General features: G+C 36.6%; 1 protein-coding gene and 1 long non-coding RNA gene across 4 annotated transcripts; one reads left to right on the forward strand and one right to left on the reverse strand.

Moving 5' to 3' along the window:
* Positions 1-2316: 2316 nt before the first annotated feature.
* On the reverse strand, positions 2317-89010 carry SHOC1 (shortage in chiasmata 1). Of its 3 annotated transcripts, XM_077912899.1 has the most exons (28): positions 88411-89008; positions 84512-84592; positions 81882-82005; positions 76500-76587; positions 69631-69815; positions 62791-62953; positions 62456-62552; positions 60935-61082; positions 59851-59952; positions 57816-57924; positions 53567-53661; positions 52416-52658; positions 48120-48536; positions 45956-46084; positions 44820-44996; positions 41475-41579; positions 38426-38604; positions 37315-37387; positions 32443-32512; positions 30834-31012; positions 29239-29356; positions 28312-28423; positions 26649-26770; positions 22199-22292; positions 10749-10880; positions 9049-9198; positions 7384-8347; positions 2317-3158 (listed from the first exon to the last, which is right to left on the reverse strand). In XM_077912899.1, the coding sequence occupies exons 2-28, from the start codon at positions 84554-84556 to the stop codon at positions 3058-3060; spliced, it is 4521 nt and encodes a 1506-aa protein (XP_077769025.1). In that variant the 5' UTR covers positions 84557-84592; positions 88411-89008; the 3' UTR covers positions 2317-3057. The 3 variants fall into 3 exon arrangements, with proteins under 3 accessions (XP_077769025.1, XP_077769026.1, XP_077769027.1); XM_077912900.1 differs by lacking the exon at positions 52416-52658 and having other exon boundaries at positions 88411-89010; XM_077912901.1 differs by lacking the exons at positions 69631-69815; positions 81882-82005; positions 84512-84592; positions 88411-89008.
* Positions 9276-32792, forward strand: LOC144322661 (uncharacterized). The gene is made up of 4 exons (XR_013388314.1): positions 9276-9593; positions 23527-23695; positions 29250-29349; positions 30765-32792. It is a non-coding gene; the product is annotated as an uncharacterized LOC144322661 (long non-coding RNA).
* Positions 89011-142968: the final 53958 nt, after the last annotated feature.

Raw genomic sequence — 142968 nt, forward strand, 5'->3', positions numbered from 1 at the left:
TTTTTCAGTTCTCATTTTGGATTGCTCTTTGCATTCCCCACCTCCTCTAACCCAGGCTGCTCTATTTATTAAAATTATTGGATCTCTTGTTTCAGGGCAGGCTTATTATGTCGGGGAGCATAACCAAGCTATTAGTGTGGGAGGCAAGGAGTGGGACTCCTGGTGTTGATTCCCATTTGTGCCCTGAGTCTCAGTGGCAAGGGAAGGAGAATCTATGTCGATCCACAGTTGGAAGAGACTGCTGATGTTCTGGTGAGGCCTACAAACTTAGGGCTGGACCTAGAAACTTAGAGTAAGATCTCTAAAAAGGCCTCAAAAGTGAGCAGCACTATCACCAACAATGGATCTAAAGGCAAGTAACTCTTTTTTTGTTTGTTTGTTTTTGTTTAAGATTTCATTTATTTGAGGGCGATCCCTGGGTGTCTCAGCAGTTTAGCGCCTGCCTTCGGCCCAGGACATGATCCAGAAGTCCCGGGATCGAGTCCCACATCAGGCTCCCTGCATGGAGCCTGCTTCTCTCTCTGCCTCTGTCTCTCTCTCTGTCTCTCATGAATAAATAAATAAAATCTAAAAAAAAAACAAAAGATTTCATTTATTTGACAGAGGGCTAGCAAGAGCGCAAGCAGGTGGGAGGGGCAAAAGGAGAAGGAGAAGCAGACTCCCCACTGAGCAGGGTGCCCCATGCTGGACTCAATTCCAGGGCTCTGGGATCATGAGCTGAAGGAAGACACTAATCACCCAGGAGCCCCTACAAGTAACTCTTTGGAACATGAAAAACTTCACAGGGAAATGCTCTCGGGGGGGGGAAGGTTGCATTGCAAGAGGCAACCTGAGAAGTTGGGGCTGTTTCAAACAATTCCTTGTGATGGGGTGTTTGGGAGAGGATCTTGGAGGCTAGATCCACCCTTTTGGACCCCTTTAACAAGGGCCCAACTAGGCCTACCCTTCGGACTTCTATGGAACAACCAACCTCATGTGACAATGACTCCATGGGAGTGCTCTGCTAAAGCAGAACTCTTACTATAATCCACTGTTCCCAGACTCCTAACATAAGACTTGCTTCCCAATACCTCTGACAGAGACTGTTCCAGTTCCAGGCAGAATGTGTCCTTAAACAGCAGGTGCCATTGAGAGGACTCAGATACTTCTACTCCATTTGGTGAGGAAGCAGGGCCATGAGTGTTGATAGCCTAGCCTCAAGGCTTGCTGCAGTCTATGGTCTATGAAGAAACTCCTCTCCTCTGGAAGCTGATTAAAGGCAGGATAAAGGAGATCTGCAAGCTGAGAAGCCTTAGCCTTACCTTAGTTTAGAAGCAAGCCTGCCACAACTTTAAGAGACTAGAACAGAAATTGCAATTAGATTTCCAGAAATAGTTTCTCTTTAAAGTCTCCACCCCCGGGCAGCCCCGGTGGCGCAGCGGTTTAGCGCCGCCTGCAGCCCAGGGCATGATCCTGGAGTCGTGGGATCGAGTCCCACGTCAGGCTCTCTGCATGGAGCCTGCTTCTCCCTCTGTCTGTGCCTCTGCCTCTCTCTCTCTCTCTGCATCTCTATGAATAAATAAATAAAGTCTTAAAAAAATATATATATATAAAAATCTCCACCCCCTACATAATCAAGCAAAACCAAACATTCTATAAATAAAAGTATAATAGCAAGAAGACAGTAGGAGGAGGAAGGTAAGAGGTGGTGTTGAGCCCTTTTCAAAAAGGAGGACACGATTAACAGTATCAAACACCGAAGAGATGTCAATTAAGGTGATATCTGAGTGTCTCTTGGATCTAAGAAGGAAGAGGTCAATTTTGGTAGTAATAGGGTGATAATTTCAGAAGCCAGGAAAAAGAGTGTGCTTGTGATCTTTAAACATTTTTGGTGGTGTACCACCTATAATAATGTCAAAAACCCATTACCTACATTGTAGAGATGACATTATAAAAGTTTTGTTAATAACCAAATAGTTGCAAAGAATATAACTTTATTAAAAATTATGACATTTTAAAATAAAATTATTACATCTTTTTAAAAAATGTACTCAATGGAATATAAATACCATAGTAATAGAAACCTACAATCAGCCATTAAAAAATATACAAACTATCCTCTAAAAATGTTGTACCAAGAGTATAGGAAACTGTTCTTTCTCCAATATGCGGACATTAAATACAATTAATTTTTAAAAATTTTGCCCATCTGATAGGTGATTTGTTTTCCTTTGCATTTGTCTGATAAGTAATGAAGGTACAGATAAATGTTTATTGGCTATTTTTGTTTCTTCAGTGTAATATCTATTCATATATTTTGTTCATTCTTCTATTAAGTTATCTTTTTCCTATCAATTTGTAGGATTCTTTGTATATTTGGAATATAAATCTTTTTTTATTACATAGGTTGCAAATATTTTCTTAGTGACTTGTTTTAAATTTTTATTTAGGAAGGCAACACTTTATTTTTTTAAGCATTTATTTGTTTATTTATGTAAGTAGTCTGTACACCCAATGTGGGTCTCCAGCTAATAATGCTCCAAAGATCAAGAGTTGCACAGTCCTCTGACTGAGCCAGTCAGGTGCACCCCTGGAGGGAACACTTTAAATGGGAAGTTCTCCAACTTTGCCTAGATTTTAACTTTCTTAGTAATGGAGGGTTGACTCTGGTGATTTTCACTTCTTGACTTAAAGGGTCAGACTGAGATGGAGGCTCATTTCTAAAAAGGCTTGCTGGAGGGAAGGTGGGAAGCAGTGAGCTCTTCAGAAGACAACTAGACAATATATATTGCTATTGCTCTAAATGTATATATCATATCAACTGCTCTAAAAAAAGGTTTACAATGTTCAGGTGAATCTGGAAGATATTTGGATCTTATGACATTTATGCCAATTAGAATATTTTACTTACAAAGATGCAACCTATAGGACAGAATGTAGATTCTGAAAATTTAATATAAAAACACTGAGAACATCTAACAACTGCATTTTCTTTAATGAATGAGCAAATCTAAATCATTTTGTTACTAGATTTTCATCAAAAACAAAGAAATGTGGCACAGGACACTATCCTTTCTTTCAAAAAAACCTCAGACGAGTTTGTCCATCAGCTCTACCAGGGACTTTTTCATACACTAGCCGCCGTTTTTTGAATTGTGGTAGTTGTGAGCACATGAAATCTGTCAAAAGGAGAAAAAGGAAAACCATTTTATTCCTGATGATAAAAAAGTGTAGCTATTTTTTCCAGCTATTCTGGTGCATCCTATTTCTTCATCTATCTACAAAGCGTTAAAATTTCCAAACTGAGATGACTATAATAATTACATTTTTAGCATAAATGCACCTGTACCTAATGGCCCAATACTAATTAATGTCATCTACACATATTTGCATGCTCATGCTTTGCACAAATAATTAAATCTCCCTGAATTTAAGACTCTTTCATTTAAGTTTTCCCTCATTAAACCTGTTCCTTACCTCCTATCTGTAAAGTTGTGGAATTTATCCTGAGCTCTGATATTTGATAGGTGGTAATGGATGGACTCACTTTCTATGACTGTATTATCTATGACACATTAGCCTGAAATGTCCTAGATTTGAATTCTTTTAGAGGTTGGTTAATTAAATCAGTAAAAAAGGAGGATAAAATATTTTAAATTGTTTTAGTAATTATTCCTGGGAATATAATCTCATAATTATAAAAGCTGGATGCCATTATAAACAAATTTAAAAATCAGTATAGTAGGTAATTTCATCATAGAGATCACAAATACACATCTATAAGACAAATGGAAAATTATTTTGAGATTATGCCAATAATCCTTGGAATAAACTGTCTAGGGCTGCATTAATATGAATTTTAAAATTCTTGTATCTTAAGCAATGTATTTGAAGGTAATAAAGTGCTACAGGGAAACCACAGTAAAAAAGTAGAAAATTTCCATAGTGATAATGAATCTCTAGTATCAAAGATTCAAGTGAACTATTTGAATAAAATTATTTATTTATTTATTTATAAATATTTATTAATGAGAGGCACAGACTGAGACAGAGACGCAGAGACAGGTTTGGCACCTGCCTTTGCCCCAGGGCGTGATCCTGGAGTCCTGGGATTGAGTCCCACATTGAGCTCTCTGCATGGAGCTTCCTTCTCCCTCTGCCTGTGTCTCTGCCTCTGTCTCTCTTTCTCTGTGTCTCTCATAAATAAATACATTAATTAAATATTTAAAAAAAATTTATAACTAAGTTAATGATTAAATGTAAGTAGACATTTGAGTAATCCATCTATATCCCCAAAAGCTTAAATATTTAAATTTATTAGAAATAATTTCTGAGAACTTCTCATTGAGAAAATGGGAGGATTATTTTATATATTGGGATGTTCTGCTCAAGAACATATAGCAATTCATATGCTTGATTTGGTTCATGCTGGAGAAAAAAATGGAATTTTCATTCAGTTCATTTATGAAGCTGTGATAAACTTCATGACAAAATGTGACAAAGCACAAATAAAGGATACAATAGATTAATTGCATTATGAAAATAGATATCAAAATCATAAATAAATATTAGTTACCATATTCAACAGCATACTAAAAGAATCACTCTTCAAAAGCCAATTATTACAGAATGATAAGGATGATTTAAATATTAGTAAACCTGTTAATATAACCTTGACATTAATGAGTCAATGGAGAAAACATGTTTAATTTTCCCAACAGGTTCCAAAAAAAGTTTGGGTAAAATTCAGCATCTATTTTTTTTTAAAGATCTTATTTATTTATTCATGAGAGACACACAGAGAGAGGCAGAGACACAGGCAGAGGGAGAAGGAGGCTTCATTCAGGAAGCCCAATGTGAGACTCAATCCCAGAAGCCTGAGATCACACCCTGAACCAAAGGCAGATGCTCAGCTGAGCCACCCAGGCATCCCTTCAGTGTTTATTCCTCACAAAAGTTCCTACAAAACTAGGGATAGAATACTTCCCATTAAAATTATGAACAAAACAAATTGTGACTATTAAATTAAACAGGACCAAATCCAAGTTTTGTGAGTTCTGGGGGGTTTATACAGTTGATCCTTGAATAATGTGGGTGTTAGGAATGCTGACTCTCTATTCAAACATCTATGTATAACATACATACATACATACATATATATATATGTATGTGTGTGTGTGTGTGTATATATATATATATATATATATATATATATATATATAAAAATAATCTTTTTAAAAAATAATCTCTGTGCCCAACATGGGGCTTAAACTCCTGACCCTGAGATTAAGAGTCACATGCTCAGGCAGCCCCGGTGGCTCAGTGGTTTAGCACCACCTTTGGCCTAGGGCGGGATCCTGGAGTCTCAGAATCAAGTCCCATGTAGGGCTCCCTGCATGGAGCCTGCTTCTCCTTCTGCCTGTGTCTCTTCCTCTCTCTCTATGTCTTTTGTGAATAAATAAAATCTTAAAAAAAAAGTCACATGCTCTACTGACTGAGCTAGCCAGGCACCCCAAAAATCTATATATAACTTTTGATTTCTCCAAAACTTAACAACTAAGAGCTTACTATTGACTGGAAGCCTTACTGATAACGTAAATAGTCAGCTAACACGTATTTTGTATGTTATATGTGCTATATACTGTATTCTTACAAGGAAGTAAGCTAGAGGAAAGAAATGCTATTAAGAAATCATAAGGAAGAGAAAATAAATTTATAGTACAATATTGTATTTAGCAAAAAAAAGTCCATTTATAAGTGGACCCATGCAGTTCAAACCTCTGTTGTTCAAGGGTCAATTGTACAGGTTGGAGGCCGTATTTTATTATTTATTTTTATTATTATTTTTTAATCCCAGTATAGTTTACAGTGTTATATTAGTTTCAGGTGTACGATATAGTGATTCAACAAATCTATATATTACTTAGTGCTCATCACTACCAGTGAATTCTCTAATCCTTTTCCCTATTTCATCCATTCCTTGACCCATCATCCTTCTGTGATCATCAATTTGTTCTCTATAGTTGAGTCTGTTTTTTGGTTTGTCTCTTTTTTTCTTTGTTCATTTGTTTTGTTTCTTAAATTCCACTTATGGGTGAGATCATATGGTATTAGGGGAAGTCTTCTTTTAACAAAACAAAGAACACGAGATTTTCTGGGCCTCTCTCAATCCTCACAAAAGGGCCTATGCATAAAAGAAGCTTTGAAGCTTAAGCTTCTCTCTTTTTTATTTATTATTATTATTATTATTATTATTATTATTATTATTATTTTCCCTATCATGGTAAGGCCACATCTGTAGGGCCATTAGAACTTAATATTTTATTCTAGATGTTTAGGCCAATGTAATAAGAAATGATACAGAAAATAAAGGTTTAAGAGGTATATCATTACAAGAAAGGAGAAAATAAAATTGTCCTTTTAAAAATTGGTATGATTAAATGTTCAGAAACATCAATTGTAAAGAAGAGCTAACTAATAGTGATATCTACTTAGTAGGATTGTCAGAATTCAATAATCCACATAAAAGGGCTGGAAGGGCACCTGGCCCATCATAAGCTCTCAATAAATGTTAGCCTATTAAATATTCCTGCCTGATAAAGAAGCTAATTTTCTAATTCACTGACTTCTCTGTTTAGCCTTTGTTAATTTTAGTCTTCGGCTTTAGACTTGTTCTGATTTTTTTTTTAAAGATTTTATTTATTTATTCATGACAGAGAGAGAGAGAGGCAGAGACACAGGCAGAGGGAGAGGGAGAGAAGCAGGCTCCATGCAGGGTGCCCGATGTGGGACACGATCCCCGGTCTCCAGGATCACACCCCGGGGCTGAAGGCGGTGCCAAACCGCTGGGTCATCGGGCTGCCCTGTTCTGAGTTATTTTTAACTTAAGTTGAACACTTAGTTCATCTAAAGCTACAAGAATTTTTAAAAAAGATTTTATTTATTTATTCATGAGAGACACACAGAGAGAGGCAGAGACCTAGGCAGAGTGAGAAGCAGGCTTCCTGCAGGGAGCCCGATGTGGGACTTGATCCCAGAACCTTGGGATGACAACCTGATCTGAAGGCAGACGCTCAACCACTGAGCCACCCAGGTGCCCCCAAAGCTACAAGAATTTGACATATTTTGTTTGCATTTATTTTCTTAGATGTCTATAATTAGAATTTTGATTTTTTGACCCCACAGCTATTGAAAATTCTTTAAGTATAGTAATGAATGCAAACAATTTTTTAAAATTTAGAAATGGTTCTTTTAAAATTACATATCTGCAAGAGGTGGCTGGCTCATGTTGGAAGGGCATGTGACTTGATCTTGGGGTCGTGAGTCTGAGCCCCACACGAGATGTACAGACTACTAAAATAATAAAAAAAATTACATCTGTGAGTAGTTTTAATATAGTGTTACCTGGTAATGATTTCTTGTCTCCTGAGTTAGATGAGGATTCAGAGTGCCTTTTCTGTCCTAAACATTTTCCAGCTCCTTGGTGGAAATAAAGACTGCTGAATTCTTTTTGATTTACATTAGGATCAGCAGCACAAAAGAAATCCAAACTAGGGACAGATGGTAATTCTTTCCAGAAAGTCTTTTTAGTCTCATCATTTGAACTTTCATATATGAGGCCTTCTAACTCATCCGATGGATATTTTTGCTGATTAGTGAATAAATTATCTTTCTGAGAGAACCATTTGTCACATGTAGTCTGATCTGCACCATACTCTAAGTTGAATGAGTGATTCTGTTGTTTCCATACATTTTTCTTAAAGTTCCAGGGAAGAGGAGATTGAGCGCCTTCTAGAGAAAAGTTAGAGGCATATGCTCCTTTTTTTATAGGCCCTTTTGCATCATGTGTTCCCTTTTCCTGATAACTTATAAAATTAGGGGCAACTCTCTTCTGAGTGTCAATTGGTGATGTTATGTTTTCACAGCTCATTTGTGTTAGATCCAAATAAAAGACATCTGACTCTGAATCATTCTGGTTTTGAAAGGAGTTACCAGTCACAGTTCTTGATTCTGTATTAATCAGGAAAGGATTATGTACTATGTTAGCATTACAACTGGAATCTTTCCAGTAACTGGCTTGACTGTAAGAAGTCATAGGTGGTAAAACGCATGGCATTTCTCTTAGTTCCATAAGGGAAGACTTAGAGTTTGAAGTACTGTTTGTATCTTCGTACACTGTCTCTCCTATGTCTGAATAGTGGTAAAATTCATTATGTTCTTGAAAGACAGAGTTTGAAGAGCCAGAAGCTGAACTCTGGGAGGTAAAGGTATTAGTCTGATTCCCATTTTCCTGAGGTGATGGACTTTGAGGTGAGTTTGTTATGGATGAAGAACTAATCTTGAATAAGGAAGTGATGCTGCAAAAATGCTAAAAATTTTTAAAAGTTAATTAATATAATACACATATAATATAAACATCAGTCAAGTAATATAAACAGATACAATATAAACATCACTCAAGTAAATATAAATAACAATGCTTATCTATATGTAAAGAAAGCAAAATATAAATAAGTAGGGTATTATAGAGCTCCATGTCATAGGAACATAACATAATTGGCTCCATTACAAAAAAAAAACTTATTATAATTAGAAAATACATTTTCTAATCACTTGTAATAGAATTTTTAGTTGCAGGTTATACATGATTACCATCTGCTTGGTAAAAATTTAAAATTTTAACAGTAAGGCTAAAGTTCTCTTTACTACTATAATGAAGGGCTCCAGGATTGTAAGCACATATGTATAGTGTGTGTGATCACATACTTGTAGGTGTAATAACATTTCAAAATAATCTAAAGTGATAAACTGGCTGTACTGAATTATTTATATAAGATAGCTTTAAAATGTATAATGAGAATTCAATATGAATTCAATTGAATTCAATATGAAATTGAGCCAATGAGAATTCAATATGAAATTTAGTTCAAGTAAATTATTTCTTTGTTATGTGAAGTCCAAAACAATTAAACTTGGATACCTTCATTTTGAAAACTGTTATGGTAAAAATCAGTACCCAAATGGAAAGGAAACAAACTCATATAAGGCTATGGAATTCAAGTAACTAACCTTTAACACTTTTTCTGGAACTTCAGGTAAAAGCTCCTGAAGTTGACCCAGAGTTGCTAATAATATCCAGTGCAGTGAAGGTCCTTTATTTAACATGAGCTGAGCCACCAGTGGGTTAATAGATGGAAAATCAAGTAAATACATTTCCTCCTAGAAAAGAGTTTAAAGGAATAATCAGCCAATACTCGCTCAACCTAGCAGATTAAAATTGTTGTCATTGCACTTTGGCAGTTAAGATTCATATGCTCTCAGAATTGAGAAAAATCTTAAAAAATCTTAAAGTTCATTCATTTTAATCACTTATCCAAAAAAATTTGTTACAGTTCATCTCCTTCAAACAACAATTGTTTTACCTAATGGTAGATTCTCTAATGAGAAAATCTAGGGGACTTTTATACCTCAAGATTTCTTTAGCTCTCCCTTTGTAGGCCATGTACTACTATCATTGTTTAACATGAACCATGTTTGATACTTTCAGGAAAGCCTTGCTGTGAAGAGGAGAGGAGAACTTCTATCAACCAGAACTGACTTTGATGGTCTAAAATGTGTGTTTTCAGAGAGATCTCATAACAGTCTAGAAATACAGCAACCATGTTTTACTATTACCATATTCCCTTTTCTTTCTGGATTGTGCTGGTTTTTTGCACCCTCTTTGATTTATTAAATGACAGACATGTGAGTAGATTAGACATGCCTTGGTAAGAGGGAAACTGCACAGACATACATACATCCCATAATTAATTATCCCCATACTTGCCAATAGTACTATGTTCTGTTTAGGCACATATAAAATCTGTGATTAAATATATACAAATATATGAATGTTTGATCAATGTATATGAATACATTAATATTTTATTTATTTGTTGTATAATTTTATTTTTTGAATAGGTAAAATAGTCACATGGTTCAAAATTCAAAAAGGTACTAAAAGGTGTGCAGTAAAAACTCTTATCCTTACCCCATTATCCCAGTTCTCCCCTCTGCAGATAACTAATGTTATTATTTCTTGGTATCCTTCCAGAGATATTTTCTTCATTTACAAACACATATAAACATTAATTTCCCCTTGTTTTACACAAGTGGTAGTATACAATCTCTATACTGCAACTTCATTTTTCATGTAATATATCTTAAGTATCATTCCATGTTAGTATATAAAAAGCTTCATTATTCTTTTTTTATGGTTTCATGATTTGAATATATTAAAAAAATAAAGGTAACAGATACTAGGTTGGTATGAGAACTTGAAAATATGCTTAAACAAAAGAAATTTCTAAAATTTAACTACTCAAACTTATATTTTACAACTCTATTTCAGTCTTAATTATGTAACCGAATTACTGACAAATGGAATGCTAGAATTTTGCTATTCCTATACTTACTACTCTTAAATATTTAAATTTAGGAATTAGAAAAAATTACATTTTAAAAATATTAGGCATTGAAGTCATTAGATCACCCTATAATATGCTTGTTTTGGAAGTTTATTATAAAAGATCACATTAAAATACTTCTGTGAAGTTGAAAAATACCCATGATTCTGGAAAATTATCTAAGTAAATGCTGTATATTATGGTTACTGCTAAATATGCTCATGCAAACATTATAGGACAAAAATATGCTACCAAAAAGAGAATTCAAATACATGTATTTATATTTGCTTTGCAAATATCTAATTTACATATTGGGAGATGAACCTTTGATGGTGAGACTTCAACCCAGGATTTATCCAACCATTCTTGAGGATCTCTCTTCGAGGTCATTAAATTGTGATCAGCAATTTGTCGAATTATCAGTGCAGCCTCTTCCACTCCTGGGGCAATTATAAGCTAAAATATATTTTTTATATATTAGGTTATGGGAAACATTAAGGAAGCAAAATATATCATTCAAAAATTGTTTGTAATTAGAAGAAAAAAAGATATGATTATTTAGGGCAGTGTTCCCTAACCATATTAACCTGCTAACCCGGACTGGGTTACCTGGGTGGCACAGTTGGTTGAGCCACTGATTCTTGGTTTTGGCTCAGTCCTGATCTCAGGGAATTGAGACTGAGCCCCCTGTCGGGATCCTTACTTAGCACAGAGTCTGCTTAGGACTCTCTCTCCATCTCCCCTTTTCCTACCCCTTTCTCTCTCTAAAATAAATAAATAAGTAAATAAATAAATAAATAAATAAATCTTTAAAAAAACCACAACTCTGCTAACCCATGGACCATATTTCCTTCAAATGAATTTAAAAGATGAAGAAGATAAAAACAGAACTGAAAGCAGAAGAAAAAGCCTGGCATTTCAAAAGAGCCAGAAGAGCATGGAGGAAAACACAAGTGACAGGAAGTAAGAGATATTAAGAAACATTTTTTTTTTTTAAGAAACATTTTTTGGAGTTAAGTTTAATACATACACATACAGAGCTTAGCATCAAATAAGCCAGTATTGGATGAACAATTCCCAAAATACTCTAAATCAAAACTTTTCTTCTGGGCAGCCCGGGTGGCTCAGCGGTTCAGCGCCGCCTTCAGCCCAGGGTGTGATCCTGGAGACCCGGGATCAAGTACCACCTTGGGCTCCCTGCAGGGAGCCTGCTTCTCCCTCTGCCTATGTCTCTGCCTCTCTCTTTCTCTCTCTCTCTCTGTGTCTCTCATGAATAAATAAAATCTTAAAACAAAAAAACTTTTCTTCTTTTTGAATATAGCATCAAATTCATCTGTAAAAATTCTTTATCTTTTAATGTCATTTTGAAAAATCTTGCACTAAAAAAAAAAAAAAAAAAGAAAAATCTTGCACTATATTTTTAAAATTCTTATTTTTGAAAATTATTAGATTTAACTTGAAAAAGCAAAATATTAAATATTATTGACATCTAAATTGCAAATAAATTTATTAATAAATGCAGAATGGAAGTGAAGAAATTTAGTTCTAAAAATTGGAAAACTATGAGGATATCATATTATTTCTTTTAAAGATTTTATTTACTTATTCATGAGAGACATTGAGAGAGAGAGAGAGAGGCAGAGACACAGGCAGAGGGAGAAGCAGGCTCCATGCAGGGAGCCCGATGCGGGACTTGATCCCAGGACTCTAGGATCATGCCCTGAGCCGAAGGCAGGTGCTAAACCGCTAAGCTACCCAGGTATAAGGATATCTTATTAAAAGAAAGAAAGAAAATTGCTTATCCTTATAAAATAGCTAGATTTCACATAGACATTTTAATAAATTATATCTAAAATATATTTTATTTAATACTTATTTAATATTTTATTTAATATTAATATTAAGTTTAAAATATTTTAATATTTTATAAATATTAATATAATTTAATATAAATATTAAATATAAAATATTATATTTTATTTAAATTTAATAAAATTAAATTTGATTTTAATACAAATCAAATATTATACTCAAATATTAAAATCTGCCGCCCCAAGATCATGACTGGAGCCAAAACCAAGAGTCAGTGGTTCAACCCAGCTGTACACTCAGGCACCCCAGTCCATGGGTTAGCAGTTTAATATGTATAGGGAACACTGCCCGAAATAATCATATCTTAGAAATATAAATGTCCTGTCCTGTAGTGAAAATTCAGGAAACAAAGATTGTACAAACCTCATAAAATAAATATGGCAATTTTTTTCTTTCACAAGATAACAAATACAAAACTGTTAGCACATATCTGGGGAGTACATGTATCCTAAAGAAGGACTTTCTTTAAATTATATTAAATATGTATAGATATTTTTTTGAGAGAACAAGCATGTGAGCAGTGTGGGGAGCGGCAAAGTGAGAGGGAGAGAGAGAAAGAATCTTAAGCAGACTCCACCCCCAGTGGAGCGGAAAGCCTGGCTGGGGCTCAACTCAGGCTCAATCTCATGACCCTGAGATCATGATCTGAGCCAAAATCAAGAGTCGGTCACGTAACTGGCTGAGTCACCCAAGCACCCCAAATATGTATGGAGAGCACAGAAGTAACACTGATTCCTAATTAATTTTATTGCAGTTTTGGATGTTTTGAGAAAATTTGACACTTTTATTTAAATATAAAAAGGCACAATTTTATGGTGATGGTAATGAATATTACCTTAATTTATTAGGGCAATGATTCTGGAGCTCATGGCTAGACTTTGGGAGATTCAGGACCCCCCTAACATTGTTTTCAAAATTTTGCATATATGTTTATCTGAATTCTGCAAAAAGAGTTCATAACAATTTATAGAACTTTTTTTGACATTAGAATAAAATATAGCATAACACTACAAGCAGTATTTTCTTTTAGTTTAAGAAAATGTACTTAAGCTTCCTAATGCTTCCTTGATGACTAGACACTTCAGATGCCTGAAAAAAATTTTTTTACATCCATACTGATGTGCTCTAAAAGGCCAAAAGCCATATTACTAAATACAGTAAAGTAAAGCAACAATATACGCTAAAATAATGAGGGGCAGCCCCGGTGGCTCGGCAGTTTAGTGCCACCATCAGTCTAGGGCGTGATCCTGGAGACCCAGGATCGAGTCCCACGTCAGGCTCCCTGCATGGAGCCTGCTTCTCCCTCTGCCTCTGCCTCTGTCTCTGCCTCTCTCTCTCTCTCTCTCTCTCTCTCTCTCTCTCTGTGTCTCTCATGAATAATTAACTAAAATCTTTAAAAATAAAATAAAATAATGAGTCTAGGGAACTCCCTTTAATGTGGTAGTGTCATCAAGTCAGAAGAATAGGAGGCTTGAGTATTGGTATATTGATAATAGAGAAAGTTGATAGTTGTTTCTCAAATTCAATGAAAAACTGACCTCCTTTAAGATTATTATGTAAAACTTGAAAAGCTTTTGGAATAGTTTGATCGAGGTGGGAAGCCGACTTTTGTTTGGAATGAATTGTGCCTCGGCAGTACTTCCTGTTCCATCCCAGAATGCCTTCCTTGGAACATGTCCTCTATGGGCCATGTCACTGTACCTGAATATAGTATCACTCACTGTATCATATAAGCCAGGGATAGAGGAGTAAAATGATTCTCTGAAGTATATTTTGCATCAAACAGCTTACCATTAGCTGAAAAGAAGCTGTTTAAGAGGTGAAACCACACTTGAATGGATAAATGAGACAAACTTACATTTGTCATTCAGTGATAACTTTTCTAAGAATTTTCTTTCAATATTTAATATGTATCATATGATCAAAATGATTGGGATTCTATTTCAAATAAATCATTTGTTAATTTTCCTAACAGATTGTGCTCTGATTTAATTCTATTCAGTAGATATTTGTTGAACATTTTCATTGTGTACAAAGCACCATGTTGGATGCTATACATTTTACAAAAAAGGGTCTGGTTCTTACCCTCCGGGGTGGATGGTATAAGAGTGAATATCTCATGCTATAATAAAGGTATAAAGTGCTCTTGGGAGACTGGGAGGAGAGATTTATCCTGAGAGGATATACCTGGGGAACATTTCTTAGAGATAGTATTTGAGCTGGGCAACAAAAGACAACTCTGAAGGCTGGCAGTAAGGGGAAGTGGGAGACAGGCTGGGATGACATGTTTGTCCATTAGCTGTTTGGTGATAGTGTGGACATATTCAGGAAATGGTGAGTAGAATTATGCTAAAGGAAGGATAACTAGGGGCCAAATCATGAAGTGTGAATCCAGCTGAGTTTGATCTCTATTTTGAATGAAGTAGGAAGCTATGGAAGATCTTTTGAGCAAGAAAATTCAATTTAACAACATATTTATGAAGAGTCTACTACATATTAGACACTGTGCTGGGTGCGAGGGACCGGGAAAACAAATACACATTTTCCTTTCCTTTAGGAGCTTACAGTTGAGGAAGTGAAATGTTCGCAGCTGTATTTCAGAAATGTAATTGGTGTCAATCTATATGATGTACCAGAGGAGAAGAACTAGAAATAAAGAGATTAGTCAGGACAGGGGGGAGGAGCAAGATGGCGGAAGAGTAGGGTCTTCAAATCACCTGTCTCCACCAAACTACCTAGAAAACCTTCAAATTATCCTGAAAATCTATGAATTCGGCCTGAGATTTAAAGAGAGACCAGCTGGAATGCTACAGTGAGAAGAGTTCGCGCATCTATCAAGGTAGGAAGACGGGGAAAAAGAAATAAAGGAACAAAGGCCTCCAGGGGGAGGGGCCCCGCGAGGAGCCGGGCTGAGGCCGGGGCGAGTGTCCCCAGGACAGGAGAGCCCCGTCCCGGAGGAGCAGGAGCTGCACCCACCTTCCCGGGGGAAAGGGGCTCGCGGGGAGTTGGAGCAGGACCCAGGAGGGCGGGGATGCCCTCGGGCTCCCGGGGACAGTAACAGCAACTGCGCGCCCAGGAGAGTGCGCCGAGCTCCCTAAGGGCTGCAGCTCGCACGGCGGGACCCGGAGCAGCTCGGAGGGGCTTGGGCGGCTCCGCGGAGGGGGCTGCGGGGGGGGAGCGCGAATCCACCAGCGCAGGCTCCGGAGCACAGGGCGCCGGGACACAGCCCAGGATCCCGCCTCCCCCGGGACAGGCAGAGGCCGGGAGGGCCCAGGACAGCAAGGACGCTCCTGCCCCAGCTGAGCAGATCAGCGGCCCCGCCCGGAGCCTCCAGGCCCTGCAGACGGAGTTTCTGCCGGAGCTGACTCCAGGTTTCCAGAGCTGCCCCGCCACTGGGGCTGTTCCTCCTGCGGCCTCACGGGGTAAACACCCCCCACCGAGCCCTGCACCAGGCAGGGGCACAGCAGCTCCCCCAACTGCTAACACCTGAAAATCAGCACAACAGGCCCCTCCCCCAGAACACCAGCTAGACGGACAACTTCCAGGAGAAGCCAAGGGACTTAACACAGAATCAGAAGATACTCCCCGGTGGTTCTTTTTTTGTTTGTTTTTGTTTTGTTTTGCTTTTTGATTTGTTTTGCTTTTTGATTTGTTTCCTTCCCCCACCCCCTTTTTTTCTCCTTTTTCTTTCTCTTTTTCTTTTTTTTTTTTTTTCGTTTTTTTTTCTTTTTCTTCCCTTTTTTTTTCTCTTTCTCTTTTCTTTCCTTCTTTCTCTCCTCTCTTTTTCTCTTTTTCCCAATACAACTTGCTTTTGGCCACTCTGCACTGAGCAAAATGACTAGAAGGAAAACCTCACCTCAAAAGAAAGAATCAGAAACAGTCCTCTCTCCCACAGAGTTACAAAATCTGGATTACAATTCAATGTCAGAAAGCCAATTCAGAAGCACTATTATACAGCTACTGGTGGCTCTAGAAAAAAGTATAAAGGACTCAAGAGACTTCATGACTGCAGAATTTAGAGCTAATCAGGCAGAAATTAAAAATCAATTGAATGAGATGCAATCCAAACTAGAAGTCCTAACGACGAGGGTTAACGAGGTGGAAGAACGAGTGAGTGACCTAGAAGACAAGTTGATAGCAAAGAGGGAAACTGAGGAAAAAAGAGACAAACAATTAAAAGACCATGAAGATAGATTAAGGGAAATAAACGACAGCCTGAGGAAGAAAAACCTACGTTTAATTGGGGTTCCCGAGGGCGCCGAAAGGGACAGAGGGCCAGAATATGTATTTGAACAAATTCTAGCTGAAAACTTTCCTAATCTGGGAAGGGAAACAGGCATTCAGATCCAGGAAATAGAGAGATCCCCCCCTAAAATCAATAAAAACCGTTCAACACCTCGACATTTAATTGTGAAGCTTGCAAATTCCAAAGATAAAGAGAAGATCCTTAAAGCAGCAAGAGACAAGAAATCCCTGACTTTTATGGGGAGGAGTATTAGGGTAACAGCAGACCTCTCCACAGAGACCTGGCAGGCCAGAAAGGGCTGGCAGGATATATTCAGGGTCCTAAATGAGAAGAACATGCAACCAAGAATACTTTATCCAGCAAGGCTCTCATTCAAAATGGAAGGAGAGATAAAGAGCTTCCAAGACAGGCAGCAACTGAAAGAATATGTGACCTCCAAACCAGCTCTGCAAGAAATTTTAAGGGGGCCTCTTAAAATTCCCCTTTAAGAAGAAGTTCAGTGGAACAGTCCACAAAAACAAAGACTGAATAGATATCATGATGACACTAAACTCATATCTCTCAATAGTAACTCTGAATGTGAACGGGCTTAATGACCCCATCAAAAGGCGCAGGGTTTCAGACTGGATAAAAAAGCAGGACCCGTCTATTTGCTGTCTACAAGAGACTCATTTTAGACAGAAGGACACCTACAGCCTGAAAATAAAAGGTTGGAGAACCATTTACCATTCGAATGGTCCTCAAAAGAAAGCAGGGGTAGCCATCCTTATATCAGATAAACTAAAATTTACCCCAAAGACTGTAGTGAGAGATGAAGAGGGACACTATATCATACTTAAAGGATCTATTCAACAAGAGGACTTAACAATCCTCAATATATATGCTCCGAATGTGGGAGCTGCCAAATATATAAATCAATTATTAACCAAAGTGAAGAAATACTTAGATAATAATACACTTATACTTGGTGACTTCAATCTAGCTCTTTCTATACTCGATAGGTCTTCTAAGCAAAACATCTCCAAAGAAACGAGAGCTTTAAATGATACACTGGACCAGATGGATTTCACAGATATCTACAGAACTTTACATCCAAACTCAACTGAATACACATTCTTCTCAAGCGCACATGGAACTTTCTCCAGAATAGACCACATATTGGGTCACAAATCGGGTCTGAACCGATACCAAAAGATTGGGATTGTCCCCTGCATATTCTCGGACCATAATGCCTTGAAATTAGAACTAAATCACAACAAGAAGTTTGGAAGGACCTCAAACACGTGGAGGTTAAGGACCATCCTGCTAAAAGATAAAAGGGTCAACCAGGAAATTAAGGAAGAATTAAAAAGATTCATGGAAACTAATGAGAATGAAGATACAACCGTTCAAAATCTTTGGGATGCAGCAAAAGCAGTCCTAAGGGGGAAATACATCGCAATACAAGCATCCATTCAAAAACTGGAAAGAACTCAAATACAAAAGCTAACCTTACACATAAAGGAGCTAGAGAAAAAACAGCAAATAGATCCTACACCCAAGAGAAGAAGGGAGCTAATAAAGATTCGAGCAGAACTCAACGAAATCGAGACCAGAAGAACTGTGGAACAGATCAACAGAACCAGGAGTTGGTTCTTTGAAAGAATTAATAAGATAGATAAACCATTAGCCAGCCTTATTAAAAAGAAGAGAGAGAAGACTCAAATTAATAAAATCATGAATGAGAAAGGAGAGATCACTACCAACACCAAGGAAATACAAACGATTTTAAAAACATATTATGAACAGCTATACGCCAATAAATTAGGCAATCTAGAAGAAATGGACGCATTCCTGGAAAGCCACAAACTACCAAAACTGGAACAGGAAGAAATAGAAAACCTGAACAGGCCAATAACCAGGGAGGAAATTGAAGCAGTCATCAAAAACCTCCCAAGACACAAGAGTCCAGGGCCAGATGGCTTCCCAGGAGAATTTTATCAAACGTTTAAAGAAGAAATCATACCTATTCTCCTAAAGCTGTTTGGAAAGATAGAAAGAGATGGAGTACTTCCAAATTCGTTCTATGAAGCGAGCATCACCTTAATTCCAAAGCCAGACAAAGACCCCGCCAAAAAGGAGAATTACAGACCAATATCCCTGATGAACATGGATGCAAAAATTCTCAACAAGATACTGGCCAATAGGATCCAACAGTACATTAAGAAAATTATTCACCATGACCAAGTAGGATTTATCCCTGGGACACAAGGCTGGTTCAACACCCGTAAAACAATCAATGTGATTCATCATATCAGCAAGAGAAAAACCAAGAACCATATGATCCTCTCATTGGATGCAGAGAAAGCATTTGACAAAATACAGCATCCATTCCTGATCGAAACTCTTCAGAGTGTAGGGATAGAGGGAACATTCCTCGACATCTTAAAAGCCATCTATGAAAAGCCCATAGCAAATATCATTCTCAATGGGGAAGCACTGGGAGCCTTTCCCCTAAGATCAGGAACAAGACAGGGATGTCCACTCTCACCACTGCTATTCAACATAGTACTGGAAGTCCTAGCCTCAGCAATCAGACAACAAAAAGACATTAAAGGCATTCAAATTGGCAAAGAAGAAGTCAAACTCTCCCTCTTCGCCGATGACATGATACTCTACATAGAAAACCCAAAAGTCTCCACCCCAAGATTGCTAGAACTCATACAGCAATTCGGTAGCGTGGCAGGATACAAAATCAATGCCCAGAAATCAGTGGCATTTCTATACACTAACAATGAGACTGAAGAAAGAGAAATTAAGGAGTCAATCCCATTTACAATTGCACCCAAAAGCATAAGATACCTAGGAATAAACCTCACCAAAGATGTAAAGGATCTATACCCTCAAAACTATAGAACACTTCTGAAAGAAATTGAGGAAGACACAAAGAGATGGAAAAATATTCCATGCTCATGGATTGGCAGAATTAATATTGTGAAAATGTCAATGTTACCCAGGGCAATATACACGTTTAATGCAATCCCTATCAAAATACCATGGACTTTCTTCAGAGAGTTAGAACAAATTAAGATTTGTGTGGAATCAGAAAAGACCCCGAATAGCCAGGGGAATTTTAAAAAAGAAAACCATATCTGGGGGCATCACAATGCCAGATTTCAGGTTGTACTACAAAGCTGTGGTCATCAAGACAGTGTGGTACTGGCACAAAAACAGACACATAGATCAGTGGAACAGAATAGAGAATCCAGAAGTGGACCCTGAACTTTATGGGCAACTAATATTCGATAAAGGAGGAAAGACTATCCATTGGAAGAAAGACAGTCTCTTCAATAAATGGTGCTGGGAAAATTGGACATCCACATGCAGAAGAATGAAACTAGATCACTCTCTTTCACCATACACAAAGATAAACTCAAAATGGATGAAAGATCTAAATGTGAGACAAGATTCCATCAAAATCCTAGAGAAGAACACAGGCAACACCCTTTTTGAACTCGGCCATAGTAACTTCTTGCAAGATACATCCACGAAGGCAAAAGAAACAAAAGCAAAAATGAACTATTGGGACTTCATCAAGATAAGAAGCTTTTGCACAGCAAAGGATACAGTCAACAAAACTCAAAGACAACCTACAGAATGGGAGAAGATATTTGCAAATGACATATCAGATAAAGGGCTAGTTTCCAAGATCTATAAAGAACTTATTAAACTCAACACCAAAGAAACAAACAATCCAATCATGAAATGGGCAAAAGACATGAACAGAAATCTCACAGAGGAAGACATAGACATGGCCAACATGCATATGAGAAAATGCTCTGCATCACTTGCCATCAGGGAAATACAAATCAAAACTACAATGAGATACCACCTCACACCAGTGAGAATGGGGAAAATTAACAAGGCAGGAAACAACAAATGTTGGAGAGGATGCGGAGAAAAGGGAACCCTCTTACACTGTTGGTGGGAATGTGAACTGGTGCAGCCACTCTGGAAAACTGTGTGGAGGTTCCTCAAACAGTTAAAAATAGACCTGCCCTACGACCCAGCAATTGCACTGTTGGGGATTTACCCCAAAGATACAAATGCAATGAAACGCCGGGACACCTGCACCCCGATGTTTCTAGCAGCAATGGCCACGATAGCCAAACTGTGGAAGGAGCCTCGGTGTCCAACGAAAGATGAATGGATAAAGAAGATGTGGTTTATGTATACAATGGAATATTACTCAGCTATTAGAAATGACAAATACCCACCATTTGCTTCAACGTGGATGGAACTGGAGGGTATTATGCTGAGTGAAGTAAGTCAGTCGGAGAAGGACAAACATTATATGTTCTCATTCATTTGGGGAATATAAATAATAGTGAAAGGGAAGATAAGGGAAGGGAGAAGAAATGTGTGGGAAATATCAGAAAGGGAGACAGAATGTAAAGACTGCTAACTCTGGGAAACGAACTAGGGGCGGTGGAGGGGGAGGAGGGCGGGGGGTGGGAGTGAATGGGTGACGGGCACTGGGTGTTATTCTGTATGTTAGTAAATTGAACACCAATAAAAAAAAATGAAAGTAAAAAAAAATGAATATAGGAAACATGAATAAAATGATAAAGATAAATTTTAATATAATTTCAAAAAAAAAAAAAAAGAGATTAGTCAGGAAGTTACTTTGAAACTCCAAGTGAGAGGTGAAGGTCTGAATTTGAGAAAAAGCAGGGAGAGTAGGATGAAGAGACATACTCTAGACACACTGCAGCTACTGATTAGATTACAGTAGTAATGTCATTAATTAAGTTTGAGAAGGATGAGAAGTTGTGTTTTGCACAAGTAGGGTTTGCGGCACCTGTGGGATAATCATGTGGAGACTTCCAGTAGAATGCTAGAATATAGGTGTAGATCTTAAGAAAAGTCAAGAAAATTTTAAGGATTATACTCAGAAATGAAAGCTAAGTTTGTGGGAATGTCTGAATTTATTAAGGAAAGGGTATAAGGTGATAACAGAAGAGGACTGAGCCTTGCATTTGGGGGAGTGTCTAAATTTCAGTGGGACATTGAAAAAAGAACCAAGAAAGGATACTGGTTAGAGATTACTACAGCAGATACAAAGAGTATGTTTCACAAGTCAACATTTTTAATCAATGCATATTTATTTATTCATATCCTGCCAAGTAATAATTAAGAGATAAAATATGACTTTAAATTCATTAAAGGCTTTTAATTTTTCTTAAATTTTATTTATTTTTGAAAGAGCACAAGCAGGGGGAGCAGCAAAGGGAGAGTGAGAAGCAGTCTCCCTACTGAGCAGCAAGCCCGACATGGGGCTCAGTCCCAGGACTCTGGGATCTTTTTTTTTTTTGAAAATGCATAATCTTTTAATTTTTTTGAAGGTTCTGCTCTGGAAAAAAGGACTCTGGGATCTTAACCTGAACCAAAGGCAGATGCTTAACTGACTGAGCCACCCAACCCCCTCATTAAAAGCTTTTAGACCAGAAGTTTAAGTGGAAAGAATATTTATTAACTTGAAAACTATTCTTTAAAGAGCTTTAAGGCATTTTTTTTAGTTTACTAATTTAATGTTTCTTTGCACTGGGCACTTGAGTTTGAGTATAGTTTTAGTTTATGAAAAATACTTATAAACAAACATTTAAGAAAAGAATACCTTTACATCCAGTTCTTCTGATTTTAGCCCATATGATACCAAAGCTGCATAAATCAGTGCTAGATGATGAAGTGTTTTTTCTGTTAGATGGTACCTAAAAAAAAATTTAATACTACACTTATACTCATTCGATGTGTGATTGTACCTATTAGTTCATTTAATTTTCACATTTCAGGTTATGAGAATAATCTGGCTAAGATAATGCTGTGTGGCAGATTCAGCACTCTGTTGAGAAGATGGTTCCACCTCCATTCTTTAAGAATCCAGTTAAGGGGATCCCTGGGTGGCGCAGCGGTTTGGCGCCTGCCTTTGGCCCAGGGCGTGATCCTGGAGACCCGGGATCGAATCCCACATCAGGCTCCCGGTACATGGAGCCTGCTTCTCCCTCTGCCTGTGTCTCTGCCTCTCTCTCTCTCATTCTGTGACTATCATAAATAAATAAAAAAAAAATTAAAAAAAAAAGAATCCAGTTAAATCTAGGGGATACTGAGAATATATATTTGAGGGGAGAAGTTTAACTCATACCTTTAGTGGCTCCAGGGATGGCTATCTGACTGGTGCCAACTAAAATACTCTATCCCCCTGGCCAAAGTAACAGGTTCAGATATGAACAAACACATGACCAAAGTCAGGATAACTAGAATCCTCCCTGGGTCTTTTTCTTGAGCTGTTAGAAAAAACACTTTTAAAAATAATCGTTACGTAATGTGATGGAGGTGTTAGCTAACCCTACAGTGGTAATCATATTGCGATATACAAACAATCAGCATGTTGTAGACCTTAAACATACACTATCTGGTATGCCAATTATATTTCAATTAAAAGAACATTCTTTTTTCTTCTATGGTTATTAAGCAGTTCAGATGTGAGTCTTGAGCTATCACCAGATATTTCTATTATCTTTATCCACTTTAAGCACCAAAAAGGAAATTTATTGCTTTATATTACTAAGAAGTCCAGGATAAGGCATCATTGGGTTCAGGTACTGAAGCCATTTCATTGAGACAAGGGCTCTCTCAATTTCTTGGTTTTTCTTTCTTGGCCTTGCTAGTTTTTTTCTCAGGCAAACTCTTTCCATAAAAGTGGCTGAAAAGAGTGGCTTGCTGTGCCTAAATTGTACAAACAAGGTGGTTTCTGCTGAACCCTGCTTTTCTTCTTGAGAGTGTAGAATTTTGATATGTGCTAGGTAGAGGGGCCTACCCGACCAATCTTTAGTGAGAGCCTTGGGCACTGAGTCTCTAGTGAGTTTTCCTGGTACACAACATTTTACAAGTGTTGTCACAACTCTTTCCTGTGGAAATTAAACACATTCTGTGTGATTCTATTAGGAGAAGACTCCTGCCATCGAAAGATGAATGGATAAAGCCATCGAAAGAAGAATGGATAAAGAAGATGTGGTTTATGTATACAATGGAATATTACTCAGCCATTAGAAACGACAAATACCCACCATTTGCTACAACGTGGATGGAACTGGAAGGTATTATGCTGAGTGAAGTAAGTCAATCGGAGAAGGACAGTGTATGTTCTCATTCATTTGGGGAATATAAATAATAGTGAAAGGGAATAAAGGGGAAAGGGAGAGACAATGAGTGGGAAATATCAGAGAGGGAGACAGAACATGAGAGACTCTTAACTCTGGGAAATGAACAAGGGGTGGTGGAAAGGGAGGTAGGCGGGGGGATAGTTTTTCTTTTCATGAAAATCTGGGTGATAAATGTGAGTCTCCTCTTTTTTTTTGCTGTACATCGATTACACCTCTGAAACATAGGCGAATAGCAATCTAAAAAACAACTTAAATTTTTTTCCAAAACAGTTTTATCTATAGGATACTTCCAAGATCTTAAAGCTTAAATGCTTTACAAGCAAGTTCCAAGCTTAAAATGCTGTACAGCCTTTACTAATACTCAAAATGAAGATTTTAGACCTAAATTATGATTTTTATTTCTCAATTTTGGAAGAAAGGAAAAACAAGGTTAAATGACTTGCTGGAGTTTAATGGAAAAAGAAACAAGAGCCCAGGTGTTTGGACTCTTACATTTTAACTTATACTTATCCTCACATAATAACAATTGTATACAAAGAACTTAGTATAGTACATAAACAAAAATGGAATCAAACAGGGAAGTCAGTAAAGAAAAAAAATCACATATGCAATGTCAAGTATGGAAAGACCTCTATACCTTCTCTAATAACTAACTAAATAATATATTTCTAAGGTTTTTATTTGTTTATTTGAGAGAGAGAGACAGCCCATGAGTGGGAGGAGGGGCAGAGGGAGAGGGACAAGGAGACTCCGAGCTGAGCAGGGAGCCTGACACAGTTCAAAGGATGGAGAGGTCACAATTAACTATATGTGTGCATGAGTTAAAGGATATTAAGGAAAGATTGAAAAGAAAAAGTGATATTTGGGGATAGGATTTGAAAAATGGGCACAATTTCACCAGATCAAATAGTTGGAGGAAGTAGGGAATATTGTAGGAAGAGAGAAATGTATCAGCAAAAGTAGTAATGGGAAAGTAAGGACCATGTTTGCCAACCAATAAGCAATCCTTCTGGCTAAAATGGAAGGCAGTGAAAATTAAGCCTGAAAATATAGGTTGGGATTATATCCTGAAGACTTTAAGTATTAGGGTGAATAGTATGAATGTATTCAGTAGATAATGGGGAAGTCAGTGAAGGCTTTTTATCAGAGAGAAACAGTAAGAGACTGGTTTTTGGTTTATTAATTGAATGTATGACAGATGATAGAAAGTACCATGGAGACCATCTGGAGGTGGGAAAACAGTTGGTAGTCTATTTTAGCAGTCCACATAAAATAGTAAGATCTGAACTAAAATGCTGGTAATATAAATGGAGACAGGCGATAGATAAAAAAGAGACTAGTGGTTAAATCCATAAGATTTGTTTTCTAATTTCAGTGACTAAAAGAAAGGCAGTGGTCATAAATAGCTAAATGGCAGAAGAGAGGAGATACTTTTGGAGGGGATAGAGAATATAGTGAATTCACCCTGGAACATGTTAAATTTGAGACACTATAAAATATCAGGGTGGAAAAATTTAACACAACATTAGAGATGCATGTCAGGAATTTCAAAGTGACTGCACCTGTGGATATAAATAAAATAATTATATACCAGAAAGATGATGATTGATGCTATGGCAGGGGGTAAGGTTTCTAATGGATCCAACAGAAGAAAGTAGAGAATTCAGATGTATCTGGAGACTGGGACAAGACAGAAGAAGAGGTAAAGACAGAGAAAGAGCAGTTAGAGAGACAGAAGATCAGAACTATGAAGTGTCACGGGACTGAAGAGCTTCCAGTAAGGAAGCACTGGCAACGGTTTCAAAACTTTAGAGCAATCGGAGAAGGACAAACATTATATGTTCTCATTCATTTGGGGAATATAAATAATAGTGAAAGGGAATAGAAGGGAAGGGAGAAGAAATGGGTAGGAAATATCAGAGAGGGAGACAGAACATAAAGACTCCTAACTCTGGGAAATGAACTAGGGGTGGTGGAAGGGGAGGAGGGGGGTTGGGGGGGACTGGGTGTGGGGCACTTGACGGGATAAGCACTGGGTGTTATTCTGTATGTTGGCAAACTGAACACCAATAAAAAATAAATTTATTATTAAAAAAAAAACTTTAGAGCAGTGGGGATCCTTGGGTGGCTCAGCGGTTTAGCGCCTGCCTTTGGCCCAGGGCGCGATCCTGGAGTCCCGGGATCAAGTCCCGCGTCAGGCTACCGGCATGGAGCCTGCTTCTCCCTCCTCCTGTGTCTCTGCCTCTCTCTCTCTCTATGTCTATCATAAATAAATCTTTAAAAATAAATTAATTAATTAAAAAAAAACTTTAGAGCAGTGAAAGATAAAAATACTTTTGGAGGTTGGAAGTGATTCTGAGAGACAGGGATCAGTACAGATGTAGGAAGAGAAGCCAGACTGCAGAGAATAAAAAAAGGAAGTGGCAGCTTCCTTTTATGTGGGTTCATAAAATTTTGAGATGAAGGAAAGGAAGGACATATAATGATACCTTGAGCTGTGGCATGGATTTTTTATAATTTTTAAGTTAACCATATCAGTGGAACAAAGTAGAACAAGATGCTATTTAGTTGGTAAATTTAATAAGCTTTTAGAGAGAAGTGATTGAAAGATGGCATCTTTTAACAGACAAGTCCAGAAACTAAAAAGTAGTAAAAGTGAAGCATTTGAAGCAGCATTTCTTAGTGAAGTAGAGGATGATTTGCATAGAATATCCAGTGGAAATATAGCATCTCTCAAATTCAGACTTGTTTTCTTATGGGCATGCCTCCCCCTTGAGGATCCGTGGGCTCAAAGCAAACTAGATGAGCAAATGGAAAATTTGCATAGCTACTTTTACTCAAAGAAGAGGACCAAATAACTTAATAAATATAAACGTGACTTTGGATGAAGAAATGCTTACTTACTCTGAGTTTAATGTTTTTTTGGTATATAAGATTATCCAACAATAGCTGTACTGGAATGATAATGCCAACAGTCTCATAATGATATTGTCTGATGCCTTCTCACAATTCAATTCTTCTAGGTCCTACCAGAAAATAGATAAAATAAAATAAAAAGATTTACTAGGTTGAACAGTTGTTATGAAATTATTGTTATCATATGTCAAGAATCTATGACATATATAAATTATAATGTGAGAAGAGGCATAGGTATGGGCTTCCATTTTGTGGAAAATTTAAAATCTCACTGGAAGTAGTTGGGGAAAAACTATAGATGTCAACCAGCGAATGATAGCTTCAGCAAGGAGGGCTCATGAATCTCTTCAACTGTAGATATAAAGAAAGCAGCCTACAGTGTGCCCCTATTTGGGCAAAATCCTTTATCGATAGGGATCTGGCTCTCCTAAGGGCAATACAAAATATGTTCAAAAACCTATGGGATAATCTGCACTGAATGCTGATTTAAGGAAGATGACATAGAAGCCATCAATGGCTTTCCAGGAATCGCTCTCAAATGGTCTAGAATTATATTTTTCCTCTAATGCAATTAATTTCTGATAGAGTGAATGATTCAGGAAGTGTTTCACTCTAAGTTATATAACTATGAATTAAGATTAAAACAGTTCCCTAAATGGTATTTCCCCCTAAAAAATGTTTTTAAACTTTAAATATGTAAGACATAGTAGCTCTTAAGAACCCCTCTAACAGAGCTTTGTGTTTTCATCACATAATTCTTACACTGCTAATATTTGCTCATCAGATTAGATTTCTACTTTACCATAATATCTGCCATTAATTTATACTACATATCATCAAACCTGGTTTCCCCTTCTTATTTCCACTCTACCGAATTATTTTCTTTGTAATTTGTACTTCAATCAAGCAGACATATCAGGGAAATTCAGTCAAGAATTTGTACATCTTAAATTCCAAACTATAGGGATTTTTTTTAAAGAGAAATTTTCTTTTTTTTAATATCGGCTTACTTACAGGCAGTCCCCACTTACCTTAGAGGAAATCCATGTTACTAACCATGGATTAATATACTACCCCCCCCTTTTTTTTTTTTTTTTAAGATTTTACCTATTTACCAGAGAGAGAGAGAGAGAGAGAGAGAGAGAGAAAGCACAAACAGCGGGGAGGAGGCAGAAAGAAAGGCAGACTCCCCCTGAGCAGGGAACCCCATGCAGGGCTTGATTCCAGGACCCCAAAATCACAACCTGAGCAGAAGGCAGATGCTTAAGCAACTGAGCCACCCATGCACCCCTAATATACTACCACCTTTCGAGAAACATGGTGGCTACTATTTTATTTTTAAGGTTTTCAACAAAGTAATTATTCTGTAAATATATTTTGAAATAGGTCAATATATAACATTAGAGATTCCATATATGCTTTGTCTTCTTAAAGTATGTTAAAAGTTAGAAGGCGTTGAAGAAGCTTGGTAATAGTCATTTTCCATAGTGGTAATTTTGATACTTATTGTCCATTTGCAAAGTTTCGGAAGATATCACTAACGGATTATAGTTAAGCTCTCTGAGGTAAAGCTAATAATAAATTACATGGTTATACATATATTTTAATATATTTGATTTATATGATTTATATTTTTACTATACAGTTTTACCTGCAACATTACGGCAGTGTGTTCATCAATTGTCACCACCACATAACACTCTGTACCTCCAAAGAGTTTCAATGACTCACTGCAGCATCTTTCCACTAGTGTGATATTATATCTGTAAAATATCATATTTTGGGGTGATGAAATGGCCAAGAAAAAAATTTTAAGAAAAGCTGTATTGTTCTCCTGCATATGAAATTATTTGAACTACCATGCTTTTTCTTTCATACATCAATTTATTTTACTTTATAAATTTGAGGAATGAAATTATGATTTATTCAGTATATATGACTAATTAGTTGAGATGTGCATTGCCTTAGGTATTTCTTTTTTTAAAAAAGATTTATTTATTTATTCACGAGAGACCCAGAGAGTCAGAGACATAAGCAGAGGGAGAAGCAGGCTCCCTGCAGAAATCCTGATGGCAAGACTTGATCTGGGAATCCCTGAGCTGAAGGCAGAGGCTCAACCACTGAGCCACCCAGATGTCTCATTTAGAACTTAGGTATTTCATTTAGAACTTCACAGTCCTGTTTTCCATGCTGTATTTAAAGCCCTCTAAGAACACTCATTCTCAATATTATCAATGACCCAAAGATATGACCATAAAATTCACAGTAAAAAAGATACATAAAGTGCTCATATTTCCAGATAACAAAAGAAATGAAAGTAAAATATAAATATAAACAATAATAAAATATGTTTTCTCCATAAGACTGATATGTCTTACCAAAAAATATAGTATTCAGTAATTATTATGGTGTACTACAGGGAGAGACGTGTAACTTGACATAAACTCTCTGGAAAACTATTCCTATGTGATATAATTGCATGCTTGAATCAGAGAGAAATAGTGCCACATATATAGCATAATGTTTAGCCATTTAGGATATATATACCTCTGCTAAAGTTATGAAATCAATAACTTACTTGGATTCTAGCAACTGAAGTATTTCTGGAGTATTAAGAAGTCCTTCAGATGCAAAAAACACATATGGAACCTGAATTTCCAGAAGAAAACCACCAAAACTATCCAGCAAGGTACTTCCTAAATAAGAGAAAGTTTATAAATATTTCTCTTTTTTCTCATCCTTCAGTTCTTTCTCTTTTTTTTTTTACTAACTATGAGAATAGCAATTGTATGTTCAAAGAGTAGTATAAAAATAAAACATATCCATTATAAAAAATCAGAAGTCAGAAAAAGAAAGGTCTGAAGAATAAAATAAAAACTATGTTATCCTACTACCTAAAAATAAAACAGCATTAACAGAATTTACTAAAAGTACTATATGATACATTATTAGGAAAATAGTAAATACCTCAATAGATAAATGGACAAAGAACATTAATAGGCAATTTACGAAAGAATGGCTATACAAGATCAATTCACATCTGAAAAGATACATATAATCAAATATATTATCTGTAATTAATTAACTATAACTATAAAATATTTTCTGCCTGTAATTCTGCCAAATATTTAAGGGAATAATAACACCTACTACAGTAAAGATATTGGGGAAGGGATTCTCATACTTTCTGCACAAATATTGAGATAGCATTTCTGGAAGGATATTGGCAATATATAAATGTGTGTATACCTTTGACCCAGGAATTCATTTTAATTCTTAGAACAAGTATATAAAAATAAAAAAGATGCATAAGGTACTACAAATCTTATAGTACAATAGTGTAAAATTGAAGCATTGTATATGCTCCAAATAAGGAATTGGCTCAGTCAATTAAGTTCATCTTCAAAAGAATGGAAGAAGACTCTACATATCAACTAGGATGCTTATCTTTTATGTTTTTTTGGGGGGGGGGCCCATGTTTCAATTATTTAATCAATTTAACATTTAATTCTCTATATCAAAGATTCCAGAGTAATAGTTATGGTGACTGTATTTTTTAGAATTGAATTGGAATGTCTCAGAATTCAAACTTCCCACTCAGATTAGAGGTGGACAGTAAGTAACTTATAGCAAGTATTGAAAGGGATGCACTGGGACTAGAAATGTATGGGCTTTTTAATTTAATGGATGTGAGAATTCACAACTTGAGTCACATGCAGTGTTGCTGAGAAATACAAAGAAACCAAAATGATACACAAAGTGGTTTTATTAGACTCTTTCGGAAGGGTTTGTGTGTATTTTTTTGTTGCACATTAAGTTTTCTGAATCAGTCAATATACTACAATAGAATTTTCCCCTAAAATTCAATAAAAAATACTATTGCTGAAGTATCCGGTGAAGATTAGATATAATTATAATAAATTGTCCTATTATAAGTAAAAATTAGAAGGTAAAGGGATAAAGACAAATATAGCCAGTAAAGCTTACTTTACAAATGAGGAATATGAGACAAGGGATAAAGAACCTGCCCAAGGTCACCCAGAGCACTGAGGTTCAAGCTTGAATGCAAGTCCTCTAATGCCATTGCTCATTCTCTTTCCACAGATCAGATGCAGAAAACAGACAATTTCCATTCTACCACAACCACAGAAGGATTTTAGTTTATATTCTTACTCTTTAAAACTGTGTCTGGAAGAATCACTTTGAAGGCCCTGTGAGGAATATTCAATTTCTTGCAGTGTTCGGTCCAACAGGAGTTCTCTACAAAATTGTATTCCACCACAAATGAGAAGTTAGTCCATGGGAAATCTGCTCCAATATGTTGATTATGTACAATTATGCAGGAACTTGTACTGAAGACAAAAGAAAACCAAGAAAATGGAATTATATTTGTGTCATTATTTACTTGGAAGGCCAAAGTAAATCATGACTGTTTTTGGCTATTTTATTCTTCTCTAGTTTGTGCCTGCTTATCTTGGAAACGCACTGTTGTATTTTCTGTTGACTTATTCTCCAATTGTGCTAATTCCTTTTTATCTTTCTTTTTGATGGTCATACATTTTTAAAAAATGTTTAAGATTTTTAAAAAAGATTTTATTTGAGAGAGAGCGAGCCAGCACAAGTGAGGGGAGGGGCAGAGGGAGAAGCAGGCTCCCCAGTGAGCATGGAGCCCAGTGAACACTTGGGGCTGGATCCCAGGATCATGACCTGAGCCAAAGGCAGACATTTAACCTACTGAGCCACCCAAGTGCCCCTTAAATTTTTAAGTAATCTCTACACTCAATGTGGGGTTCAAACTCACGACCCTGAGAAGAGTACTGTGTTCTTTTGACTGAGCCAGCCAGGTGAGCTGATGGTCATACATTTTTCTAAAAAACAAAATCTAAAAAACTGGACTACTTCACATCCTCAAATGCAAGGGATCCTAATTTTATTAACTGAGTCCTATCAATAACAGACAAGTCACCATGAGAATTCAATCTCATTTTCTTACACATGTGAGGTTTTCATCTTTGAGGATCTACACAACAGATTATCTGACAACTTTGAAATGATTTTTCTTTTTCTCAATGAACTTCATAGATGATTTAGCAACAATAAAAATCAGGGATACTTAAATATCATATATTTATCATTTCCATCTTCAAATTCCATATAATAGCACTTATTATACTGAAAATTCTCTACTGCTGCTTTCTCTCTAGAGCAATCTAGATAGATAATAGACATAAGTTAAATGCTTTGTGGGGTTCTATTTGATTTACAACTTTTTATTATTTGGATCTCAATATTAGAAATAAAAATTTCTACATAAAATAAGGCAAAATAAAAACATTTTTAGACAAGTCAACACCAATTTTATTATTAGCATGCTCTCATCAAAAGAATTTCTAAGGGATACTTCAGAAAGAATGAGAACTCAAAAGAAAGAAGATACAAGAAACAATAAAACCCCCAAAACTGGTATAAACAAGGATAAGTCTAAATGGGCACTTCCTCTGCTACAATAACAATGATCATGATAATTTGGGAATATTAAAAAGCAATATTGAATGAAAATTTTGGACAACAATTATATAGAATATATGACCTGAGTTAAGTATTCTTTTTTTTTTTGAGTTAAGTATTCTAATGTAAAACACTTTTCAGAAAGAGGAGAGTGACATTGATTCATCTCAGTATTTACTAAACCTTTTTTAAAAATCAAATTCCAGGAGAAATTATGCTTTTCCTGTGAAACTAGTAGCTTATTCCTCCCAGGTGAAGAAATACATATTTTTACCCATCTAAAACACCTTCAGATTCCAGAACATCTTTCCTTTTGTTTGAATGTATGACAGTCAATGTTAAACCTGTTGGGAAAAAAAGAATAATACAAAAAAATGTTTTCCAGTGTTTTCCTCATATATAATTTTTAGGTGTTCATATATTTCACTACCATAAAAATGAATTAAAGATCTGTGAACAAGGTAACTGTTTAAAATACAGTTTGCTGGATTATTTTTCTGTCTGTGGGTATCAGAAAGTTTGAAGCATGGGTAATATTTCTGGTGTGTGAGTATATATGTTTTGTATGTATAAGCATGGAAATTCTGAATTTATCTAAAATAATAAAATGGATCAAAATCTTAATTTTAAAAAAAGATTTTATTTATTTATTCATGAGGGATAGAGAGAGAGAGAGAGAGAAAGAGAGGCAGAGACACAGGAAGAGGGAGGGAGAAGCAGGCTCCATGCAGGGAGCCTGATGTGGGACTTGATCCCGGGACTCCAGGATCACGACCTGAGCCAAAGGCAGGCGCTAAACCGCTGAGCCACCCAGGGATCCCAAAATCTTAATTTGGAAGTAGCTAAATTAAACGCTCATCAATTCTGTGCATTTAGTTTTTTAAAAAAATATTTTTATTTATTTATTCATGAGAGACACAGAGAGAGAGGCAGAGACATAGGCAGAGGGAGAAGCAGGCTCCCTACGGGGAGCCCGATGTGGGACTCGATCCCAGGACCCCAGGATCATGACCTGAGCCAAAGGCAGACGCTCAACCACTGAGCCACTCAGGTGCCCCTGTGCATTTAATTTTGCTTTGCTAAAAATCATGGTTGATTTTACCTTTTTTCTTTAGTCAAAAACATAAGTACATAACTAAATAACTAGAGACTACATTTTGATGTCGTTTTTTCCTTTCTATTGACTGTATACGAAGTGGACCTATTGGGTGCCATCTACTTCTTAATTCACTTCTGCTTCCTAATCATAATTTAAGTTTCTTATGTTACTGATATTTTAACAAAATAAAATAAATTTCAAAAATTCTGTAGCCACACATAGTTTATTTTTGGTAGGCACTATTGGTTTAAGAATAGCTATTTCTAGTCAAAATAAATTTTACACTTTATTAGTGTACTTTTGTCAGTTGTTAAGTTCACAAAGGCATGATGTGATAATGAGTAATGCTTAATAATTCAATGTTTACTTGGCTTGATATGACAATAGTTTGGGTACCAATAAGAAGAGAATAAGCAGTATTTCTCTTCTTATATAAATTTATAAGGTCATATTATTATTTTAAAAAGTTTTATTTTGGGCACCTGGGTGGCTCAGTGGTTGAGCCTTTGGCTCAGGTTGTGATCTCAGGGTCCTGGGATTTAGTCCCGCATCAGGTTCCTGCAGGGAGCCTGCTTCTCCCTCTGCCTGTGTCTCTTCCTCTCTGTGTGTCTCACATGAATAAATAAATAAAATATTTTTTAAAAAGGTTTTATTTTGAAGTAATCTCTACACCAAAAGTGGGACTCAACTCACAATGCTGAGATCAAGAGTCACATGATCTACTGACTGAGCCCACCAGGCACCCCAGGGTCATACTATTTAAAACCTAATCTCTTTAGCTGTTCTGCCTTAACTGTGGTTTCAAAGCAGATTACTTGCTAAGTGCATTACGAGGATCTTGCAAGCCCAGAGATGATGAAATCACAATTCCTACTTTCTAATACTAGACAGGAAAAAAAAAAAAAAGAGACTTCACTCCTAGACACAGAGGAGAGCTGCTAGTTAGAGAGGAAAAACATTTTCTCAACTTAGAGAGTCAAATATTTTGTGTCAGTAGATCTTATTGAAATGAAATAGAGTAATGATGATATAATCCCCAAAACTAAAAGAAACAGAATGTTCAGCATGAAGCCTAGAAAACAAGTGATAAAAAAAAAAAGAAAACAAGTGATATATACAATAATAATTTGCCTGTGTATCTTAAGTACATCAAAGGAAAAGTTGCCCCATTAAGTGGGTTTAAGTATTCTTCTCTGTGGGGCAGAAATATTTCCTAAACCTCTTCATAAAAGTATTACACCAGTTACCCAAATCCTTTTGTTTCATAATATTACATTGCTCAGCACTTTCCTAATTTAAAAAAATGTTTTCAGTTACCCTAAATCCAGACAGATGTGGCAGTGGTTCAGGCTCACAATTGTTAACTACTGCTTTTACATTTTGGTACTAGTAATAGCTTGTGAATTTGGTGGATAAGACCTCATCTTCCCAAGACTGGAAAACTGGATGAAATAATAAGATCCAAGCTTGCAAATTTGGATTCTAAATACATGATAATGTCTAGAAATAGCACCTTATAAAGTTCTGCTTGAAAGAGTCTTCCATTCTCATATTACTATAATTTAATAGTTAATTTTGCTAACTGCACTGATACGCAGACATTTCCAATATTTGTACATAGTTCAATTTAATCTTTTTCACTAGTCTCAGTCCACTAGGTAAGTAGAGAGGCATCCACTAGTTCAGTTATTCAGTTCGTTTTTATTAAGTCCCTTCTATATTCCAGGCATTTTAGGGGGTGCTGGGAATACAAATTAGGGCATGGTCCTTACCCTCCAGAAGGTGATATGCTAGTGACGAAAACAAACAAGAGAATCAGTTGTTACAGCCTAAGATGGTAAGTACTGCCTTAGAAGTATGCGCATAATACACTGAGAGTACAAGCGAAAGCCTTTAAATCAAAGCTTCCTGAACAAACGTTTTAACTGATTTTTAAAGGATGTATAGAAGTTAGCTGCTAAAGAAGGGGAGAAGAGTACCATGATAGCAGGAACAGGAGGTGTAAGGGCATGGGGATAGGACACAGCATGATAAATAACTGGGTAGGGTTACAGCAAAGAAATATATTTGGAGGTGGCCAAAGATGCAATTTATGGAAGGAAGAGAAATAGTAAACAAAGGGTAACATAGGTTGAGGGTGGTATTTTATTTTTTAAGACTGAAAGACTTAAAGATTAAGGGAGAGTCATTAGAGAGGAAGGTTGGGTGAGGAGATAACTGATGGGAACACACTGATGTAGGAAGAGATGGGATCCAAAGCAGAAGTGAAAAGTTGGTTTTTGGAGGGAAGAGGTTCACCTCCTTTATAAAGAAAGGGTGAAAAGATAAAAGAATAGAAAAGTGAAGGTAAGTTTGCAGATGATAAGGTTGTAAGATGAAAGGTTGTGAAGAGGTATTAAGAGCCCATATAAGGTCAGAGAAGGTAAGTTTGTAGTGGTACCAAATATCTGATTTTCTTTAATAATGCTCAGGAGCTCAGGTAGAGGAACAGAGGGATTAAATGTCTTGATGGATTTAGAGCTGGGGTTTAAATGTAAGGTACAGCAGAAGGACAAGACTGATTTTTTTATATCTTTTTTTAAAGATTTTATTCATTTATGCACGAGAGAGAGAGAGAGAGAGAGGCAGAGAGACACAGGCAGAGGGAGAAGCAGGCTCCATGCAGGGGGTCTCCAGGATCATGCCCTGGGCTGAAGGCGACGCTAAACCGCTGAGCCACCGGGGCTGCCTGACAAGACTGTTTAAAGTCATGGGCACATCACCAACTCTGGAAAGAGAAAAATGTGAAACAAATAAGGAGTTGACTGATTACAGACCTCTAAGATGCTGAACATCATGGAGGAGGTCAGATGGCTGTGGACAGAGAACAATGTAATAGAATTTAAAGTTCATAAGGAGCACAGTTCTGCATTATTACAAGGTCAATGGCATATCCAAGAAGTGAATATCATTTCTGCTGTGGAAGCTAATGAGACTGTAGGATCCGGGTGTTGAATGAGTTGTTCACATTAATGACACCTAGGATAATTGCAGGACTAGGAGTGAAAAGAATACCATGAAGCAGGTGCACAAATATCCATGGATGATGGGGAATGCTTGGGGGGTTACTAAATGATGGCAATACAGAGTGGTAGAGAAGGGTGTGGCAATATGGCAAAGCCTCAGAGGATAGAGGAATAATGTTTTAGTAAGGATTATGGAAAGCAAGAAATGGCCCTTTCAACCCTATGAAATAAATATATCACATATATATATGAGAGAGAATTATCAGCTTCCCTATGAAAGGGATACAGGGGAGCTGTATCATCAGGGGAAAGCTGGGTTCACTTAACACCAGAAGATAAAAAAGGAGAAGAGTTTCCATATAAGCAACAGGTTCCATGGCACAAGGTGGAAAGGGTTGGCAGAGGGGGCAACAGTAGGTAGAAGAATTGAAGAATGACACTAGAACAAGACAGACCTTGGTTCAAATCCTGATTTCCTCATTTACTACCTGTGAGATGTGGCATGTTATACCCTTATGAACCCTAGTTTACTTATTTGTAAAACTGATTTATAGAGTTATTGTAAGTATACAGAATCATTTAGCAACTAGTAGACAATAAAAGGTGTCAACTTAATACACACAAAGGTACATATAATGTACACATAAGTACCTTATAATATTTATATTGCAGACTTAGTCAAGATTTATTTAAAAACTGGCTAGATCCTACTGAGTTATGTACTTTTATTTATTTATTTTTTTAAAGATTTTATTTATTTATTCATGAGAGACACAGAGAGAGAGGCAGAGACACAGGCAGAGAAAGAAGCAGGCTGTATGCAGGGAGCCCAATGTAGGACTCGATCCCCAGACTCCAGGACCACGCCCTGGGCTGAAGGCAGGCACTAAACCGCTGAGCCACCTGGGATCCCCAGTTATGTACTTTTAAAGAATGAATTTTATAATATGTTATTATATCTTAATTTAAAAACTTAGATCGCTACATTTTTATATGTTCCAAATATTTGCTACCAAAAGAAGTGTAATTTAAAACTCCCTACCTTCCATTTTGTTAAGAATTTTGATGAGTAAATGCTTTTCACCATCTGAGTCCATTCTTATTATAATCAGCACCTGATCAAAAATAAGAATTTCATAGATCTCTGAATAATTATTTTTTCATAGTTTTGCTACTGTGACAAAATAACAAGCTTAATTGGTTACATGAAACTATTGACAAATAAGAATACCAAGTAGATATTTGTGCTGTAAAAGATGTCAGTGCTTAAACACAAAGGAATAAATTCTGGTAAGATCAAACATCAATGAGGAAAATATTTTGGAGTAGAGCATTTTTAGCATCCATGTACTCTCATATAGGTAAGTGTATACATAAATTGCCTCTATCTGCACTGTTAGTGCTAAATTCAACCCAGATAAGTTTGAATTGGTTGGAGAAAACCAATATTTGTTGCTATATTTTCCTAGTTATTATTACAGCTTTTTCTTGTGATGGTGGGGGACAACAAATGAATTTCAATTTCTTACTGATTATTTTACTTTAATGACAAGTAAGTTATCTAAGTAACCAGAGTTGGAGATAGAGACAGGAGGGGCAAAGAAAAAAGAAGAAAAAGGCCACATTTGTATCCAGATTTAGCATAAAGCATTTGAAATGTTTTTCAGCTTGAAAACATTTAAGAAAGTATTTCCTCTTAAGTCTTTATCAATGCAACTTTCATATGCTTGAGGCAGGGGTGGGCAAAAATTTCCAATGTAATCCAATGTTAAATGCTTTTTTTTTTTTTTTATGGAATCATGTAAGATGAGATTCTGGCTCAAAATCTAAAAATAAATTATTCTGGTTCTGTTATTTGGTATATGTTCATGACCATAAAGTGCCAGACAATAATTCTGAGCTTTGGAAAGCCAATCCATAGAAAACTGTATATAATAAAAATTAAAGTTTTAAAAAAATTCAATATATATGAACAATGGCGCAACTCACCCTTTCTCTCAGTCTGATTCTTTTTAACTTACTCAAGAAGAAAACTATCAAGGAACCAAATAGTCTAGCCTATTTCAAAATTTCAGTGTTAAATGCAAAAATTGATCTTACATCCAATTCTTATTTAAGCTGATTACCGTGATCTGCTTTATTCCAGCACTTACCTTAATCTGTTGTTCACTTTGCATCCAATTTAGTATCTGACATTGTAGTTCTTGTATCTTGTAGTTGGTTTCAGGATTTTTTTCCCTAATAAACTGTATGATCTCCAATTGTCTCCAAATGTCATCCAAATAGGAGCCTAAAATGTTTCTGTAGATATCTTTTGCAGTTGACAAATATCCTGTTAAAAACAAAAGTGGAGGGGTGGGGGAGGCATGCCTTTTTGTTCTTTGAGAAATTCCATGGTAAAAACTTGAAAGAAAACAAGAGTCATAAATTTCCTTTAATCCTTTTCTGATTTTGATCAAAGATATTGACTAATGAAAACCTCAAAACTGAATGAAGCTGAAAAATATGTATCAAATGTCTCCTTTTTCAGGAACGCCTGGCTCAGTGGTTGAGCATCTGCCTTCCCCTCAGGTTGTGATCCCAGGGTCCTGGGATCGAGTCCCGCATTGGACTCCCCACAGGGAGCCGGCTTCTGCTTCTGCCTGTGTCTCTGCCTCTCTCTGTGTGTGTCTCTCATGAATAAATAAATAAATAAAAATCTTTTTTAAAAAATGTCTCCTTTTAAGTTACATAACAACATAGTCTATATATCCTCTGAATATATCCCATCGTTTCCTGCCTCCTGCCTTGGTCTACACTTATATGCAAGTCCTATGGAAATACCACTTCATTGGAATTTTCTTGGCTTTTATACTTGATTTCTTATTCATGTATATAACAATCTCATTAGTCTATAAGCTCTTGGTAAATAATCCATGATATTTATGCATAATTTATTTGTATAGCTGCTAAAACAGCAGAGCCTAAATTCAGACTCGCTAAAGCAGTTTCTAAACACAGAATCCTGAGACCCATCTTTGAAAGTTCATAGTAAATCCAGACTCTCCCAGGAATTTCTCTTAAAAGCTCTTCCTGATTCTCTAACCTTCTGAAAGAGAAGCCTAATCCAGTAGCATCCCTGTTTCAATGGGCTCCCTATCATCTACAGAAAAAGATCTGAACTCTTTTGTGCAGCTTAAAAGGCTATTCATGATTTGGTTGTTATGTCTTCAGGCTTAGTTCCTACTCCTTTCTACCTTATACTTCTTCAGTTTAGCTACATAGAACCATATGCAGCATACCCACTGGGTCATTCTTCTGGGCTCTTAATGCTGCCTATAATACCCTTTCATACTCTACTTACTTGGCAAGCTCCTACTTATTTTTAAACAAATGTTCAGCTTTAAGGGTAACAGTCTCCATCCTTTATGCCATTAGTACATATCACTGCCATAATACGCATTACACAATACTGAATTTATTTCTGGGTTAAAGCCCAGAAGTGAAACTCTATACTTTAATCTTGAAACTCATTAGCTTCCTAGCTTGGGAAAGGTAGCAAACTGGAAACTGGTAGAAAAATACAGAATTCTGGAAGGCACCAAAACAGACTGCCAGATCCCCATGGACCAAATTTCTTTCTCAGCCACTATGCAGAGAAAAAGAAAATTGAACAATCTAATTCACTCTTTGATTTTTAGAGGTTTAGAGGAGTGAGAGATCTCTCCACTAAAAATGTTGGTGGTTAAAAGCTTGGTACAGAGCTTAAGTTTGTTTTCCAATAAGTATTTTACTTTCATAGTATGCCTCAAGGTAACCAAATAGCAATGCCCAACTTTGATTTAGTAAAAGTATTTCTTCGAGGAGCAAAAATAATTCAGCCCAAGTATACAGTATATAGTTCTTCATGGTCACACTTAATCCTAGCGTAGATTTTAAGAGTACTTAAAGGTGAACATACCTCAAGCAATCCTCCATAAATATTTCTCTAAAACTATTAAGTATCGAGCAGCAGAGTCACAAGACTCTCTATAGCACTGGGGGCTCAGATATTCTAGATTCTGACATTCTGCCTTACGTTATGCTTTTGGTAGAACTGATGATCTTTTATGGAAAAAGCAAAGTATAATGAAGACAGATGACTAAATAGAAGAACATGTGATACTATATCCTTATACCAGTTTCAGGTACTGTAAACTAGGGCTAGAGCCCCCAGTCCATATTTGTTTGGGGATGGAAGGAAAACAACCCAATCCAGCATCAATACCCAAGTGGTTTAATTGGAGAGGAAAGGAAAAGGACCATGTTGGGCTTTCTAAATGTAGCTGTAACTTAGTTATAATACTTTGCCAGATAATACTAATATAGTACTTGGCAAATATTAACTCCCAGTGCTGTAGAGGGAGTATAGTTGTAATTCAATGCTGCTCAGTACTTATCAAACCTTGGATTAGAGAAATACTTGTCTGGGTCAGATAAAACAAAACCTTTGTTTGGGTCATAGAGCAGAGAAAAATTATTTTCATTTTATATTTTAAATGGGTTTCAGACATTCTAAATTATAAAACAATTCTATAAGCATACCATTACTAAACAAGTCTACATAACCTTGCAATAAGGAGCCTAGAACAGTAATGTATTGAGACAAATATTTTAATGAATTTGATAGTTTAGAAAAAATTTCTAAAATCTTTAAAATTTTCCAATGTATTCAAAATATCTTGATTTTTATTCCTCTAGTAATTCATACCCTAATTCACAGGAAAAACTAAAAAAGAAATTGTACAATATCCTACTACTATTAATTTGGTTATATTAATTATATATATTCAGCTAGCAAAGATTCAAAGCCACATTCAATGAAGACCTATAATGTACATGGCAAAATATCATCTTACATTAAAAAGTAGTGCATGACAATGATTATACAATCAAATCTGCCTAAGTCCATTATGACTCTGTAATTCAGGCCTAGATTAAAGAATCTTAAACCTAGTTTTCTAAGTGATGATATTTGTTACAAATGATTTCTTTTAAAGGATACAGGCAGATTAAAAATATATATTCTATTATAATTATGCCAAAATGTAGATATCATTTAATGTGGAAGTAAAAGAGGTTACATAATTTCTCATAAGATGCCTCTTTTTCAAAAAAGTAAGTTATTTCAGATAAAATATTTTAATAGGAACAAAAGGAGAAGTAAAAATTTCTCTCACTAACCCAATGCTGTGTCCAAGCCGCACGTTAAAAGGACATCTCTAATTGTTACCAGAAGATGTAAGAGAGCAGCATGTTTAAACGTCATTTCTTTTTCATGGTTTGTACCTAAGCAAGAAGAAACATATTTAAAAACATAAGATACACATAAGAATTTTGGAATATGTATCAGAATGCTTAACAACACTAGGTAACATTCATTATCAGGTGCTTACTATGTGCCAGGCTGTTTATAAGTTGGTTATTTCACTGAATCTATAATGATAACCCTGTCAGACAAGTTTATTATGATCCTCATTTTTTGGATGAGGAAACAGTCTGAATAAGGTTAAGTAACTGTCCAAGGTCAATTTGTGAATAAATGGTGGACCTGGCATTCAAACCCAGACAGCTATCCTTAGTGTTCCTACTCTTGAGTGATTCTCAGCTATAAAACAAGAAGAAAATTAAACTTATAGCTTGCCACCTGGTGAAGACAAAGATGAGTGATTATAAAATAAAGCAATACCTTGAAATGGAGGTAGAGACACCTGGGAATATTTGTCCAAAGATATGACTCAAACCAGAGATATATTTACAAGGACAGACCAACTGTCTACTTAATGTTTTCCATGTAGTTCCAGAGCTTTTTGAAGATGATAGATTGGATTTTTGCACTGTGTGCAAAAATGATATCAAGAAGATAGGAATCTAGGGCTGCTGCCCCAATTCAACCAGAAAAGCTCTAATTTTCTCCATTTTATATAATGGGAGCCCATGAAATATTTATTTGTACCAAAAGTTCTGCTAAAAACTTTGAAAACTGCTCATCAAATCAATCAATAAAGATCAAGGCAAATATGAAGTCGTCACTGGAAAACAAGAAGCAACAGGAGAATCATTTATGGGTAGTATATCCAGCCCCTATAAGGACTTGTGGAAACAAGTCAGTCATGGCCTGGAAGGGATGAGAACAGGGCAGAGAAACTAGATTTGGTACCATTTTTCTTCTTTCTTTAGAGGAACATCTCTTAAAGTGCAGGTCTGCAGCTGACAAATTCTTTCAGCTTTTGTATGTATGAAAATATCTTTATTTCACCTTTGCTCTCATAGTATACTTTTGCCTAGTATAGAAAACTAGGATTTTTTTCAGTATTTCATTTTATTTTTAAAATATTTATTTGGGAGAGAGGGAGAGGAAGGGGGTTAAAGGGAGGGGAGTTTATTCTCAAGTAGACTCCCAGCTCAATCCCAGGACCCTGAGATTATGACCTGAGCCCAAATCAAGAGTCAGTCGCTCAACCTACTGAGCCACCCAGGCACCCCTTCTTTCAGTATTTTATTTATTTTATTATTTTTTAAAGATTTTATTTATTCATAGACAGAGAGAGAGAGAGAGAGAGAGAGGCAGAGACACAGGCAGAGGGAGAAGCAGGCTCCATGCAGGGAGCCCGATGTGGGACTTGATCCAGGGTCTCCAGGATCACGCCCTGGGCTGCAGGCAGGGCCAAACTGCTGCGCCACCGGGGCTGCCCTTCTTTCAGTATTTTAAAGATTTTACTCCACTGTCTTTTTACTTGTACTACTTCTTTTTTTTTTTTTTTTTAATTTTATTTATTTATGATAGTCACAGAGAGAGACAGAGAGAGAGAGGCAGAGACACAGGCAGAGGGAGAAGCAGGCTCCATGCAGGGAGCCCGACATGGGACTCGATCCCGGGTCTCCAGGATCGCGCCCTGGGCCAAAGGCAGGCGCCAAACCGCTGCGCCACCCAGGGATCCCTACTTGTACTACTTCTGATAAGAAATTATGTCATCTTTATCTTTGCTTTCCTTATGCAACTTTTTTTTTTTTTAATTCTCTGGCTGCTCCTACAATTTTCTGTACTACTAGTTTTGAGCAATTTGATAATGATATGCCTTGATGTAGCTTCATTATGCTTCTTGTGCTTGGGGTTCACTGAGTTTCTTGGACCTCTGGGTTTGTAGTTCTTAACTAAGTTTGGAAAGCTTCCAGTCATTATCTCTTCAAATACTTTTTCTATTTACCCCCTTTGCCTCTCCTTTGAGGACTTCAGTTACTATTATGTCAGGCTATTTGAAATTATTTCACAGCACACTGATGCTCTTTTTTTTCTTTTTAAAGATTCTTTTATCTACCTGTGTTTTATTTTGTTAATAGTTTCCATTGCTATGTCTTCAAATTTACTAATCTTTTCTTCTGCAATATTTACCCTGCCATTAATCCAGTACATTTTTTCATTTCATACATTGTATTTTCATTTCTAGAAGCCTGATTTGTGTCCTTTTTACATCTCCAACTTATTAAACATATGGAACACAGTTATAAGAAGTTTCAGTGTCCTTCCCTAATAATGCTAACATCTTTGTCAGTTTTGAGCTTGCTTTGATGGATTATTCTCATTATGGATTGTGGTTTCCTATCTCTTGTTATGCCTGGTAATCTTTGATAGGATGCCAGACGTGAATTTTACCATGTTGGGTGCCCAACAAATTATGAGTTTTTCTCACCTAGCTGATGGGAGCAGGCATTACTCCCTGCCCTGCGTGAGTGCAGAGTACTACTTACTCTAATCCTTTCAGATGGTTTGTTTCCCCAAACTCAGGTGGTTTCCTCACATACACTCTTTGATCAGTATTCTGTTCAATCCTCTGTATGAAGCTCTCCACTCTCTCATATCCTATCTTCTGAACTCTAGCTGCCTTGGTCTCCCTGGACTCTCAGTTCTGTTTCCTCAACACGGATTCTCCACTGGGCTCTGCCTAGTATCTCTCCCTGTGGTGTGGCCTGGTGACTCTTTCAATGCAGTAAGCTAGGGCAATGATAGGGCTCACCTTACTTGTTTCTCATCTCTCGGGTATCACTGTGCTTCACTGCCTCATGTCTAGGGTCTTAAAAACTGGTTTCGTGTATTTTGTCTTTGTCTTTTCTTTTTCTTTTTTTCCTGAATGGAGGGTAAACTCATCCCTGTTACTCCATCTTGACCAGAAGAAAAGTCCCAGGATTGACTTTAATTAATCTATTTTTCAACCTCCCCCCATCTTGGGAGGCAATTAGGTGGTTCAGATGTTAACAATAATAGGGTTAACTTGATTTTTGCAATAGGAAGCAAGTAATATATGTCAATTAGGAGCATCACTGAGAAGCAATGCCAGATGATATTTGTTACCTTTTTCTCCTTACTTAGCTCACCCTCCAGTATTAGCTTATGGGTGTCATATTCTGAATTAAAGTTATGCCTTCATTCATGACTCATTTCTATACCTTCTATATTCAATTTTTACTCATTTGATACCATAATACATAAATTGTTATCCTTTTAAATAATTGACTTTTATTTGTCTTCACCTTGCTGAATAGCATCACTTATTACTTTTTCTTGCTCCTTTAAGAAGAACCTTGTTTGGTCAAAAATGACAGTGGCAAATGTCCAATCAGCAGCAGGGAGAGTACAGAGGCATTCAAGCTTTTTAAAGATAGGAGTAGCTGCTGCTTCTAGGAGACAGAATGCTTGGCACTGGCTATCTGTGAAAATAAAAGCATTAAAGATAGTGTTTTATAAGGATGGTATGCTCTTTTTGACAAACCAATTAAATATGTCACTTCACGGAAAACTGAACTACATCCAAATTCTTTTCTGAGTTAAAAATCATGAGTTAATGTAGAGGTTCATTTTAGGATATTTGTTCTAAGTAAACTAATTAACAATGAAACAAACAAACAAAGACCCCTCTATGGAATTAGTATAATTTTATGGTATTTATTCAGTAACTAATTTGGCATGACAAGTGTGAAGAGCCATATAAAGAGAATCACATAATTTTTTTCTTTTCCCTCCGCAATCAGCTTACAACCTTAAGCTGAACGAATTTACAACAATGACAAATTGTTTCTAGTTTTCACTTAGAGTATCAATACTTTAAGATGAGCGTTATCACCTTAAGGTCATAAATAATAACTGAACCAAAACAATGAAAAGATATTAAAAGCTAGTGTCATACTTCCTTATTGATTCTAATAATGAGCATGATGTTCTTAAGCAGGCTATTCTTTAGGAGTCAAACAGTATTCTTCATAGCAGAAGCAAAAATTTTAGTCAGTATTGGAAACAATAATAGCTTTTTAAAATATCACCCTGACAGTGGGTAAGAGAACACAGGGAATAAGCTTCAGATTTTTCATTTTTCCTGATTGGGCAGAAGAGCCTGAGCAGCTGCAGTGTGCTGTTGTCTAATGAATGTAGGGAAGCAGCTGTTTAAATGAAGGAAGACATAATACTGAGTGCCCTGGAGTAGAGCAATGGAACAGGGCAGAGGCAGTGAATAGGGTGTTCCAGGTGTGGGAATATCTTGAAAGTAGGAATGGGATGAAGAAACATCTGAAACAAGTGAAGAAAATTGCATGGAAAATCAGGTATGTCTTACTCAGGAAAGTACATTCAAATTTACTTAATTTGAATGTATTTTAAAAAGCATACATCATACCTGATGCTTGAATTTCAATGACATTATCTGCTCTCCTTTCCTGATTCATTTTCTCTAGAGCTTTATGAGTACAAACAATAGGACTTGCTTCCTGAAGAGTCAAAGAAGGTTCTTCTTTATCTTGAAATTCTAATAAAAAAATATTATTTTGCATTACTCAGGAAAACTTAATGCTGCTTTACTTAAAATGCTTTCATGTAATATGATCACAGTTGTTAAAGTTCTTCCTTGAAACATGTCAGTATTAAATTGAACAACTATTCAGGTTAATGGATGTGACACAGTGCTGAATTGCAGTAGCATAAAGAATCTTGGCATCAACAGATCACTGTTTTGATCTCAGTTCTGATCTAGGTTCAGTATCCTCATATATAAAATATAGATAAATATACCTATTTTGAATATTGTTATAAAGATTAAACATCAAATACAGTTCCTGACACCTAAAAGGCACATATAGCTCAACTGCATTTCTCTGTGGCTTTTCATATACTCTTCCTTCTGCTACTAATTCTCTCCTATGCCCCAAGTCCTCCCCATCTCCATCCTTTATGTCTTTATTTAAGATTTTATTTACTTATTCATGAGAGACACAGAGAGAGAGGCAGAGACATAGGCAGAGGGAGAAGCAGGCTCCTCACAGGGAGCTCAATGTGGGACTCGATCCCAGGACCCTGAAGGCAGACACTCAACTACTGAGCCACCCAGGCATCCCTCCATCCTTTCTTAATTAGGACAATTCTTACCATAACCCCCCTTCAGCTCTCAGGCATTTTCTTTTTCTTCTTCTTCTTTTTTTTTTTTTAATTTTCATGAGTTTTTTTTTTATATTTATTTATTTATTCATAGAGATGCAGAGGGAGAGAGAAAGAGGCAGAGACACAGGCAGAGGGAGAAGCAGGCTCCATGCAGAGAGCCCGACGTGGGACTCGATCCCGGGACTCCAGGATCACGTCTCAGGCATTTTCTATAAGCCTTACTCTACTATGTGGTAGCTTCTCAGGGTGAGCAATAATATCGTATTTATCTCCAACATGTAATTTAGTGCTGGCATTCAATGTTCAAAAATGTCAGTTTCCCTTCTTCTTTCCCAAGCATTGTAGAGGATTACAAATATACATATAACTAATTAACTTATTTATAGTTACTTATGTTAATTAGATAGCAATGTTATCTATTAATAATATGATTACAAGATAATTTTGGAAATGTAATACCATTTTAACAAATTAGCTTTAAATGCATGTGAAAAATCATGGAGTAAAATATCCTAAAATAGATTGTAAGTACACTTTTAATTAACTATAAATAATTGGAATAACTAGGATTAAATAATACCAATTACTAGAATTTTTGAGGGGGCCTAATAAGTTGTACCATTCTTTCTTGCTCTTGAATTAAACTATAAAATAAGGCAAGAAGTAAAATATACACCAAAATATTACCTCTGTTACTAATCAAGTCTAACTTGGAGAAAGGAGCTTAGTTTGAGAGTCAAATGGGCTTACTAACTAAACAGTGGAATTGTATGTTAATACGAGACTATAATACCTAAGTATACTGTAATTCTCACACAAAAATATTTTTGTACTTAATTCTTCTGGGTAATTTATGTCAAACATATTCTAGAATACCTATTGTTTCTTTACCAGAAGTGAAATGACATGACACACACTCCCTTTGATATAGTTATAAGCAGTGAATGCAAAACAGTTACAACTAACACAGAAACTCTTTAGCAAAGTTAAAAAGAGTAGAACAACCAAATGGGCAAAGTATTCTTAAGTATACATTAAAATATAAGTCATAATACTGAGGACTGTCAGCTAAAGGAGAAAAAAGAATGGTAGAATGATCAATACAAGTTAGAAATACTATGACCCTGTATAGCCAAGTTGCAGAAAGAAAGTTTTACAAATAGTGGCTTTTTACAAGTTGAAATGCACTTTTAAATTTTTTGGAAAATATGTATCTATATCTATATTTTAAATAGCCACATCTATCTCCATAGTCAGTATCATCATGAATGAATGCCATTTCCTTTGACTTTGAAAAAGAATATATTCTATTTGAAAGAGCTATATTTCCTTACTTTCTGTAATGAATTATACATTTAGCTCTTAAAGCTATCATATCTGTGCCAAAATATTACTAAATTACCCACCATCGTTTTCTTTATTGCCTGTGACTTCAGTCTTGGAGGTACAAGTCTTATATTTATTTCTCAGCATAATAAAGTCACTCAAAAGATCCAAATCATTCTCCCATTTTTTACCATGTTTAAAAGATGCTTTTTCAATTTTTGGAGAGGAAGATAATTCATCAGATGGTACTGCACAGTCAAGTTCCAAGTAATCTTCATTTTCTTTATTTTCGCTTATTCTATAAACTGGTTCTAGATCATTCTTTGGGTTTTCTTCTTTTGTTGGTTGCTTAACAGATAAATTATCATCAGAAAAACACAAGTCTGATACTTCTTTTGCTGGAGATGAAATATTTTGTGAAAGTAATAAATGATCATTTGTAGATTTCTCATCAATAAGTTCAATAGGTGAGGAACAACTTTTATGTTCTAGCGATGCTGAAAACAGAAAATAAAAATATCCAAATGACTTCCAAGCATAAATGAGTGTACTACTTGGGTATTAGGATAATTTTTGTAAGTTCTTATTACTATAATTTGATCCTAAGAAGTACTTTATTTACTACTTTGAAAATCAATTTTGGGGGCACCTGGGTGGCTCAGGGGTTGAGCGTTTGCCTTTGGCTCAGGTCGTGATCCTGGGGTCCTGGGATCAAGTTCCACATGAAACTCCCTGCAGGGAGCCTGATTCTCCCTCTGCCTATGTCTCTGCCTCTTTCTGTGTCTCTCATGATTAAATAAATAAATAAGTAAAATCAATTTTGGCCTGAATAAAATAAATTTCTAAAAAGGGCAATAATTCAGCACCTCTTTTTCTTATTTCTGGAGCTAGGTTACCAGGCAAAGAATTTCAGAAAAGTCCTATTGCCAATAGGCTTGCAATTAAGTCTGAAGGTCAAAACCTTAGGTATCAAGCAATCCACGGACCAGAATAATATATCTGCAATACATATACTTGAAAAAGGATAATATCCAAAATATACAAAGAACTCTTATAGCTTAATATTTAAAAAGAAAGCCAATTTATATTGGACAGGGTATTTGAACAATACTTCATATATGTATGCTACAGCAAGGATTAATTGTGAAAATACGCTAAATGAAAGAAGCCAATCACAAAAAAACACATATTGTATAATTCCATTTATATGAAACAACCAGGGTCAACAAATCTATACAGAGAATAAATTAGTAGTTCCACAGCTGGGAAAATGGGAAGTGACTGCTAAGGGGTATGAGATTTCTTTTAGGTGATGAGAAAAATGTTCTAGAATTACTGGCGATTACAACTCCATGGATATAGTAAAAACCACTGAATGGTTTTTATGCTTTAAATGGATGAGTTGCATGGTATGTGAATTATATTTCTTTTTTTAAAAGATTTTATTTATTTATTCATAAATGTGAGCCCAATGTGGGACTTGATGCGGGGACTCCAGGATCACACCCTGGGCCAAAGGTACTTAACCGCTGAGCCACCCATGCATACCAATGAATTATATTTCAATAAATCCATTATATATATATTTTTAAGGTTTATTTATTTATTTGAGAGAATACAAGTAGAGGGAGGGGGAGAGGGAGAGAATCTTCAGGCAGACTCCCCACTGAGCACGGAGCCTGCCCCAGGGCTCCATCTCATTACCAATGAGATCTTGACCTGAGCTAAACCAAGAGTCAGACACTTAAACAACTGAGCCACCCAGGCTCCCTTCTAATATATTTTTAAAGGAAGGTATACAAATGGCCAGTGACCATGTAAAGTGATGTTCATCATCATTAGTCATCAGGAAATACAAATTAAAACCACAGTGAGATACCACAACACACCCATAAGAATGGCTAAAATCAAAGACTGTCAATACTAATTGTTGACAAAGATATAGAGTAACTGGAACTCTCACACGTTGCTAGTATGAATACATAATGATACAATGACTTTGGTAAACAATTTAGTAGTTTCTTATGAAGTTAAATATATACCTACTGTAAGACTGAGTAATTATAGATATTCACTTAAATGATAACATATATTCACTTAAAAGAAATGATAACATATGTCCACAAAAAGACTTCTTTAATAACACTATAGAAGTTTTTTCCTAATAGTAAAAATCTGGCAATAAATCCAGGAGAGTTTCATATATCCATATGAAAAATTCCTCAGTAATAAGAAATGAACTAGTCATAACATCATAAATGAATCTCAAAAATGTTATGCTGAGTGGAAGAAGCCAGACACAAAAGAATTACTATATAATTCCATAAATGAAATTCTAGAAAAAGGGAAACTACTACCTAGTGGCAGAAAGTAGATCAGAGGTTACCTGGGGTCAGTAGTGAAGTTTGTAAGAAGAGAGGGATGGGAATGACTACAGAATGCAAAGGGGCTCAGGGAACTTTTCTAGTGATAGAAATATTCTATATCTTAGTTATGATGAGTAGTTTCATTGGTATGCACATTTGTCAAAATACATAAAACTGTACAGTTAGAATGGGTACATTATTATAAATTGTACCTTACAAAGTTTATTTGAGAAAAACTTAAATGTCTATAGGGCCAGATAAATAAGCTATGTAAATGAATGAAGTATATGGCCCGTGCTTAAATCATAATCTTTAGGAAGATAAATTTTGAGTTTTTTTCTTCCAAAAGTAGTCTATATTTTTTTGTTTTTGCTTTTATTAGAGATAATGGTATAAGAAACATTTTATTTTCCTCTTAACTACATTAAATGTAAGACAAAAGTGCAAGAGTAATGCTAAATGCCAACTAACACCTAGTCTCATTTATGAGTGCTGGGAACTGTGGGGAATTGGAGGTGGGTGAGCTATTACTGGCGTGTCTAAAGTGATGAGCTGCTAGTGGCTCCAACCAATTGTTGCTATATAAGAATATAGATCTGGTATTTGGAATTTTTAAGGACAAAATACAGATCATTTATCTGTAACTCTTGAAACTGTACATACTGGTAGTTAATTAAAACAATATGGGTCAATAATATGTGGGCTAAGACCAGAGTGTCACCAATTTGCAACTTCTGAGATATTTTCTAGAGATATCCTGGTATGTTTAGCAGGCAAATATGACCTGTCATTACTTCCTTCTCTGATTATTTTCTTCTACTTCTCTCTGTTTGATCACTGCTATCTTGACAACTTGACAATGCGCCAGCACTAATACAGTTATTGCTATTTATTTATTTTTATTACTTTTTCGGTTGTAGTTTTTTAAACTTTAGAATTAAACTATCATAATTCTGTTGATGTAAAGGTGAATTACATGTTTTATTTTAACCTCAAAATAGTTACATATACTAGTAAAGATTTTACATAGTCTTATAGATTTAATACATTATTTTGGATATTTGAAGACCCCATAAAATCTTCCTCTCTCTTTTCGTTGTCTGTCAATCGACTTAATCTCTTTTAAAATTCTTTTTCCACTCTGAGTAACCATCTAGGCCTTAGGATAGGTGTACATTTCCTTGACATAGTCTATTTTCCTTTTTACCAAAGCCCTCTGTCTTCTGTCTTTGAAACATCTCTTGCTGATACCCATTCTTGCCCTAGTTTCTATCTCCTTGAGCAGTCTCCAACATACACATAAAATTGTATTAAAAATATATAAATATTTATATAAATATAATAAACTAAAAGTGAACTTTCCCAATTTCTTAAGATTTGAAGTTTATTGCACAAACTAATTTAAAAACAATCCATATACTTCAAAAAGGTATAATTCAGGCAAAGCATGTTATATTTATAATAGTGGCATATATAACAAAATAACTCGAAAGATAGATACTCAAAAGACATTTTTGCTGCCTTAAATTGTATAAGTAAAGAATGTTAGTTAAGTGAGTAAATACTTTGGATACAAGGATAGATTATCTATTGTTAAAGAGAGGTTACTAGATATTATTATTGAACACCCAGAGTTCACCTGTCAGATTTAAAAATAACAGTGCTGGTTTGAGTCTAGTCTGATGTAAAATAAACACTAGACTAGCAATTAATCATTTATAAAAAGAAACAAAGTCACTTTAATTGAAAATGGCTAGAAATTTAAAAACAGACTATAGAATTTTAGGACAACAAAGGATTTTAGGAGGAGCTAGCCAAACTTCCTCATTTTTTTCAAGGAAGAAAATGGGGCTTAATGGAACTCAAAGTTATAAATTCTGGCAGAGCCAGAGGTAATACTGAATGCTGGAATTTAGTTTTATTTTCCCAATCACCTAGTGGAAAGCCAACATCTAACATTTTCTCATTCTGAAAAATTCACACAAGTAATATTTACTATTATGTACTCACATTCTAATTGAAGTAGTTTTGTTGGCAAAAATATCTCCATTATAGTATCACTAGAAGATAAATCATTACCAGACAAATACGTATTCAGAAGTTCCAAAGTTTCTGTTTCTATCAGATTTAGTCCTCCTTCTTTCCACCACTCTGTGCTTATAGGATTAACTACAAGGCTTTCTTCTTCAATAGAAAATATCTTTTTCAAATCTGTAACTGAACATTGGCTGCGGGGCTCTTCAGTTCTTGGCACTTAAAAAACAATAACAAACCAAAAACAAATAGAAACAGTTCACAGGGCAAAAGAGATGAAAAATACAATAAATAAAATTATACTGAACATTCCTTATGAAATAGCTTTTCACACATTGGGAAAAAAGTGAAATGTGAAGTTATATAACTAGCATCTTCAAGATGCTAATACTTATAAAAGTCCAGAGTATTATAGCAATAGAAGTCATTTAGGGATTTATTTCAATCTGTGGAAGTATCATGAAGTTAAAATTATTCTAGTATTTACTAGGAGATAGAACCATTATTTTGTTTGACCATTTTAGCAATTACTAAATTAATACATTTGATAGCATTTTGAAGAATTAAAGTAAGATTTACTAAATTTGAAATTCTATTTTATTGTAATGAACCTAAACTAGAAGATATATTTGATCAGATTTTATGATGACTATCATCTTACATATTGTGGCATAGTTTTCTACCTTATTACTTCTAACCTAAATAATGACAAATCACAATATAAGGAGGAACTGAAGCAGCACAACTACTTAAATCATTACATTATAAGCATCAACACAAAATTATGATGAAAAAATTTGAAATCCTAATTTTGGAACTGTGGTGTTTTTTTTTTTAAGATTTTATTTATTTATTCATGAGAGACACACACAGACACACACACAGAGGCAGAGACACAGGCTGAGGGAGAAGCAGGCTCCCAATGAGGGACTCGATCCCAGAACCCCAGGATCATGTCTTGAGCCAAAGGCTCAACCGCTGACCCACCCAGGTGTCCTTGGAACTGTGTTTTTTATAACGACAGTAACAGTAATAAAAAATAAGAAGAATACTGACAATACATTTCTACTAATTATACTTTTCACATTTACTTTTTGTTTAGCATTCAAAAATCAATTAATCTTTACCTGTAAACAAAAATGGGTTCAAAGAGCTTCTGCAGCTTTCTAACTGCCACATCATCCAGTACTTGTGAGCTGATTCTTCAGCAGAAAGCAAATTACTGAGAATGAAGAGTTAAAGCTTAATGTATTCATAATATTGAGCCTTTTTACATACTAAAATTTTAAGAAAATTATTGTTCTAAGTATTTTTTTTTTTTACATTCAAAAGCAAGTAAAAAATTTACTCTATAAATGTGTGGACTGAAGTAGCGTGTTCTATAGACCAAATTTCAAATACTTACTTTTCCTCCCCTTGGAAGGTTTGGGAATTTGTTAGCCTCTGAATTGCTCCTGTTTTGCCTATATCTCAACTCCTACCTCTACCTCCCTCAAGGGAACCTGGAGCCAGAGGAGGCTGACTTAGGAGGGTTTTAGCACTTCCTTCCATGAAGTGTGCTGGCACCAACCCTACAAGCCACGCAAAATAAAAATATAATTTATGTAAAATTACTGTGCTTTCTATATAAGACAATAGCTTTAATACAAATTTTTATGAAATTGCTGTCCCCAAGTCCGTTCTAAACAAATTCTGGAGCCACTCCTGGTTGAGGGTCATTGTGAAAAAGTTGTCCCCTCTAACTTCTTAGGAAGGTAAAAGTTTAGTGCTAAAGTTTATTTCAGGTTCTTCAATCTCAGTGGGTGTGTGAGTGATGTATGTCTGTTTGCATGTCTTGGGGTGCCAGGAAGAGAAAGGAAGAAAGACGCATGACAATTAGTGTAAATCACAGTTTATCAGTAGCTATGAAGTTATGGCGTTGGTAGGGAAAATAACACTAATCCATAAACCCTTTGATCTATGCCCCCAAACCTCTCACTCCAAGGCAAGAATTTTTAAAAAAGATTTTATTTATTTATTTGACAGAGAGAGAGAGTGAGCACAAGCAGGGGAAGCAGCAGAGGGAGAGGAAGAAGCAGGCTCCCCATGGGGCAGGGAGCCCAATGCAGAGCTCAATGTGGGGCTTGATCCCAGGACCCTGGGATCATGACCTGAGCCAAAGGTGGACACTTAACCCACTGAACCACCCAGGTGTCCCAACCCCCTGCAAAGAAAGAATTGATTGTATTCTGTTTCTTTGTTCATATGGGACATATATGGGCACGCTAATTATAAGTACTGCTAGTTAAGTTGACAGTCTCAGGTAGTAGAAAGCTAGCTAGGTTTTATGTCTAAGCTATCCAGTTTACCAACATAATCCAAAATCTATCATGAGGTGGCAAAATGTGAGATTCTAGATAATTCTTGAACCTTACACCAAGATCTCTTTGACAAGCAGACTCCTCAGATTATAGGTAATTACTTTAAAGCAAAAGGAAGGCAAGCCAAGGCCAACAGGAGACCATAAAATAAACAAATATTCTTACTTTTAATATAACTTTCTGAAGACATGTCTGAATTTGATATATTGTTTAGTCATACATAAAAATAAGTTCATAATTCAGTAATCAGCATGGAAATAAAGTCTGATGCTACACAGACTTTTCAGCTTCAGAAAGTCTAGCATAGAGTTTGACATGTGGTAAGCACTCAAAATATTTGTTAATTGGTTATATTTCCAGCAAAAATCTTGTGTAATGAAATAGAAGTAACTGGGGACATAAAATCAAGTTAAAGGTACAGTAACACTACATTTTATTTTTCCCTTCTTTTTTTTAAATTTTAACACTTTTTTCTTTGTTTTTAGGTACACAGTTGAGGTGAAAATCCATTTTTTAAACAGGAATTTTAAGGTTTTTATATTCATTAACCAAATTGAAGTGATTTACCTCTTGCTAATGAATGTAGCATGATGAGATGACCTCTTTAAGTTGTTTCCAATGGCCCTAGAACCTATGGCTAATTTTAAAAAGCCTTTTTTGTTCTAACTTATGCAAATAATAATACATAGAAAAGACTTAAGTTTTGTAAGTTCTAATTAGTTGAGTTATAAGAGTAAGTAGATATATAGCTTGTGTGATTAAAAGTTTATGATAATTAAGTAAATACTTTTAATATCCGATTGAAATTCAAGATTGTACTAATCTCTGCTAGTTTCTGTTTTTGATTATCAATCTGCCCTAATAAATGGATTCGGGTATGTGAAGTAAAAGAGCACTAAAAAAGGTAGTACATGCCCTGCAAATAAACATCTGCACCTTAGCCAAGGAACTAAAAGTATTTAAACAAATTATAAGTAGTTTCTGTACTTGTTCTGTGAGATTATTTTTAGAGTTAGAATCTGATAGGGGCAGTTCTGATTCATGGTAGATTCTATATATCATAGGTTTATTCCCCAAATGACACAATCCTTTGCCAGATGAAGGTAGTTGGGGCCCTCAATACCAGACTCCTTCATTGTGTGCTGTGACACCTTCCTGAGACCATTAAATAGAAACCTGAGCAGCTAGTGATAAGTTGCTCCAGTTGCTCCCAAAAATGCAACAGAATTCTCCTCTGACAGATTAGCCAATCAGAGCTAAGAACTCAAAACTCAATACTTAGCTCCCACAGCATCCATTCTGGGAATAATTCGTCAGACACTTGTAGACTTTCCTGTAATTTTCCAGAAAATGTATTATTTTAGGACTCATTAAGTTTCAAGGTTACAGTGGGGATAAAAGGGGATGGAATGGTTATGCTCCTAGTTTTGTAACGGGCATAAGAGAAAGGAAATGCAGAGACAATTCCGGATAGCAGACTGATCTAATTTAGAAAACATTAAGATACACGATGCCACATGGTAGAAGATAGCAACAAAAGCTATCTCAGACTCCACTGGAGGGCAAATTCATATATTGAAGCTCTAATTCTCAGTACCTCAGAATGTGACTGTATTTGGAGACAAGGCCTTTAAAGAGATAATTAAGTTAAAATGGGGTGGTTAAGATAGAAGCTAATCCAATATGAATAGGAATTTAGGACATAGACATGCATGGAGGAAAGATTGTAAGAAGAGAAAGCTAGACAGGGCACCTGGGTGGTTGAGTTGGTTAAGTGGCTGATTCAGCTCAGGATATGATCTTGGGATTCAGGGGCCCAGTGTCAGCCCTCACATGATGCTCCATGCTCAGCGGGGAGTCTGCTTCTCTCTCTCCCTGTGCCCCTTCCCCTGCTCATGCTTTCTCTCTCTCAAATAAATATATAAATAAAATTTTTTTTTTAAAAAAAGAAGATAGAAGACAGTTACCTAAGATGAAGCCAAGGAAAGACATCTCATAATGAATCCAGTCCTGCTTAATCTTAGACTTCTAGCCTCCAAACTAAATAAATTTAAATTAATTTAACATAGTCTGGGTGTTTAAGCCATTCATCTATTGTATTTGCTAAGGCAGCCTGAGCAAATAAATATACAACTACACTGTCTTTCATTGCAGTGAGTGCCAATAGTGGGAGCTCCATTGGCAGGTATCCAGTGGCAATATCCTAAGCAAATTGTTCTAGTGCCAGAATCTTTAAAATTTTTCAAGTTATTTATTTTATTTTATTTTATTTTATTTTATTTTTTTATTTTTTTTAAAATTTTTTATTTATTTATGATAGTCATACAGAGAGAGAGAGAGAGGCAGAGACAGAGGCAGAGGGAGAAGCAGGCTCCATGCACAGGGAGCCCGACGTGGGATTCGATCCCGGGTCTCCAGGATCGCGCCCTGGGCCAAAGGCAGGCGCCAAACCGCTGCGCCACCCAGGGATCCCAAGTTATTTATTTTAAATGGTAATATGTTCACATTCAAAATACTAAAAATATGAAAGAACCTGGCTCTATCACTTACTAGCTCCCATATTGCCAGGCTACCCAGTTCCCTCCCAGACATAACCAAAGTTACTTGATTCTTGCATCTTTTTAAAGATATTCTATACATATAAAAATAAGTATATACATATATATTTATATATTCTATTTGCTTACTATAAACACTGTTTTTGTTTACATTCTTTCACAGAGGTATCTTGGAAATTGCTTTTATATGGAGGGATTTAATTAAAGACTGGTTATTTTTTTCTAAAGATTTTATTTTATTTATCCATGACAGACAGAGAGAGATGCAGAGAGAGAGGCAGAGACACGAGCAGAGGGAGAAGCAGGTTCCATGCAGGGAGCCCAACGTGGGACCTGATCCTGGGTCTCCAGGATCACGCCCTGCGCTGAAGGTAGCACTAAACCGCTGAACCACCCAGGCTGCCCAAGACTGGTTATTTTGAATTGTAATTTGAGTTCTAGCTATAATCTTTACTTACATTTTACAAACAGGAGAAAATGGAAACGTCTGAAGTCTTGTACATAATGAAGTCACGGAAGAAGGTTGGTTTGTTAGATGTAGATGAGTTAATGGCATTTCTAACTCCACTAGAATACAAAAAGTTTAAAAAATAATTAATTACATAAACATTGAATAAAATTTAGTTTAGAACTCTTTGTAAGTGACTATTATATTGATCATTCTGCTACAACACAAAGTTTTATTTTACTTATTTTTTTAAAGATTTTTATTTATTTATTCATGAGAGACACAGAGAGAGAGGCAGAGACACAGGCACAGGGAGAAACAGGCCCCCTGCAGGGAGCCCGACGTGGGACTCGATCCCTGGACTCCAGGAACACACCCTGGACCAAACGCAGGTGCTTAACCGCTGAGCCACCCAGGCATCCCCAACACAAAGTTTTAATAAAAAGACATTTGGGCTACTTGAAATACAAAATAATAGTTTTAAATTTCCATCTATAAGAAATTACACGTATATCACATGCTGTCTCAACAGTGATAGTAGTGATTTAAAAAATACACTGACAACTAAACTTTATTGAGTTTACTGTATGAGAGAAATTCTAAGAGTCTTATGTATAATTATGCTTTCAATTCTGACAACTTAAGTTGTCAGTACTTAGCAGACAGTACTATTTTTGTCTTCATACTAAATATTGGTGATGTTAAGTAAATAGTATTAATGGAGACTAATTCTTTGCCTTAATAAGTCTGGAGTCTGGGTGGCCCAGCACAGAATTACATATTTATGGGGTGGGCTTCAGAAACTGAAACTCATTTTTTCATAAGCAGTCAGTGTGTTTCTAACACTTTCATAAATAAAGCAGTAAACTTCCAAATAGATGATTAATATGATTTAATTATAAATGTAACTACAGGAGCACCTGGGTGGCTCAGTCAGTTAAGTATCTGACTTGATTTTGGCTCACATCATGATCTCAGGGTTGTAATATTAGGCTCCACACTGGGCATAGAGCCTGTGTAAGATTCTCTCTCTTCCCCTACCTCTGCCTACCTCCCTCCACCCCCGCTAAAATAAATAAATAAATAAATAAATAAATAAATAAATAAATAAATAAATAAATAAATAAAATAAATGTAACTAAATAATAGTATCATCAAAATAGCTACTCAATTTTTAAAATATTTTATTTATTTATGAGAGAGAGAGAGAGAGAGAGAAAGAGAGTACATGAGCAGAGGGAAGGGCAGAGGGAGAGGGAGAAGCAGACCAGGGAGCCCGATGCAGGGCTTGAGCCCAGGCTCCTGGGATCATGACCTAAGCCAAAGGCAGATGCTTAATCAACTGAACCACCCAGGTGCCCCTCATCAACATAGTTAAGAAGCAACACAACTTGATATTACAGTGGAACAAAAGATGATTCAGAGTCCAAATCTGGTATGATAATAATAGTAACAATAATGATAGGATTGTTTTAAATTTTTTAAAGATTTTATTTATTTATTCATGAGACACACACACAGAGAGAGAGGCAGAGACACAGGCAGAGGGAGAAGCAGGCTCCATGCAGGGAGCCTGATGTGGGACTCAATCCTGGGTGCCCAGGATCAGGCCCTGGGCTGAAGGTGGCGCTAAACCACTGAGCCCCCCCCGGGCTGCCCAGGATTGTTTTAATTGATTAAAAAGTTAAATTTACAAAAGCACAAAGGTCAGCAAGATTACTAATAATGAGGTAAAATATAAAATTTTATTTAATGAACTATAATAAGATTTCTGATTTAAATATTAATGCTATTTCCTCTGTTCTTCTTCCTCAGTCTTTGTAACTCTGTATCTTATGCAGTTTTGATGTTAGAAGGATAATCGGTTAATGATAGTAACAAATGCAAATGGACAGATAAGAGAAAAAATGACAACTTGGATTGCAATAATAAAATTTTAAACATGAAAACTGTCTCATAGTAGACCTTACATGTGAGTGTATTATACTTTTATATCACATATAGCTAACCGCTGATAAACTCAATGATTCATCCAAAATTTCTACCTGGTTCACTATACTCTGGTTCACAATGGCTTTGAATGGCCAAAATTTCTGTGGAGCTGCATTTTATATCCTCAATGTCACTTCCATGCTTGGCAGTAAGATCTGAAAAGAAAAGTAAGAAAGACTACTATCAGCATAAGTACTACCACATCAGGTTTTTTTGTAATGTTGTTTGTTCCTCTGTGGCAATGACACCGTTTTACTTAGTATACTATCAGAACCAACTGAAGGCTGGGAGTGGAACCCAACAGTCAGTCAGTAAAGTCACTTGTCCTTTACGTTAGCACTCATGGATTTATGTCCTGCTAATAAGCCAATGGGCCACCCTGCAGTTTTAAGCCCTGCTAAATTTTCAAGTTCTGGTATGAATTTGATTAACTTACTCAGGTTGATTTTTCATTCCCTTGCTTTGATTTGTAGGCTGATACTTGATCTAGTCTTATCTGTAAGAATTCCTTCAAGTCTGTGGTCTAGTAATGGGAAGCATCCCTGTTCTCAATGGATATCATAAATCTCCCTTCACTCCTCCCTAATATTATATATCTTTAATGATTTCAATTGGAATTTATAAAAGAGTAGTTAAATATCTGGGCTTAAATTGTCATCAGAAAAATTCAACAATATTGACTAAGTCTAACTGGGATAAAAAAAATCTACATTTTAGGTTATGATTCTCCCAGTTACCTGATTCCATGAATCACGACCTTACTCTGAGCTTCTCCATATCTAACTAAAGTCAGCATAGAAGTTGTTAGTACTTTGTCATTGTTTATTAGAAAACAACTTTAAAAAATTAGTATAGTCATAGGTGATTTAGATTTACTTGTATAATTATATTGAAATGGTTAATTTGAGAGATGTTTTAAGTTTGCAAATGTATAAAGAGAAAGACAATGAGAAAAGAGTCTCACCAACAATAATTCTAAGATTTACCTGCAGAACACTTTTTAAAAATCTGGGAGTTCAAAATAAATAAATAAAAATCTGGAGGTTTTTTAAACAGAAAACAGTTTAGTCAAGTACTTTTATAACAAACAATATTAAATAGTTTTTACAAGTAATAGATTTTTAAATTTATTCTCACCTCTTTTGAAAAGTTCATTTTCATCTGCATAATTTATTATTTCTGGAACTAAGTTTAATGATTCCTTCAGTTCGGAGAGTGATGGAATATCAGCTTCTTGTTTGGAGCTTGTAGATATTAAGAATTCACACTCAGACAAAATTGATGGCTGAAATAGTATAAGTAAAACAAGCTTTTAGGGAGCTTTTCCAGGTAAGTATTTCTGGACTCACAAACAGATATAATTTGTTTAATTGGTGTATCAAATTTTAGACTAAATATTCAAAAATTTTAATGTTATTAAAACATTTTTTTAAAAAATAGAGGTATAGTAGCCAAAAATATACTACAAGCAATGTTCTGAGTAATGTCTTTTATGGCCACTGATTATACTAGTGATTTACAGTATTCTAGATGCAGAAATATCTTCTTTTGGCCTAATAACAAATTTCTAAACTTCTGAATTAAAAATAATCACTGTAGTAGATGAGAAATAGTGAATGGAGAGAAGTTAAAAGGGTAGATGAAATGGAATGGATCTTTGCTACATGTCATTAAATACACTTCTTTTTCATTCCTACAGAACGGGATTCTATGTGCACAATTCTCAGAGCTAATAGGTGAGGGATGGGGGGGACTAGAAAAGAAGCTAATAGGTAAATTAATATTTTCACCATGTATATTAACATTTTTAATTGTAAGGAAACCCTTTAAATGCCTTATGACATCTGTATCTGTATCTATATTTACATTTCTATCTATATTCTTTGAATGTCTTAAGAAAAGCCCCAAATATGAAACATTTTCAGTTGTTTCAAAAAAATGTTTAAAGTAATTTATAAATGCATTGAATTTTTATGGGCCTAGTTTTCCGAGTTTGTTAAATTGTAAAAAATTCTTTGCACTCTCAACTGCTAAAATTCTTTACATAATAATATCATAGTAACAATTTTGTGTCTATCGGAACTGTATGCTAAAAAAGAAGGGATGCCTTTGAGGAATTTGATCTTTAATATGTAATGATGCTATCTTCCTTATTAACCACAGGCAGCACCTAAAATGAAGTCTCAGACCATCTTTATTCTTACTACTTCAATGAGAAACTTCTCTGACATAGTGCTGTTTTGTGTGTAACTCACAAATCAAAAATCAACATTTCTAGCTCTGGTTTCCAATTTTTTAATTAGAATATGACCACTTAATGTTCTATACCAGGTAGATTTATTAAAATCACTAAGAAATATTTTTAAATTCACTATACCTCGGCTGCACAATATCAACCAAAATACATCTGAGTAGGACCCAGGCTCCAGGATTTTATTAAAACTCTCCAAGTAATTCCAATGTGCAACCACAGTTTAGAACCACTATCTTAAAGTAAATTTGACTCCGTTACTGGTATATTTAACCTATTACCAAGTCTTTTTTAACTTGACAATAGTAGATAGTCAATGCATATTACTGAAATTTATAAAAGTGTGCTTTACCAACTTTTATAAAAACATTACTGAAAGCAAGTATTACAGTTTCATTTAAACCTACTGTATCTTCTAGCTTTTCCTGACAAAAGTTCTCTTTATGCATGTAAAAATCTTCTTTCACAAGACTTTTCAAATCTCCTTGAAATGAGAAATGTTCCCTTAACAAAAAATAAAACATTAAATTAGTGTCTACTGAAAAAAAGCAAGGTACATACTAAATGTAGCCAACCAAATTAAATAATAATTTAACACAATGATTAAAACTGGAATTGAAAAAAAAAGAGAAAAACCTGGAATTGAGATAAATGATAAATATTATTATTGATAACATCTAGACTTGTGAGCATACAAAGATATTTTCTCCCTTAAAAATATTTGCATCAGACAATTAAGTACCTGAAGAAATTAGCTTCTGTGAAGATCTGTTCTTTGAAATCTAAAATGGGGTCCTTTATCAAAAATGGTTTTAGCCTACTCAACAGAGTATGCACAGTTGGTAGCTGACTTTTATATGTCATCAAGTTATTTACAAAAAGTATTTCTTCATCAATATATAAATCTGAAAAAAAAGAAATGTAAAGGAATAAGAAAAAATCTAAAAGTTACACAAAGGGATTTAGTTAGTTACTGCAATTAGCCATTTAAACATCCTTTAAATTCTTTAATTCTTTATTGTATTGTGCATATAAAGCATGCAGCATAGGTTTGGCATATAGGCAAAAGCTCAGTAAATTTTAGCATTACTTAGTACACTGACTAGTAACCAAACATCCTGAAAGAGTTGTAATGGCTTTTCTTTTCAACAAAGATTAATAATTGGTGGAAAATATCTTGCAGCCATATCCTCCAAAATAACCAGGGGTAGCCTAATCAGAGTTGTAAAGAAATAAAAGCATTTGACTTTTGTGGAACCTAGTCTTTTCTCTGCATCATTTTACCTCTTAAAGTCTTGAATTCATCCCTAGAGGTTCAGAGATGTAGGGAAAGGAGATGGTCTACAAAACCTACAAATGAGATCAATTCAGATTCTATCACTGTAATGATTTAAAAAATTGTTTCTGGTATAAAATAGAAATAAAATTTTCATTGGCAAGTTGATTATAATGAAAGTAATATGGCAAAGTACTTGACAAGTGTGATACATCATATATTAGGAAACACTAATGCTAACAGTTAATTACTGGAATAAATTTCTCCCGTCGATCTCCACCCTATTATGTTCAGGTTACTTTAGAATCTTAGCCAACTACGTCAGTGCTTTAACACTTTCTGAGCCAAAGGAAGGAATGTAAAACCTGTTCCCATTCTACTATAAGCTCCTGAGTGGAAGGAAGAAAGGGAAAATATAAGTTTAGATGAAGAGCTATTCAGAAAGCCAAACTCTCCAAAGCCAAAGCTACAAGGAAGCAGGAGCAACAATCTCTTGTTCTGGGTAGTAACCTTTCAGTTAAGTAAATTTAAAATGTCATGAGCAAGGAATAGCATGGAGTGATGACTCCCATGACCAACTACATCATTGGCATGCATGTGTCTAATAAATATGTGGTGTTAAGCAGGCAGCCAGGAAACATCCCTTTGCCTGGTGTTACCTTGAAGTGCCAAAAGAGAATTTGTTCCATAAACTAGCCTCTTAAGAGATTACTTATCTGAACCTGCCAAGTTTCTGATAATTTCATGCCCAAGAGCTTCCCATAACAAATTTGGCATAGTTCTTTTATATACCAAAGAGAGCTAGCCAATCAATTCCGTATCTAAACAGGGCGTATGTTTGACAATTAAACATAGTTCATTTGTATATCCATTCTGATTACTGAAGTCGTATTAGTAGTAAAAATCCAAACAGCATTTGTTTATATCTCCAACAGGTCCTCTAGCCATTTTCTCTTTCTAGATGAGTAGGCTCATCCTACTATTTCTGCAAGTCTATGGAAAGAAACATCTACCAGTTATGAGGTCTTATTTTCCAACCATCCATTTTTGATAGAGCCACTTGAGGGCAGCAACACACTACAACCAATGTTCTTTGTAACCACACAAAAGTTGTTTTACGAAGGGTGCTACTTCCGTATATTCTTAAGGTTATACAACACTTCCTGGAGTCCTTACTTTATTATAGCTCTTCTATACAGATATGAGGATACTGTTTTCCTCTATTGTAAAGAAGTGTTGAATTGTTACAAAGAAGCAAATATTTTGCTAGTTAACTATGAAAAGAAACAGTAGAGATCTACTTGACAGGACAGACAAGTTTATTCTTGCAGAAGATTCCTTTATCTACCTAGAAAACCCAAGATTACTAAATGAAAACAAATAAAGGAGTTCACTAGGTGCCTGTTTAAAAATAAATTAGAAAATCTCCGGTTTTCAAACGTATATAACCCTCCCCCCAATTAATGGAAAATTCATTGATAATGATGACAAGTATACAAACATCAAGAAATCAACATAACAAACATGTGCAGAAAGTATATGAAAGAAACTATAAAAGTTTAATGAGGACCATTTAAAAAATTGAATAAAAGGCAAGATAAATCATTTTCCTGGTTAGTAAGACTAATGGTAAAAAAAAAAAGTAAAAAATTTCAATGGCATTACAATTTCTCAAGAGATCTCTTTTGGAAATTAAAAAACTGATTTACTGAAAGTAAATCTAGAAGAATACATGAGAGTAGGAAAAAAATTTAATAACAAAAAATAAGATATTAATACATGTTATTATTATATATTAAATAGTTAAAACTGTATGGTACAATAATAGACAAATTAATAGAACATAATATCCAGAAACACTCTAATGTGGGCAAGGATTTAGCATATTTTGTAAGTGGCATATCTAATCAGTAAAGAAAGGAAAGACTATGCCATAAATGATACCAAAATCTTAAGGAAAATCTTAAAGAAAACATGAATACATATTTTTCTAATTTTAGGAAGAATTTTCTAAGTAAAAAAGCAATGAAAGAAACCTTAAAGGAAAACATTGATAGCCTGGTTAGTTTTAAATTAAATATACATTAAATATATCTTTGACATATACAGATAAAATGTAAGAAGAGAAAAATAGATAAGCAAATCATTTCACAAAATAAAAATATGCAAATGTCCAGTAAAATGAAAAATTTTTGTAGATTTTATTTATTTATTATTTAGAGAGAGAATGAGACAGTGAGTGTGTGGGTGCATATGAGCTCAAGTAGGGGGAGCGGCAGAGGGAGAGGAGTGGGAGAGAATCTTGCAGACTCCCTGTCTAGCATGGAGCCCCATGCGGGGCTTGGTCTCAGGACTCTGAGATCATGACCCTAGCGAAAATCAAGAATTGCGCTCTCAACCTACTGAGCCACCTAGGTACCCCAAACAAATAATTTTTTAAATCCAAGTAAAATATAATTCTGCCCATCACATTGATTAAAATGTATTAACACAATATCAGTAGTAAATATACCCAATGATGATAAGGCTAGTATGAATAGGATATTCTCATATCATGCTAGTGAATGTATAGTTTAAAAAATACTTATATTAAATAATTCCATTTCCATGAATTTACTCTACAGAAAGAATTGGAAATGGAAGCATACATTTATGTACATATTTGAAATTAAAAACAACATTAGTCTTCTCAAATTGGGGAATGTATGATACATAAGATTTAGAACTGCAGTCATTAAAAGAACAAAGAATGCTTTTGAAGACAAGTGCATTGTGAAATGTTCTCAAGATAATGTTAACAATTAAAAATAATATAATGCAGACACAATATGATCCCAATAGAAAAACGATTTATGTTTAGATTAAAGGTTTGGAAGTTTTTAATAAGGGACATTCTTCATATTTAGGATGTAGCTATCTTAACAGATGTAGGAAACATTAATAAAATTCAGTCCTCTTTCATGATCAAAAACTCTTAGCAAACTCAATACAGAAAGAGCTTCTTCAACCCAATAAAGTAAATTCTTCCAACATTTAACCATTGAAACTGACATAGGCATTGTAAATGATTCACCACTGAAATGATATTTACATCATTTTTAATGATGAAACTTTAAAGTATTTCCTTTACTGTCAAGAACGAGATGAGGATGGTAACATCACTGTTTCTATTAAACAATGTCCTGGAGGGCCTAGTCAGCACAATAAGACAAAAACAAAAAAAAAAAAAGATAAATGTTGTAAAGGAAGACACAGATGGGCAACAAAATCACTGTCTTAGAGGTATCTGTACTCCCACTGCAGCATTATTCCACAGCTAAGGTGTGGAAACCATATGAGTGTCTGTCCACAGATAAGTGGATAAAGAAAATGTGTTTTAAAGAAAACAACTGATAAAGAAAATATTGTTTTCTTTAAAATGTGTTTTATACACACAGATTTAAGAAAATACTGTTCAATCTTAAAAAAGAAGGAAATCCTGAAATTTGCATTATGGATGAACATGGAGGATATTTTGCTAAGTGGAATAAGCCAGGCAGAGAATAGCAAATACTGCATGATATCACTTGTATGTGGAATAAAAAAGAAAAGTAGAACTCATGAAAACAGAGTAGAATTGTGGTTGCCAAGGCCTGGGACTCGGCTGTGGGGAAATAGGAAAGGTTAGTAAAACAGTACAAACTTCTAGTTATAAGATGAATAAAGTGTGAGGATCTGATGTATAAAACAGTAACTATAGTTGATACTATGCAGTGTATAACTGAAATTTGCTAAGAAAATAGAACTTAAAAAAAAATTAAAAAACAAAACAAAACAAAAAAAATAAATAAAAAAAAAGAAAATAGAACTTAAGTGTTCTTACCAAAAAAAAAAAAAAAAAAAGAAAGTAAATATGTGAAGTGATGGATGTGTTAATTCAATGATGGGAATCTTTTATGATGTATATATATATATATATATTAAATTATCACATTCTACACTTTAATGACATTTTAAAAAAAGGAAAAAAACATGTGGGTAGTTGATGAAGTCAGAGGACTGCTGCTTTTTATTACAAATTTTGAGTAACTATTTGATTCTCTAAACTGTCTGCATGTACAATTTTTTTTAATCAAAAATAGAGATGCCTGGGTGGTGCAGTCAGTTAAGGATCTGATTCTTGGTTTCAGCTTAAGTTATGATCTCAGGGTGGTGGGATTGAGCCTTGCAACAGGCTCCACGCTAAACCCAGAATCTGCCTGATTCTCTCTGCCCCTCTCCTCTTTCTCTCTCAATCTCTCTGTTAAATAAATAAGGAAATCTTTAAAAAAATAATAAAAATAAAATTAAATTTAAAATAAAGCTACATTTGCATTTGCTTATATATTGCTAGGACATCTGAAATGATATTCATAAAATAATTACATTTATTAACAAATAATATGTGAGTGTTGTAGGAATATTAGTATATATCAACAAACCAATAAAAGAAAATTACCCACTGTTTTTGTCTTAAAGAAACGTTTTGACATTAACGTATAATTTGGTAATTAACTACATTTAAGACAAAATTTACAGTATCAGTTGAATTTCAAAACATAATGCATTCCTTTTGATTTAAACATTGAGACCAAAATATCTATAAATCTGGCAGCAATCAATATAGCTGCAAAGATAATAAACGAAATTGGCAAATCTAAATTTATAAAATGATGTCTAATGACACAGGACCCCTAAGGCAATATAGGATATGGATAATTTATATGTATTTGGAAACCCAAGCATATTTTCATTCACTGAATAGTAGTTTAGGAAGTTTCTGACTCTGGTTCATGACAGATATCATAAAGTTTACTAATAATGGTTTCTAGTTTTCCACATTAATAATAATAGCTATGTTTGATATCTGTCATGTTTTTTACAAACTATCTCATTACGTGTACAAATATACTAGTTGATCCCCACAAACATTTTTATAAGAAATTAGAATAAGTTAAAAGATATTATAGAAGAAATTTGAAAACCATACAATTTTTTTAAAGATTTTATTTATTCATGCGAGACACTGAGAGAGAGGTAGAGACACAGACAGAAGGAGAAGGAGGCTCACTGCAGGGAGCCCAATGTGGGACTCCATCCCACAATTCTGGGATCATGCCCTGAGCCGAAGGCAGACACTCAACTGCTGAGCCACCCAGGCGTCCCCAAAACCATAAAATTTTTAATAGCTGTCTTCAAATTACACCACTTTTAAAGTGGAGATTTAGACTATGATAAAATCTTTTGACTCCAAATTCAGATTATTCCTAAAATATCATGTTCTAAAGTTTAGTCTTTATTCTTTTTGAAAGATTTTGTTAATTTGGAGAGAGAGAGAGAGACTGTGTGCATGAATGAGTGGGAGGGAGCTGGGGGAGGAGGGGAGCAAGGGAAGAGGAAGAGGAAGAGGGAGAGAAGCAAACTCCCTGTTGAGCACAGAGCCAGACCTAGGGCTCCATCCCACAACCTCAAGATCAAGAGTTGGATGCTCAACCAACTGAGCTACCTGGGTGCCCCTCAAGTTTAGTCTTGAATGCAAATCTCTCACACTCTTTCATCTGTAACTAACAGGGATCTAACTAAATCATCACATACCTATTTGCCAACAGTAAAAATTTTATACACAACTTATGTATTTACAAAAAACAGCAGTAAAAGAACCGTTATTATATATATCATCTATTAATTTATTGTAGCTCACGCTATAGCATATCTTAAACTTTAAGTCTTAAAGGTAGTTCTCGCAAGTTTTACACTAGTGGAAGAATTTAGCACCCTCAAGGAAGATGAAAATTTGGAATATAGTTTGGATAAAATGTACTTTAATTATTAATTATGGTAAACTTGTGAAAACGAAGTAAATTTCCTGATCTAATACTGCAACTAATGCATCTCTACTTTGAATTATGGTTTCATATTAGATGAGACTGAAAATCTTGAGCATATTTTAGAAAATAAAATACAGCCATCATTTAATAATCTACTATTTTAATGTTATAACAGATTGCTGTCATCAGATCTGGTTATAATAATATGGTGTGAGCACAATATGATCAAATATCTGAGGCTATTTTGATGTCCAGGACACAGAAACTCCAAAAACAATCAAATTCACACACACAAAAATATTTTCCTAATGTGGCAAAGCTTAGAATTATAATTTTGCAGGTGGATACCCTTAAAAAATAGAAAAATTAAAAATCCAATAAAACAAAAACACTCATCAAAATGAAAATCTGTATGTTAGTAAGAAATGTTTTATAACAATAGAAATAACAAATGTCTCACCTTTGTTCTGTGTTTGAAGTGTTGAACATTTTTCTAAACCGCCAATAGGTGTAAAGACTTCATTATAGTCTGTATCAGTATATAAACTGGCTTCCTCTATTTCGATTGGAGAGTTTGGGTTTGAACTTGGAACAATTTCCTCAAACCCATAGTCAATCTCGGTCATCATTCCTGTAACTGTTTTTCTATGACATTATAAAATTACTGATTATATGATGTCCCATTTTAAAATATCTTTATTAACAAATAGTATATGTTCATTGTAGAAAAATTACAATATTCCAACAGATACAGAGAAAAGTTAGCCCCAACACTTGAGACAAATTAAAAAAATATGCACTTTCTCAATTAGTTTTGGATATTTTAAAAACAAAAATGGATTCATGTACATAGTATTATAAAACCTGCCATTTCTGGTAAACAATAAAACATGAGTACATTTATATGTTAATCAATGTACATTCACTTCATTTTTGATGGATGAACAAGATCCCACTGTATCGCTAAGCCATAATTCACTCAAACAGTTCCCTATTGTTGGCAATTTAAATTTGTTGTAATTGCTTGCCATTATACTGCAAGGGATATCTTTGTGCCTTTGCCTGTTTTCTCAAAATATGTTTCCTAAAAACAGAAATGAAGAGGTTAAAGGTATACAGATTTTTAGACTTTGCCATGCATTGTCAAGTTTTCCTTATGTTGGATTTTCAATGTTTGCTTTTCCACATCATTATCCAACCTTTTATATTCTGTTCTTCAACCTGGGAACGTCATCTTCATGCCTGAACTAAGCTCCCCTGCTCTCTGCTTCTGGTTGGGTTCAGCCAATAGGAAGCATTGGCAGGAGATCAAAGGTGGGAAGAGAGACAAGTTGGGATATTATTGTTCCCAAATCCTTTTCTCCTGGGCCACAATTTGGAAGTGGCTGCATTCTTGTACCAACAATTACATCTCATGTCAGATAGCCCCTTTCCTACAGCTAGCCACAGTTCTTACTGAATTGATTACTGCTCAGTCCCCTTGCTCCTTCAAGCTTAGTGTTAACAACATCCTGGTGTTGCTGATCATGGGCAATTTTTTGGCTCCCTTGACCTTGCCCATTCCTTGCCTGTTTCCTGATTCATCCAGGTATATCTGCACTTTTAAATGAATTTTCTAACAAATAAATATATTACTTGCAATTTAACTACACATTCTAGTATGCCTTTTTCCTCCTGATATCCTAGAATATTTTAGCCTCAATAATTCCCTACACAGACTGAAAGAACCAAAATCAATGCAATTCCCCAATGTAACTGGAGAAAAGTATGTTGTATCTTCAAATTACTGATAGAAAAAAATCTCTAAATTTCTCCTTTACTCTTTAACACAATATAAGGAACAAGCTCACCCAGGTCCATATTATTCATAAGACCATTGATTCCTGTGTGAATATTTATAGACTTTTAAATTGTAGCATTTAGATTGCAATTATCTTTTTTTTTGTTTTAAATGCTACTAATAGGATCAGTAATTTGTAATAATCATTGATACTACATTTTTAAGAAAATCCAGTCAGTTCTCTCCTCTTAGATATAAATGTTCTATAAAGAAAAGTTATTTCCTGGATTTCCTACCTCCATGTCCAATATCATCTGTTCTTTGTTCACTGACATCTCCTCCTCTGCCTACACTGTAGATACTGATATTTCACCAGCTTCTAATCTAAATGATGTTTGCTTTCTTTCCATATCATTCTATTTGGGTAAATTCATCCACTCCAATTCACTAATTCCTTAACTTAAAAGAAATATTAACTGAGTATCCACAGTGTGCTAATACCATTTTAGGCACTGAGAATGGAGTAGTAGAACTCCAAATAAAATTCTTACCCTCATGAAGCTAACCTGTTAATGGGATGAGAGACAAACAAACAAATAACATAATGTCAGGTGGTAAACACTGTTATGAATAAAATAAAATATTATGGCATCAAGTAAGAACCAGATTGTTGGTAAGAGGTCTATTAGAGGGTAGTTAGTGAATGGGCAGCTGAGGAGCTGATAATTCCACAGCTACCTGAATAATGGCAGGGAATGAGCTATACAAAGGCCTAAAGTGGAGTAATAAGGTTGGCATAGTATAAGAAAAGCAGAAAGGTCAGGGTGACTGAAACAGAGTAAATTTAGATAGGTAGGCAGGGACTACATCATGTTGGGCATTATAATACTGGTAAGAACTTTAGATTTTATTCAATGTGCAATGGGATACTTTCAGTAGGTTATAACAGAGACAGTTCATGATCTGTGTCTAAAAAAAAAAATTCCAGGTAAACTCTTAAAAGAAAATAGAGGAATAAATCCTCGTGACTTAGGCAAAGCCTCTTAGATATGATGCTAAAAGCTGAAGTGACAAAAGAAAAAACAGATAAATTGGAATTCACCAAAATTTTTTAAAAATTGTGCTTCAAAAAAAATTGTGCTTCAAAGGATACTAAGTGAAAAGACAATCCACAGAAGAAAATATTTGTAAATCATGTATCTAATAAGGGACTTGTATCTAGACTATATAATAAACTCTTAAAATTCAATTATAAAAGGACACATAAGCCAATTGGAAAATGGGCAAAGGATTTGAATAAACATTTTCTTGAAGAATATAAACTAAAAGTCAATAATTACATAAAAAGATGCTAAACATCATTAGCCAGGAGGGAAATGCAAATCAAAACTATAATGACATATAATGAGCCACCCATTAGGATGGCTATAATAAAAAAGACAGAAAATAACAAGTGTTGGCAAGGATGTAAATAAATTATAACCTTCATACACTGCCTGTGGAAATGCAAGATGGTACAGCTTCTTAGAAAATAATTTGGCAATTCCTCAAACAGTTAAATACTGAGTTACCAATATGATCTAGTAATTCTACTACTAGAGAAATGAAATCATATGTATGCACAAAAACTTACCCACAAATATTTATAGCAGCATTACTCATACTAGCCAAAAACTGAAAACAACCTAAATGTCCATCAACTAATGAATGGATAAATAAAATATGCTATGTCCACACAATGGAATATTATTTGGCCATTAAAAAAACCCAAAGTGGGGATCCCTGGGTGGCACAGCGGTTTAGTGCCTGCCTTTGGCCCAGGGCGCGATCCTGGAGACCCAGGATCGAATCCCACATCGGGCTCCCAGTGCATGGAGCCTGCTTCTCCCTCTGCCTGTGTCTCTGCCTCTCTCTCTCTCTCTCTGTGTGACTATCATAAATAAATAAAAATAAAAAAAAAAAACCCAAAGTGTTGATACATGCTATAACACAGTTGAACCTTGAAAACATTATGCTAAGTGAAAGAAACCAGTCAAAAGGATCTCACATTGTAAGCGTCATGTTGTGTTTTATAATAAGAAATATATATATGGTCTTCATCCCAATTTCTGGCAAGGAACTCCTAAAGCCCTTGGAATTTCCTAAAGGTGTATTTGGTTATGTTAATGAGGTGACTTTTGGAAAACCTCTCTGTTGCCCAGAGAACCAACCATGTGATCAGAGGGCTGGAATTTCAGCCCCATTCCTCTGACTTCCAGAGAGGAGAGAAAGGCTGGAGCCTGAATCAACTGTCAATGGCCTATGACTGAATCAATCATGTGCATGTAATGAAGCCTTCATTAGAACACAAAGGGATGGGGTTCAGAGAGCTTCTGGGTTGGTGAACATAGGGAAATGCTGAGAGAGTGGTGTGAAGACAAAGGGTATAGAAACTCCATGCCTCTTTCCCATACCTTGCCCTATGTATCTCTTCCATCTGGTTGTTCCTGAGTTATATACTTTTAAAATCATCTGGCAATTCAGTAAATAAAATATTTCTGTGAATTCTGTGAGTCTGTCTAGCAAATTGATCAAATCTAAGGAGTTATTACTGGAACCTCCAATCTATAGCAGGTGGGTCATAACCTGCTTGCAAGTGGATTCTAAAGTAGGGTGAAAGGGGAGGCAGTCTTCTAGGACTGAGACCTTAACAGATGGTATCTGATGGTATCTCTGGGTAGATAGTGTCAGAATTGGGTTAACTGTAGGATACCCAGTCGACGTCAGAGCATTGCTTGTTGTTTGGGGAAACTACACTCCCTCCCTATGCTAGAACTGGTGTATGATTTTAATTCAATTCCATTTATATGAAATGTCCAGAATAGGCAAATCTAGAGAAGCAGAAAGTAGACTGGTAGTTGCCTGTCTGGAGGAGAAAAAAATGGTGAGTGGATGTTAATAAGTATAAGATTTCTTTTTGTGTTGATGAAAATGCACTAAAATTGATTGTGGTGATAATTGCACAACTCTGTCAATAAACTAAAAACCACTGAATTGGACATTTTAAATGGGTGAATTATATGGTTACGAATCATATTTCAATAAATCTGAAACATAAACCAAACATAGAGTAAGTATAGGGTTTGAAGCCAGACAGACTAGGATTCGAGTATTTTTTTGGGGGGGGTTTGAGTTTTTAAAGAGCTCCAACTATTGATTGTGGGCAAGTTATTTAATGAGTCTCAGTTTCTCATATTTCTCATATTACTATTGGGATAGTAATATCCACCTCACATAATAGTTACAAGGTGTACAGAAAATAAATATATGTACAATTTTCTGCATTCAGTTGCATTCATCTGAATACAACAAGACAAGGAATAGGGAATATTGTTACACAGTTTTCCTCTTACTCTACTTGGCTATGTGCTCTCTCCTGGAAGCTAGGAAGTTTATTGCATGGTTCTCCCTGATGTTTTTGCATTTTGCCCTTGTCTCCATAGTTTGATAGCCTCAACCCCTTCTTTATCCTGTCCATCAAGCTAAAAAGAGTACTATATTTATTCTAATATGTATTTATTAGGAATTTAACATGTCTTTAAACTATGCTGGTGAAGGTTTTTTTTGTTTATTTTTCCTTTGCTGGTGCCTTTTAAAAAATAAGAATAGTTATTTTCATTGCCTTCTTGAGGACTTACTGCGTATTCTTGCTCTATGCCTTCAGACATGCTGTTTCCTATGCCTAAAATATTTTCTTTCAAGCTAGTTTCTCCTTCAATGTCCAATTTGATTGAAAAGTTCAATTTCTACCTTTTAAAAAAATATTTTATTTATTTTTTTTGAGAGAAAGAGAGGGAGAGAGAGATACAACACAACACAAATGCATAGAGAGAGAAACCAGAGGGAGGGGTAGAGGGAGAAGCAGACTCCTCACTGGGCAAGAAGCCCAGGCTCGGGGCTCAATCCCAGGACCCTGGAATCATGACCTGAGCCAAAGGCAGATGCTTAACCTTTTACTGAGCCACCCAGGGGCCCCTCAATTCCTACTTCTTGATAAAGCTGATCTTTCCTGCTTATAAATGCACAGTCCTACCAATCTAATTCATGGGGTAAAGAGATCTTAGAAATCATCTTTTTTCTTGTTTATTTAGGTAGGTTCCTGGGCCAGCAGTATCAGCACATCTAGGAGCACACAGCAAGAGCAGATTCTGGGGTGCCTGGTTGGCTTAGCCAGTTAAGCATCTAACTCTTGATCTCAGCTCAGGTTATGATCTCAAGCCCTGTGTTGGGTTCCATGCTGGTCACGAAGACTACTTAATTAAAAAAAAAAAAAAAGTACATAATCTCAGGCCCCAACACAGGCCAACTGAATCAGGATCTCCATTTTTAATATCATCAGGTGATTCATATGCCCATTAAAGTTTGAGGAACACTGATCCAGTATCATTATACTGATAGAGTGAAGTTAGAGAGAGAAAATTACTTGTCAAGTAGATACTACTTGATATTTCACATCAAGACCTGAAATCCACATTTTTTAATTAATGGAGCAGAACTCTTTTCAGTATGCCTTCCTGCTTCCTCATCGCTCAGTTTAGTTACGCAATAAATACTTTGTGTTGGCCTAATGCCTTGTGATTAGACTTTATTATAGTCATCTTATCATTTAATTCTTAAATGGTTAATTTTTTATGTCTATATATTATCTTCCTAACCTGACCTTTAAATTCCTAGGTGTTGGAAATGGTATATTAGGCTTCTTTGTATTTTGAATTGGGACACATTTAAATTGGTTATTTGTTTCTTTCCAGCACAACTAAGGACAGCTTAAATTACTAAAACCTGGAAATGTGAATAATACCTAAATCCTTCTTGGGTCTCATCGACACTCTTTATACAAAGTGAAGCAACAGAGTAAATTACCTTTGCACTGAAATCTCTAATTTATATCTATATTAACAATGTAGACTGGGTTAGATATTCTTCCTTATATTATGCTGTGTTCCTATCTCTGTCATTGTATTTTCTTGTAATTATTTATTTACAAATCTCTACTCCCTATTTTCTTCTGTTCTTTGAGAGTAGAGACTGTGTCTTATTTATTTGTGTATCCTGTATCCAGCATACAGGATTGTATATAATAAATATTTGGTGAATGACTGAACTAATAATAATCTTCTGACAAAGTATGTTAGCAAATAGCCTTGAAATTGCACTTATACTCAGGAAAAAAGACTGATTTTAGTATGAAGTATCCTATAGACACATTCTACAAGAAGTATAATAACATATTTGCTTTGTTTCTGTGTGTGTTTTATAACACAAATGCATAGAGAACAGTTAATATGTGATAAATGAGGGAAAAATAAAAAGGGTATAAATCACTTATATTAACCTGTTTTTTGTATTCAGATTAGGGCTTTTTCTTCAGCTGAAAGAATAAAATAAAAAAAATTAAAGAATAAAATCTGTGAGGATACAAAGGAAAGGATCTTCTCTCTTTAGATGTCTGGAGAACTTACTGTTTCCCTCCTAAATGTAAAGAGGAAATTGAGGTTAAGGACACATACTTCTCTAGAAACTCCTCCACAAAGAGACTTGCTTTCCATTGATCCAAGACTGAGGTATCTGTCATTCCCCACACTGAAACAGCTGAAACTAGAAAGAAGAATGGTAAACATTAGCTTCTAGAATTTTCTTTTGCACTTAATACCAGGAAGCCAAACATGAACCTTTTACATTATCTTTATTTGCTCACAAATGTAACTTTTCCCAAAATTATACCAGATTCCAAATATTTAAATAATCTCTCATTATCACAATTCACCCTTGTCAAAACTCCTTAACTATAGTCAGAACAATATTACCTGAACATATCATCCTCATTTTTACAGCCTCTCTTTTGCTTATACAGCACTACCATCTAGATAGTCCTGTTCAACAGCTCATATTATTCCTGATAAAGCTTTTATTATTAACCATTTCATCTTGTTCTGATATATTTTCCTTTAAGGGCCATAATTATCAGGAGCACTCACTCTGGTGCATAATCATACAAAGCACATTTTTAAATTTATCTATAGTTTCTCTCTCAAGTTAGACCTTTGGTTCCTTAAGAGAGAGAGATCATGTCATATATTAACATCAGAAGAAGCAACTGAGTGAAGCTAAGAGTCAAAGGATATGTATTCAACCACCGATGTTACTTCTTACTAGTTTTGTAATCTTGAACAAATCACTTAACATCTGAGTCTGTGTGTCATTGAAAAAAAATACATTAGTTTAATGGTTATTAGTACAGGTTCTGGAGTCACCCTGACTACATTTTAATACTTGTATTGCTACTTATTGTTTGATCTTGAGTAAACCTCTTACCCCCTTTGTACCTCAGTTTCCTTATCTACAAATTAGAAATAATACTAATGGCCTTTTTCTAGTATTGCAAAGATTAAATGTGATGAGACATATAAATTGCTTAGAACAGGGCCTTGTATATTAAAAATAAATTTTGGCTCTTAATACTATTATTGTTTTTAAAAAGAGAAAAAGAAATAGGACAAAATGATAAACTCATTTTTCTTTCTGTTTATTTATTTTTCCTTCTGTAGTTTAGCTAAGAGTTTGATGAAAGCTATTCTTTATCTTTTTTCCAACCTAATTAAGATTCATTCCATTTTTACAATATTCATTGTAAAATGAAGATATTCATCCCTCATGTCCATCCTTCCTTCCTTCCTCTCTCTCTCTTACAGTTTAGTTTCCATAGCCAGTCCCATAATCATGCCCTTACAAAGATACTTGATTCCCTTGCCTCTCTTTCCCTTGCACTAACTTAGGAAAACTCCGACTCTCTACTTGTGTACATACACTAGAACAGCTGAAAATTATGGGGAGAAAGATCATCCAGTCATGCTGAATGAACCAATTTCATATTATTATGACCATAAATTTCAAATGGGCACCAAACATTGATAGATGATAATAGTACACCTTCCCAACCAAACTGGCTTTCTCCTTTTTTTTTTTTCCCCAAAGATTTTATTTACTTACGTTGAGGAAGAGAAAAAGAGTACACAGGCAGGGGAAGGTGCAGAGGGAGAAGCAGACTCTGTGCTGAGTGTAGGGCTCCATCCCAGTACCCTGAAATCATGACCTGAGCTGAAATCAAGAGTCTGATGTTTGACTGAGCCACCCAGGTGCCCCCTGGCTTTCTCATTCTTTAAGACAATGATATAACACTTTCACCTCTCAAATTTTCAATACTCCTCCCCCTACCCATTCTCAGTCCAGGGCCTTGACTTCACATAGAAAATTGATACAGAGAGTTACCTCATCTTCTACCATCAATTTTACCATTTCACTGGCCTAATTACCTACAAACCCTGCCTTCCTATCTATTGTAATGGAAAAAATATTCTGGCTTTTATTTATACCAAGGCCTCCAGTTGTGCTCTTGATACTATCTCCTTTTACTGTTATCCTTTTTCTTTCCTACATCATCGTTTTCTCTCTTTATATCAAGATGATTTCCACTGGCAAACATTTTATACTCTCTTTCCTTATCACACATTTTTTTAAATCACACATCTGAAAAAAGAAAACTTTTATTGCATTTCTCTCTTCAGCTAGTACCTCATTTTCTATTTTCATAGCAAAATTTCTCAAAAGAGTTGTCTATATTCACCATCTCACACCTGACATCTCATTTTTTTTAGCTCAACAGATTCCAATTAGGCCTCCATACCAAATATTCCAGTGAAACGTCTCCTACCAAGGTCATTAATGGCCTACATTTAGTCAAGCTAATTAATGGTCAACTCACTATTCTCATCTTACATGATATTTTAACAGGGACTAATGCTTTTGACCATTTTTTCTTTGCAACACTTTTTTCTTTAGAATTCTACAATACTACACTCATCTGTTTTTTCTGTCTCACTTGTCTTCTTATCTGGAGTGTTCTAGGGCTCTGTCCTAGGCTCTCTGCCCTATACATACTCATGCTCTTAGTGACTTCATCCACTTCCATAAGTTTATGTGCAATCTATATATGATTACTCCAATTTGAAACTCCAGTTGTGCTCAAGATTTATATAGTAAATTGCCTCCTTGATGTCTTCATTCAGATGCCTAAATAAGCATTTTGACTTGGCCAAAGCAGAGCTATTGACTCTAGCCACAAATTGGCTTTCCATGAGTCTTTCCTTATCTTAGAAAATAGGACTGAGGGCAGCCCGGGTGGCTCAGTGGTTTAGCGCCACCTTGGGCCCAGGGTGTGATCCTGGAGACCTGGAATCAAGTCCCACGTGGGGCTCCCTGCATGGAGCCTGCTTCTCCCTCTACCTGTGTCTCTGCCCCTCTCTCTCTCCCTCTGTCTCTCATGAATAAATAAATAAAATCTTAAAAAAAAATAAATAAAGAAAATAGCACTGCCATCCACCCAGTTGCTCAGGTCCAAAACCTAGAAGAAATTCTTTATTGTTCTGTTTTTTAACTCTCTCACTGTTGGCTGGACCTCTAAAATAATCGCAATTCAACCACTCCTTACGCCTCCATTAATATAAACCTAATTCAAGCTACTATCATCTTTTATGCAAAGTGTAGATTCACTTAGCAATCTAGATTCTGAATCAATACATAGCTTTCTGATTGATTTTACCATCTCTACTCTTGTCTCCCAATCCCACCCCTTCTATACTCCCAGACAACCGGAATGATTTTTCCAAAGCATATATCAGGTTATGTCACTCCCCCTCTAAAAACTGTCCAATGATTTGTCACATTAGCTATAATATAGACAAACAAACTCCATATTATGGCATTCAGTACCTCATATCTTTCAGAAGCTGCCTACCTCTTAGATATCCTGTTTTCATTAATCTGTCTGATGGCCTAATTTTCTGGTCTTTACACTCATCAAGTTTATTCCTGAGTCAGAAACTTTGCATTTGCTTAAAAGGCTTTACCCCCATATTGTTTTATGGTTGTTGCCTTCTCCTCATTCAGATCTTAACTTAAATGTCCACCTCCTTCCCTAAGCATCTTAGGAATCAGTGCTCCTTACTAAATTTCGTATCACAACCCTACTGTCTTTTCTACACATTTATTAATACCAGACATTAGCTTCTATATTTAATGGTTTTATTGCTATATCCTTCTTTCAGTCTGAAAACCCACTGAGGGAAGGAACTACTTCTGTCTTTTTAGTAACTGTCCTTAGCACCTATAACATGCATGGTACATAATACGTGCTAAATAAATGTTGCTAACTAACTTGACTCCTCTACGGAAGCTACTTCTTTCTTAAATCCAGCATGATAAGAGCAAAACATATATTTTGTACATACGCATTTAAAAATAGTTTTATGTGCAGTGTATCATAACATTTTAAAGTAGCTCTCCTACAGTTGAGTAAGATCCTATAATACCATAAATGTTTACAATGCTAGAATATTTTAAGACTTCATCATCTACATATATTTTATTTGTTCTATTCATATCTAGTATAAAAGCTTCCCAATTCCCTACTTTGTCACCTACATTCTGTCATAAAAATATTAATTTGTAACCTTCTTAGAGTTCTGATATGAATAAACACAACACAATTTATTAAGAAAAAAATCACACTTTCTTAATAATTTATTGTGCTAAACTCTGACATCACTTTAAAAAATTTTTTTTAACTTATTCATAGAGACACACACAGAGAGAGAGAGAGAGAGAGAGAGGCAGGCAGAGACACAGGCAGAGGGAGAAGCAGGCTCCATGCAGGGAGCCTGACATGGGACTCGATCCCGGGTCTCCAGGATCACGCCCTGGACCGAAGGCAGCACTAAACCGCTGAGCCACCCAGGCTACTCTGACATCACTTTTAAAAAGCTTCTGCACAGCAAAAGAAACAGTCAACAAAACTAAAAGACAACCTACAGAATGGGAGAAGATATTTGCAAATGACATATCAGATAAAGGGCTAGTATCCAAGATCTATAAAGAACTTATTAAACTCAACAGCAAAGAAACAAACAATCCAATCATGAAATGGGCAAAAGACATGAACAGAAATTTCACCAAAGAAGACATAGACATGGCCAACAAGCACATGAGAAAATGCTCTGCGTCACTGGCCATCAGGGAAATACAAATCAAAACCACAATGAGAAGCCACCTCGCACCAGTGAGAATGGTGAAAATAAACAAGACAGGAAACAACAAATGTTGGAGAGGATGTGGAGAAAGGGGAACCCTCTTGCACTGTTGGTGGGAATGTAAACTGGTGCAGCCACTCTGGAAAACTGTGTGGAGGTTCCTCAAAGAGTTAAAAATAGAGCTACCCTATGACCCAGCAATTGCACTGCTGGGGATTTACCCCAAAGATACACATGCAGTGAAATGCCGGGACACCCCAATGTTTATAGCAGCAATGTCCACAATAGCCAAACTGTGGAAGGAGCCTCGGTGTCCATCGAAACATGGATGGATAAAGAAGATGTGGTCTATGTATACAATGGAGTATCACTCAGCCATTAGAGACGACAAATACCCACCATTTGCTTCAACGTGGATGGAACTGGAGGGTATTTTGCTGAGTGAAGTAAGTCAATCGGGGAAGGACAAACATTATATGGTCTCTCTCATATGGGGAATATAAAAAATAGTAAAAGAGATTAAAGGGGAAAGGAGAGAAAATGAGTGGGAAATATCAGAGAGGGGACAGAATATGAGAGACATCTAACTCTGGGAAACGAACAAGTGGTGGTGGAAGGGGTGATGGGTGGGGAGACAGGGTGACTGGGTGATGGGCACGGAGGGGGACGCTTGATGGGATGGGCACTGGGTGTTGTACTATATGTTGGCAAACTGAACTCCAATAAAAAAGTATACAAAAAAATAAAAATAAATATTTGAAAAATAAAATTAAATACATTTTTTGAGAAATAAAAAATAAAACTTACCTCTCATCCATGGCCTCCTAAACTTGTCATCAATAACTTCTCCATAATAATTTCCGTCTTGATATAAACATGAAGGGATTCGAAGCAGTAAGGCATCTCTGTGAAACTTCTTTCTAACTACAGTCTGTGTAAGAAAGTAAGATTATAAAGTCTTTTAATATATTCATCAGCTTTAACTATCAATATTCAGAATATTAAAATTCTGTTCTTTTAAATTTATATTATTTGTATCTGAAGGTAATACCTGCTTATTACAAAATATAAAATAACACAGAATATGTAACTGAGAAAGTCAAGGTCCCTAGTAATATCGGTAATAGTTTGGCATATTTTCCACCGGCTTTTTTTCTAGGCTAGGCTAAAGTGTGTGTGTGTGTGTGTGTGCGTTTGACGAAAGTGAGATCACACCATTTATATAGTATGCCATTTAGCAATATGCTTTTTTTCACTTAACAGTATAATACAGCTATCTTAATTTTGTTTTCTATGTCTTTGCATTATTAAACTTGTGACAACCAGCAAATAATTTTCTAACTTAACAAAAATCAACAAATAGAACTATTTCTTCAAGCTCATCATCTATGGTGTGCCTCTGAAAAATGCCCTGCTATTCTTCTCAGATTATCAAAACCTTATTTATCAAGAAAAAAAATCCTATTTAATCTTTCAAGGTCCATCTTAAGCAATATCTCCTCTATGAAGCTTTTCCTCAGTGACTCTCAACTTCCCATAAAATTCGTTATTCTATATATTTTGACAAATGATAGTTTCTTGGGAAGCTAGTTTATGTTTGCTGAAGGTGATATACATATTAAATAAGAGGTCTTAACTATCCAAGAATAAATTGTACAAATAAAGAAAAGTTAAAGTAATTTATATAAAATGAGGACCAAAGATTCATAGCAAAAAGAGAAAAAAAGTTTGATTAATACTTTATCTAGGGCAGCCCTGGTGGCGCAGCGGTTTGGCGCCGCCTGCAGCCCAGGGCATGATCCTGGAGACCAGGGATCGAGTCCCGCATCGGGCTCCCTGCGTGGTGCCTGCTTCTCCCTCTACCTGTGTCTCTGCCTCTCTCTCTCTAGCTGTGTCTCTATGAATAAATAAATAAAATCTTTTTTAAGAAAATACTTTATCTAAAAAAATGAAGTAGTTATAAGAATTAAGTTTTATATCTAACAAAATTTTGTTTATAATTGGCTTGTAACCATACTGTTTTTTTATACTGTTTTTTAATCAAAATTTTCCTACAAACTGTATTATATAATGATACGCATGATAAGAGTTATTACTTCACCTTTGATTATAAAGAAGATATTTTATTTTATTTCTTTTAATATTTTATTTATTTATTCATGAGAGACACACACAGAGAGAGAGGCAGAGACACAGGCAGAGGGAGAAGCAGGCTCCACGCAGGAAGCCCGATGTGGGACTTGATCCCGGGTCTCCAGGATCACGCCCTGAGCCAAAGGCAGATGCTCAACCACTGAGCCACCCAGGGAAGATATTTTAAAAATCTATTTAACCAAAATATTCCCAAGGCATTTATAACTCCTTTAATATTCAAACCATTCTCTTCCTCTTACCTGTAATTAATCTAATACTGCAAGGTCTTCATTTGACAATAGCTTTACCTGTTATTTGAGTGGTTCCTCAACATTGTTTTCATGAACCTTACAAAATTCTACAACTTTTACAAGATTTGCCATCAACTAGTATCACATTTGTACTATATCATGGGGTGTGATCTATGAACAAGAAACTAAGATACCATGGACAAGGATAAAAGTTTAAGGATGTTTGAATTTTGAAATGGCCAATATATTCATAAGTATATTTGTTTAACAATGACATCTGATTCCCTACCATGTATATGTTATAATAACACATTTACCTCCCACAGTTGGGAAGAAATAATAAAACCTGAAGATATATAAATGTCTTTCTTATTTTCTATAAAATGTAACAGAGTTTTAGTTACATTGGAGAAACTTTTCTTCCCAGTAATGAGGTCAAGATTATAAAGAAAATCAAAATTTAACCTGTCAATTAAGATCATAAGAACAATGAATTGTTGTATGACGATTACCCCAATTAGTTTCGTAACAATGTACTGGAGTCTCAGCTTTGTATAAGCTGTTTAAGTTCTCTAGACAGGAGTTTCCTAACCTGTAAAACTGTAAGACTTGTGTAACAACGGCATCTTACTCCTGCAGTAGTTATGATGATCAAGTGACACAATCCATCAAAAGAGTAATCAATGTATCTCACTCATAGTAAGTGGTCAATATATGCTGTTACTGTTATTTCCTCATGAAGATCCCTCCCTCCCCACACTTTTCAAGGAAGATCACTCAAGAATGTTCATAAAAGCAGCCCAAATATGCCAAGAATTTCCTTTTTTTCTGCTGACAACTTCAAATGCATGTTGCATTATCAATAATTTCCTTCTAAAAATGGCATTTTTAAGGTATAGTAGAAGTGGGAAGAAAGTTTAAATAAATGTCAAAGTAATTAATTAAACTAAGGATTAATCTAAGAACTACTGCAATTATCATAATCTTATAGTGAATGCAGATAATATTTTCATATCATAATTCTTAGTAGTTAGCGATCCAGTAACACTCTACCTCATATAAATAGTCTATTGCACAATATTTGAATGCTGAAAACATGTCTTCTTTCTTTGAAAGCGGTACAAATTTCAGTATCTGGAAATATAAAAAATAAAATTAAATGTTGGCAAAATAGCAAAGCAAGGAGTAGAAAACCATTCTTAATCACAAAACTTTGGTTCATTTATTTTTAAAAAGGCACTAAATGATAAAAAAGTTAACTTTAAAAAATAACATTAGTTACTATGATTTAAATCTAATATGAAAATAATGTATGTTTATATAAAACTGTTAATCTATTTTTGATATATGTTCATATATTGTTTAATCCATTTAACTTCTGGTTGGTGGATTGAAATATATACATACTGTGATCATTTTGTTGCAAAAGAGGCAGGAATTTGCAAGACTGATACAGTGGTTTTCTCAGGACAACCATATTTCTTAAGGGGTCTTTAAATAGCATGACCATAGATAAAACTGTGCTGAAGCAGGGGAGAAGAATTTGGGAAATTCTAGTCTTTTACTTAAAAAATAAAAAGCCCAGGGGATCCCTGGGTGGTGCAGCGGTTTGGTGCCTGCCTTTGGCCGAGGGCGCGATCCTGGAGCCCTGGGATCGAGTCCCACGTTGGGCTCCCGGTGCATGGAGCCTGCTTCTCCCTCTGCCTGTCTCTCTGCCTCTCTCTCTCTCTCTGTGTGACTATCAGAAATTTAAAAAAAAAAAAAAAAAAAAAAAGCCCAGGAGTGGCTAAGTAGGAAGAACATGTGATTCTTGATTTTGGGGTCATGAGTTCAAATGCCATGTTGGGAGTAGAGATTACTGAAAAATAAAATAATAAAAACTTTAAAAAAGTAATATTAAAAATAATTCAGTAATATTAAAAAAAGAAAAAAGGCTGAAGTTAGAATTCCCTAATACTTAGCTCAGAAAGCCACGACATATTATTCTTAGATAAATGGGTAACTATTGTAAATAAACAATTTTTTTAATTTAGCAATAAGTAAAATTTAAAATGCTGAAAGAGTCCAAGATGGTTCTCATTTATGTGAGAACTGGAGCAATTACAGCTTATAAGAGTCACTGTAGGACAGAGTCCAGTGTATCAGATAGTTCTTAGTATTCTGATCAGTTATTTAAAATGTTTTGGGGGATTCAGAAGTAAACCAGAAGTCTTCACATAGTAGTTTGTCAGTAAGTTCTTAGCGAGTGAAACAAACATTTTAATCCAAATGTTTTGCCTTAGTTCCATTATTATTTTATTATTTAAAAAAATTTTTTTTAAAGATTTTATTTATTTATTCATGAGAGACACAGAGAGAGGCAGAGACGCAAGCAGAGGGAGAAGCAGGCTTTTTGGAAGGAGCCTGATGTGGGACTCGATCCCAGGACCCGGGATCATGCCCTGAGCCAAAGGCAGATGCTCAATCGCTGAGCCACCCAGGGGTCCCTCTTGATTTTAAATTTGTTTGAAGTTTACTTGTTCCCTTGTCTATGGTGAAGGTACTGCACCAGAAGACCTTAAGAGCTCATCTACATTAATTAGCTATGAATCTATTCCTATTTTCAGTCATCATCGACTGAACATTCTTAACTACTCAACTACTGTCTTAAAATACTAAGAGCAAAATGGTTATGGAATACGATTACTTTATTTGATTAATGAATCAGAAGACATTTTGGATATTCCATAAGCTTTCCAATGAAAAACCCAATAAGCTATCTGAATTATTTTTAATATTACTAGGTTCTGTGGTATCAACAGATGTGGGGAATACACCAACATAATGTTGGTGACCTTGTTCAATCTTAATTAAAGATTAACATAGCATTTTCTTACTGGTGATTACTTCTCTGGAAATATTTTATTTTTTTACATCTTTTTTTTAAGATTGTATTTATTTATCCATGAGAGACACACAGATAGAGAGGCAGAGACAGAGGCAGAGGGAGAAGCAGGCTCCAGGCAGGGAGCCCAACGTGGGACTTGATCCCAAGACCCCGGGATCACGCCTTGGGCTGAAGGCAGATGTCCAACCGCTGAGCCACCCAGGGATCCCACTGGAAATATTTCCTAATCACTGTATCTCCATACCTTCTCCATACGGTGTATCAATAATCTTTGAGGTAAATATTAATTTAGAATTTCCATTTTGGGATCCCTGGGTGGCGCAGCGGTTTGGCGCCTGCCTTTGGCCCAGGGCGCGATCCTGGAGACCCGGGATCGAATCCCACGTCGGGCTCCCGGTGCATGGAGCCTGCTTCTCCCTCTGCCTGTGTGTGTCTCTGCCTCTCTCTCTCTCTCTCTCTCTCTGTGACTATCATAAATAAATAAAAATTAAAAAAAATAATAGATTTCCATTTTTTGATACTGTGCTTTCCTAAAACATCATCTGATTGTGCCTCATTTTAAAAGTCATTTCAAAAAGTTTAAAACAACTCTACTTAATCCATTCGGTTATTGTCAGCAGTGTTTATCTTAATTTTTCCTTTCTTGGGAAGCCTAATATTTCCATTCACTTCAGATTTGTCACTCTCATCAACTACCTTGAACAATAATTACTGTTGTGTTGAAGTTAATCATTTAAATTCATGCTGAACCTATAATAGTAAAATAAGATATTATACATCATATATATTCATAGAATTCCTTTCACCTATCAGGTTTACTTCATTGATTACAGGTATTTGAACCATCTTATAATAGTGGATGGACAGGAAGAGAGATAAGTCAGCCTTATTTCTAAAATCAAAGGGAGTGGACAAGCAAAATCATGGCTAAAGAGAAAAGTCTTTTAAAAATAATCAACTTTTGAATTGCAGCAATTCCTGAAATATTTTTCCTTATCTGTTTCTAGAGATTTTATTTCTCCTGTGCTACCTCCTGATCAGGGTCAAAATGGAAATGCATATAAATAATTAGGTTAGAGGGCAGCCCGGGTGGCTCAGTGGTTGAGCGTCTGCCTTTGGCCCAGGGTGTGACCCCGGGGTCCCGGGGTCGAGTCCCACGTCGGGCTCCCCTCAGGGAGCCTGCTTCTGCCTGTGTCTCTGTCCCTCGCTGTGTGTCTCTCATGAATGAATAAATAAAATCTTAACCGAAAAGAAAAGAAAAGAAAAGAAAAGAAAAGAAAAGAAAAGAAAAGAAAAGAAAAAAGAAAAGAAAAGAAAGGAAAAGAAACAAACTTGGGAGGTAACTTCTAGAAGAAACCACTAAAATAATTCAAAGTAGTTGCCCCTTGGGAGTAGCCCTTTTGAGTGAAGTAGGGGACTGCCTCTCTCTCTGTGTGTCTCTCATGAATAAATAAATAAAGTCTTTTAAAAATAAAATTTTTTTAAAAAAATAATTAGGTTAGGCCCTTATGCAGAAGGCCAAAGAAGTTAAGGTACAGATTTTTTTCCTCCCAGTTTTACTAACACATAATTGAGATAAAAACTTTTACATATTTAAAGTGTACGTATCTATAATGGAACATTATTTCCAAGATTATTTAAGACACATAGGAGTGAATGAATTTTGGGGGCTGGCTTCCCTAAGGAGATTTCTCCCCTTCCTCACTCCTTTGCCTAAAAACCACACTTGAGCCATGTAAACACCGCAGAGGAGGCAAGGCTCACACATTTCCTCACATCGTTTGGTCCATACAACTCGGTGTTAGTGGGTTGAGACCCCCGGGCCATTCTGCGCCCCGCACTCTCCCTATTCCCGCCTCATCAGGTTACGGGGACCCGGGCGCTGGGGTCTCAGCCCCACAGAGCCACATAAGCCGCCCTCACAAATCTGTTTTCCAGAAATTCTGTTGCTGCCATCCTCTACCCCAGCCTGAGCTCTTCTTCGCGTCTGCTCATAGAACACCCCCCCTCCCCTCAACCCCTCAGCCCCTCAGGGCGGCTCCCCGGGGATCAAATCACCACCTACCCTTCGGCGCCTGAGAAAATTTCCGCCTACTGCTCACGTGATCTCCGGCGCAGGGGGGGCGGGCTCAGCGCTCCCATTGGCCACGCAGGCCAGGCCCCGCCCCTCGAGCTCCCGGCATTCCCGCCTGCGGTGGCTCAGCGCCGGGGGTGTTCGGCGTCCTCGTGTGGCCGACGCGCGAAGCCTCGGTGGCCCCGAGGGGACAGTGACAGTGGGGACGGTGGCGGGAAGCCAGAAGGAAACGGTATGAAAGGCTGGGCCGGCGGGGCAAGGGGGCCTGGGCTTCTAATGTTGGTTATTAGCTTAATCCTGGCCGAACCGGACGGGGCCAGCGGGGAAGCAGGGGCGGAAGCGTTCCGGGAGGCAAACGGGGAAACCCGCCCCCAGGTGCAGGGACTCGGAGAAGCGAGAGGGAGGGGGAGGCCGGATTCAGGTGTTGGTCTTGCCGCCGGAAGGGCGTTAGAGGAGGGCGGCAAGATAGCTGGAGTTGGGACATGCGTACTGTACACTTTGACCGATGGCCGCCCCTTCGCAAACACGCTCGTGTGAGAATCCGGAAGAAGGGTTGTCTCTTGTGTTTCTTCACTGCCGCCTTCCTTTCCGTGACGTAACTCGGCATCGAATTTCTTCCCACGATCTTGCAAGAAGTAACATGCATTTATTTATTTTACCAGCATATGGGTGTCTTTCCAGTTAATTATTAACAAAATACTAATTATGAAACATCAGCGGAGGCTCAGTGGTTTAGCGCCTGCCTGTGGCCCAGGGTGTGATCCTGGAGACCTGGGATCGAGTCCCGTGTCAGGCTCCCTGCATGGAGCCTGCTTCTCCCTCTGCATGTGTGTATGTGTGTGTGTCTCTCTCTGTGTCTCAAATAAATAAATAAATAAATAAATAAATAAATAAATAAATAAATAAATTCTTTAAAAAAAAAGATAGAAAGAAACATCAGTGGATGAGCCATAGTATTCTCCCAAGTTACTGACTTCATTCTATTTTTTTTTTTTTTCTGACTTCATTCTATTTTGTACAGGTTTGTGCAGTTGGCTGCATTTAATGTTTGGTAGTAATCAATAGGATGATGTTCGTCTGGCCTTGAGGTACCTGACTGCATGTTCTTGGATTAAAACTAATTCAAAATTAAGTGATTTTGTAAAAATTAACAGAAGTTAACACATTTAGACTCCCTGTAACCAGTAAAACCATTCCTAAAATGAACGCAGGAAACGTAATCTCTATTACTAAGCTTATTCCCAGATAACCAGTGTTAACAATCTGGGGTGTGTCTTTGTAAAATTTAATTTAATTTTTAAAATTTAGGATCAATTAATTAACATATTGTGGTGTTAGTTTCAGAGGTAGAGCTTAGTGATTCTTCAGTTGCATGTAATACCCGGTGTTCATTACATTAAGTGCCCTCCTTGATGCCCATCATCCAGTTACCCCGTCCCCCACCCAAGGGTATTGTCTTTTCATACCTCCTTATATGTTCATACAAATTTATATGGACATGCACATACAAAAGGGTTTGGCCAGTTACATAAAAATGAGTGATTTATTTTCTACAGTAAACAATACATCATGAACAATCTTCCAGATAAACATATATAGATTTAACTCATTTTTAACAGCCGCATAATATTTCATAGTAAAGATACGCCTTAACTTACTCAAAAAATTCTGCTACTGATAGATTTAATAGATTGTTTTCAGGTTTTTTTTTTTTTTACTTTGACAAATAATATGGCAACAAGAATTCTCATAGAGTTTTGAATATTATTGCTGTTATTCCTATGGTATAAATGTGTTGCTTTGCTGCCTTAAATAGTAAGAGCTTTTCAAATTTAATAGCGCCAATTTACCTTCCAAAAATTTATAGCAAGTTATGTTAAAAATGCCTGAGAGATCATTTTCCAGAATACTCGACAGAAATGAATGTTTTGCTCTTTAAAAATGTTTGCTAGGGATCCCTGGGTGGCGCAGCGGTTTAGCGCCTGCCTTTGGCCCAGGGCGCGATCCTGGAGACCCAGGATCGAATCCCACATCGGGCTCCCGGTGCATGGAGCCTGCTTCTCCCTCTGCCTGTGTCTCTGCCTCTCTCTCTCACTGTGTGCCTATCATAAATAAATAATTAAAAAAATTTAAAAAAATAAAAATAAAAAAAAAAAAAATAAAAATAAAAATGTTTGCTAGTCTGACAAGAAAAATGCTCTCATTATTGTTTTCAATTGCATTTTTCTGATTACTGCTGAGATTAAACACTTTTTAGATGTTCATAAGCCCTTTGGATTTCTTCTTCTGTGAATCCTATTAATTGCCTAATTTGTGTGTGTGTGTGTGTACAAGATCAGGGGATTTTTCCATTCATTAGGTTGTCTTGTGGAGATCTTGTGTATAGGTACGTTAGTTAATATCAGATTTGACTATTTAAATAACAGAAAATTTCCAAGCATATAAAGTTTATTTCTCTGTCACACAAATGAGGTACAGAACCAACAGGCTCAGGTCTGATATGGCAGCTGTGCCCAACAAAATCCTCAGGGACTTAACTATCCAGTTCATTGCTCTCATATTCGTGTATTGTGGCCCTCTGTCTCATGGTCCTCCGTCTCATGGTCTCAGTATTTATGTTTCAGGCAGTAAGATAGAGCAAGGAATGAAAAAGAGGAGAGGTCAAGGGCACAATGCTTCTTTATATATCTGAAATTAAAATTATGAAATATAATGTTCATATAGAAAAATGCGTAAGACAATTTATAGCTTAAAAAATGACTTTAAAGAAACATCCAGGCAACCTCCACTCAAGTAAAGAAAGCAGCATTGCAAGAATTTCAGAAGCTGTGTTCCCTTTTCTAATCACAACTCTCCCTTGAGGAATTCTCCCCCTAGACCTAGAGATTACTATAATCCTGACTTTATGGTAATCACTGCTTTACTTTTCTTTAGTTTCACCCAAGTATGCATTTCTAAATGACACAGTTTTGCTTATTTTTAAATGTTGCTGTTTGTGTTAGTTTGGTTTTTGTTTCTATTCAGTGGATGCCAGTTGTATGTATGTTAATTTCATTGCTGAATATACCATCATATAAATATATCTCAATTGATTTATCCATTTTATTGTTGATGGACCTTTGGATTATTCCAAATGATAAATAATGCTGCTTTCAATATCCTTGTACATATGTCCTACTTATTCATATACACTTTTCTGCAATATAATTTTAGGAATGAATTTCTAGATTATTGAGTATGCATATCATCACACTTATTCAATAATAGCAAACTGTTTTCCAAAGTGATTATACCAATTTACACTCCTACCAGCAGTTTGAGAGTTCCTGTTGCTTTGTGTCCTTACCAACCATTAGCAGCTTCATTATTAATTAATTTTGAATATCTGGTAAGTATCTAGTTGACTCTCAAGGAAGATTCCCTTAAACTGCCACATGACACTTCTGCTTGCTTATATCTTGTTGGTTATGCCGTTATAACCTGGTCACTCTTAGCTGTAGTAAAGGCTAGAAGATTCATTGTTTATTCAGAATAGTCATGTGCATAGTTACAACTTGGATATTCTGTTATTAAAATAAGAAGGAAAGAACAGATTTTGAGACATATATAATAGTTTCTTCCATGTAAGAATAATAATTTAAAAATAGCTAACTTTTATTCAGCACTTACTATGTGCCAAGCACTATTCTAAACACTTTACAACTACTTATAAACTGGATACTATATTACAGGTAAGAAAACTGGAACATTGAGAACTTAAGTGTCTTGCCCAAGATTAAACAACTAGAAAGTATGGGACAGAATTGTAGACCCAGGTAGTCTGGCTCAGAGTCCATGCTTTTAGGGTGGCCATAGATTCTTTAAAAGGAACATTTACTCTTAGCCATATATTTAACAAAGATTTTCCTCCTGCTTGTCTTTGGAAATTTCTAAAAGTAGCTTTCTTTATACGTCTATAAATTTTAATTCACCATTACTTACATTATTATTATTTTGTATCTAGGTGGAAGTCAGTTTAAACACACTTGAATATAAAGATTTTATTTATTTATTTTAGAGAATGAGAGAGAGAGGGAAAGAGAGCACACACGGGGAGCAGCAGAGGGAGAAAGACAATCCCACGCAGACTCCACACTGAGTGTAGAGCCTGGTGTGAGCCTCCATCTTACAACACAGATCATGAGCAAGCCGAAATCAAGAATCAGACACTTAACTGCCTGAGCTGAGCCACCCAGGTCCCCTTAACACACTTGAATATAAACAAAGCTGAAGAGCCATAAAGGAAACTGGAAAAACCCTCTGCTATCCAGATCAATTCCATACATTTATGGAAATCTCTTCTAATAATAATAAGCTTCATTATTGTATTTACATGCTGTGCTGTAGAGGACAGAGTAATAATGCTTAATATTTACTGAGAACATACTTTGTGCCAAACACAATATAAGGCATTGAAAATGCAAAAATAATGAAAACAGATCTTAACCTTTGAGAAGCTCATGAATTCTTGTCTGATGTTGTTCTGATTTTTTTTTTTCTTTTCTTCAAACAATTCTGTATACTGATGCCAGGATGATATTTCCAAAACAACTAATTGAGAATATCACTCCCCTGCTCAAACTTTGTAATTTATCACATACAGGATAAAATCTGAAATTCTTAGCATGTAGCAATTATTCCACCCCATTTACTTTGGAACCCTGCACCATTAGCCATTCTTTGAACATCTCCCAGATTCTTCGACTTGCAAGTCTTTGTTCCTGCTGTTTTATGTATATCCTGATCACATGTTCAGAACCTGTTTATGCTACAGAGTTCAGTTCAAATGTTTACTCCTCCCACTGATAATCTTAGAATTAGTTGTTACCTGTTTGGCACTCTTACAGCTTTTCTCAGTGTCCCACTTTGGACAGTTTTCATGCTTTATAATTGTTTTATTCATGCCTGCTTCTACCAGATTGCTGTCTTATTAAGAAGGTGGGCTATGCACCATGTCTTAATTATCTTTATATGCTTTGTATACACTAGCACAATGTTTTATCTCTAAACATTTAGAGTAATCTCTCAAATAGATATTTAATTCACTACTTGAAATTTGGCACTAGGTCATTCTGAAATAATCAAATATTTTTTTGCATTTTCTATTAAATGTAGATGTTCAGTGTTTTTGCAGGATCATTAATGCGTATAAAACATTACACACACCAACACACATCAGCCAAAGCGAACATGGCATAAATACGGCTTATAGTCAATTCTAGATGGAGTTGCAGATTAGTCTGAACCAGATTATGCAGAAAATCTGGATATATGGAATGAAATAATATTGCAAAAATGTGTTGCATAAGTAACTTGTGTTGTGGTTGTTAATTTATGGGTGTAGTCACATACTATCTTTTGATCAGTAAGGAATGATTTTACATCAGTAGATTGAGAGCAAACATTTTGGCACAACATAATTAATCTAATTAAACTAGGTAATAACACTAGAAACAAGCTGTGGTAGCATCAGCATGTAAAGAAATTTTCACCAGGATACAAGGAAAACCTAATATTTCATATTCATGTAATTTACCTTTTCTTCAAATACAGAAGCCAAATGTTTCGTAGCCTATTTTTGCAACATTTGTCCCTAAAAACACTATCAGTTTTCTCTTTTCCACATGTTGAACCCCTAAACATTTTTCTGATTATGAGTCATCTCATACCTTAAATGTTTATTGTATCTTATACACACGTTAAAAAAATGTACCTAAGCTAAGCTTCTAGCTAGGATAAAAACATTATCCGTGTTTGGACTTGACTCTGTTCCCCTAAAGAAGCCTTAGGCTGGAACGAACAGCTGTACTTGAGTGTCCATTTCCTTCTGAAAAATGGAAGGGCTAATTACACTTTAATAAAAAATTTCTCTGAGTAACATTCACTCTAAAGCTTCTCATATTTTATGGTCCAGTGAAATTAAGGCATTTCCCAAAAATTACATAGGTGAGATAGGAATATAGGTCTTTCGACTTCCACCTAGTGAGGTGTAATTGTTCACTCATTGGTTTAATCTATCAGTTTTTTAGCAAGGAAGGAGCAGAGGGAGAGAGAATTTTAAGCAGGCTCCACACTCAGCGCAAAGCGCAGCACCCAGGGCTCGATCTCATGACTCAGATCATGACCTAGGCTGAAATCAAGAGTTGGATGCTTAATCAGCTAATCCTGCAGTTGCCCCTATCTATCAATTATTTTTAGCACATATTATGTGCAAGGAACTACACTAGTTGGGGAGAGCATATGATTCTGTCAATGTGGCAGGAGAAATAAGACATTTATATAAAAAACTAGTTGTTCCCTGAGGAAATTGATGTCATAAGAGTTACAGGAGCTTAAAAAGGAAATAATTCTTTATTGTTTTAACAAATAAATTGTAGAGATACAGAATAATTGAATAGATATCTCATTTAGTTATTTCACCAGTTAACCACACCTATGGGAAATCTAGCTGTTTGAATCACAAAAGCATAACAGAACCACTGTGTACCTAATGGAAAATGAACCAACATATAAAATAAATAACTTCCTAAGGTCTAAACTGCAAATTGAAGCTATAGTAAGTTATAACAAATCACAAATATCCATGGTAGCCAATATCATCCTTATACAAGACGGGAAAACAATTTCTTTTTCTCTCCAAAAGAAGTCTTAATGTTGCTTTATAAACAGCAATTCTCACAACTTCATATTTTGAATTTGGACCCAATCTTGTACCTCACAATGTAAACTAATTTAACAAATAACTTTTGAACACCTACTACGTGTTTGGTATGTACAAACATAGTAGGTTAGCAACTTGTATTGTTTCTTACAGGAAAAAAAAAAAAAAGAAAGTAGCCAGAAGCAATAATATCTAACACTATTGAACACCTTCCTTCTCTTTTATGTTTTTTTTTTAATTTTTTTAAATTTATTTATGATAGTCACAGAGAGAGAGAGAGAGAGGCAGAGACACAGGCAGAGGGAGAAGCAGGCTCCATGCACTGGAAGCCCGATGTGGGATTCGATCCTGGGTCTCCAGGATCGCGCCCTGGGCCAAAGGCAGGTGCCAAACCGCTGCGCCACCCAGGGATCCCTCCTTCTCTTTTAAATATCTTTTTCTTTAGCTTCTAGCTTCCTGATCTCTCCCACCTGTTCTACACCTAGATTCTCTGTAATTTGGGGGGAAAATAATAAAACCATAAAATCAGGTTTTTTGGTTCTACTACAAATATATGCTCTGCAGCTTCAGCTGGTCCTTCAATGCTAATTATATATTTTATATGTATATGAATATACATACGTATATACATATGAAATATATATATATGAATGAGAGAGTCTGTATGTGCCAGCAATGTTCTGAATGTTAGAAATAAGAGTCTCGGGAAGCCCGGGTGGCTCAGCGGTTTAGCACCACCTTCACCACAGGGTGTGATCCTGGAGACCTGGGATCGAGTCCCATGTCTGGCTCCCTGCATGGAGCCTGCTTCTCCCTCTGCCTCTTTCTGCCTCTCTCTCTCTCTCTCCCCCCCTGTGTCTCTCATGAATAAATAAGTAAAATCTTTAAAAAAAAAAAGAAATAAGAGTCTCAAGACAATGTCCATATCTTTAGGCCCTTTGTCATATTCCAACATCTTGACTAGTGGTTCTCATTTGAAGTGTTTTGCCTCCCAGAGGGCATTTGGGATATCTGGAGACATTTTTGGTTGTCATAATTAGGGGAAGGGTTGCTACTGGCATCTAATTAGCAGAAGCTAGGATCCTGGTATGAACATCCTAAAATTAAGAGGAAAGTCTACCACCACCCTTAAATAAGAATCATCAGCCCAAAATATCAATAGTACCAAGGTTGAGAAATCTTGATCTTAAGGTTAAAGACTAAACTATATCCACACTCTGCTAGTCATACATATATAACTTACCCCATTCCCTGGAGATAACTTCACTTTCTTGAGTGAGAAGTTGTGTTCCCTCACTTTTCTCTTTTTATATCAAAATGTCCATATAGTCTTATTTGGCATTTTTTTCTTCTTTTTGTGGAAAAATCTTCTTTCTTTCCAAGACTGACCTCTTCCAATATTTATGCCCTACCCTATTTTCCAAACTATTTAAGATGCTGACAATAATGCATTCTGTATCACAGAATAACACAGATAAGAAATTAAGCAAAGGGTACTGTTCTCTCTGGATTTTTTATCTCATCCCCACTTACCACCTCCAGAATTTAGTTCACAGGTTATTTCCTCCCATGGATCTTCATTCTATCCCCTACAACAGGTTCTCTCTATGTCTAAAAGGCACTTAATTATATTGTCTTAAAATATTCTTTAAAAGGATGCCTGGGTGGCTCAGCAGTTGAGCATTTGCCTTTGGCTCAGGGTGTGATCCAGCAGTCCCAGGATGGAGTCTTACATCATACTCCCTGCAAGGAGCCTGCTTCTCCCTCTGCCTATGTCTCTACCTCTCTCTGTCACTCGTGAATAAATAAAATATTTTAAAAATAAATAAATAAAATATTCTTTAAAACTCTTATTATTTTGATCCTTCTGTTTTTTTAACTTATCTGTATCCCCTAGGACTCCTATAATTTTCTCCTAACTAATCTCCCAGCCTCTAATCTAGTCTGCATTGTGCTGTAGAATTTAGGTTATGTCAACTACTCTCATCAAAGTTCTTTAGTAATCAACCATTGCCTATACATAATAACTATGCCACATCAAGCATCTTTTGTTTACAAGATACTATGCTTGGAACTTGACTTAGGTTAGTATTAGTATCTCCATCATATAGATGAGAAACTCAGGCTTACAGAGGTTAAGTGTGTTGCTCAAAACTATAGCTAGGATGTGAGGAGCAGATTCAAATCCAGGTCAGTCTTATGCCAAAGTTTTGGCATACATTTTGCACAACTCTTCATTCCTTAAGGTGTCAAGTCCAGACAGACGAGTTTGGCCTTTAGGTCTCTTTGTGATCTGGCTCCAGACTTTTTCCAGCTCCTGCCGACCTTCATCTACTCTATACTCCTGTTAAAGTACTACTGTTCTTTGCATACTCTCTTTTCTTCTCTTTGCTCCCATTCATATAATACCCACTGTCTATGTACCCTTCTCATACATTTCTAGAGGTCCAAATACCCACCCACTTTCAAGCCCAACTCAAGCTTCCCAGCCAAGTTCCTTAATCTCTGATCTTTTCCTTTTTTTTTATGATGAAATTTTTCTCACAAATTTTAATATTATAAACTATGTATATGCTTTTTTGCCCTTTCTCTATCTTTACCTCCTTTATTTTTAAAAAAGATTTTATTAAAAAAAAATAAATAAAATAAAAAAAATAAATAAAAAAGATTTTATTAATTCATGAGAGACACACACACAGAGGCAGAGATATAGGGAGAAAGAGAAGCAGGCTCCCTGAGAGGAGCCTGATGCAGGACTCGATCCCAGGACCTCAGGATCACGACCTGAGCCAAAGGCAGCTGCTCAAACACTGAGCCACCCAGGTGCCCCATATTTTTACCTCCTTTAGAACAGGGAACTCATTATGTGATAGTAACATATTTTTGTGTAGAATTTTATAAACTCCTTCAAATATGTTAAGAACTTGGCAAAGAGCAAGAGCTCAATAAATGTTTCTTTGCTTGTTTGGTTCTAATCTTCATCATAACAATTCTCTGAGGTATTATTATACTTTAATAACAGATAGGAAAACTCAGGCTCAGAGAGATCAAGTGACCTGCCACAGGGCAGAAATATTCCACTATGACCCAAGCTCTAACTCAAGAGATCTCTCTCTAATTGAGAGTTCTTTCTACTATATTACGTAGGGCTTCAGAATTTTGGTCCCCAGTATATCCTAGCCCTATACCTTGGTCACAGTAGTTATCAAATATGACCTGAATGAGTGAGTAAATGTCTGTTAAGAACATTCTTTGAGGTCGAAAGTCATGAGAGGTTTATTGGCCACCAAGAATAACAACACTTTAGGATGTGACTCATCCTCACACATAGCATTTAGGCAGAAGGAAAACAAACCCTCCCATTCTGATAAAATATCTTAGGCAACATTAGGCTCGAGTCTGTATTATTATCCACCTAAGAACACCCATGCCACACACCTTTAACAAACAAGTTTTTGTGTTATTTAAAATCAGTGGGTAGGAAGAAAATTGAGAGTAATTTTTCAATTTTTGTTTTTCATTTTTCTGCAGCCAAATTTGTCATTCTGTCTCCTTATTGTCTGCTTTTTGGGGCATGTTTAGAAAGGTCACCTCTATTGCAAAAATTATACAGATATTCAAATATATTTTCTTTACTGTTTTTATCATGCTATCCTTTACATTTAGAAACTCTGGGATTGTGTGTCCATGCATGTGTGTTTCTGTGCATGTATGTAAGGCATTAAATAGGTTTATAATTTAATATTTCTATCTCAAATAAATAAAATATTTTTTAAAACTAAAAAAGGGGGAAAGGGGGGGGCACTTGGGTTGCTCATTCAGTTAAGTGTCTGCCTTCAGCTCAGGTCATTATCCCAGGGTCCTGCTCATTCAGTTAAGTGTCTGCCTTCAGCTCAGGTCATTATCCCAGGGTCCTGGGATTGAGTCCCGGGCTCCCTGCTGAGCAGGGAGCCTGCTCCTCCCTCTTCCTTTGCCTGCCACTCCCCTGCTTGGTCTCTCTCTCTCTCTCTTTCTCTGTCTCAAATAAATATATATTTTTTAAATTTTAAAATAATATTCTTATATAGTTTAATGAATTATTTATTGATTTCCCTTCTAATTTAAATTACATCTGTATCATATATTTCCATATGCAAATTATTATACATGTAAACTAAACTTTCCAGATTTTAAATTTATTTCTATTGATGATTTACTGCTGAGCTCTTTTTATTTATGTATTTACACTGTTTTAACTATTAAAGTTTTAATTTCTGGGCAGCAATCTCATATGCTATTTTTTTTTTTTAAGATTTACTTATGTATTTATTTATTTATTTATTTGAGAGAGAGAACAAGTAGGAGGAGGGGCAGAGAGAAACAAGCAGACTCCACACTGAGCATGGAGCCTGTCCTGGAGCTTGATCTCATGCCCCTGAGATCATGACCTAAGCCAAAATCAAGAGTTGGATGCTTAACCAACTGAGCTACCCAGTAGTGCTCCCACTACTGTTCTTAAAAAAAAAAAAAATTTCTGGCTACCATTTAAGGCTTATTTTTTTAAGTTTTATTTATTTATATATTTATTTAATTTCTACACCCAATAATGGGCTTGAACTCATGACTTAAGGACCAAGAGCTGCATGCTCCTCTGACTGAGCCAGCCAGGCACCCTTCTAAGGTTTATTCTTTTAAAAAAATATATTTTATTTATTTACTTGAGAGACAGAGACAGAGAAAGCATGAGCAGGGGAATGGGGTAGAAGAAGAAGCAGACTCCATACCAAGCAGGGAGCCCAATGGAGGGCTCCATCCCAGGACCCTGAGATCTTGACCTGAGCTGAAGGCTGACACTTAACTGACTGAGCCATCCAGGCATCCTTTAAGGGTTTATTCTTAAAAAAATAAAAAGCATAAGAAATATTTTGTCAAGATCCTATATTTTCTTTTGCTGAGATTCTGATTAAGATGAAATAAAAGTGATAGATTAATTTGGAGAATTGAATCATTTTAGTATACAGTCTTCAGAATCAGAGAATCTAATATGGTTTTCTACTTACTCAAGTCTTCTGTCATTTTTCCCAATGATTTTATAATTTTACAATTTCTATGTATTTGTGTATGCGTGTGTGTGCGCGCGCCACTTTAATAAAGCATAGTGCTTTATGTCATATATTCAAGAATCAACTACTTGGTTTCCAAACTCAGCTATGCCATTTACTAGCCATGTAACCTATTCTTTCACCTTTGTGTACTTGTTCCTTATTTCTTCCTCCTGTAATATGGGCGATAATAATAATAGTGCATCCTAGATTTATCATGAATATTAAATGGGTTAATATATCTAAAGTGCTTAAAACAATACCTAGCACACAGTAAGTACCCTATAAATACTATGATTACATGATTATGTAGTATATATTCACATTTCATGTTTCTTGTTAAATGTATTTGTTTTATGTACTATTGTTAAAAATGAAATTTTTTTCTCTTCTCTTATGGATGGCCATTTTATTAATTTCGATTATGGAGTGCAATCTCAATAAACACTAAGCTTTGAAATTTCAGCCTCCAGAGGGCTCCCCTTTCCTGTGAATTGCTATCATTTCCCATAACTTTTTTTTAATAATAAATTTATTTTTTATTGGTGTTCAATTTGCCAACATACAGAATAACACCCAGTGCTCATCCCGCCAAGTGCCCCCCTCAGTGCCCGCCACCCAGTCACCCCCCACCCCCCCTGCCCTCCTCCCCTTCCACCACCCCTAGTTCGTTTCCCAGAGTTAGGAGTCTTCCATGTTCTCCAAGACAATTACTCTTAAACAAGTTCCTTGCTTAGTGCCTTGCACACAGTAGGTAATCAGTAAATACTTGTTAAGTGAATCATCTTAGAAATCACTGCCTCACAGAAATGTTAGAAATAATAGTTGATTTTCTAGGCACCCACCCCATAAAAGCTTACTTATTTCAAGGATGTAATAATTTATCCATGATTCGCGGATTAGCAGCTTGAGTTATGGGTTCTATGGGTTCATAGAAGGGGCTATGAAGTGGGATTCAGGAAAAGAAGGAATAATTTGCTCTTATTTCTTACAGATCTAGCTGTAGGCAAAGTATGAAACTGAGATGTTTGTTTTCAGCATTTCCCATAACTTTTTAAAGATTTTTAGGTCACTTAGAGCCAAGTGATGAAAAGGAAAATGTGTCTGATCCATTTGAAAAGTCAAGTAAGATAAATAAGATCAACAGCTAGCCCATTGAAAGTATTAACAGGACAAGCAATCCTCTTGTAAAACTGAAAAAAGAGAAAACAACTGAAAATGAAAAAAAAATAGAATTAACAACCACATATAAATATCCAAGAAATTTTTAAAAAATTACAAGAATACTCAAGGTTTAACTATCAATAAAGTGAAATTTTTGACAACATAGGATATTATGTATGAAATATAAATTATGAAAATTGATACAAGGAGAGGCAGAAAACTTGAATTGATCAACAACAGAAGAAAAAATGGAAAATATTACCAATCTTCTACCTCTGAAAAAGGAACTAGGTCAAGATTTTTTATTTTATTTTTATTTTTAAAGATTTATTTGTTCATTTATGATAGACAGAGGGTGGGGGCAGAGACACAGGAGGAGGGAGAAGCAGGCTCCATGCAGGAAGCCCAACACGGGACTCGATCCTGGGACTCCAGGATCACGCCCTGGGCCAAAGGCAGGCACTAAACTGCTGAGCCACCCAGGGATCCCCAAGATTTTTTAAAAATATTTTATTTATTTGTTTGAAAGAGAGTGAGTGAACAGCAGGAGGGGCAGAGGGAAAGGGAAAGAGAAGATCTTGAGCAGACTCTACACTGAACGTGGAACCCAGTGCAGGGCTCAATCTCATGACCTTGAGCATGACCTAAGTGGAAATCCAGAGACTGACGCTTAACCTACTGAGCTCCCCAGGCACCCCCAAAATTTTAGGAACAGTGTTATTTACAGAACATTGAAAAAGATGGAAAACTTTATAAACAAATTAAGAAGGCAAAAAGTTTATAAAACAAATTAAGAAGCCAAATTAGTGAGGAATAGCAGATGAAAAGAAAAAGCAATAGGCCAATTAATAATGAAATAAATGCAGAAATTCTAAATAAAACATTAACAAATTGAATACAACAACATATTAAAAGTTGAACATACCATGATCCAAATAGATTTTATTTCAGGAATGTAAAGTTAGTTCAACATATTAAGACATGAACTTTTGATTTATAGTTAAATAATAAGTAAATCTAAATATTTGGCATTTTTCTCCTAATATCCTACTTTGCTACTTTGTTTGGTCATCCCTTCCTAGAACATTTTCTTCTCCATCCCGGAAACTCTTAACTTCTCTTTAGACTCAGCTCGGGTCACCTCTGGTTTTTCTTCTCTCACTCCTCCCTATCTGAGCTAAGAAACTGCTGCTCTTGTATACTTCCACAATATCTTGTATTTACCGCTGTTACAGACTTATCAAACAGCTTTGTAAATGCTAGTTAACTTATTTGTCTCCCCCACCAAACTGTGAACTCTTGAGAGTCAATTTATTTCTAAATAAATTTATATATATATATACAAATATGTATATTATAGATTATATATTTATATATTATATATATGTGTATCAGGAAGGCTGATATATAAAAATTTGGCAGACTCCACTGAGAAATATATACAGATCAAAACTGGAAATCAAAAGTGTTCACTAGTTACTGTAAAAACTATATTGGAGGACAAGATTTTAATGTCTAGACTGGACTTCTTGATACTTCACCTTAAAATCAAACTTCCTTATCCTGTTATAGGCAAAGTTTGGCAACCTCAGGCCTATCTGGAAGGCACTAGTTATTTACTACATGGCAAGAACTGACTAGTGTTAACCTTCTCTGTATGGAGCCTTGTAGATGCTAATATGTTTATTAATGTCAGTTGTTCTTTCTATGGTTAAGTGAGAGGTGAAGAGAAAGGCCAGAAGTATTATTCTAGCTGAAATACTGCATGGGGACATGAAGCCAGAGAAATAGAGGATACCTCCCTGTAATGGCTACCTAACTTAGAATATTTTCCTTTAGGATTTAGCTGCCTACAATTTCAGAGAAAAAATGTCAATTGCAGTAACTATATTTAGCCTGAGTGCTCTCATTTAACTTAACAGGACTTTTTTTCTTTAATTTATAATTTGATTTGTATGCTTCCTCAAATTTCCATCAGAATAGGTGGGTAAAAAAAAGTAACCAAGACATGTAAAATTTCCTCATAAATCTATGCATTCTCTTACGTTCTCTGTACTTTTTTTCTGGTATCCTGGATCTATTCAACCTCATAAATAGCATGCTCTGCTAACACTGTCAGATGAGGAGAGGGCCAGCAAAAGTCAGAGAGTGAGGACAATCTTAGAATAGGAGTCCAGGGCAGCCCTGGTGGCTCAGTGGTTTAGCACCACCTTCAGCCCAGGTTGTGATCCTGGAGACCCAGGATCGAGTCCCACGTTGGGCTTCTTGCATGGAGCCTGCTTCTCCCTCTGCCTGTGTCTCTGCCTCTCATTCTCTCTCTCTGTCTCTCATGAATAAATAAATAAAATCTTTAAAAAAAAATCTTAAAAGAATATGAGTCCATTCACTTAGCATTTATTTCACTAGCTTTTTTCCTCTGCTACCAATATAACTAGTAGATAAATTCTGGAGATCTAATGCACAGCATAGTGATTATAGTCAACAATACTGTATTATATACTTTAGAATTGCTAACAGACTAGATCTTAAATGTTCTCACCACAAAAAAGAAATGGTAATTATGTGATGTGATGGAGGTATTAGCTAAAGCTATGGTGGTAATCATGTTGCAATTTAGACATATCAAATCAACACATTGTACAGCTTAAACTTACACAATATTACATGTCAATTATATCAATAAGAAATAAAAGATATATCATAATTTGTTCTTACCTGTTGATGGACACTTAGGTCATTTAGCAACTATCCCAAGTAAAGCTTCTGTGAATGTTTGTGTACAAGTCTTGGTGTGGATGTGTTTTCATTTCTCTTGGATAAACATCTAGGAGTGAATGGCTGGGTATTATGGTTTGTGTATGTATAATTTTTTATTGTGCTGTAAATGACATGTAACAAATTAGTTTCAGGTATATAGCATAATGATTCAATATTTGTATTTATTATGAAATAATCACCTCAATAAGTCTAGTTAGCATCGGACACAACACAAATTTTTTTGTGTGTGGTGAAAACTTTTTTTTAAAAGATTTTATTTACTTTTTTGAATGAGAGAGTGAGCGAGCATGCATGGGGGGAGGGGCAGAGGGAGAAGCAGGCTCCCTGCTGAGCAGAGAGCCTGACTTGGGGCTTGATCCCAGGACCCTGGAGCATGACCTAAGTAGAAGGCAGGCACCAGGCACTTAACTGACTGAGCCACCCAGGTGCCCCATTGTGATGAGAACTTTTAAAATTTATTCTCTTAACTTTCAAATACACAGTACAGTATTATTAACTGTGGTCAACATGCTATATATTATATCTCTTAAGACTTCTATAACTGGAAGTTTGTTCCTTTTGACTACCTTTACCCATTTCACTCACCCCACAATCCCTGCTCTGTCAACAGTCTATTCTTTGTATCTGGGAGTTTGTTTTTGTTTGTTTTGTTTTTTAGATTCCACATATAAGTGAGTCATACATTCATACCTACATATATATGATTTTGTATTTGTCTTTCTCTGTCAAACCTATTTCATTTAGCATAATGCCCTCAAAGTCCATTCATGTTATTGTAAATGGCAAGATTTCCTTCTTTTTTTTTAATTTCCTTCTTTTTAATGGCTGAATAATATTCCTGTGTGTATATGTGTATATGTGTGTGTGTGTGTATGAGAGAGAGAGAGAGAGAGAGAAATCACATTTTCTTAGACACTTAGGTAGTTTCTATGTCTTGGCTATTATAAATAATGCTGAAATGAACATGGAGGTGTAGATATCTTTGTGATTTAGTGTTTTTGTTTCCTTCAGATAAATACCCAGAAGTGGAATTGCTGGATCATATGGTAATTCTATTTTTTTTCATCTTTTGAGGAACCTCCACACTGTTTCCCATAGTGGCTGCACCAATTTCCATTCTCACCAACAGAGCACAAGGGTTTACTTTTTCCCACATCAACACTTGCTATTTCCTATGTTTTTGACAGTCACCATTCTAACAGGTATGAGGTGATATCTCATTGTGGATTTTGATGTGCATTTCCCTGATGATGATTGATGTTGAGCACTTTTTCATGTACCTGTTGACCGTCTATGTTTTTTTGGAAAAATGTCTATTCAGATGCTCTGCCCATTTTTTAATTGGATTGTTTCTTTTTTTGGTATTGAGTTGTATGAGTTCTTTATTTATTGGATATTAACCTGTTATCAGATAGATGATTTACAAATATTTTCTATTTGGCAAGGTTATCTCTTCATTTGTTATGCAGGAGCTTTTTGGTTTGATGTAGTCCCACTTGTTGATTTTTGATTTTGTTGTTTGTTTTTGTTTTAAATCCAAAAAAATAACTGCTAATACTAATGTCAAGGAATCTACCCCCTGTGTTTTTTTCTTCTAGGAGTTTATGGTTTCAGGTATTATGCTCAGGTCTTTAATCCATTTTGAGTTTATTTTTGTGTGTAGTGTAAGAAAGTGATCAGTTTCATTCTTCTGTATATGGCCGTCCAGTTTTCCCAGCATCATTTATTGAAGAAACTATTTTTTCACATTGTATATTCTTGGCTCCTTTGTCATAAATTATTTAACCATATATGTGTGAGTTTATTTCTAGGCTCTTTATTCTGTTCTATTGATCTATGTGTCTGTTTTTTTTTTATTTTATTTTTTATGTGTCTGTTTTTATGCCAATATCATACTGTTTTGATTCGTATAGCTTTGTAATATAGTTTGAAATCAGGAAGTGTGATGCTTCAGCTTTGTTCTTCCTTCTTAAGATTGCTCTGATTATTTGAGAGCAACTTTCTTAATCCCTCATATCATATTGAGGACAGGCTCTTATTTCCCATCTTTCTTCTTGCATCTTTCTTCCCCGTTTTCTTTTCTTATTCCTCTTCTGAAAAAAAACTTTTTCTTTTTTTAATTGAAATTCAACTTGCCAACACATAGTATAACACCCAGTGCTCATCCCATCAAGTGCCTTCCTTAGTGCCTGTCATCCAGTCACTCCATCCCCCCATTCCCCCCGCCCCGCAACCCTTTATTTCACAGAGTTAGGAGTGTCTCATGGTTTGTCTTCCTCTCTAATTTTTCCCCACTCAGTTTCCCTCCTTTCCCAAATAGTCCCTTTCACTATTTCTTATATTCTGCATATGAGTGAAACTATATGATGATTGTCCTTCTCCGTAAAAACTTTTTTTTCTACTTCTGTTCCTTATCTTCCTTCTTTTGACTTTCCCTTTCATATTCATTTCTTTTTTACATTTATTTAATACAAATTATGGGTTGCTTCTAATTTAAGTGGCAAAGAGAGAGTATTGCCCCTGAGGGAAATTCTCAATGGTACCAGGGTACAGAGTGTAGGGAGAGTATTGAAAAATGCAACAGAAAAATCAATTGGATTGTCAGCACATATAATGGTGCCTGAGGTAAGAGGAAGTTGGGAAAAGTCTAGCTCTCCTCAAAGGTAATATATATTAAATATATGTGCAAAATATCACAGAAAGAATGAAGCTGTGATATTATGATTTATAATAAGAAATAAATATTTGGTCTTCATTCTGGTTCTACGCATAGGGCTCCTTTTTTTGTTTTTGTTTTCTAAAGATTTTACTTACTTATTTTAGAGAGAGAGCACAAGCAGGGAGGAGTGGCAGAGGGAGAGAGAGAAGCAGACGATTCATTGAGCAGGGAGCCTGAGGGTAGGACTCAATCCCAGGACCCCGAGATCATGACCTGAGTTGAAAGCAGACACTTAACCTACTGAGCCACCCAGGTGCCCATGGCATAGGGCTCCATAAACCGTTGGAATTAACTGTAGAGAAAGAGATCTTTTATTATGTTAATGATGCAACTTTTGGAAAGCACCTAAGGCTAAGGCTGGTTGCCTGTGCTGGTTGCCAACCTGATTTGAGGGTTGGAGCTTTTAGACTAGTCCTTCCCCACCTATGCGGAAGGGAGAGGAGCTGGCAGTGAAGTTCAGTCACTAGCAGCTGGTGATTTAATCAATCATGGCTATGTAATGAAGCCTCCAAGGACAGGGTTCAGATAGCTTCCAAGTGGGTGAACACATGGAGATTGTGGGAGAGTGGTGTGTTTGGAGAGAGGATGGAAACTTAGCATCCTTTTCCCCGTACCTTGCCCTATGCATCTCTTCAGTTTGGCTGTTGCGGGCTTATATATATTTATAACACACTGGTAATGTAGGAAGTAAAATGTTTCCCTGACTTCTGTGAGCCACTCTAGTAAATTAATGGAAACTAAGGACAGGTCTTTGGAATCTCCAATCTATACCCTGTTGGTCAGAAACATAGATGACTACCTGTACTTGAGATTGGTATCTGAAATGTGTATGTGGTGGGGGATGAGGGCAAGGTGGGGTATAGTCTTGTAGGACTGAGCCCTTAACTTGTGGAATCTGATGCTATCTTTGGGTAGATAGAGTCAGATTTGGGTTAGAATTGAGTTAAGTTGTAGGACACCCAGCTAGTGTCAGAAAATTTGCTAGGTGTGGGGGAAAAACCCACACATTAGAATTCAGTGTAGAATCTTAGCAGCATACTCACCCTTTGAGTATTCTGAGAAAATAATCCAAAACCCTGGTTAGAAAGAGAACAATGCTTCTATAGATGTAGGTGGCCTGTTACTGGTTTACTATAATTATGGAGACTTCCACTAAATCCAGAATTGAGGGAATTTAAAGGACATTGTAATATAATCACCCCCTGATTTTTGATATGTGCTGAGATTCCTATTAGCCAACAGTAATTTGATCTGGCTATTTTTTTTTTTAAGATTTTATTATTTTTTCATGAGAGACACAGAGAGAGAAAGAGAGACAAAGACACACACAGGCAGAGGGAGAAGCAGACCTCCTGCAAGGAGCCCGATGTGGGACTTGATCCCAGATCCCAGGATCACACCCTGAGCTGAAAGCAGATGCTCAACCGATGAGCCACCCAGGCATCGGTAAGAATCTGATCTGGCTATTTGGTAAGAATACCTTGGATTAAAGTATGAATGCTGAAAGATTTAGCTAATTGCTTTGTGAGGACCACCTAACAGTAAGAGGGTGATACCAGGCCAGGCAGATGGGCTTTGTCCAATAAGGATTGCCAAACCAGTCTGTCTACTACTACTCAGGCTTTTTTGTTGCTGAGCTATCGTGTGGTTGAGCTCTGACCCAGTACGACTTTATTCTAAAAAAATACATCTATTTTTACAGAATAGGACTACTTATTCTCAACTCTTACACCATCCTATCTCAACCAGTCAGATGTGACACTTTAGAGAATGATAGAAGGAAATTAATACCATGGCAAAAGGAACAAACTGAGGCTATCTCAGGCAAACCAGGGAATATAGTTACCCTAATTATAAATGACATTTTGTGTAAACATATTCAGGATTTTGCAAGTAAAGGATGGAGTTCTGGAGAATTTCTCTCTCTGAATCTACTTTCTCACTTTCCTTCCTCAACCCACTTTCTCTAAGGTTTTCTAGTGTTTCCTTCAATATCCCAGCCACTTTTTCTCATTCTTATATACAAGAATCTGAAGTGAATAAAACATTAAAACTAGTATCATACATACTTGAACTTCAGCTGCTCTCTATACTTAGCAAAACAGATGTAGTTTTGTGGGAACTTCAGAATCGCTACCAGTATGGCTGCTGCAGGTACAGCATTTATGTCAAAGGTTAGTCCGTATTTCCTATTTTCCTTTAGAGAAGGAACTTTATGCCCCTTGTCTGATGTGTAAAAAATAAACAGTATTAGAATGTTAATCTGAAATCGCATGAAGTTTTATGTGGAATAGCTTGTGGATTAATAAAGTATTCTTGTTTCTTTTTTATTGAGATATAGTTGACATAGTATGTTTAAGGTGAACAACATGCTGATTTGATATATTTCTGTACTGCAGTATGATTAACAATGAAGCATTAGCTAATACCTCCCTCACGTCACATAATTACCATTACTTTTTTGTGGTGAAAGTACTCTTGATTCTGTCCTATGTGGCACTCACATGGCTTTTCATATCTCCCCCAAGCAAAGCGAGAACAATTCTGCCTTATTCATAAATTTGTGTATCCATGCTGAATGCTTTATTTTTTTTTTCCATGCTGAATGCTTTAGATGTATGCACCGTGCATGTCACAAGACATAATCATGTCTTCATAAGGTTGAAGAAAGAGGTAAACCTATGACAGCCAGCCTAACTCTGGGACTTCAAAAAATGTCATTGACATCACAACTGACAGAAAGGTCAGAGGGAGGGCAAATGATGGGAGGCAGATGTACTTCCAAACAACTTTTGAAAACTGGCTTTTTAAGTGGTAAACAGGGTGTCCTCACCTACAAATTGGACAAATACTTGCTCTTAAGTTCCTGGCATGAATGGAATCTGGGAATTCAAGGGAGGCAGAATGTGCCACAAAATAATCAAAACATGGATTATTTTGAGCTGAAGTCAATTATGACCCAGAAGACTCAAGAAAAACTTTTACCTCTCTCCTTACATACCTAAAAGAATTTAGTTAAGGGACCTGGCCCAGAAAAAGAACTATTATCAGAGATAACTTTTTCCCCCTTTTTTAAATTGAAGTATATTTGATATGATATGTTACATTAGTTTTAAGTGTACATGGTGATTCAACAACTATATACATTATGCTTGCAAGTATAGCTACTCTCTGTCCCCACACAACACTATTACAATACCATCAACCATATTCCCTATTGCTGTACCTTCCATATCTGTGACTTACTCATTCTGAAACTGGAAGCTTGTATCTCTCACTTCCCTTTAACGCATTTTGCCCATCCCCCCACCCCTCTGGCAAACACGAGTTTGTTTTTTGTATTTATGGGCTGCCTTTTTGTTTGTTTATTAATTTGTTGGTTTTTTAGATTCCACCTATAACTGAAAAGCGGTATTTGTCTTTCTTTGTCTGACTTATTTCACTTAACATAATACCCTCTTTGTCCATCCATGTTGTTGCAAATAGTAAGATCTCATTCTCCCCCACATCTTCTTTATCCATTCATCTGTCCATAGACCCTTAGGTTACTCCCATATCTTGGCTATTGTAAATAATGCTTCAATAAACATAGGGTACATATATTTTTTGAATTAGTATTTTCATTTTCTTTGAGTAAATAGTGGAATTATTGGGTTATATGGTATTTCTATTTTTAATTTTTCAAAAATCTTGTATAGGGTCCATGCCCAAAATGAGGCTTGAACCCATGAACCTGAAATTGAGAGTTGCATAATCTACTGACTGAGCCAGTCAGGCATGAAGATCTTATTTTTAAGTAATGTCTACACCCAACATGGGGCTCAAACCCACAACCCTAAGAACAAGAGTTGCAGCCACTGACTTAGCCAGGTACCCCTATTCTTTTAATTTAAATTTATTTAAATTCCATTAGTCAACATATAATGTATTATTGGTTTCAGAGATAGAGGTCAGGAGTCTTATATAAAACCAGTGCTCATTACATCACATGCCCTCCTTGCTGTCCATCATCCAGTTACCCTATCCCTTACCCTCTCCTCTCTGGCAACCCTCTGTTATCTGTGATTAAAGGTCTTTTATGGTTTGTCTCCCTCTTTGATTTCATCCTGTTTTATTTTTTTCCCCTTCTATAAGTCTCTGTTTTGTTTCTTAAATTCCACATATGAGTGAGATCATATGATAATTGTCTTTCTCTAATTGACTTATTTCACTTAGTGTAATAAGTCATTGCAAATGGCAAGATTTCGTTTTTTTGATGGCTGAGTAGTATTCCATGGTATATATACCACATCTTTATCCATTCATCCACCGATATACATCTGGGCTCTTTCCATAGTTTGGCTATAGTGACATTGCTGCTATAAACATTGGGGTGCAGGTGCCCCTTTGAATCATTCCATTTGTATCTTTGGGGTAAATACGTAGTAGTGCAATTGCTGGGTTATAGGTAGCTCTATGTTCAACTTTTTGAGGAACCTCCAAACTGTTTTCCAGAGTAGCTGCACTGGCTTGCATTCTCACTAACAGTATTCGAGGGTTCCCCTCTCTCCACATCCTCATCAACATCTGTCATTTCCTGACTTAATTTCAGCCATTCTGACCGGGGTGAGGTGGCATCTCATTGTGGTTTTGATTTGTATTTCCCTAATGATGAGTGATGTTGAGCATTTGTTTTATGTGTCTCTTGGCCATGTGTATGTCTTCTTTGGAGGAATGTCTGTTCATATCTTCTGCCCATTTCTTGATTGGATTATTTTTCTTTTAGGATTATTTGTTCCAACTCTGTAAAAAACATTGATGGTATTTTGATAGGGATTGTGTTGAATGTATAGATTGCTCCAGGTAGCATCGACATTTTAACGATATTCTTCCAATTCATGAGCATGGAACATTTTTCCATTTCTTTTATTTTTTAAAGATTTTATTTATTTATTCATGAGAGACACAGAGAGAAGGCAGAGACATGGGCAGAAGGAGAAGTAGGCTCCATACAGAGAGTCTGATATGGGACTCGATCCCGAAACTCCAGGATCATGCCCTGAGCCAAAGGCAGATGCTCAACCACTGAGCCACCCAGGCATCCCCATTTTTCCATTTCTTTGTGTCTTCCTCAGTTTCTTTCATGAGTACAGATTCCTTGCCTCTCTGGTTAGGTTTATCCTAGGTATCTTATGGTTTGGGGTGCAACTGTAAATGATACTCCTTAATTTCTTTCTTCTGTCTCATTGTTAGTGTATAGAAATGCAACCGATTTCTGTGCATTGATTTTATATCCTGCCACTTTGGTGAATTCCCGTATGAGTTCTAGCAATTTTGGGGTAGAGTCTTTTGGGTTTTCTATATAGAATCATGTCATCTGCAAAGAGTGACAGTGTGACTTTTTCTTTGCTGATTCAGATGCCTTTTATTTCTTTTTGTTGTCTGATTACTGAGGCTAGAACTTCTAGTACTATGTTGAACATCAGTGATAATAGTGGACATCCCTGCTATGTTCCTGACCTTAGGGGAAAAGCTCTCAGTTTTTCCCCATTGAGAATGATATTCACTGTGGGCTTTTCATACATGGCTTTTTTGATTTAAGGTATCTCTCTTTTCCTACACTGTGAAGAGTTTTAACCAAGAAAGAATGGTATGCTTTGTCAGATGCCTTTTCTGCATCTATTAAAAGAATCATAGGGTACTTGTCCTTTTATTAATGGAGTATATCACATTGATTTGTGGATGTTGAACCACCCTTGCAGCCCAAGAATAAATCCCACTTGGTTGTGGTGAATAATCAATCCTTCCTTCCTTCCTTCCTTCCTTCCTTCCTTCCTTCCTTCCTTCCTTCCTTCTTTCTTTCTTTCTTTCTTTCTTTTTTTTTTTTTTGTAAATAATCTTTTTAATGTACTTTTGGATCCCATTGGCTAGTGTTTGGGTCATTATTTCCACATCCATGTTCATCAGAGATATGGTCTGTAATTCTTTTTGGTGGGAACTTTGGTTTTGGAATCAAGGTAATGTTGGCCTCACAGAAAGAGTTTGGAAGTTTTCCTTCTATTTATATATTTTAAAATAGCTTCAGAAGAATAGGTATTAATTCTTCTTTAAATGTTTGATAGAATCCCCTGGGAAGCCATTGGGCCCTGAACCTTGTTTGTTGGGAGATTTTTGGCTACTGCTTCAATTTCCTTGCTGATTATGGTTTGTTCAGGCTTTCTATTTCTTCCTGTTTCAGTTTTGGTAGTTTATACATCTCTAGGAATGCATCCATTTCTTCCAGATTGCCTCATTTATTGGCATATGGTTGCTCATAATATGTTCTTGTAATTGTTTATATTTCTCCAATGTTGGTTGTGATCTCTCCTTTTTCATTCATGATTTTATTTATTTGGGTCCTTTCTCTTTTATTTTTGATAAATCTGGTCAGGGGTTTTATCAATCTTATTAATTCTTTCAACAATCCAGTTAGCTATTAGTTTCATTGATATGTTGCACTGTTCTTTTGTTTTCTATTTCATTGATTTCTGCTCTCATCTTTATTATTTCTCTTCTCCTGCTGGGTTTAGGTTTATTTGCTGTTCTTTCTCTAGCCCCTTTAGGTGTAAGGTTAGATTTGTATTTGAGACCTTCCTTGTTTCTTGAGAAAGGCTTGTATTGCTATATACTTCCCTCTTAAGACTGCCTTTGCTGCATACCAAAGGTTTTGTACAGTTGTGTTTTCATTTTCATTTGTTTCCATGAATTAAAAAAATTTTTTCTTTACTTTTCTGCTTGACCCATTCATTTTTTAGTAAGATGCTCTTTAGCCTCTATGTATTTGATTGAGTTCTTTCCAAATTTTCTCTTGTGATTGAATTACAGTTTCAAAACATTGTGATCCAAAAATATGCAGGGAATGATCCCAGTCTTTGGTACCAGTTGAGACCTGATTTGTGACCTATTATATGATCTATTCTGGAGAATATTCCATGTGCACTCGAGAAGAATGATGGAAGGATGGAAAATCCTGAATATATCTGTGATGAAAAAAAAAAATATATATATATATATCTGTGATGTCCATCTAGTCCAATGTGTCATTTAACACCCCTGTTTCCTTGTTGATCTGCTTAGATGATTTGTCCATTGCAGTGATTGGGGTAGTAAAGTCCCCTACTATTGTTATGTTATTATCGATGTGTTTCTTTGTTATTAATTGGCTTATATAATTGCCATATTAGTGGCATAAATATTTATAATTGTTAGATCTTCTTGTTGGATACCCTTTGATTATGATATAGTATCGTTCCTCGTTTTTTTATTGTAGTCTTTGTTTTAAAATCTAATTTGCCTGATATAAGGATTGCCATCCCAGCTTTCTTTTGATGTCCATTAGTATAGTTTTCCACTCCCTCGCTTTAAATTTGAAGGTGTCTTTGGTCTAAAAAGTCTCTTGCAGATAGCATATTGATAGATCTTGCTTTTTTATTCAATCTGATACCCTGTATCTTTTGATTGGGGCACTTAGCCCATTTACATTCAGAGTAACTATTGAAAGGTATTAATTTAGTGTCATTGTATTACCTGTAAAGTCACTGTTTCTGTATATTGTTTCTATTTCTTTCTGATCTATATTACTTTTGGGCTCTCTCTTTTCTTAAAGGATCCCTTTTAATATTTCTTTTGGGGCTGGTTTGGTGTTCACAAATTCTTTTAGTTTCTGTTTGTCCTGGAAGTTTTTTTATCTCTCCTTCTATTTTGAATGACATTCTAACTGGATAAAGTATTGTTGGCTGCATATTTTTCTCATTTAGTACCTCAAATATATTATGCCTGTCCTTTCTGGCCTGCCAGGTCTCTGTGGGTAGAACTGCTGCCAGTCTAATGTTTCTACTCTTGTAGGCTACAGACCTCTTGTCCTGAGCTACTTTCAGGATTTTCTATTTGTCTTTGAGATTTGCAAGTTTCACTGATATATGCTGGGATGTTGACCTATTTTTATTGATTTTGAGAGGGGTTCTATGGTTCTCGTGGACTTGGATGCCTGTTTCCTTCCCCAGATTAGGAAAGTTCTCTGCTCTAATTTGCTCCAGTATACCTTTTGCCCCACTCTCTTTTCTCTTCTTCTGGGATCCCAGTTATTCTAATATTTGTTTCACTTTATATTATCACTTACCTCTCAAATTCTCCCCTCGTGATCTAGTAGTTTATCTCTCCTTTTCTCAGCTTTATTCTCCATCATTTTGTCTTTTAGATCACTAATTTTCTCTTTTGCTTCATTTATCCTAGTGGTTAGAGCCTGCATTTTTTTATTGTATCTTATTAATACCCTTTTTTATTTTGACTTGATTAGATTTTCATTCTCTTATTTCTCTAGTAGATTCTCTAGTGACTTCTGTGCTTTTTTTCAAGCCCAGCTAGTATCGTTATTATGAACTCTAGTTCTGACATCTTCCTTAGGTCTATACTGAGTAGATACCTGGCAGATAGTACTGCCTCTTGTTCTCTTTTTTTGAGGTGAGTTTTTTCATCTTGTCATTCTGTCAAGAGAGGGATAGATGAATGAGAGAACAGAATACTAAAATGGCAACAATGACCCCAGATAAATATATGTTAAATCAGAAGAGACTCAGAACTGAATCTTTTTTTAAAAGAGAATGTAATCAGACAGGTGAACAAATAGAGCAGTACACTGGATCCTGTGTATATTTTGGTCTGCTTGTTAGAAAACTATATCCCAAAATTGTAATGAAAGAAAAACTTATATATGTGCAAAAATAAATTAAATACAATGAAAAGATAGATATAACTGTAACAATGAAAATTAAAAGACAAAAAAAAAAAAAAAGAATACAGACAGACAGATGAACAGAACAGAGAAATATACCATATCCTGAATGCATTTTGGTCAGTTTGTTAGAAGAAACTACATCTCAAAATTGTAAAGAAAGAAAAACATGTATATACAAAAATAAAATTAAATACATTGAAAGGATAGAATATAACATAAAGATGAAAACTTAAAAAGACTTTAACAAAGCAGAAAAAAACCCCAAAAGACCAGAAGAAGAGAAAAAGGGGCAAGAGGAGTGAATATAGTCAGACAGATGAAGAGAACAGAGCTGTACACTAGATTCTGGGTGTATTTTGGTCTGTTTGTGATTTTTTTTCTTTTTTTTTTTAAGATTTTATTTATTCATGAAAGAGAGAGAGAGAGGGAGGCAGAGACACAGGCAGAGGGAGAAGCAGGCTCCATGCCGGGAGCCCAACACGGGACTCGATCCTGGACTCCAGGATCACACCCTGGGCCAAAGGCAGGTGCCGAACCGCTGAGCCATCCAGGGATCCCCGGTCTGTTTTTAATTTTTTGAAGAACCTCCATACCGTCTTCCATAGTGGCTATACCAATTTACATTCCCACTGACAGTGTATGAGGGTTCCTTTTTATCATATGTAACTTTTTATCTAAAAGACCTCTCTGTAGGGTAGGGCAAACATCTAATTACCAAACATCTCTTCTTATAGTCCTGTGAATTACCCACATTCCCTTTGTAGCCCCGGGCCCGTATCCCATTCCTTAGCTCAGGACAGCATATAAGCCTTAACTTCTCTACTATATCTTTGGGGCTTCTGTATATACAAAATTATATTTTTCTCCTATTAATCTGTATTATATCAGTTTAATTATTAGACCATCCAAAGAACCTAGAAAGGAAGAAGGAAAAATCTTTCTTCTCCTACAGAATGAAGTCATCTTCAAATAGTGTCTCCACATTTGTCCCAGGCCATGGGAATCATTGTCAGAAGAAAGAGGGTGCACTCTTGAGAAACACTGTAATGTATAATAATGATTTAAAGAATATCAAACATTTATATGGGACTTTCTATATAAATTAGAGACTGTTATGAATACTTTTCACTTGTTACCTTGGGAAAAACCTAGACTTGGAGTCATACAGGTTCTAAATGTTGGTTTTGTCGTTTTATAGTTGTGTGGTCATAGGAAGAAAGTTCTTAAACTCTAATATTAAATTTCTTCAAGTGCAAAATATTCCTAGAGTTGTGGAAATAAATGAGATCAGGCATGTACAAGCTCTAGTAGCATGCTGGCACATAATCATCCTTTCCCTCTGTGTTCGTTACCCTGCGAGCCTTCAGATGACCAAAAATTGATGCAAAGTGAACACTGTCTGAAGGCCAGGGAGTAGTTAACCATTCTGATATCACATGATATGGAGCATTCACATGAGTGCCCATTAACTTTTAAAAGGTTATGTGTTTCCATCTGCTTGGGAAAAATCCTGTTTCTATGACATATTTTCACAAACATGGAGAAGTTTGGAAACAAAGAGCCTGGTAGGATTCCCCCAAACCATAGGAGACATCACAAGAATGGCAAAGACTAAAATTATGAAGGTGATGAACTTAATTTGCATTTCCTTTTAGGGTCCTGAGAGTTAAGATTTTTATTTTTCCAAAAGGGCATTCATGGAGAGATATCTAAGTGTCTGCAATATACCAACAGAAACATATTATTTCTTGTGAACTGGCACTTGTTGAAGGAGGGTGACCCTCACATGGTTTCTTTCTGTCAAAATCTTCAGCTTTGTGCTATTTGCATCCCCACCCATACAATTACTAGTAAAGAATATAGATGATTCATATTGATAATTCTTAGTACCAAAAGACTTGCTAATTAAAATAGTCAACAACCACAAACCACTTTGGTAGTGAGGCTGGTCTAAATAATTAACCTCATTTTGCAAGCAAAGGAACATAAGCACTGAAACAATGTAACCAAGCCAAAGCCACAACAAGTGAACAGCAAGGATAAAGACTAGAATTCAATAAACCCCGAAAATCAAATCACAATTGCCTTGTACAATCAACCTTTGTTAACCTTCAGCAATTTGATGGTTTTTTTCTGTGGTTGTGCTTGTGGGATTCAAAATTGGGCTTAATTGGACTGTATTGTTCCTTGGTATGTATCATAGATAAGCAAAGCAAATTGTGCCTAGAATCAATCTCTCTCTCTCTCTCACACACACACACACACACAAATATATACACAATCTATTGAGAAAATTCCTTCCTAAATAGTGATCTCCTAATTAATAAATACTTTTAAATAATCAGAGAATAAATGCTGAGTCCCTTTAGGGGGACTTTCAGGCTAAAATGTTATAGACAGAGGTACCAGGGACACTTTAGGATATAAGGTAGTTCACTTCCATGCTGTGTGTTACCCTATTTCTGGCTCTTGTGATTTAGCCAACCTATAGAGAGAGTATGTCAAAGTCAGTCGCCAGTACCAGCTCTCAATGCCCAGGGTATTTACCTAGGATCCTGGAATTTACCTAGCTAAGATTACCATCCCAGGATGCATGAATATCCTATTATTCTGAGTTTTCAGGTTTCAGAGCTCTCTGATGTTCTGTTGTATGCTGGTTTTGAGAAACTGTCTCAGGCTCTTCTCTGGCTAACTGGTTTCATACTCCTAGTAACTATGTAAGACACTTTGTATCCATGATCTGTGGTGCAGCCAAGGGAACAGCTGGAAAATATTTTGAGATATTGAAGATTGTTTTCTTTTTGACCCTTGTGCTTTCTTGAACAAGCTATCCTCTTCCTAGCTTTCTTAAACAAGCTATTGGGTGGAAGCAATAGCTTCTAAAGATACTGATCTGGAGGGGTGGGCCTATACAGTCAAGAACAAAAAGTCAAATTCTTGGCTTTGAATTCTAAAGTAGGCTGTTGAAATTGATAGCAGAGAAAACAGGCTTACAAGCACAGACTTTTAAATTGCAATAGTTGGGCTGTTTGAGAGTGAAAGTATTTTTTAAGTTCAGAAGCTTGTCTTTGAAAACCAAGAGCCCAAATCCAAATATAAAGTTTATACCATAATTATCAGATTTTGGAACAATATAGGATGCTGGAAGAGCAGTTTTCCTAGCCAAAAGAAAGTAAGATTTCTAGGAGTTGGCAGGAGAAACAGAATTGGAGAGGACATGAAAGGAACTTGTCTTTATGGGTGAAGTTTCTATCCTTAACAGTTTTTAGGCTGAGTCCCAAGAGGAATATTGAAGAAACTCATCAGCTAGCTATTCCGTTGAGGTTTAGGGGGCTGTCAGAGCAGAACCATCATCAAACTCCCCAGAATATTGCCTGACCAGATAGCACACCTTACAATGAAGGCTTACTTTCTAGGAGAGAATCTGAACTGAGGAGGGGCAGTTGCTAAATGAGGTCACCGGATAGCTGGGCCTAAGGCAGCTTCTTGGTGTTCTGCACACCTTGCATGGTGTGAGAGAACCTTCAAAAGTTCCTATGCCACAGTATGATAGTTCCCCAAAAAATCAAACACAGGGGATCCCTGGGTGGCACAGCAGTTTAGCGCCTGCCTTTGGCCCAGGGCGCGATCCTGGAGACCTGGGATCAAATCCCACGTCGGGCTCCCGGTGCATGGAGCCTGATTCTCCCTCTGCCTGTGTCTCTGCCTCTCTCTCTCTCTCTCTCTGTGTGTGACTATCATAAATAAATAAAAATTAAAAAAAAACCAAACACAATTATCATATGATCCAGCAATTTCATTTGTAGCTATATACTGAAAACAGTTAAAAGCAGAAACTCAAACGTACATTTTTGTAATTATGTTCACAGCAGCATTATTCACAGCAGCCAGAAGATAGAAACAACTCAAATATCCATTGCCAAGTGACCAGATAAGTGAAATGTGTTATATATATACACACACAATAAAAAGGAATGAAATTCTGGTGGACGCTATAATAGGATTGAACCTATAAAACATTATGCTAAGTGAAATAAGACAGATGCAAAAGGACAAATACTGTATGATTCCATTTATATGCCATATATTTAGAATAGGCAAATTCAGAGACAGTGGAATAATGGTGACTAGGGACTTGAGGGAGAGAGAATGGAAAGTTGTATAGGTATTGGGTTTTAGTTGAGATGATGAAAAAGTTGTCAAAATGAGTAGTGGTGATAGTTGCACAAAATGAGAATATGAGGGGCATCTGGGTGGCTCAGTTGGTTAAGCATCCAACCTTGATTTCAGCTCAGGTCATGATCTCAGGGTCCTGAGATTGCGCCCCATGTCAGGCTCTGCACTCAGTGTAGAATCTGCTTGAGATTCTCTGTCTCCCTCTCCCTCTGCCCCTCCTCCCCCTCACACACACGCTAAACAAACAAACAAACAAATAAATAAATAAATAAATAAATACATTCTCTTAAAAAATAAGAATATGAACAATAATGCCAATGAACTGTACACTTAAAATGGAAAAAAATGGTTAAAATAGAAGTATTTATGTGATGTATATTTTACCACAATTTTTAAAAATTGGGGAAAAAGTTCCCATGCCCCCAGTAGGAAGATAGAAATGACTAGAATGTAAAGACAGGGGGTGTGGAGTGACTTGTGAAGCCCTGATGACTGATATGCTAAGAGGACACACAATTTGTCATGGTTAGAGTGGCAATTGACAGCCATTACACAGGAAATTAATTTTTCCTTTCAGCAGAAGCCACGGGGTGATTTGCTAATGACCGCAAAACATATTTCTCTCCCCTAAAGTCAAGGTGATAGACTACCCAGGACACGGATCATCCAGATCTTAGGTGACTACTAAAAAGTGACAGAAAAAGGTGAAGGGAAAAAAATTTCAATTTGACCATTTCTCCAAAAAGGATTGAATTTAAAATAGAAGTTACCAAGATTACTTTGGATTACAGGGTTAGGTTTTCCATTATCAATGAAATAAGGACTCCAGAGGTAAAAGTTAAATTATAGGTAACTCATTTCCATTTTGCATGTATGAATGTGTATGACAGTGAAACGTATTCCCGTGACATGGCTGTATACCTTTTCCAAACTTAAAACTAAGGAGCTTCTCAAATCTATGGCAATTTTGGAGCTTTTCTGTGAGGAACAGGGAATTCCTTCTGGTGCAAGATGAGTTCAGCTTATCATTGGAGATGGCTATGCAGTGTCACTGATGGCCAACCTTGAGACCAACCCCAGAACATGGGTGTTCACGAAGCTGGATCATTGGAGATGGCTATGCAGTGTCACTGATGGCCAACCTTGAGACCAACCCCAGAACATGGGTGTTCACGAAGCTGGATCTTTGCGGTACTTAAAGTTAAAGCAGTGAACAGACCTGGCTCTTCAGGTCCTGTGATACGCGTTGGCCTTTGAGAACACTCTTATTATTATTGAGATTATTGGATAACCTTCCTGCCATCACCTTCCAGTGGTTAGTGATGAGAATACAGAAGGGCCTCCTAAAGCAATAGCTATTGATAACTGCTAATCTGTGTTATATACGTATTCTGTGCTGGCATTATGCAGGGTACTTTATGGTTATCCCATTTAGGCCTAACCATACATCTGTAGGATTAAGTACTAGTTTTGATCACATTTTGCAGAAAAGGAAACTGAAGTTTAATAATGGCCCATCACTTGTTCTAGGTCACCTAGGTTACTTACTACCTAGGTGAGAGGAAGGAAGAGAGAGGAAGGAAGGACCCAGAAACCTAACTTGATAGCCCAAGTGCTAACCGTGACAGTACACTGCTTATTGTTTGGGGACATCCTCCTACTCTGAAAAATCTAGCTTGACATGGATATTCCTGGCTATGGTATAGTAAACAATGGCTTAAGTTAGATTTGTGTTTAAGGACTCACAGGTTGATTACTGGTCCACATAAACAAAGGCTTCCATGTGATACCTAATAATTTAACAATGGCTTTGAAATAGGACTTTTTCAAAAGTATTTAGCATATCTTGGGGTTTACTAGTTTTATGAGGAATTCATCACCCCAATTTTATCCAAACCACCTCAGAAAAAAGAACATGCTGTATCGTTAAGTGGTGGAAAACTCCATTGTCCCAAGCCTACCCTGCCTCCATACTGTTGGAAGCTTTACTTTTATCCGTGGTACAGGGTTATCATATTCATAGAGGCACAGATAACTGACTGCCACAACTACTTCCTGTGGGAGTGAGAACAAATGGTTTTAAATGATCACAAATCAGGTCTTAACCAATACCAAAAGATTGAGATTGTCCCCGCATATTGTCAGACCATAATGCTTTAAAACTAGAACTAAATCACATGAAGAAATTTGGAAGGAATTCAAACACGTGGAAGTTAAAGACCATTCTGCTAAAAGATGAAAGGGTCAAGTGGGAAATTAGAGAAGAATTTTAAAAATTAATGGAAACTAATGAGAATGAAGATACAACCGTTCAAAATCTTTGGGATACAGCAAAAGCAGTTCTGAGGGGTAAATACATCACAATACAAGCATCCATCAAAAAACTGGAAAGAACCCAAATACAAAAGCTAACCTTGCACCTAAAGGAGCTGGAGAAAGAACAGCTAATAAAACCTACACCCAGCAGAAGAAGAGAGTTAATAAAGATTCAAGCAGAACTCAATGAAATAGAGACCAGAAGAACTGTGGAACAGATAAACAAAACCAGGAGTTGGTTCTTTGAAAGAATTAATAAGATAAACCTTTAGCCAGCTTTATTAAAAAGAAGAGAGAAAAGACTCAAATTAATAAAATCAAGAATGAAAAAGGAGAGATCACCACCAATACCAAGGAGATACAAACGATTTTAAAAACTTATTATGAGGGTAGCCCCGGTGGCGCAGTGGTTTAACGCTGCCTGCAGCCCAGGGTGTGAACCTGGAGACCCTGGATCGAGCCCCACGTTGGCTCTCTGCATGGAGCCTGCTTTTCCCTCTGCCTGTGTCTCTGCCTCTTTCTCTCTCTCTGTGTCTCTATGAATAAATAAATAAAATCTTTAAAACAATAAAATAAAAACTTATGAGCAGCTATATGCCAATAAATTAGGCAATCCAGAAGAAATGGAAGCATTTCTTGAAAACCACAAACTACCAAAACTGGAACAGGAAGAAATAGAAAACCTGAACAGGCCAATAATCAGGGAGGAAATTGAAGCAGTCATCAGAAACCTCCCAAGACACAAAAGTCCAGGGCCAGATGGCTTCCCAGGGGAATTCTATCAACCGTCTAAAGAAGAAACAATACCTATTCTATTAAAGCTGTTCGGAAAGATAGATGGAATACTTCCAAACTCATTCTGTGAGGCCAGCATCACCCTAACTCCAAAACCAGACAAAGACCCCACCAAAAAGGAGAATTGTAGACCAATATCCCTGATGAACCCAGATACAAAAATTCTCAACAAGATACTAGCCAATAGGATCCAACAGCACATTAAGAAGATTATTCACTATGACCAAGTGGGATTTATCCCCAGGATGCAAGGCTGGTTCAACACTCCTAAAGCAATCAGTGTGATTGATCATATCAGCAAGAGAAAAAACAAGAACCATATGATCCTCTCAATAGATGCAGAGAAAGCATTTGACAAAATACAGCATCCATTCCTGATCAAAACTCTTCAGAGTGTAGGGATAGAGGGAACATTCCTCAGCATCTTAAAAGCCATCTACCAAAAGCCCACAGCAAATATCATTCTCAATGGGGAAACACTGGGAGCCTTTCCCCTAAGATCAGGAACACAACAAGGATGTTCACTTTCACCACTGCTATTCAACATAGTACTAGAAGTCCTTGCCTCAGCAATCAGGCAACAAAAAGGCATTCAAATTGGCAAAGAAGAAGTCAAACTCTCCCTCTTTGCAGATGACATGATACTGTACATAGAAAACCCAAAAGACTCCACCCCAAGATTGCTAGAACTCATACAGCAATTCGGCAGTGCAGCAGGATACAAAATCAATGCCCCGAAATCAGTGGCATTTCTATACACTAACAATGAGACTGAAGAAAGAGAAATAAAGGAGTCAATCCCATTTACAATTGCACCCAAAAGCATAAGATACCTAGGAATAAACCTAACCAAAGAGGTAAAGGATCTATACCCTAAAAACTACAGACCACTTCTGAAAGAAACTGAGGAAGACACAAAGAGATGGAAAAATATTCCATGCTCCTGGATTAGAAGAATTAATATTGTGAAAATGTCAATGTTACCCAGGGCAATTTACACATTTAATGCAATCCCTATCAAAATACCATGGACTTTCTTCAGAGAGTTAGAACAAATCATTTTAAGATTTGTGTGGAATCAGGAAAGACCCCGAATAGGGAAATATTAAAAAAGAAAACCATAGCTGGGGGCATCACAATGCCAGATTTCAGGTTGTACTACAAAGCTATGGTTATCAAGACAATGTGGTACTGGTACAGACACATAGATCAATGGAACAGAATAGAGAATCCAGAAGCGGACCCTCAACTCTATGGTCAACTAATATTCGACAAAGCAGGAAAGACTATCCACTGGAAAAAAGACAGTCTCTTCAATAAATGGTGCTGGGAAAATTGGACAGCTACATGCAGAAGAATGAAACTAGACCATTCTCTTACACCATACACACACAAAGATAAACTCAAAATGGGTGAAAGATCTAAATGTGAGACAAGAATCCATCAGAATCCTAGAGGAGCACACAGGCAACACCCTTTTTGAACTTGGCCACAGCAACTTTTTGCAAGATACATCCATAAAGGCAAGGGAAACAAAAGCAAAAATGAATTATTCGGACTTCATCAAGATAAGAAGCTTCTGCACAGCAAAAGAAACAGTCAACAAAACTAAAAGACAACCTAAAGAATGGGAGAAGATATTTGCAAATGACGTATCAGATAAAGGGCTAGTATCCAAGATCTGTAAAGAGCTTATTAAACTCAGTAGCAAAGAAACAAACAATCCAATTATGAAATGGGAAAAAGACATGAACAGAAATTTCACAGAGGAAGACATAGACATAGCCAACAAGCAGATGAGAAAATGCCCCGCATCACTGGCCATCAGGGAAATACAAATCAAAACCACAATGAGATGCCACCTCACACCAGTGAAAATGGTGAAAATTAACAAGACAGGAAACAACAAATGTTGGAGAGGATGTGGAGAAGGGGGAACCCTCTTGCACTGTTGGTGGGAATATGAACTGGTGCAGCCACTCTGGAAAACTGTGTGGAGGTTCCTCAAAGAGTTAAAAATAGAACTGTCCTATGACCCAGCAATTGCACTGCTGGGGATTTACCCCAAAGATACAGATGCAGTGAAATGCCGGGACACCTGCACCCCGATGTTTATAGCAGCAATGTCCACAATAGCCAAACTGTGGAAGGAGCCTCGGTGTCCATCGAAAGATGGATGGATAAAGATGTGGTCTATGTATACAGTGGGATATTACTCAGCCATTAGAGACGACAAATACCCACCATTTGCTTCAACGTGGATGGAACTGGAGGGTATTATGCTGAGTGAGGTAAGTCAATTGGAAAAGGACAAACATTATATGGTCTCATTCATTTGGGGAATATAAAAATTAGTGAAAGGGAATAAAGGGGGAAGGAGAGAAAATGAGTGAAAATATCAGTGAGGAAGACAAAACATGAGAGACACCTAACTCTGGGAAACGAACAAGGGGTAGTGGAAAGGGAGGTGGGCCGGGGGTTGGGGTGACTGGGTGATGGGCACTGAGGGGGGCACTTGGCGAGATGAGCACTGGGTGTTATGCTATATGTTGGCAAATTGAACTCCAATTAAAAAATAAATAAATAAATAAATAAATAAATAAATAAAGTCTGCCTTAGAAGCATGAGGGGTAATCTCAGGGAGTAGGCTTGAAGCAACTGAGATAGACCTAGAGGCTTACCTCATGCCCTACAGGATGGTCTTGTATGCACTGGGCAGGCAGGTAGATAATGCCTTATCTTACAAACCAGGGAAATAATAGTATAAACATTTCTCCACTTCTCATTCCTTCTGTCCTGTGATATCTCAGCAATCCAGCCCCAGTGATGACTGGGCACTGTTTGGTACAGGAAGCATGCAGATGCTCTGTACCTGAGCTTGATTATGACCACCCAACCATCCAGAGCTTGCCTGTGGAAATGAAGAATTCAGGGGGGGAGCTGCTCTGACCAGGAACAGTTAAGAATGAAATAAAATTCAGACCAGAGAAGCCCATTTCTCGGTGTTTTATCTTTGTCCTAAAAAGAATTTAGCTAACCTCCAGATTATCCAAAGTCCTTAATATGCCCTACAGAGACATCTGATAGCTTGATATATACCCATTTCTAATGTCCTCACACTTAAAGCACCTTAACCAGTTGTAAAGACAGACTTCCAGAGGCTGAAGGGATTGCTTACCTATTTCTGATTATTAATGTCCCTGAGACAACTTCCATAATGTGTCCCTCCATATACAGTCCTTCCAGAATTTTACAGTTCTAAGGAAAGATTATTTTCAAAATATAATCCAACACTAAAACTATTAATCAGAAAACATATCTTTTCATCTCTTTTTGTGTGAAAAGAGCTAAAGCTAAAATTTTACCTTCCAAGTAACCCCAGCAAATTTAGAGAACAGACCAAGAAAGATGAGATATGAAATCCAGAAAACAGTGCACAAATCTAACTCAAGCACAGAGAAAGGAAATTCCTGGACAAAGCTAATCAGTAGGTCTATAGAGCAGATATTCCAGATTGAAACTGGAAGGTTAGGGGCTCTCGGACAAAATTTACATAAATAAAGGGAACTCAGTATTTAAAAAAATATTTTTGACAACTTGGAAACGTTAGGAAACCATAAATACAAATAAATCAAGAAGAAAGAAAAGCCATTAGAAATACAGAGGAAAAGTAATCTAGAAAAAAGTCATGACTCAAATGTGAAGCAAAAGACTTTCAGATCAAGATAATACAGTGGATTTATATCATGAGATCCCATTTTGCTCCATAGACATAGCAAAAATAAAAATATAAAGAAAAAAACCCAAAAGGTATAAGTAGGTTCAAATATCAGATAAATGCAAAAATCCAAAATGGAACAGAAACTCAAACCAGTAAAAAGAACTAAAGCTGGGGCAGCTCAAAGTTTGCCTTTTATAAAGTGAAAGGGATTAAAAATGTGCCTGTGAGACAGGAGACTGGAGCCAGAAACATAGCTCAGAACCTTGAACAGTAGTGGGCATTCTCAACACTGTGAAAATGGAGTGAAAATTAGCTACTGCTAACTGCTGCCTGGGACCATAACTTCTGATGAACTGCAGACCAAAGAAGGCCAAGGCCAAGATCATAGCCTTGCAACCAGGATATAAGCCAAGACACCCAATGGTACATGACTAGATCTGTCTTATCCTTAATATCGCCTCTGATCCACGATTATGAAATCTCTGAATTAGGGACCAAGAGGGCCGAGTGGAGATAAAAAACTGATAGGCAAGGAAGAGTAAGGAGAGAGGTTGAGAGAGAGAGCGCGCCATAAAATAAACGACAAATTCTCACTAAGACAAAACAAAATTTCAAGACACAAATTTATTGCTGATAAAGATGGCTACTAAGCAGAGGGTGGATTGGAGGATGTGGAGTGTTGGTGGGGTGCAAAAAAATGGTGGCTCCTAAAATACAAGGGAGACTTACTTTTCTTAGTCTACACTTTGGTACCTTTCAAATTTGGGGAATGAATTTTCTTTTTTATCTAGCGTCTATGGAAACCTACCTGCTTCAGTTTATAAATCTTAAATTGATAATATTACCTATTTTTAAGGGTCTCTGGAAGGTTTTTTTTTTTTTTTTTAAGAGAAGTTCTCTTAGAACCTTTGCCCAAAGATCCTATTGACAGTTGTACAGAAAAAGCACCCAATAAATATTTGTTGATGTTGGTATTGTTGACAATGATTATGATAGTGCCAGTGATGAGATGAACAAGAGCTCATTTCATCACTACCCAAACCAGAGCACCAGAGCTTTGTGAAGAGTCAACATCGTGATGTCCCCAGAAGGGCATGTCAACAATGTCATTGACCATTTTCTTCAGGGCTGGGTACTGCCCTTAACACGATTTCTACTCGCTATAAGGAGTCTCTCCTCTGTACTCTCTTAGCATATCATTCTGCCCCCAAAATAGGTTTTTGGATATCTTATCATAAGATCTGGTAGCCCTGACTCTCATAATTCCCTCCATTCAGTGGATGATGCTGTGGTTGAGAGTGACCTGTCCATTGGGGAGGAACCCACATTTCAGGAAGCTGAGCATGCTCACTAGCCAAGTGAAGAATCTCAGAAAGCATATTATTAAGGGATGGGTTCTTATCTCTCAAGAGCCAAACACACCCACTTCAGCATTGTCTAGCAATTACAGACAAACAGACGAGGGGTAGGGGGAAAGACATGGAGTCATTACCACATAGCAGACCATTTAGCCCAATTAATTCTGCATCAGCTCTGAATAGAGCGTGGCCCAAGGCATCTCCTGGAATTTTATATTCTTCATCACAGAGACATGATCTTTGTCATGGAGGATTCTCCATCCTTGCTCCTCCCCTCACACCTTCCTCTTTACTTTTTTCCTTCCTTTACTCACTAGGCATGCTTTCAGCTTTGTGTGTCAGACACTACAATAAGAAGGTGGTAAGAATCACATGGCAACTTTTTTTTTTTTAAGATTTTATTTACTATTTTCTTAGAGTGAGGGAGAGAGTACAGAGGGAGAGGGAGAAGCAGACTCCCCGCTGAGCAGTGACACCCCCCCCTCCCCCCCCCCCCCCCCCCCCCCCCCCCCCGCTCGCCTGTCCTGTCCACACAGGGCTCTATCCCAGGAGCCTGAGATCACAACCTGAGCCATAGCTAACAGGCACCCCACATGCCAACTTTAAATTAGGAGAGTCTTTTAGAGCCCAGCATCAGGAGCTGAAGTGGGTTTTATCAGACTCATTGAATAAGTGGAGCAAAGTCCAATTAAAACTGAGCAGTTCCCATCAAAGTTGTGTATGCATGAGTAACGCCCTTTCCTATACCCACACCTGATTTGGTTAATCAGATTCTGTGGGCAGTTGTAGGTAGGATGGTTAGAAAGATTCCTGAGTTATCTGGGCTCTTTGAAGGAGGAACAGAAAGAGCCACTGCCCAGTATTGTTGTGTAAATTGCTATGCAAAGGAGTGCCTAAAGGGGGAGAGTTGGGGCAGAAATCAGGCCTGTGCTCTGCGCCCTAACCTGTGAGGTGAGGGGTGCAGAGCATGGGCACATTTTTCTCATTCCCACAAAAGTAGTGTATATTGTAGGAAGCAGATCTATGTATGTTCTCTGATTGTAATTCTCTGATGGGACGGTCAAGGAGTTGTAAATCAGAGCAGGAATACTGGCTGTGTGGAGAGGCACAGGCTTTACAAGGCAAGGTGCAGCATGGATATCCCTATCCACATCAGGTCTGCTTTGAAACAGCTTAGAGCCAGGGTTTTTCTGAAGATCCACTTCTGACTTAGAATTCAGACTAATGGATCTTCTGGTTTCTAGCCAGTCATTCCTCACATTAGCCTATTGTTATTTATCTTCCTGGAATGTGAATGTGTGCACTTTATCCTCACTGGCATCCTTGTATAGGGAATTTCTAGAGAATCCCCAAGAAGATGCATCTGAACTTGAACACTAAGCTTTTGAGGAGCTATGTCATAGAACTGCTGGTTTCCCAGGGCTAGCCTTGTTGTCACCTAAAAAACCTGCCTGGAAAACACTAGATTACAGTTGTGGTTTTGATCCTGAATTCTGTGCCTGCTCTTAAATAAGACCTTTCCTCTCTTGGGCTTCAGTTTCTTGGTCTATACAGTAAGAGGATTTGGTCTTTATTGTTCTGTCAGGCTGTGGTCATACCCTGCCTGGCTTTCAGAGGTTGGAAGCGTAAAAGTGACTTGGCTGCAAGGGCTGGTTTGTAGTCCCGCGGAGCCCACATCTAGGACAAAAGGAATGATATGGTTGGAAAGCACAGAGCCCTGTGCTTCTCTCCCTATTCAGTTCATGCCAAGTGAATCAAGGATATAATTGCCCTCAGCATACCAAACATTACTATACTTCAGTTCAGCTTCTCCTTTCATTCGTTAAGCCCTTGTGGAAGTTGCCATCGCTCCCACCTGTACATGAGTATGCAAGTTGCTACAGTAAAAACCCAGGAGCTTTGAAGTCCTGGTTTCACTCCTTAATAATTAGGTGACTGATTCCCAGTTTCCTAATCTGTAAAGTGGAGATAATAATGTTTATGTCATGGAGTTGCTGTGAGGATTAAATGAGATTCTGTCTAAAAAGCATATGGCAAAAAAAAAAAAAAAAAAAAAAGCATATGGCACAGGGCCTGGCTGATACATGATAATTTCCTTTCCTCTCTCACCTATGCACTCCCCTCACCCTGCCCCACCGCCAGTGTGCACATGTCAGTAAGGACTTAAAATTTTGTACCCTGGAGCGGTGAATTGACTGTCTAATGACACAAGTTCAGGCGTGAAACAAGTATGCACTTGGCTATTTGCAGCTTGAAATCTCACTCCTGCCATTTTTTCACTACAGTTTCATCTGAAGAGACATCTCAAAAAAAAAAAAAAAAAAAAAAGAGACATCTCATTAGAATGATTTTTTTTTAATGTATGTTTTTCCCTCTGAAGTGATAGTTTCCTCCAGTTGTGCTGGACTGATAATTTTGTGTATGTATGGAAGAGGTTAGCATCCAATAGGTCCACTTAAATGGCATTGGGAAGTCCCCTTAAATTTCATCCTCAACGCTCCCTGGTAAGTTGACTGTCTCCCAACATCTATCTTTGATTTTAACCCCCATTGTGTTGTTACTGATACCCAGAATTGAAGAATTCTTCAGGAATTTCACTCCCTCCATTAGTCAGCCCATTCCAATCTATGAAGTACTATTTGCAGCAATCACACACTGTTCCTATCTGTGTAAAACAAGCAAGTTAGTATAATGTACTAGTGAAGAGCAAGGTCTCCATATCCAGACTGTTTGATTTTTTTTAAGATTTTATTTATTTATTTGAGAGAGAGAGAGAGCACAAATCAGAGGGAGATGTAGAGGGACAAGCCAACTCTCCACCAAGCAGGGAGCCTGACATGAAACTCAATCCCAGGACCCTGGGACCATGACCTGAGCCGCTGAAGGCAGATGCCCAAGCGACTGAGCCACCCAGGTGCCCCCCAGACTATTTGATTTCGAAGACTAACTTTGCTACTTTCTAGCTTTGTGACTTCGGGTATAGTTAATTTCTTAATTTCCTTATCTAAAAAAAAAAAAAAAGCCAACCTGATAAGATTGTTGGGAAGATTAAAAGAGGGTACGTGGGTGGTCAGTCAGGTAAGCAGCTGCCTTTGAGGATGGAGCCCCAAGTCAGCCTCTTGCTCAGCAAGGAATTTGCTTCTCCCTCTCCCTCCGTGTTCTCTGTCTCACTCTCTCTCAAGTAAATAAAATCTTTAAAAAAGAACAAAATATGAAATGAGTCAATATATATAAAGTGTCTGATACATAAAACGTTTTCGTAAATGTCTATTGTTGATAATAATAGCAAAGATCTCTTCTCCACATCAAAAGTTGTCATATCCTAGAATGCAGCTGAGAATGGCCCAGTTAACTGCACTAGAACTGGGTGAGAGGAGCTGGTACCTAGAACCTGAACCATCTGTTTCAGAGATACGCCCAGCTGCAGGTCTTAGAAACCTTGAGACAGACCATTGTAACTGGAAGGAAAGACAATAGATAGCAGATGGTCGATTGCAATGTTTAGAGCAGTTTTCTGCTTGATCTCCTGCCTGATCATAAAAGAGAGCTCAAGTCCCTCTCTCTACCAGGTGGGACATCTGAGCACAGTATCAGAAAGGCTGTGAATTCCTGATCATCAGCCATCTTTGCATTGTTGGTTTGATGGCCATGAACTTCGAGGCCGTGTCCTTGACCTCAGTCTGCTCCTAGGAACAGTATATGCAATTTGTGTGAGTTACCAAATGGCTGCACCAGGACTTGGCATATCTGATTAAGAGAATTTCTTGGGAGAAAAGGAAAAGGAGGTGCCCCTGGCTCTGACTTCATGCCTAAATCCTAAGCGCATGCTTGCTTTGGGTGCTGAAGGCCTGAGTTTTTATTAGAAAGAACACAAAGCATCTCTTGGTAAAGGTTTATATGCCTTTTGGTTTACCCTGCAATGTAAAAAAAGGGAGGCGGGCAGGAATCAGGATATGCTAGGATTACTAAGGCTTCTTGGTAGTCAGAGCATGCAATAACCACCCACACCTGATCATTCTCAACTTGCTGGACCAGTTGAGGAAAGCTGCAATAGTCACAAAGTCTTAACTCAGGTGTGTAACATCAGAATCTAGGAGGATGCCTGGAAGGCAGCATTCTACAATGACTCAGGCAGTCTGAATACTGGGGATGCCCTTCAGTTTCTGCACTTGAAGACATTAATTTTTAGAAGTGCAGAGAATAAAGGATAAATAACTGGATTGGTGGGGGAAAGCTCCCTATGGGAAGTGATCCACCTTCTTCAATTCACTTCCAAAATCAGCTTCCCCACTTACCCCTCACTTCCATCCCAGATCATGGTCCTCTACCCTTCCTCTTGACCTAACAGACACAGGTTCTCCCCACAGGAGACCACTTCCCCTACTGCCCTTTCCATACTGTGTCTACCAGAAGGACCAAAAGAAGGAGCATCATTCTTACATCCCAGTGTCATTTGTAGGCTATTACTCCTGTACCCTCAAGTAGAACATTTTCCTATGTTGAATTTCAGGCCACTAGGTTATTCCACAGTTCCCTTCCTTGACTCAAACTACCATCTTTCTAGTCCTTCCCCCACTTTTACTTCTGGCCCCTGATCATGTCCAGTACCTTAATAACCATGGGTGACCACAATGTCTGTGGGGATGATCTATCCAATAACTTTTTGACCTTCTCAATGTCATGATCTCCATGTAATTTTAGTCACACACACCCCCGCAACCCCCCCCCCCCCCCGCCCAGTCACAGACAAATCTTGGATCTTATCAGTTGCCCCAAACTACACCTAACTCTAGTACCCTTTGGCTTCAGTATTCCACTTCTCTTACTCCTTGCTCTTTCTAAACCTACTCTTTGATCTTAACAAGACCTCCAGTATTTGATTCTTCTATTTTCTTCCAGTCTATTTGTCTTCCCCTATCTAACCTAAATTCTTAACTCCTCAGATTATTACTGATTAGCAAAAACTTTCTGTTCTTTTGTCTCCTTAAAATTTTATCTAACCCACCTGGAAAAACAGCTGGACCTTCCACGATGCATCGCTGATAAACTGTTCTATTCCTCATCAAAGTGTGAATTATTTTTAATTATTCTCTGCAAACTCTGCCCCTTACGTGTCCCACCCTACCTCATCACTCTTACAAGATGTCCACAGAAAATAAAAAGTGTTAAAAAGCAATTACCTTAAGTCTCTGTCCCTCATCTCCAGTATGCTGAATTACCTTCATCTCCCTCCTCTGGTCTAAAGCTAATCCTCTAACATAAAGCTAATTTAAAGACAAAGCTACCTGTGGTCTGAATTTTATCCCTCTCTACTTCATGGACCTTACTGCATCAGTTAACTCTCTGGTATCATTAGTGTCTCCCTTTTGACTTGCATCTCAGAAGCTTCTATAACAGGTAGGTCTCTATTCCCTAGGCTTTTGACTCATCTGGGAAATATCCACTCAGAGCCTCACTTAAGGGCTGCCATTAACAGAAATAAGAAAGTCAGAAAGGGGGAAATATTTTTAGGAGCAGGAATTAGGAATTGGGACTTTAGGGTTTTTTGTTTTGTTTTGTTTAAGACTTTATTTATGTGAGAGAGAGAGAGAGAGCAGGAGCCAGGGGGAGGAGCAGAGGAGGAGGGAGAAGGACAAGCAGACTCCCTGTTGAACGTGGAGCCCAATACAGAGCTCGATCCCAGGACCCCAAGATCATGACCTGAGCTGAAGTCAGACGCTTAACAGACTGAGTGACCCAGGTGCCCCTGGGACTTTAGTTTTTTAAGTACAGAGTTTGATGGGCTATTCCAGTAGAAATGTAAAGTAGGAGGTTTGCAGATGCACACAGGTATCTTTAGGAGACAGAGCAATCCTAGATGTTCAACTTTCTTCCTTGCTCTGACACATCAAGGGCATATATAACACTATCCATTAACTTGGATAGGACAGGGTTGGAGCTTATCCCTAAGTATTTTTTTCCCTAGATAGGTCCTTGGTGTTGAAAACCCAGATATTACAGCTTTGAATTTCATCTCAATCTCTAGATGTGGAATCCAGAAAAATTTCTCTAGTCTTAAAGCAGAAAGTGACAGTATAATTCTGGATCCTTATTAGGAATTCTTTTATTTTTGTATAATTGAGGAAACAGTCAATGTGTAGCCATATTTATTAAAAGAAGGGCTCCTCCAACTCTTGTTAGAGAATGACTTTACTAGGGCACCTACCTAACTCAGTCTATAGAACATGCAACTCTTGATCTCAGGGTTGTGAATTTAAGCCGCACATTGAGCGTGGAGTATACTTAAAGAATAATAATAAAGCAGGGTTTCTTTTATTTATTTAGGGCTTGCATTATTTTTTTAAGATTTAAGCGTTTTTTATAGTTTTTTAAAATTAAATTCAATTAACATGTAATGTATTATTGGTTTCAGAGGTAGAGAAGAGTGACTCATCTGTCTTATATAATACCCAGTGCTCATTATATCACGTGTAGTAGGGCTTGCTTTAACAAAAAGAAAGAAAAAGAAAATGACTTACTGTTTCTCTGAGAGTCAAGGTGCATTATTCTCCAGATGCTTCAGCTCTCTGCCCCTGCAGGGTACCACCTCCTAACAGAATTTCTACTACATTTAGATTAGAAACAGGCGGAAGCTGAGAAATGCTGATGAACTTTTGGGTAGCGTGTCTTTAGCCTTTGGTGGGACTACTCCTCAGAAGTTTACCATAGTCCAAATTCCCTTTGATAAAGTTGAGCTTTATTTCTCTGATGGATAATTAATTGCTGGTTGTCTTAATTACCTCATTACATATTTCAAAATTATCCTATGTTGCTTTGAACTGCTATAATCAACAGACTTTTTTGATAATAACTAGTTATAAATATCACAAAGTGTACTTGAACATTCATCAGAAACAAGGATTTCTGTGCACTAACAGGATGACATTTATCAGTGTGCTTGAATATCTGCAGTGAAGCTCTGCTAAATGGTCATTTGTCTTCTTTTTGAATCATAGGTCATTATACAGGATTTGGATAGATGAAAACTTAGAAACAAAAAAGATTGGAATTATAAGACTAGAATTATAAGACTATAAGAGTCTTTTAAAGGTCACCTACTGTTTGCAGCTACTGGACCGGACTGTAAGATTTTATATATATTCTTTTTTAAATTAAAAGTAAATAAATAAAATTCTTAAATCCCAGTATAATTAACATACAGTGTTATCTTAGTCTCAGGTATACAATATAGGTGATTCAACAATTCCCTACATTACTCAGTGCTCATCGCGATAAGTGTACTCTTTAATCGCCATCACTTATTTCACCCATTCTCCCCACCCACCTCGCCTAAGTGTATGTTTCTTGGTTTGTCTCTCCTTATTTTTCCCCTTTGTTCATATGTTTTGTTTCTTAAATTCCACATATGAGTGAAATCATATGGAATTTGTCTTTCTCTGACTTATTTCACTTAGCATACTCTCAAGTTCCATCCATGTTATTACAGATGGCAAGATTTCATTTTTTATGGCCAAAAAATGTTTGGCCAAATTTTTATGGCCAAATATTCCTTATACATTTCAGGGGAATATTGCACACACACACATACACACACACACGCCACATCTTTATCTTTCATCAGTCGATGAACACTTGGGCTCCTTCCATAACTTAGCTATTGTAAAAATGCTGCTATAAACATAGAGATACATATATCCCTTTGAATTACTATTCTTGTATTCTTTGGGTAAATACCCAGGAGCGCGATTGCTGGATCTGAGGGTAGTTCTATTTTTAACTTTTTGAAGAACCTCCATACTGTTTTGCCAGTTTGCACTTCTACCAACGGTGCACAAGTGTTTTTCTCCATATCCTCTCCAACACTTGTTGTCCCTTGTGTTTTGGTCTTAACCATTCTAACACGTATAAGGTGATATCTCATTGTAGTTTTGATTTGTATTTCCCTGATGTTGAGTGATACTGAGTATCTTTTCATAGGTCTGTTGGCCATCTGTAAATATTCTTACCTCCTTCCCTTTCTTCCTTTCTTTCCTGTCTTCTTCCTTATCCTCCTCTTTACACAAACATTTACTGAGCACTTACAACATGCCAGGTCCTATGTTAAGTATGATTAGTATTTAATATTGATTTAGTGATGAACAATAATCAGTTCCTATCTTTAATACTACCTAGTAGGAAAAAGAGAGAATATGTTACTACATCCAGGAGACTAGGCAGGACTTCTATAATTCCGTAACTCAAATAAGTAAAGGAAATATTTCTAGGGAGGTTATACTTGATACTCACCCTTTAAAGGGTGAGTATCAAGTAGCCAAACAGGTAAAGGGGAACAGGGATTCCCAACAGAAGAGAGATGATGAGCAACATCATGGAAGAGTGAGAGCACATGGTGAAATGTAAATGAGCATATTGTGCGAATGTGGATAAAGGAGAATCTGGTCACCTATTCTGATGATATTTCATTAAAAATAAAAATTAGGCCTTAATTTTAACTCTTTTCTTTAGCAGAATTCTTTAAAAATTGACAAGAATAAAACCTGATTCTATATTATTTAATTAGAAGTGCCTTAGTATCAAATATAGGAGGAAGAAACTCAAAGGACATTTTTCATCTCTTCAACTTTTAAGAGTTACTATTTGCTGAGGGCATGATTATTAATAGGAATAGTTAAGGGAATAATTTCTCAGTTATTCTCAGCCAGTCTTCCTAGCAGTATTTTATTCAAATCAGAAGGATGTTAATTCTATTTTTCATTAGATAGAGGGGTACATCCAGTTGTAGCAAATAGACTCCTAACCTCAAAGAGTTAGTTGGATTAGCCTCAGGAAATCCTGGTTTTTATTCCAGTGTGGCCCATATACTCAATTATTATATTCATGAGAGAAGTTCTTTAAGGACTGGCTATTAGCTTCGTTTTGCATGCAAAGGCAGGAAGTGATAAACCCTAAAACAGGGTCACATGGCTTTTAGAGTTGATGTCACTGAGGTCTCTTCTCTTCTTTCTCTCTTGAGCTCTGTCCTTTTATCCTCATCCTTCCTCTTCGCCTATTCTCTTTTTCTTTTGTCTAAATTTTTTTTTAAGATTTTATTTATTTATTCATGAGAGACACACAGAGAGAGAGAGGCAGAGACACAGGCAGAGGGAGAAGCAGGCTCCATTCAGGGAGCCCAACGTGGGACTCAGTCCCGGGTCTCCAGGATCACGACCTAGGCCAAACGTGGCGCTAAGCCGTTGAGCCACCCGGGCTGCCCTCTTTTGTCTAAATTTCTTATTAATTTATGTCTAATACCTACCAGTATCTCTTTGGGCATTTACATTTTTCTGCTAGTGATTTGGGCTTCTAACACTGTACCTGAAAAAAGATTTCAAGCTACCCTTCAGACTGCTCACTTCTCAAGGAATGTCCAAGTTCCTCCTACGATCCCTCACATATTCCCACACTTGACAGAACCACCCTAGAAGAGTGGGATCATTATTGTCTCTGTGTCACTCAGGAGCAAGTCTCTTGTGGAGGATCCTATCTGTCCTTGGCCCTGCCCTGTTAGGCACTTTTAACAGGGATGTGTACAAAGGCATAGATGACAGATTCAGTTTCCAAAATGATCTCAATTGGCTGGAATGCTGGCGTGAAATCAGCAAGCTGAAATTTAAATCAGATGTAAAGTCCAATGTGTTAAATGTAAAGAGAAACGGCAAAAACTCAAGTCCTGACTAGGATTAGTTAATGTGGACTAGATTGAAGGTTTTAATTGAAAATTAGTTTAATATAAGCCCAAAGCATGAAGCAGCTGTTGAAAAGGTTAACATATTATTAGACTGTGAATTAAAAGTAGGGTCCAGATCAAAGGAATGAATTATCATACCATACTGTGTGTTATCATATCTGAAACATGAGTTTCTATGGGGAGGCAAACAGGTAAGGTGGATGGAGGGAGAAGGACATTGAGAGGTCAGCAAACTAGAAGAGGGTCTAGACACCATGTCAGATGAAAGTGGTGAAAAAAACTTGGAAAATAACAACTAGGAAGAGTCTTGCTATCCCAAGGTCAGTATGAGCCAGACAAGAACTCAAGAGGAATGTAGCAATAGCTAGTCAATCCCCATCTCTGTCCTCCCTATGCTCCCTATCTCTGCACAGTTTATTTTTATCCCTGTGAGTTCTTCTTTTTTTTTTTTTTAAGCTTTCTTTTTTTTTTTTTTTTTTAAGATTTTATTTCTTTATTCATGAGAGACACAGAGAGGCAGAGACACAGGTAGAGGGAGAAGCAGGCTCCATGCAGGGAGCCCAACATGGGACTTGATCCCAGGTCTCCAGGATCACACCCCGGGCCAAAGGTGGTGCTAAACCACTGGGCCACTGGGGCTGCCCTATCCCTGTGAATTCTAAAATGAGTTCAGATTTCTTACATCCCAGACCTTTGCTCCACTACACAGATTTTATCTTTCTATTGTAACTAAGGTATGGAAGGGGTTGACTTCATGGGTATATATAGGGCCCTGCCCTTAGGTGGACCTATACTTGGTTTAATGTTTCCTTGAAATTCATAACAAGTTTTCTTTTTTTTTCCTTTTTTTTTTCATAAGTTTTAAATAAGGGGCCTGGCATTTCCATTTTCTACTGAGACCCACAAATTATGTAGCTCATCCTGGGTATAGAAAACATCCTTTTCTTCTTAGACCAGTTGGAGTTTTCTAAAAGGAAGATTTGCTGTGAAAATGAGCTAGCAAACAATGTCACTATATTGATAGCTAGAAAAAAAGAATAAAATTTCAGATTACAGGTTAATCCCAAAGTGAACTAGAACTCAGCCCAAAAATGTGATAGGACAATTAAGGGGGTCTATAGCTTCTGGTTCCCTTCCACCTCATTTTTAGCTGCCCCAAATGTTAAGATATGTACATGATCTGAAATGGATTTTGGTTTGACAATAAAACAAGTTGTGTGATCTATAATATGGGCTCCATGCCAGGAATGGGCCTTAGGGTCACTGGCTTTAGCTTCATTGCCACTTGTCACTCCCCTGTGTCTTACCTCCTCCTGTTTCTTTCTATTCAGTGGAGATTGAGGCTCTGGGTTCTTCAGTTTGACTCCATTTACTTCCTGTTTACTAGTGAATCGAAAAGACAAGTTGCACAAATTGGAGAACCTTGTCTTCCTCACCTCTTATTGGCATCATGTAAAGTTGCCAGATTTAGAAATAAAAGATGCCCAGTTAAATTAGAATTTTATTTTATTTTATTTTTTAATTTAATTTAATTTAATTTAATTTAATTTAATTTTATTTTATTTTATTTTATTTTATTATTTTTAAGATTTATTTATTTATGATAGACAGAGAGAGAGAGAGAGAGAGGCAGAGACACAAGAGGAGGGAGAAGCAGGCTCCATGACGGGAGCCTGACATGGGACTCCATCCCGGGACTCCAGGATGGCGCCCTGAGCCAAAGGCAGGCGCTAAACCGCTGAGCCACCCAGGGATCCCCTAAATTAGAATTTTAGATAAACAATGGGTAGTATTTTAGTGTGTGTTCCAATATTGCATGACATACACTAAAAAATTATTTGTTGTCTAGCTGAAATTAAAAGTTATTTGAATATCCTGTATTTTATCTTGGAACCCCACCATCATTGATTGACACCTGTGGACCTTGGGCTGCCCCAGACATTTATGATATGCCTACCATCAATTTCCTTGGAATCCATTGGCGTGTCTTAAGGGTTTTTTTGTCTTCTGGTCTTGCCTAATTTCAAATCCTGGCTCCTGCAGTTTCTGTCTCTGCTCTAATTCCCATGTCAACAAGAGAGCAGAAATGACTAACAGATGTATCCTGAGTTTATTAAGCAATCACTTATCTTTCCCAATTCATGTTAGCAATTCTTCCCATTTATTCAAGTTCTCCTTCATTTCCATCTCCAAGTACCCTAGAGAAGTCACAGTTACTAAATTTTGCAATAGAGATTGTGATTGGTTTTCTCACCATTATTTCCCCAGTAGCTACTGGATTGTATGACACCCAGTGGAGTTTACTAGGAATTTGTTGAATCAGTTAAATAAAGAATAAATTTCCTATAGACTGTTAGAATAAAGTGTCCTATTTTATTCTGGGAGAAGGAGTAGGGCCAATAGTATTAATGCTTAGGAAAATAATTTTGGCTTCAACAACTCATCAAATTTTCTACCATCAGAATTGGAGTGGTAGTATGAGAAGTCAAGAGCTGCCCAGCCCTGGCAGTGTTCAGGAGGAGGCTGATTCCCACTTAGTAAGAAGCTGTTGCCACAGACAAAATTCCTGGACTGCAGTGAGAATTGTTAGATTGCTTCTAGCCCTAAGATTTAAGGATGCTAATGACTCTCTCCACACACCTTTTTTTTCTTTTGCAGCTTGAAATTTGCCTATGCTATTGAATGCTGCCCTGCTGAGACCTAGGATGTATAATGGTTGCATGCACATATTAATGATGTGACAACTACTTTTGATTTCAGATCTTGTAGGATATAAAGACAAAGTGATTCCTGTTCATAGAACGTAAAAAGGTCTTAAGTTTTCAGTTTATCTTTGATTTATATGTTTCTGTGTCTGTATGGCTAGACTCTCCTTGGCCTTTTGAAAAAGGAACACGGTGTAACAGTTGAAAATAAGTGACTACATGTCCATGGGGGGAAATGTTCTGAGTGTCACCCAAAAGTACAGTTATTCATGGAAACCCAAACTAGTCCTTCAACATGAAAGAGAATGTTTGTGGGTGTGGTAAACATAACCGTTCCCTGCCAACAACCCTGGAATCCTTATATGTCCCTCCACTCTTTTATGTTGTAGTGTGAGGGAAAGAATGAGATAGGTGGTGGGGAGTAGCAGAATGATAAAGAGGTATAGGAGAGTGGAGGCAAGATGAGTGATGGGGCATCTGGGTAGGGCAGTCAGTTAAACATCAGACTCTTGGTTTTGGCTCAGGTCATGATCTCAGGGTCGTGAGATCAAGGCCCCTACCTCCCCTACAAAGACCTGCATCAGGCTCCACACTGAGCATGAAGTCTGCTTGAGATTCTCTCTCCCTCTCCCTCTGCCCCTGCTCAACACACAGGCCTGTCTCTCTCTCACTCTCTCTCTTTCTCGCAAATAAATAAATAAGTAAATTCTTAAAAAAAAAAAAAAAAAGGATGAGTGATATCCCTGGGGCCAGGATGGGAAGTATGTGATGGCTCCAGATATGTGTGTCAGATGTGAAAGCTGAGTAGAGGCAGTGGGTATATAATTATACACTCAGTAATATTTAATATAATTTATTTCTTTAAATAAAAATTAATGTTTTGGGTGATGAACATGTTTTAAAGTCAGATAATGATGGGGCACCTGAATGGCTCAGTAGGTTGAGCGACTGCCTCTTGGTTTTCACTTGTGTCATGATCTCAGCCTCTTGGGATCATCCCAAGTTGGGCTCTGTGCTTAGCACAGAGTCGGCTGGAGATTATCTCCCTCTCCCTCTGGTCCTCCGCTGCTCATGCTCTCTTACTCTCTCTCTAAAATAGAAGTAAATAAAATCTTTAAGAAAATAAAATAAAATTAGATACTGATGGTAGCACAGCTCTATGAATATAATGAAAACCACTGAATTGTACACTTTAAAAGGATGAATGTTATGCTATGTGAATTATATCTCAATAAGGCTTTTATAAAAATTAATACAAAAAAACCCCACCCAACTTCATGATGAACAAAATACCAAAATATTAATGAAAGTCAGGATCAGGCTGGAACACCCAAACCTAAGGACTACCAGTACTGCCTGAGAGAGATGGGAGAAGGAAAGAAAGGGGCCCACATACAGCAAAGAGGAACAAATACTTTCGGTCTCCCTTTTGTGTTCCAATTTTTCTTTCCTAAGCTACAGACACTAACTTCCCCCCAAATTCCTCTTTGAAAAGTCCTGTCTCCACTTGTTCCTTCCCTTTCCTCTCTCTGCTCCACAGTTCATAGTAGAGTGCAGGGGAGGTCGAGAGAGAAGCAAGCCAGGAGCTAAGTTTATTTTATTTTTTAAAAGATGTTATTGATTTATTCACCAGAGACAGAGAGAGGCAGAGGGAGAAGCAGGCTCCCTGCAAGGAGACCGATGTGGGACTCGATCCCAGGACCCTGGGATCACAACCTGAGCCAAAGGCAGATGCTCAACTGAGCCATCCAGGTGCTCCAGGAGCTAAGTTTAGAAGTAGTAAGGAAAGTAGGTCAGGGCCACCTCTAATTCTGGCAAATGTTTGTAATAAAGTGAGGAAAATACTCATTTAACAACTGGCACACAAATTTCTAAAGGAGGAAGTTTAAGGAGGGAAAAATGCCTTGAAATTTTTTGGGGTAGAAGTTGGGATCATAAGAACATGTGTGTCAGCCTGATGACCAAGCTAATGAGGCCAGCCTTGCTACCTAAATCAAAAAGAGGAATTTGTTTATCAGGAGTTGTGGGCTCAATGGAGGAGTGGGGAGACTCTTGCCAGTACATTCTACTTATATCTAAAAGGGCCTTTAGAAGAAAGAAGAATTGACACCAATATTTTCTCAATAGACTCAGTTTAAATATTTGGGGCCCAATTCTCCACGGCTCATACTTTATTACTTGACACATTTCACAGGGTTATTCACACTCAAAATATTAGAATCTGTATTAAACTCAAGATACCAGCCAGATAGCCACATTTCTTATTTTCTTAACAGATGTTCCAATTTAAGAGCAGTTGTTTACAATATCACAGAAGATTCTCCTTTCCACATTACAGGAGGTTTCCCATTGAAAATGATAGTTTAATGTGAAACATGACAGACCCTATAGTTTCACAGCTCTTAAGAAGCATAAAGATAACTGTCTACTGGCTTTTCTATACTCATTTCTTGTCAATTATCACTTTTCCCAGAACTTTCTGACTGTAGCCCTATTTTGTTTTACCTTGGGCAAGCCTCAAAAAGACTTACTTTGGCCCAAATCAGAAACTCCAGAG

This window comes from Canis aureus, chromosome 10 (assembly GCF_053574225.1).
Source record: "Canis aureus isolate CA01 chromosome 10, VMU_Caureus_v.1.0, whole genome shotgun sequence".
Taxonomy (NCBI): domain Eukaryota; kingdom Metazoa; phylum Chordata; class Mammalia; order Carnivora; family Canidae; genus Canis; species Canis aureus.

Coding starts and splice junctions, on each gene's coding strand:
- SHOC1 (XM_077912899.1), bottom strand. CDS start 84,556: ATGTTTTCAGCATTCAAATATTGTGCAATAGACTATTTATATGAG. Junction 62,954..69,630: donor ACTTCAAACACAGAACAAAG/GTGAGACATTTG, acceptor CTTTTTTTTCAG/ATTTATATATTGATGAAGAA. Junction 31,013..32,442: donor TCTGAAGGTGTTTTAGATGG/GTAAAAATATGT, acceptor TTTTGTCTTCAG/TACAAGTTCCTGCATAATTG.